We start from the raw sequence: 117,525 nt of genomic DNA on the forward strand, positions 1-117,525 counted from the left end.
TTGCAAGCTTCCCCATTTTCACTCCAAACATAATGATGGTCATTATAGCCAAACAGTTCTATTTTTGTTTCATCAGACCAGAGGACATTTCTCTAAAAAGTACGATCTTTGTACCCATGTGCAGTTGCAAACCATAGTCTGGCTTTTTTATGGCAGTTTTGGAGCAGTGGCTTCTTCCTTTCTGAGCAGCCTTTCAGGTTATGTCGATATAGGACTAATTTTACTGTGGATATAGATACTTTTATACCTGTTTCCTCCAGCATCTTCACAAGGTCATTTGCTGTTGTTCTGAGATTGAGTTGCACTTAGGCACCAAAGTACGTCCATCTCTAGGAGACAAATCGCGTCTTCTTCCTGAGCGGTGTTGTCACGCCCTGACCATAGATTGCTTTGTATGTTTCTATGTTTTGTTTGGTCAGGGTGTGATGTGGGTGGGCATTCTATGTTGTATGTCTAGGTTGTCTATTTCTGTGTTTGGCCTGTTGTGGTTCCCAATCAGAGGCAGCTGTCTATCGTTCTCTGATTGGGAGCTATACTTAGGTAGCCTGTTTTCCATTGTGTGTTGTGGGTGATTGTTTTCTGTTTGTGTGTATTGCTTGCAGAACTGTTTCGTTTTCGTTCTCGCTCTTTATTATTTTTTGTCAATTCAGTGTTCAGTTTATTTTGTTTATTAAAATGAACACGTAGCACGCTGCACCTTGGTCCTCCTCTCCTTCCACCAACGAGAATCGTTACAGGTGTGACGGCTGCGTAGTCCCATGCTGTTTATACTTGCGCACTATTGTTTGTACAGATGAACATGGTACCTTCAGGCGTTTGGAAATTGCTCCCAAGGATGAACCAGACTTGTGGAGGTCTACAATTTTTTTCTGAGGTCTTGGCTAATTTCTTTTGATTTTCCCATGATGTCAAGCAAAGAGGCACTGAGTTTGAAGGTAGGCCTTGAAATCCATCCATAGATACACCTCCAATTGACTCAAATGATGTCAATTACCCTATAAGAAGCTTCTAAAGTCATGACATCATTTTCTGGAATTTTCCAAGGTGTTTAAAGGCACAGTCAACTTAGTGTATGTAAACTTCTGACCCACTGGAATTATGATACAGTGAATTCTAAGTGAAATAATCTGTCTGTAAACAATTGTTGGAAAAATTACTTGTGTCATGCACAAAGTAGATGTCCTATCCAACTTGCCAAAACTATAGTTTGTTAACAAGAAATGTGTGGAGTGGTTGAAAAACAAGTTTTAATGACTCCAACCTAAGTGTATGTAAACTTCCGACTTCAACTGTATATATATTTAAAAAATATATATGGGGAGGATTGTAAATGATGCAGACAATTACATTGATGGAAGGTACAATCTATTCGCAATATTAAAGCTGATCCACCCCCCCCAAAAAACAAAATATAATACACTGATAATCAGTGAGTTAGTCATTACTATGGGGATTGATTTCCTGCTAGTAGCAACCTGTAGTTGACTGAAGGGATAGCGGGCAGTGCTTTGGTGTGCATGCAGCACATAGTGATCCAATCGCTATCAGAGACTGACAACATGGGTCAATCACTCACTGTAGCATGGCACTGATAGCAGAGCCAGACTGCTCCTGTAATGGCTCTCATCCACCACCCAGCCCTTCAATTAAGGTTATCATGTCAGGTTGCTCTGTCCCAATTTAATCAGCTCTGCCTCCCCTCCTACCCTCTCCCCCCCCCCCGCCCCCCCAGTCAGCCCTATCCACACGTAGTGGCAGTGAATATGTGAGGTAGGCGAGCAGAATGATGCCCTGTGTGTTCAGTGATGGTGACAGGTCCAAGTAGAGTACGTGACACTGTCAATAACCCTAACGACACGTTGTCAATAACCCTAACGACACGTTGTCAATAACCCTAACGACAGGCTGTCAATAACCCTAACGACAGGCTGTCAATAACCCTAACGACACGCTGTCAATAACCCTAACGACAGGCTGTCAATAACCCTAACGACACGCTGTCAATAACCCTAACAACACGCTGTCAATAACCCTAACGACACGCTGTCAATAACCCTAACGACAGGCTGTCAATAACCCTAACGACAGGCTGTCAATAACCCTAACGACAGGCTGTCAATAACCCTAACGACAGGCTGTCAATAACCCTAACGACACGCTGTCAATAACCCTAACGACAGGCTGTCAATAACCCTAACGACAGGCTGTCAATAACCCTAACGACACGCTGTCAATAACCCTAACGACAGGCTGTCAATAACCCTAACGACACGCTGTCAATAACCCTAACGACACACTGTCAATAACCCTAACAACAAGCTGTCAATAACCCTAACGACAAGCTGTCAATAACCCTAACGACACGCTGTCAATAACCCTAACGACAGGCTGTCAATAACCCTAACGACACGCTGTCAATAACCCTAACGACAGGCTGTCAATAACCCTAACGACACGCTGTCAATAACCCTAACGACAGGCTGTCAATAACCCTAACGACACGCTGTCAATAACCCTAACGACAGGCTGTCAATAACCCTAACGACACGCTGTCAATAACCCTAACGACAGGCTGTCAATAACCCTAACGACAGGCTGTCAATAACCCTAACGACAGGCTGTCAATAACCCTAATGACAAGCTGTCAATAACCCTAACGACACGCTGTCAATAACCCTAACGACACGCTGTCAATAACCCTAATGACAAGCTGTCAATAACCCTAACGACACGCTGTCAATAACCCTAACGACAAGCTGTCAATAACCCTAACGACACGCTGTCAATAACCCTAACGACAGGCTGTCAATAACCCTAACGACAGGCTGTCAATAACCCTAACGACACGCTGTCAATAACCCTAACGACAGGCTGTCAATAACCCTAACGACACGCTGTCAATAACCCTAACGACAGGCTGTCAATAACCCTAACGACACGCTGTCAATAACCCTAACGACAGGCTGTCAATAACCCTAACGACAAGCTGTCAATAACCCTAACGACAGGCTGTCAATAACCCTAACGACAGGCTGTCAATAACCCTAACGACAGGCTGTCAATAACCCTAACGACACGCTGTCAATAACCCTAACGACACACTGTCAATAACCCTAACAACAAGCTGTCAATAACCCTAACGACAAGCTGTCAATAACCCTAACGACAGGCTGTCAATAACCCTAACGACAAGCTGTCAATAACCCTAACGACAGGCTGTCAATAACCCTAACGACAGGCTGTCAATAACCCTAACGACACGCTGTCAATAACCCTAACGACACACTGTCAATAACCCTAACAACAAGCTGTCAATAACCCTAACGACAAGCTGTCAATAACCCTAACGACAGGCTGTCAATAACCCTAACGACACACTGTCAATAACCCTAACAACAAGCTGTCAATAACCCTAACGACAAGCTGTCAATAACCCTAACGACAGGCTGTCAATAACCCTAACGACAAGCTGTCAATAACCCTAACGACAGGCTGTCAATAACCCTAACGACAGGCTGTCAATAACCCTAACGACACGCTGTCAATAACCCTAACGACACGCTGTCAATAACCCTAACGACACGCTGTCAATAACCCTAACGACACACTGTATCGACAGATAAGTTGCACGCTACCTTTTTCTCTACAGCCCTCTCTCACACACGGCTTTGTGTGAATGTTACTCTGAAACGAGACCAATTTCAGGAATTGGGCTTATTACATTGCAAATGGCTGTTTCCCCCTATGTCCACTGAGTTAGAACAAAAGGTTTGAACACTAAGCATTACTTCCAGTGGGTGGAGCAGGCCTTCCAGAGAATCTGTTTATTGCAACGTGTCAAACTTTACATAAGCCCCAATAGATGGGCCAAAGAAATCTCAGAGCCTTTAAGGAACAGCAAGCCAGGACGCTCCTTAGTGATGCTAGCAACTCCCCTGGGAATCTCTCCAGCGTAACAGTATCCTCGTCATTACCCCTCCATCCTTCCCCCCCATGGTTACTCAGTGAAGGCCTACAGTAGTTACCTCATACTCCTCCGCCACCCATAGTTCCACTCCTATTGCCGCATTGACATACTAGCTCCTATACTCAATCTCCTCTCTCAGTGCTACCACTTCTACTTCTGTTCTTGTGGCCCTATTGTTTTTTTGCAAAGATACCATTTATGGTATAGTTCATTATAACATCCTGTATTGTTTTCCTGAATATCTATTCTAGACAATACTTCCCTTATGGAAAAACCACATTAATTTCACGTGAACACGTGTGAAGTGTTCCAAAAACTAATTTTCATGTGATCATGTGTGAAGTTATTGTGATAACAGGTGACCACATGTAAAACAATATATGATAACATGAAACTACACATGTGAAATCACATAGGTTATTTTACTGCTTCATATGCAATCATACAGTTATGGCTAAAATAATATGATTATGTAGCCAATCAGGGTTAGAAATTCAGTCATTCCCTGTCTCCAGTTCTGCATGATGTCATTAGAAAATTGAAAATACCTTACACACATTAAGATTGTGCTTCCTCATTAATCCACTGAGCATCAGGTTTGTCAGTTTGAAGCCGTGTGAACATTTAGCATGAGCCATTAGCTCAGTACTCACCCTGTTAGTACCACCACAAAGTCCATTACATTCCAGCCATTCCAAAGATAGGAGCCTTTGTGAAACGCAAAACCAAGGGCGATGATCTTAATGCCAGCTTCAAAACAAAATATTGCAATAAAATAGGGCTCTGTGTCATCCTGTTAAGACAAGAGAGGGTGAGACTGTAACCATTGATATCCATCATCATTAGTTTGTGAATAGGATTTTGTGAACATGATTTTACAATTATGGGCTGAATGTGAGTTAAAAAGCAATTTGATGGCTTCATATCATGACAGAGTGAGTCACATCTGACAGAGCCTTGGCCCATCTGGGGGAGTGGATCAATAAGAGGGTGAGGCACTTTGCTTGAAGGGAGTGACATTTCATTCTTAAAACAACCAGCCTGCCCCAAGCAGCTAAGTCTATTTGATTGGACAGAGGAGCTCACAGCATTTACCCTTTCAATGGCATGACTTAACAACAGAGTTCAATAGGAAGCCTAAAGTGGCTGTGAACAGGGAATCAAAGGCAGCTCTGTGTGATACTGGTGACCTGACTGAGCACAACTGGTGAGAAACCCCAGCTGCCTTCATGGGTAACATGCACAACGTGCTCATTCAACTCTGTAATACTAGTGCTGTATGTAGATAGTATTCATGCATGTGAGAATATAATGACTGACACCTATCATTCCCTTAGTGAGAGGAGTACAGTTAACCAATAATCAACCAAATATGATATAATATTGGTATGGTACATGTAACCCATGTGATGGTTTCTTACCAAGCGCTCTGACATGGGGGTCTTGTCGCTGGCTGGTAGGTGCTGCTCCAAGGCAAGGACGATGCAGTTGGCTATAATGGTGGCCAGGATCAGGTATTCAAATGGAGTGAGACGGTTAAGAAAAACACACTGTATAAATGTTAGGCATAACTACCATATGCAATATATTAGAAGAAGTAGAAGAAGCGTCCCTGACAGAAATATTCTGCAATTACCACATTCAAAAGCTGCTTAACAGAAGAGTACCATAAATTATACAAGAACTGAAGCATAATGACAATGGGTGCAGTAATAAGCTACCAAAACTGAATTGAGTTGCACTGGATCTCAGAATGCAACACTAAACATGTGTAACTGAGAGAAACTGAGTGATTTGTCAGTTGCTGCTGTTCCTGTAATTGCATGGTTGTTTATGGAGGCTATATCTCTCCTCTGGAAACATTGGTGCACAGAGGACTAGCACCTCACCTCAGCCAATGGGCTACAGTACATCAACAGCCAATGTGACATCATTCACTGGTCTAGGGCTGCTACAATGGCCCCATGACCCTAGAATCTAACTCAAGGGAGAAGATAGAAATAGTGCATAGTGGTTTGGAAAGACACAGGTAAGCTAAAGGCTGAGAAGTGTTTACTCAGCACCAGAGTTAACCAAGCAGTTATGCAAGTAATGGATGCCATAAAACAAATGTATGCACATTAATTGCAATACCTCAAAAGGTTAATTAATCAAATCTCATGAAATAGTGCTTCAGGAGTGACGGTTTCTCTATGCACAGTTTTGACAAACTGTAGAGGATATTGGTATCCCTCATTTGGAAAAGTATATAAAATATCTCATATCAACAGGTGGTCAACACTGCCAGAGCATTTTATGGGACATAAAGGACAATATTAATCAATTTTGCCATGAAATCAAATTGGTTGTGTAAACTAAACTACATACACAACTAATTTCCAAGCTTTTGTTTATCCCTATTTTTGTTCCAATGCCTACCAATAATAGCCTACACCGGAGTTAGTGTCTAAACATGATCATTCTATGTTTGACTGTGAGAGAAATCGACCAGCACTTAATTCTTATGATCACTGCTTTGATAGGACACGCACGCAAAATAGCCTGTCTGTGTTTAATAGACAGCCTTCCCGCTAGCTTCCCATTTATTGTTGAGCAGCATTTTGCGCGTGGGTAAGTTTAGCACCTTGGAGAGCGCTGGTGCTGAAACGTGTACACAGTAGCTACTGTAGGTTACGTGATATAAAACACCAAAATTGTTTTAGTTGCTAGGAGAGACTTGGTCCCAGAAACAAATGGAGCGATGCCGCAGCTATTTGATATGTAACAATGGCATAGTTCCCTGGGCAGACTATCACATAGGCTTGTTTACTTAGCCCATATACCGGAATCGATTGCATTAGGAAAGTAGAACGTAAAATGGGTAGGCCTAATCACTTATAAATGTATGGTGCTTCACAAAATCCAGTCAAAATATCCGGCTGAACAGTATCACCAATTACCCCATTGTAGTGGGTCCTCTCATCCGAGAGTGGTTACAGGCTATATAGGCCTACTGAGATGGGTTATACTGTATTGCAAAGTCAACAGCTGTTGTTCGTCCATGCCATATTACAGCCTACAACAAATTAACTTAAAACCATGCCCTATAGTCTAGAACTTTTCCCCCTGTGCACAATCACGTTGACATTAAATCCCACTGATAAGCTTATAAACAAATATTGCACTGGTACCAGAAATAGGTTGTTTTAAGCAAAAAAGGATATGGCCATTCGGTAATCTTTTGGGCATATTTCCGTATGATACAGTCCTCACTAAAGATGAATAGAGACCGGTTGACAGTAAGACAGCTTTGCTTGACAGGGATGGGGTTGTAAATGGCCATTGTCCTGGCTCGTTGGGCCATTGATTGTTTGTACACCCTAGGGCCGCTTGGGGGGCCTGCTGGCCTACCTGCCACTCTTGGTGGGCCCGCTTGACAGACCCCTCCACGCCGGTTAGATAGTTCCTCTTCGAAGTGAGCCATTCTAGAATCGCACAAATCTTACTCAAATAATCTAAACTGACACTAGATAAAAGATAGAGAAAACGCATCACAACACACACAGTTGTTCCAGCCACGCGATCCTTTCGGTGTGTGGAATGTTCAAGAGAATATTCAACAAATAAAAGGAAGTATTTTTCTTCAGAGATTCTGTTTGGTTGTCTCCGCCTTGTTACTTCCCATAATGTCAATTGTCCAGATGTCCAAATGATATGAAACATGAAGGATAAAGTTTATATTTCCATGTCACATATTTGTCCATTAGTGTTCTTCTGGCTGAATGGCTATATATATGTCCTCTTTCACTGGGCTATAAGCTTTAAAAAAAACATCCAGTTTAACACGTCGAGCGATAACAATTCGCCTCATTCGCATAACATAAGGCTATGACTGCATAGCTGACTTACAATACGGTCCACATAAAATAGATGCATTTATCTGGTGTTTCCGACTCGATTGGTTTGCCATTGCGCGTTCAAGTTAATCTTTTTTATTACTTCCTACGTTTCTTATCAAAACGAGGTACCTCACATGATCCGTTCCATTAATCTCCCTATTAATTCGGGCACGGTGTAACGAGAAAACACGGAGTTGGCACCTCTGCTTCCGCTAAATCACTCCCTGGCAATGTATAATGTAACCACTTTCTCCAGCCAGTGCTCCTTATGAATCGACACACGTGACTAAAAAGACGCCAGGCAGTGGCTCCACCTGTACGGTCTTTGTATCCATAGCACCAGGGAGAAAGAAGGAATCAGCTCCTCTCTCTCTCCCTGATCAGAATAATCACGGATGTTTCTTGAGAAATCGCGTCAAACAATGCAAAATATTGAAATAATGAACCCACTCTCCCCAAAAATGTATTAATTTTTTCATTATATATTTTTTCATAATATCATCCGCTATCTCCTGAAATGTTGCTGTCCTGGGCATTAGTGATGTGCGGGTTGACTAATAGCGTCATGAAATATTGTGTGGATGAAGGGCTGGTGGGTGGCGGTCGGGTCATAATTTGTTTGGGCCATCTGACATTAGTGCGTAAACCTAAACTTTCGGGCATAACTTTACGCGCCGAATATCCAACACGCCAATCGCTTTTGAGAACCTGCAGAAAAAGTTCATGTAGATCCACTGAGGCAGAAAGGACAATGTCTAAGATTAATTCAATAAGAGAAAATATGCGAAATGGAGAGTTGAAAATAAAGAGAAGGGAGGGCCAAAAAAGTAATGTTCGGGAAAAATTTGGTGAAGTAGTAAAAAAAATATGATAGCAGTGCCGGCTATGTTATGTGTGACGATTGTGAGGCGCTATACAAATTCGACAGTCACAAGACCGGGACTTCAAATAGGTCTAAGGCACGTCAAGGGAACTGTAGCCTACTTTTGAGATGGGTGAAATGAAATGTGGACACTGACTGTAACTCTTCACATAGTCTTAATATGACCTGCAGAATTTCAGTGCCAACAGAATTTGGCATTTTGGCATTTTTATTTGGATATTGAATTAGGATGCAATATTTTTTGAATGTTTAATGCACAAATTGAATTCATAAATGTAACTTTTATTTCATGATTTTAAATTGAACTGAATTAATATTGCATTACATTTCAATTTAATTTAATACTCAAATTAAGTATTTATATATTCAGTTTAAATACAGTAGATATTGCAAGTCTGTAACAAGTTTGCAAACCATCATTTCAAGTTAATCAACGTTTCATATATTAAACTTTTCAGATGCCTTCAGATTCAGTTTAAATTCAGTTCTCTAAATTCAGAATCAAAACCAGAAACAACATCCTGGTACTTTGCCAGCCAGGAAAGGTAGAGGAGAACAGATGTAATCATACACTCTCTGGTAATCATACACTCTCTGATACTCTCTGGTAAACAGAAGCTTCTGGCGGTTTCTGAAGCCAATGTGGCATGTTTAATAATATTTCTTGTAATTATTTTTTATTTAACTAACTAGGCAATTGAAGAACAAATTCTTATTTTACAGTGACGGCCTACCCCAGCCAAACCCTCCCCTAACAACACTGGGCCAATTGTGCACCACCTGATGGGACTCCGGATCACAGCTGGTTGTGAAACAGCCCGGGATCGAACCAGGGTCTGTAGTACTTGAATGGGATAATGCACTGAGATGCAGTCCCTTAGACTGCTGCGCCACTAGGGAGCCCATGAATTCCTATGAATTAGGCTCTAACGTTTGAACTGCTTTGGCTATAAGTTATGACCCCATTCCTGAAAGCTGAGACTCTGGAACATGTATATGCTTTCTGTTCCCCATCAGAGGGCATCCGCCCTCCCATTCAAGTAACATTGCGCTTTGGCTTATCATGGGTGTTGGACCTGGTGGGATATATGGCACGATTTCAGTGGCAACAGAAACTTTATTTTATAATTTTGAATTAGGATATTGAATTAGAATTTCATATTTTTTTATGTTTAATGCACAAATTGAAATCATAAATTGAACTTGTCCGAGAAGTTGAATAAATTAAACTTTGATAAACTTGAAATAGCTTGTAAACTTGATACACAGACAATGAACGCAATATCTATCATATTGAAACTGAATATATAAATATTGAATTTGAATATTCGATAAAATAATATATTTACATTATCCTACTATAGGCCATTATTCATTGGCATTGGCTACTCCCATCTTTCTTGTAAACTGGAACACCCATCAACAAATACGACAACTAAATGTTTTATAATGCACTTTATTACTATATTGCGCACTTAATTAAAAAAAGATACACGGAAAAGGTGAGCATTTGTCAGTCTAGGCTACCCTTAGCATTTGATTTCTGTCTGCAAAGCCATTAAAATTACATTTCATATCAGTCTACATTTAAAAAAGGAGTCATAGTGGTGATAAGGGAGAGAAAGATCCCCACCATGGCTGGGGGAAGACCGAGGTGGCGTGGGGGTGTTATGATTGTGTTATGGCAGTATGGGCACATGACTGTTGGGCTGGGGCTGGCCTGGCCACCCTCTCTAAGCTCTGGGCTCTAGCGGCTGACGAGTGTCTACACCTTGGAGAGAAGCACTGGCAGCTGTAATACTTGCTCTTGACCTTCCAGAAGTGATCACCGTAGTCAAACCTGAATGGGGAACATAGGGTAGCCATCAATGCACATGTACTGGAGCCTATTGCTTGAGTATTTTGATTGATTCTATAGCCTGACATTAATACAACATAGAAAATTCACCATCTATGTATTTATTGTTTTATGCGTCTCACCCAATCTGATCGCCTGACTGAATGGGCTTTCTGGAGAAGAAGGCAATGCGTGGGAACCGCAGGTCCTGATGCATGGTGAACACTCGGACTGCTAGCAGGTTAGGTTCACACAGGTGGTTAATAAACCGGCCAATGTTGCCAAAGAGTCGCGCATCAATACAGTGCACATCACCCACCTGCAAGACAGTAGATGAAGCAATCACTCACTTAATGAATTGAATAGAATCACACATTAGTAAAGGCTGTCATGTTGATCCCTCCTGTAAGGCGGTAGCATAAGACAGTCATTAAATTGTACATGTTTCAATATGCTTTAGTGTAACAAATAGCCAACAAGCAAACTATGAGCGAACGCACTAGAGAAGTGCTATAAGAGGAACATGTATCAAAATAATGTTGTCTCGGACTCTGTGGCATTGTGTGCTCTGCAGCACCTCCCATTGGTATACAAAAGCACTGTACAAACATGCTACAGTAACAATACTACACTCAACTTCGCCATTGGCCAATAAAAATGTGAGTTTCTCATAGACTTAAATTTTAAAAAATCACCTTATTGTCCAGGGTGAAGAGGAATGAGTCATTTTCCCTGCCATCTGCCTCGGCATCAGTAATAATTTCACCCACATACCTGCACAATAAAGATCCTGCTGTATATAATCTGTGTAACCACAACATTAAAATGAAAAACATACTTCCTGTTTTAACATTCTGTTCATGACATCAATATTGGCTCATGTAATTTGTATTCCAAAAAACATACATTGTAAGTGTTCTTCCTGATTCTGAAACTACAATTAAAACAATACATTTTTAGTTATGGTTAGGCACTTTTCCAAACGCTTGAATTCAACCATGTCTTCCATAACACTCACTCGCAAATGAAAGTTCCTTGAGGAATATCCTGCAGTGCCCTCACACCCCAGCCCATCCTCTGGGTTTTATAGAGCTGCAGCCGAGCCCTGTAAACAGACAAGACAAGATCCAGTCCAACTAACTGATAACAAGTACCGTACAGGAAATAGACTAAAATATAATTGTCAGATATGACTGTGCAGTGTCACACTGAAGCTATATTTGAAACTAATGTTATCGTGCTTGGCTGAAATACTGTATGCAACAGAAAAAAGGTAGACATAGGATGCTGGTGGGTTAGGGAGGCTCTGTTACCTAAGTCCATTCTGAACCACACGGTTCCTGCAGCTCCTCCAACAGGAGCAGGCGTGGTTACACTCAAACAGGACCGGAGGCTCCTTCTGACAGAACTCCAGAGGCAGACGCCCCTCCTGAGCAACCACAGGCAACACACTTTACACATTAATATAACACAGCTAACACATCATATATGGGAGCTGCAAGAGTCCATAATGTCCATTTGAAATACATGAAAGCAATAACTTTGCCTTGTAATGTGAACTTTGCCTTGATCTAGTTATGTACTTACTTTGTCATACCAACAGCGCAGGCTGAGCTGGGCACACATGCAGGTATTTGAAGAGCAGTCATCTGTACATACACAATGCTGAAATAGGAGGAGAGTGAGATCTTCATTAAACAACACTTGTCAAGAGTAAGTATGTCACTTGTTCTGGCCCACAGTAACTTATGAAGCAGAACAAGATGGGATTGGACATTGACTGTGTTTCACAGAGCACTGGAGGTTCACCTGTAAATGAGTGATGTCCTTGTCTATATTAATTGGGGAGGTGACACAGCTGTCAGGGACGTATTTGTAGTTATCAGGACAGGAGTCACTGTCCACCCCGTTCACACAGGTGACGGGGACTGCCTCATACCCCCGAGAGATGTCCCTGAAGAGGACAGAGAGGACGACAAATAATCAACACATATACAGTAATTACATTGTATTTGACCCCTTCATGTTCCCTCTTCCCTCCGTAAGCTCCGTAACCATGCTGTTCTACCTGCTAAGGACCTTCTCTCTATGACTGTCCCTGCTTCTCCTGGCATCTGTCAGCTTCTTATTAGTGTTCAGGGACACCCACACCTTAGAGTTGTAGATACAGCAGTCCAGAGGGGTCTCCCCCTCTCTGTTCTTCAGGTTCACGTCTGCTCCTTGGGACAGAAGCAGTCTGGAGGAGCAGACATCATACTGGATGTGGTTAGAATCTCACACCCCTAGCAAGGCTACGGTTCAGCAGCATGCCTGCCACCCACTGGCCAGGCTAGAGCAGTCACAGTCTCTGGATGTGAGTGTGTGTGAATATATATAAAACTGGGCTCATTGCAGGCTAGTGCGCTTATGATAATCTATCTACATATCCAGGTGGGATAGGCTATCGTTCAAGTACAATCTGGTGTCATGCTGCAGCTCTGGGAGAACAGAGACCGGTGTACTACTCACGTCACACATTCCAGTTGATTCTCCCTGGCAGCGATGTGTAGAGTTGAGTCCCCATGGACGTTGACTGCATGGAGGTCACATCTGGCATCAAGCAGAATCTGAGCGATGTCATTGGAGCCAGACAGGGCTGCCCAGTGGAGGCAAATGTTCTCTTCCTGGAGAGGGGTCATAGGTCAATGTGGAAAACATAGCCAGGAGGAATATCTTCCCCAAACACCACAGAGATAAAAAAAAAAAAAAGGTTAAAAATGTTTTGGGGGGGGGTATTTATGTCAAACGTAACAATATACAGGTATGTCACCTACGGTATACAAATGTCTGAGGAATAAATTATCCTTATACAGACCAGTTGATATGTTCTCCTTTCTCAATAGTTATTACTATGACTTAAGTCGTTCCTTCCTCAAGAAAGTAAGTGGACTAGTAAGTGTGCTCCCAAGGTGACATTCCAAAGTATCCCTTTAACTTAGATTACACCATATACTGTAGGTGAAACACATGCACCCCATGGGATCCATCCCACATGTCAGTGAGTACTGGAACCTGGCCTGTGTCTAGCCTCCCCTCCCCAGGCTGTAACAGGTGTGAGAACAGAAGGTAAGGTGTTGCGATGAGATGTACAGTAGGATGAACAGTATGCATCCTGTACAGTACTGACCTTGTCTCGGATGTTAACATCAGCCCCTCTGGAGAGCAGCAGTAGAACAAGCTCTCTGTGCTTGTACTCTATAGCCCAGGTGATGGGGGTCCACCCACCGTCATCCTGAAACCAAGCACAACCAATCGTTGCTTTGAATTCTGTTGCCTATTTGAATATTTGGAGGTATGCTTTTACCAATGGATATAAAAGGTGGCTTTAGATTCCTTTATTGTACATGTATGTGAAAAGGCTTTACTATACTAACAGTTTGTAGGCATTAAAATGAAAGACAAAACATGGTAAATCCCCTGGAATCATGATAACAATCTCAGTCTTTAACTTTCCTGTTAAGGTCAGGAGTATTACAATCCATTTAATACTACCCACAACATATTTAACATCCTAATTGGCTCTGTTGAACTGGGCTGACTTCCAACAGCACTGACCTCCAACTCATCCTGCCAAACCCTTGCTGAGAGTACACATGAATTATGGATGGATGAAAGAGTGGAGGTTTGAATGATGCAGTTAAAATGTCAACAGGACCTGTCAGTAGAAGAGGGAGCAGGGCATGGATCTGTACATACCTGACAGTTGACCTGCTTGGATGCCTTGGACAGGAGATGTTGAACTACATCATAATGTCCAAGTTTAGCAGCCAGATGCAGACAGGTCGAGCCCTTGATATCCTGACAGGAGAAGATGAAAATGTTAGTCAGTCTTTTTCTTAATGACTATTTAAAAAAGCACAGATCTTGAGCTGCTACAGTATCTGGTTAATCGTTTTAGACATGAGCGTGTCATGGACTTAAAACAGTTTGATCACTTTCCACCAGAAACCAGCTCATTTAGCAAAGGTCTTGTCCATTTAGCATAATTTGGACAGCTGCTGCATGATTCATTTCTGTGCTCATATGTGTTAGAAATTGAGAGTTCCGGCAAAAACGAAGTCTCCACCCTCGCAAAAAGAACCCCACGATTGTGGGCACACGCGCAAAGCAGTTTAAGCACCGTCTTCCCTAATCCTAATTTGTCCAAATAACCAGTGACAAAAAAACAAAAAATACAGAACTAATGTTGTTCGGATCTCACGCATCCCATTTATTTCTGCCAGATTCTCTCGGTCTTCACACAGAATCTGCCCACAGGAGATTATATGAACGATAACAATGCTGGTTGGGTTAACAGAAGATCATGGCTATCCATGGGGTGATCAATGAGCTATGCTCCACACACTGACCTTATGGCTGAGTGCTGCCCCGGCCCTCAGCAGGTACTTGACTGTGTCCAGATGGTTGTTCTCGCAGGCGTCCATCAGGGGGGTTCTCTGCTCCTCATCAAACATGTCCAGGTTAGCTCCAGCCTAAGGGGGATAGAGAATCAGAAACCTTTCACCCATGTATACTTACACAGTATAATAGAGTGGAAATTCTGTCCGTTTGGGATGCAAAACATCAACCCTGTGCACAGTAAACACAACATTCTCAAGAAGCACCGTCAATACTGACCCAGAAAAGCAAAGACATGTTCTTGTTGTGGGAGACAGTACTTCAAATCTCTGAAGGAATGCAGTAGCGAAGCTAACTTAGCCATCTGCTACACTTGTACACCAAGTGATTATATTGTGAAAAGATAGCCAATACCTGATACATGTCAGAGTACATCTCCTCACCTGGACAAGCATGTGACAGACCTCCTGGTGTCCTTCAGCTGCTGCAGCATGTAGAGGGGTCCTCTTGTTCTGGCTGTACATCAGGTAGTTGGGGTCTTTTCCATCCACTGGAACAAAGATGTTAATTACCCTTTGAGTCATGTTGACAACTTTCTCCTCGGGGACACTAAAGTATATCATATAATATCATTCATGAAAATAAATCAGTAAGTTATTGTGATCTTTTTCATTGAAGTTAAAATATTAGAAGAGCTGCCTCCATGTAAGAACTAACTAGGCTTATAAAGTGGAGATGTGGTGTGTACATACCCAGCAGGTGGATGACTTTCTGGAGCTCTCCGTGATGGGCAGAGATGTACAGCTGCTTTGTGTGATACTTCACTTTCTTCGGCCTCATACTATACACACAAGAGAGAGGGCAGGGGGTTGTAGCAGCATCTGTAAGAGTGCTATTATATTCATCATTGACATGAAACAATAATGACCTGCTTTGTGTATAATATAGTATTTTCTCATCCAAATTGTTAACAGTTTAATAAGGAATGACATTAAAAATAGCCCCCTTGTAACTTTACTTTTCATCATCCAGGGCCATTAGGATGCTCTCCAGTGACGTTTTAGCTGGTTCCTCTCCATCACCTAACATCTCCCTCTTCAGGCTAGTGCAAAACAGCATACAGCAATCATTAGCATTCCATATTAACCTAAATACCCAAACAAATGATCCATGCTCACACTAATGCAAAGAGAAAAAGATGCAAGAGACACAAAGATAGAGGGGGATAATATTGAGAATGGAAGAGTCAAGCCTAAACTGCCTGTTGGGGGAGGTGTCCAGACTCCTCTCAAGCTCAGTGGTCTTCTTTGCCCTGTGAATGAGGGGCCTGGTGGACACAACGGGAAGAAGGGCCACAGGGTAAACAGCAGGAACAGCTGGCACAGAAGGAAGTACAGGTTCAGCTTTGGGGACAGTGACAGGATTGGAGACGGTTTTGGGAACAGTGACTTCCTGGGCCCCGGTGGCATCCTCCCCACAGTGGGGACAGAAGCTCTGGGCCTTGATGACTGATGCACAGCCACGGTGGAAACGGTGAGAGATGCTGCCATACGGTCTGCACTCCATGAAGCTCCCCTGCATAACATACATTAAATAGTCAGATATTAAAAAGGCAAAGGAGTGTTTTAAGAAAAAACAACCAACATGCATCAAAGCAATGCGACTGGTGACCAGCCAGCCAAGTCTATTTTGGTTGATCCCTGCTGGATCCCTCCACTTACCGCCCTGCAGAAGAGGCCACAGCCAGGGCAGCACTGGTGCTTGACCATGCCGGCTCTGTGGTCCTCACACAGAACCAGCAGATGCACTGTGTTGGAGGGACGCATCATCTCATGCTTCAGCACACTCCTCTGACACCGACTCACCTGTAGTGAAGAGATGTACGGATGGATTGATAGAAATAAAAAAAACGGCGAAATAAGGGTTGTTTAGACATTAGCGCAACACACAAAGGCTGGGAAAGGTTAACTTCATCCCAAGGCTATTTCAAACTTTGGGGAGGAAATCTGGAGCGCAAGACTAGGGAAAGTTTGCTTCAGAGCAGGTCAGCTTTACCAGGCCATCCACACTCTCTGTGGCCATGCAGGTGTGCTCAGTCTGGGACAGGCTCTCCCCACTGCATGGGGTCTCCATGCGACAGCAGCACAGAGGGAGCTCTTCAGACAGGTCTGTCTCTGTCACCTCACCATCAGCTGGAAAGCCTGCAAAATTACACATCCAGATCAACAAAACAGAATGAATGTACAGCATAGTAATGTATTGTACAAGAATCATTTAATAACTCATGACGAAATGTGTAAACCGTCTCTGGGTAAACTTACCTGAGAGAGGAGGAGAGAACAGCTCCTCTTGGGCTTTCAGATCCAGAGATTCTAAAGTCAGTTCAGTGTATTCCTGCTTACTGCAGCTGTCCTCTTCCTCCATTTTGTTTCCTTTGCTTAAGTCAGTTGCCTTTTCTTCACACTGCTTGGCTAACAGTGCTTGGCTTTCTTTTATTTCACAAATCTCTCTGTGCGTCAGGTCTACTCTCTTCTCCCTGCCGCTTTCTTGCCCTGCCTTTACAAATGAGCTCTCTTTCTGCAGGGAGAAGGGGATAATCATTCAGACACTATTAGAGCGAAACAAAGTTCATCATTTCTACACAAATCTTTACAATAGAGTAGATGGGTCTCTTACCTTCAACACCTTGGATTTTTTCTTAGGGACAAAGTTATACATTCCCATCTTCCTCTTCCTCTTCCTAGACCCTGCAGATACATCGGGACGGTGAGGTGGCAGAAGGTGGTCCAAGCAGGCAAGTACATTATGTCATAACTAGTCCAAACTTAGTACAGGTGCCAACTAACTACAAGTGCCATCACTACATAGAGTGGCCATATGAGACAGTTTAGATAGAAGAACAGTCTTACCAGCAAGGCAGACTAACCTGGCTGTGACTTGGTAGAGACAACTCTCTTTCCTTTACAGCTCGGAGGAAGCTTGATGTGGGAAGGTGCCATTGTCTTTTCCATCCCCAAGACTTCCATGCTCGACTCTGCTCCGTCCCTACTTAAACGCTTCACAACAGACTCTTATGAGTTCAGACACCAGTCATTTAAAAGCATGAAACATCATGGACTGGGGTTGGATGAACATTACCTTCAGTGCTGGTGGATTGCAGGCAGGTTTGCCCATAGTCTTCCATGCACACTGTGTACTAGATGTTGGGGCAGGGTCCAGACATGGATAACTAGGAGTTTGTACATCTGAGATCCCTGCTATAACAGCTTCTCTACCACTGTCTGCAGGAGTTGGAGGGGTTTTGCCTAGTCCATGGGGTGAACCACCTTTCCTTTGAGGGGTTGCCCTCGCTTGTTTTTTATGCAGAATAAAACCATTGGACCCAGCGACTGAGCCGTGAACAGATGTCATTTTAGCTTTGGATTTTTTGTTCACGTGCGATTTAGCACTCAGAGCCTTCTTCCCCTTGGCCCCTGTGGGTGTCACAGAGCGGGGGTTAGGATGTCTTTTCCCTGCCTCTGATTCCTGACTGACTCCCCTGCGCTCCATGGCTGTCCTGGAGGAATGCTCTGGCCTCTCCACTCCAAAATCGTCACCTAAAAGATTATAGCTGTTAGTACCATTAAGTGGAAGAGTGTGACGGCAAATAGCCTAATGGTTAAGTGTGTGGGGCCAGTAGCCGGAAGGTTGCTGGTTCGAATCCCCAAGCCAACTAGGTGAAACATCTGTTGATGTGCCATGGAGCAAGGCACTTAATCCCAAATGATCCTGTAAATTGTTCTGGCACATCATGTAAAAGAGTGGTAGGGGTAAATGAGGCCAGTGTGAGAGTGATTAATGAATAGACAGAACTCACTAGTCCCCCTTAGTATTTCTACAAATGATGCTGTACTATAAGAACCCAACCTTCAAATCCGTAAACCACATTCACAAAAAAAGGTAAAAGGTTGAGAAAAACAAAACAAAAACAAATCTCAAACTACTAGGAAAACACACAAAGTACAGCAAATACAAGTAAGATCCAGAACAAGGCCCTTGAAAAAGTTTAGAAAAATAGAGCAGCTTCATACCTGCTTTCTCGATGGCCTTAGTTGTTGAACGAGAGTAAGACGGGGGGCAGGGAAAACGAACCGAGCCAAAGTACACTGCTTCCCTTTCCTTTCCCCACCCGGCGCACACGTTCAGCCACGGTCATGTGACAATAGCTGCTGTTCTATTGGTTCCTTCTGCACAGCCCAGATGGAGCATGCTCAGTCAACATGTGTGTCTACTTTTCAGAAGCAGCAGCGCATCAGCCAGCCAGAGTGTGGCATAGCAGTACCATAGATATCTTACGCAGTTTAGCCAAAGATTTGTATAACTAAACCTGTGGTATAGCTCCAGCAAAGACCTTTCACTTTACAACCACATTGAACAATATCTTCTTCGGTGGGGTTTTAGGGCAGACTACATTCTGGAAAAAGTGTATTTCCGCCCACTACTGGATACGAAAACTAAAAGGAGGGAAATCCATATTGTAATATGATACTATTGAAATGATGGCAAGACCATTGAAAAAAATAAAATTAAAAAAAATATATATAAAAAAAATACTTTATACAAAACCAAAAATTCCAGAAATCTATACCAAAATTACCAATATTTCAGATCAAATTCAATCATCTAGTTAAAACATCATCCCTAGTTAATGACAAAAAGAATGACATCTTGAATCACAATAAGATTTTTTCTGAGTAAATCCAATTGCCCTGCTTATTTCTATGTTTTTATGTGTATGTATTTAAAGTGTTCTTGTTTCACCTGTGTGTTTTGTTTTACAATAAAATAAAAAGATATATTTAAAAAAAAAAGAGGGAATGGGGGGGTGGGGGGGTGGGGGAACACTCTTAAAGGCCCTAAAACCTGCTTTTCTGATAAAGGGCATTCTTGCATCTGCAGGAGCCCTTCTTTTTACTTCTATTGGTCAATTTTTAAGGTATTACTCCAGTACACATGAGGGATGCGGGGGCGCTCCGGTACAGTAGGTGGCGGTAATGCAACTTTATAGTTTACTGGCGGTTGACATCCACAGAAGAAGAAGAAGCAGGCGGCACTGAGTTGTCACTAGTTACCATAGCCACAAAGTCAAAATTGGCCATCAAACATTTAAGAAAACAAAAATTATATTTGTGGTCTTAATTTAAGGTTAGGAATAAGATTAGCAGTGTGGTTAGGGTTAAGGTTTGTGGCAACAAGTGACGACCAATTATGTATTCTCTCCAGCATTGGCGCAGGAAGAGATAGGAGACCATAAAACGGCAGCTAACCAATTGTGCTATTGTGTGTTTTTTCGTGTTATTTGTAACTTATTTGTACATAATGTTTCTGCCACCGTCTCTTTCACACTGTTGCTACTCTCTGTTTATTATCCATGCAGTCACTTTAACTCTACCTACATGTACATATTACCTTGACTAACTGTTGCCCCAATACATTGACTATGTACCAGTGGATAGCCTAGCTGTAGATTGTAGCCCAATAACAATTAATAGCCTGCAGTCGGGAACGAGCGGCAAAGCTGTATTTGAACAAACAGCATGCAGACAAAACAGGCCTTTCGCAATATTTCAAATACAGGCTACCAAAATATTTGGTCAACTTCCAAATATTGTTTTACAATAATATACCCCTCAACCACAAAACACAATAATGATAATATAGAAATTAAACATTTAAAAAATATAGTACATACAGTATACGTAAACACTCAATTTCCCTCATCTCTTTTCCTACATCAGATCTGCAGGTGACATTTCCACCTGGATGACAGCACACAAGACAGAGATGCTCTTCATCCGAGGGAATGCCTGACCATTCTCAGATGTTAGATAATCCCAGATGATCACTTCATTTACATTCCAGCCCTTGTCAGCTCGATTTGACTACTTCAACTCACACCCTGCTGGAATCCCTGCATTCTCAGGTTCCTCTCTGTTATTAATCTTTCTATTGTAATCAATAAAGTGTTTCAAAATGCTGTACTTTTATTAACATATATGTTCAGATCATTCCTGAGAGAGAAGGGGTGTAATATCTAGAGACGGGCATGTGGTACCCTTCCTCACCCATGTCGACAAGATGTTACTTCTTGTGGGGTCTTTGCCTTGAAAGTAAGTATGAAAGTATAAGTAATGTACAATTAACCTACTGAAAGTATACTGACTAAAAGGCCAAACAGAACTGTCAAATTAAATGAAAGTTGTGTCGTTGTATACTTGCGAATTAGAATCTTAAGTGTAACAGTTTTGTTGGGGAAAATGAAATGGCCATCAATTTTTTTACCCAGTTAGCTGAATATATTCTGGAGGAGTCTAATTGTCTTTTCAAATACGGACAAAGATGTTAACATCATGAGAGAAGAAATAGCAGTCACTCTCCTCTTAAACACTGGTATGTTCCATTTCTAATTTAATATAATTGTAGAAAAAAAACATTTATATGGATCTTTCAAGGTTATCTTTGATCCAACTTCTGACTAGATGGCCACTAAAACACATGTATTTAAATAATTATGTTACAAGAAACCTATACTATTCCCTTGTTCCCTGTTTGCTCAGAAAAACACATGTAAAGATGAATATACTACTTGACATTATGTTTTGCTAGATGACCTGAGCCAACTGTGCCACTTCTGTGGGGAGGTGGACAATAATGAGGAAGACACTAACTGGGTGATTGCTTGTTCACTTCTAAAAAAGGCAAATTTTTAGGAGTACGAATTTGTTTTAGCAGTAATATTTCTAGAGGTAGTATCATCCGCTTTGTCTGATAATGAAATAAATAGTAATTCATGAAAATGTATTTCATGTTTTAAATATATTTTAAAAACCATCATCAATTTCAGATTGATTGTGACCGCTGCCCACGATGGTTCCACCAGTCCTGTTTGAAAACCATCACATCATTGGAGGATTGTGTCTGCGCTGCCTGTCAGGACTAGGTTAGGCTTGAGTTGACGGTATCACCTGGGAAACTCTCCATAACAAGTGGACTAAAATGTTCAGTCGAGCTTTGTTGCAGCTTTCCAATATTTGTTTGTTATTTGTCTTTTTATATTTGATTTAGTCATTTTATATCTTATTATGCAAAGATGGAAATTTGTATTTCTAATTTAATGTTTGTTAACAAACTTAACTTTGTGATGTTTTTTTGTTATTGTGTATTATCATTATTTTATTAAACATTACAAAATGTTTCTAAAATAAATGTTTATGTTTCTTCATAGTCTAATTTTGCTTTCTGTGGCACACACTACTGGTCAACATGAGCTACCAAAATTATTCTGAAGTGTGACAGGCCTTGCAGTCCCAAGATAGAAGGGGTGGCAGAATTTCAGCAGGCAAGAAAATAGCCTTGCTGAAATCCTCCCCCCCTTCTAATTTCCTTAATTTTGTGGCTAGAGTCAAATACTATCTGTGGCACACTCCAGAGTCAAATACTTTCTATAGAACAAACTTCACGTCAGGATAGACAACTGAAATTAAAAATTAATGTATGTCTTATATTGAAACAGAGGAAGTAGTAACATGTAGGCAAGCAATAAACATTTCAGAACAACTACTAGTCAAATAAGACATGGGAGAGATGACGAATTTTAGTAAAGAGATTTATTTATAGACTAATACACTTGAAACAAATAGCCAAACCGAAAACTGCAGACAGTACTAGCGCCTCCCCCGCAATCAAACCGACATAAAAAATAAAGTGAAACGCAGCCTAACTTGATCAGAAATCCCAACTAGCAAGCAAGTAACAGCAATGAAGAATTGAGTGCGTGCGTGTTCACGCGAGGGGGGGATTCTGGCAGGAGGGAGCTTTTCAGCACAACACCGGCACCTCCCGATTTACAAATTAAGTACTAAACACAGCAAAAAAAGAAACGTTTTCTCTGTCAACTGCGTTTATTTTCAGCAAACTTAACATGTGTAAATATTTGTATGAACATAACAAGATTCAACAACTGAGACAAACTGAACAAGTTCCACAGACATGTGACTAATGGAAATTGAATAATGTGTCCCTGAACAAAAAGTGTGGGGGGGGGGGTCAAAATCAAAAGAAACAGTCAGTATCTGGTGTAGCCACCAGCTGCTTTAAGTCCTGCAGTACATCTCTTCCTCATGGACTGCACCAGATTTGAGATCCAGGCTCGTCGCTGGCCATGGCAGAACACGGACATTCCTGTCTTGCAGGAAATCACGCACAGAACGAGCAGTATGGCTGGTGGCATTGTCATGCTGGAGGGTCATGTCAGGATGAGCCTGCAGGAAGGGTACCACATGAGGAAGGAGGATGTCTTCCCTGTAACGCACAGCGTTGAGATTGTAAGCAATGACAACAAGCTCAGTCTGATGATGCTGTGACACATCGTCCCAGACCATGACGGACCCTCCACCTCCAAATCGATCCCGCTCCAGAGTACAGGCCTCGGTGTAACGCTCATTCCTTCGATGATAAACGCTAATGCGACTATCCCCCCGGTGAGACAAAACCGCGACTCGTCAGTGACAAACACTTTTTGCCAGTCCTGTCTAGTCCAGTGATGGTGGATTTGTGCCCATAGGCAACGTTGTTGCCGGTGATGTCTGGTGAGGACCTGCCATACAACAGGCCTACAAGCCCTCAGTCCAGCCTCTCTCAGCCTATTGCGGACAATCTGAGCACTGATGGAGGGATTGTGCGTTCCTGGTGTAACTCGGGCAGTTGTTGCCATCCTGTACCTGTCTCGCAGGTGTTGTTACATGTGGTCTGCCACTGCGAGGACGATCAACTGTCCGTCCCGTAGCGCCGTCTTAGGCGTCTCACTATACGGACATTGCAATTTATTGCCCTGACCACATCTGCAGTCCTCATGCCTCCTTGCAGCATGCCTAAGGCACATTCACACACATGAGCCGGGACCCTGGGCATATTTCAGAGTCAGTAGAAAGGCTTCTTTAGTGTCCTAAGTTCTCATAACTGTGACGTTAATTGCCTACCGTCTGTAAGCTGTTAGTGTCTTAACGACCGTTCCACAGGTGCATGTTCATGAATTGTTGGGAAACAGTATTTAAACCCTTTACAATTAATATCTGTGAAGTTATTTGTATTTTTAAGAATTATCTTTGAAAGACAGGGTCCTGAAAAAGAGACGTTTCTTTTTTTGCTGAGTTTAGATGTGTATACACCCTGGATTGCTGATGCTATGTGTTGGCCAATGAGAGACTTTGAAGCCACTGGGCGGCCATATTGGCAGTGCCCAGAAGAAGCAGTCCTCCATAGTAGTGAATGGAATTCTACAGTATTTCATTTAAACGTTAAGGGCAAAATTAATTGTATTTAAGTATTTGTTGTAGTAGTGGGGAGTTATTTTTTTACTTAGTTCTAAATGTACTAAGGAAAATGTTATACATTTTATACAAATAAAAAAGTATGTTTAGCTCACAATATCGTTAAAATGTGCATTAAAAGTGTCAGTAGTAGAATAGACATGGCAAAAACAAAAAAGGTAGACATTTATAAATGCATTTCTATAGCTTCCCAAAAAAATGACGTGGTGAAGTGCCAAGATGGAGGCACAGTGGCTTCAAAACAGAGCCCCTTTAGTCATCTAGTGTATATACACTGTTCAAAAAAATAAAGGGAACACTTAAACAACACAATGTAACCCCAAGTCAATCACACTTCTGTGAAATCAAACTGTCCACTTAGGAAGCAACACTGATTGACAATAAATTTCACATGCTGTTGTGCAAATGGAATAGACAAAAGGTGGAAATTATAGGCAATTGGCAAGACACCCCCAATAAAGGAGTGGTTCTGCAGGTGGTAACCACAGACCACTTCTCAGTTCCTATGCTTCCTGGCTGATGTTTTGGTCACTTTTGAATGCTGGCGGTGCTTTCACTCTAGTGGTAGCATGAGACGGAGTCTACAACCCACACAAGTGGCTCAGGTAGTGCAGCTCATCCAGGATGGCACATCAATGCGAGCTGTGGCAAGAAGGTTTGCTGTGTCTGTCAGCGTAGTGTCCAGAGCATGGAGGCGCTACCAGGAGACAGGCCAGTACATCAGGAGACGTGGAGGAGGCCGTAGGAGGGCAACAACCCAGCAGCAGGACCGCTACCTCCGCCTTTGTGCAAGGAGGAGCACTGCCAGAGCCCTGCAAAATGACCTCCAGCAGGCCACAAATGTGCATGTGTCAGCATATGGTCTCACAAGGGGTCTGAGGATCTCATCTCAGTACCTAATGGCAGTCAGGCTACCTCTGGCGAGCACATGGAGGGCTGTGCGGCCCCACAAAGAAATGCCACCCCACACCATGACTGACCCACCGCCAAACCGGTCATGCTGGAGGATGTTGCAGGCAGCAGAACGTTCTCCACGGCGTCTCCAGACTCTGTCACGTCTGTCACATGTGCTCAGTGTGAGCCTGCTTTCATCTGTAAAGAGCACAGGGTGCCAGTGGCGAATTTGCCAATCTTGGTGTTCTCTGGCAAATGCCAAACGTCCTGCACGGTGTTGGTCTGTAAGCACAACCCCCACCTGTGGACGTCGGGCCCTCATACCACCCTCATGGAGTCTGTTTCTGACCGTTTGAGCAGACACATGCACATTTGTGGCCTGCTGGAGGTCATTTTGCAGGGCTCTGGCAGTGCTCCTCCTTGCACAAAGGCGGAGGTAGCGGTCCTGCTGCTGGGTTGTTGCCCTCCTACGGCCTCCTCCACGTCTCCTGATGTACTGGCCTGTCTCCTGGTAGCGCCTCCATGCTCTGGACACTACGCTGACAGACACAGCAAACCTTGCCACAGCACGCATTGATGTGCCATCCTGGATGAGCTGCACTACCTGAGCCACTTGTGTGGGTTGTAGACTCCGTCTCATGCTACCACTAGAGTGAAAGCACCGCCAGCATTCAAAAGTGACCAAAACATCAGCCAGGAAGCATAGGAACTGAGAAGTGGTCTGTGGTCACCACCTGCAGAACCACTCCTTTATTGGGGGTGTCTTGCTAATTGCCTATAATTTCCACCTGTTGTCTATTCCATTTGCACAACAGCATGTGAAATTTATTGTCAATCAGTGTTGCTTCCTAAGTGGACAGTTTGATTTCACAGAAGTGTGATTGACTTGGGGTTACATTGTGTTGTTTAAGTGTTCCCTTTATTTTTTTGAGCAGTGTATATATATATATATATATATATATATATATATATATATATATATCATTGCAGACCACACGGCACTGCTTTCCCGCAGCTCTATAAATGACATCAGGTTCTGTTAACGACAGCAGGTGTTTGGCAGGCAGGAGCGATGGACACCTTGTGCTAGCTAGCTAAGACTTCAGTACACAGCAGGCGGGAGCATCAAAATATTTTTCCTGAATATTGACTAAAATAATCTAATCTTAAAAGGTTAATCCATCAGTGATGGAGTTGACAAGCCACTAACAGAGTTGACAGATACTCAAAACAGACATACTGTTGCTTCTAAAAATTCAATAAACGTTTGTAAAATGTCAACAATTATTCATTTGAAAATCCCCCCAAAACCAACCAGTCTATCAGATCTTTCAGCACTCTGACAGAGTTAACGCCCTTGGGGAAGCAGGTAGCCGCATGGTTAGAGCTTTGGACTAATAACCGAAAGGTTGCTAGATCGAATCCCCAAGCTGACAATGTAAAAATCTGTTGTTCTGCCCCTGAACAAGGCAGTTAACCCACTGTTCCTAGGCCATTATTGTAAATAAGAATTTGTTCATAACCAGGCAAGTCAGTTAAATAAATATTTATTTTAAAATCAAGACGGAGTTGACAAAAATTGCTTTTTCTTCATTTAAGTGGTATACAAAGTAGCAATTTAGTTTTTCCTCGGTTGCTTTGACTCGAAAACCTAATTTAAAGAACATTTGAATTAAAATTCCTATTTATCAGGAAGAGAGATTTTAGAATTTTAAACACTTTTCTGGACAGTTTGAAATTTGGATGCTCTGCTCCAGACAAGAGCATTTCCAGGCATACAGCTTTACCTTATACAATTCCACTAAATATGATTTAGCTTTAAAAAGTGCAACTATAAAAATAAAGTTTCCCTGTCGGACAAGAATTGTCCCGACTTGCAAGAATCCCTGTCGAGCAGACATCTTCTATATTGGAGTGCAAGACCCTTCGTGTTTACAACTGATAAATGGGCCTAAAACTAGAGAGATGTACAATTACCCTGGCACAGTAAACAAAGCAAAACAAAAATGGCTTAACATACCACACAATTTTATTAGGTTGTGCATTGTAGAGTATCAAGGCACTGTATTTCCTATGCATAAAATATTATTTGGATATAGAACATAGTGAATTGTCTATGAACAGTTAAGTGAAAACAATAAATAAACATAGAGGTTACATAAAACATAGCCTGGGCAGTTGCTAGTGGGCTTCATGGATCTTCACTTCGTTTCAATCATAGGGGTTTTGGCTCCCGAGTGGCACAGCAGTCTAAAGCACTGCATCTCAGTGCTAGAACCTCACTAGACATCGTTGTTCGATTCTAGGCTGCATCACAACTGGCCGTGATTGGGAGTCCCATAGGGCGGCACACAATTGGCCCAGCTTCGTCCGGGTATAGCCGGTGTAGGCCGTCATTGTAAATAACAATTTGTTCTTAACTGACTTGCCTAGTTAAAAAAAGATGCCATTTCAACATATTCTTAACTAATTCTACCCTGACTTATCTTTGAAAACTTGTCTCCAGCTATAAAATTTGTTTATGTAATAACATTACTGTCCTGAAAGCGCAAAAAATGTGTGAAAGCAATCAGTAGTCATAAAAAAGGTGTTGCTTAACCTGGGCTGACGTACTTAAGAGGTCTATCTGGCAGCATGATCGAGTAGAAGGGAGGTTGGTTGTCATGTTCAGTGTTGCAAGCAGTCTCTCCTGTGTCATGACATTGTTTTATGTGTTGCTGCTACAGCTCTCGACATAGCTGGGAGGAGCCTCTGTAACAGAGGACAGCGGATATTAGTTAGCAGACAGAGACATTATTACACAAGACCCACCTAACTACATGAGGTCACAGCAAAACTTACAAAGCAAAGGCATAACTGTCTAAGGTGTGGCAATTAGACTCCTTCATAATGGATATTAGCCAAGAATCTCAAACCAGCCACAACTGATACATTGAGATGACAATACTAGAAAACACCTTACCCAAATACTAATATCAAACTGTGCAATAAGATAACTTTGAGTAAAAAGTAAATAGCATTAGCACCGCCAGTCTCTACAGGAGTTAAGACTGACCATGTGGGAGTGTTGAGGTGCTGTACTCTGGAGGCAGGAGTGGGTAGAGGGTAGGCTTGGGGTTGGTACTGCCCTCAGAGAAGAATGGGATGGTGGCCCCTGTGGACACACAGAACAAAGGTCCCGTTGGGTTTGTGGCATCACTCTGGGGCTGGTTCTGGGAGAAGGTGAGGCCTGGGGCATAGCTGAAGGCACTGGGGGAGACGGTGGCCTGAGAGCTCAAGACACCAAGCTGGGAGTGGCTCTCAGTTGGGAGGGCCTCGGTCGCCTGCCCCCTGGCGCCCATGACCAGATAGTCAATCTCAGCTGGAGGGGCACTGGGGGAGGCAGGGAAGGAAGTGGAGACTCTGATTCTGGGAACAGGTTTTGGGGCTGGGTGGGGGGAAGGGCGAGGGGTAGGTGGAGTTTCTTGGTCTTGGGAGGACGGCTCAGAGCGTCTGCTGTTTTCTAGCTTGGTAGGGTTTGTGGAGGAGCGAGAAGGATCGGTGGTTGGAGGAGGGGGTCTGGAGGGTCGTGCTGACGTGGTATCCACTGAGATGTTTCCAATGTGGATGGGCAACAAAAACGAAGCCTCAGGAGATTTCAGAGAGATCTAAAGTACCAGGGAGTAAAGAGAAGGTATTATCAAAACTTGGGTGCTAAACTGTAGACCAAAAGGTTTCACTGAAGAGGAACGTTATCATGAAGAGAAAAGTTGCTTACTTCAATAAAGTATTCCATGTTTATTAGACCACAGTCAGCCAGAGATGACTGAGGCAGAGGAGGTACAATAATCTGCTCCTTCCACTCAGCCTGTTTGCCAGCCTTCACCCCAGCACCCTCCACCTGCACTAAAGTCCTCAAGTCAATGGTAGGCTTCTTTGTCTGGTAAGTTACTTTCTGTTGGAGATGAGCACACAGAAATAGGGTAGATAATGTTTGAGTGACTAAAATAAAGCAAACCCTTTATATATATATCCCACCTACACATTGAGACAAGAATTACCCCATTGCAGCTTTATAGCGCCATTAACACAACCACACTTTGTTGAAACACTTCCCTTCGCCTTGCTTTATTTCAAGCACTGAAGACTAGGTCAGTACTCTATACCTGAATGAGACAGGCTACCACAGTCCCTGTGGTTTTCCCAGACTGGTTGTGGATCTCTGTGGTCAGTTGGATGACCTGACCAGGTGTGTAGCCCTTCATGTCACTATGGGCCTTCAGCACCACAGTTCCTGTCTTTACCCCCAGCAGGTAGGTGAACTTCTTAGTAATGGAAGATGAACTACGTCCCTGGAAACAGGTGGGAAATATAAAGTTAAGACCAGATTCACCAATGTCCAGTGTCTGAGGTTTGGATATCTCTGATAAAGTGAAAAGGTATCAAATCAGCCAGGGAAGCTCTCACATGGATGTCAGGTACATCATTGAGGTTGAGGAGATTCAGCAGGTAGAAAGGCTTCTCCACCTTATAGTCCTTAGAGAAGCGAGGAGTGTCAATGAAAGCCCTCGCTCTGTACATAACTTTTCCATAGTTTCCTTCAAAGGATGTGGGAACAGAGGCTATATGGGAATGGAAGGAGTAGTTATTTAGCACAGGATGTCTTTTCAGTGGCAAGAATATTGTCAAAAATAGTGGCAACACAAATGGTCTGTATCTATTTGTTTGACAATTGAAAGACGGTGTACATTGAACAGCAGATGCAAGTTTCAAATTACAGATTTTAAATCAGAACGGACAGTTGAGGACCGGTTAGGTTGGTTTGGGTTTCTGTGGTATGGATCACCTACATTGTTATGAAAGATAACTTTGTCAGAAGGAAAGTGAATTCCTTCTCAACTGGACAGGCAGTCTGTCGGTCAGTCTGACAGATCTTAACAATAAGTAATGAGCAGAGGGTTTATGATGTTATCATAGGGCTCCTCTCCCTATGAGCTATTGCATAGATAAGGCAGAATGTGATATAGTTCATATAATGATCTATCGGACTAATTTCCTTAGCATGCAAAGTGTAACGGTCCAATAATCAAGAGTCATACTTTGAAACAAAAAAGAGAAGTAGGCCATAACAGATTGTTAGTATGAATGACCATGAGACAAAACATAAGTGAGGAAGCCACGGTCATACAAGTACAGAGGATAGTATAACAAAGATAACAGGTGGCTTGATACAGCAGGTGAAATTGGGAACTAAGCAGTTCAGCTAACACATCTCGGCGTATCCATGCTCTCAGTCCCTACCATACTAGTCAACAAGTGGAAAAGGAGGCTAATGGACAAGGGCACAATCTCAACAAACGCATTAAAATGGTTCATTACAGATTTTTATTTTATTTTTAATACAGACATACAACCAGTCAAAAGTTTGGACACACCTACTCAATCAAGGGTTTTTCTTCATTTTTATTATATTCTACATTGTAGAATAATAGTGAAGACATCAAAACTATTAAATAAACATATGGAATCATGCAGTAACCCCCCAAAAATTGTTAAACAAATATAAATATATTTGAGATTCTTCAAAGTAGCAACCCTTTGCCTTGATGACAGCTTTGCACACTCTTGGCATTCTCTCAACCAGCTTCATGAGGAATGCATTTCAATTAACAGGTGTGCCTTGTTAAAGTACATTTTATGTGTTTGAGCCAATCAGTTGTGTTGTGACAAGGTAGGGGGGTATACAGAAGTTAGCCCTATTTCGTAAAAGACCAAGTCCATATTATGGCAAGAACAGCTCAAATAAGCAAAGAGAAACAACAGTCCATCATTACTTTAACACATGAAGGTCAGTCAATACAGAAAATTAAGAACTTCAACATTTCTTCAAGTGCAGTAGCAACAAACATCAAGCACTATGATGAAACTGGCTCCCATGAGGACCGCCACAGGAAAGGAAGACCCAGAGTTACCTCTGCTGCAGAGGATAAGTTCATTAGAGTTACCAGCCCACATAAATGCTTCAGAGTTCAAGTAACAGACACATCAACTGTTCAGAGGGGACTGCATGAATCAGGCCTCCATGTTCAAATTGCTGCAAAGAAACCACTACTAAAGGACACCAATAAGAAGAGACTTGCTTGGGCCAAGAAACACGAGCAATGGACATTAGATCGGTGGAAATCTGTCCTTTGGTCTGATGAGTCCAAATGTCTTTGTGAGACAGAGTAGGTGAACGGATGAGCTCCACATGTGTGGTTTCCACTGTGAAGCATGGTGGTGTGATGGTGTGGGGGTGCTTTGCTGGTGACACCGTCAGTGATTTATTTAGAATTCAAGGCACACTTAACCAGCATGGCTACCACAGCATTCTACAACGATATGTCATCCCATCTGGTGTGTGCTTAGTGGGACTATCATTTGTTTTTCAACAGGACAATAAACCAACACACTTCCAGGCTGTGTAAGGGCTATTTGACCAAGGAGAGTGAAGGAGCGCTGCATCAGATGACCTGGCCTCCACAATCACCCAATCACTCAACCCAATTGAGATGTTTGGAATGAGTTGAGTGAAGGAAGAGTGAAGGAAAAGCAGCCAACAAGAGCTCAGCATACGTGGGAACTCCTTCCAGACTGTTGGAAAAGCATTCCAGGTGAAGCTGGTTGATAGAATGCCAAGAGTGTGTAAAGCTGTCAAGGCAAAAAGTGGCTAATTTGAAGAAACGAAAATATATATTTTGATTTGTTTAGCACTTTTTTGGTTACTACATGAATCCATATGCGTTATTTCATAGTTGATGTCTTCACTATTATTCTACAATGTAGAAAATAGTCAAAAGAAAAACCCTTGAATGAGTAGGTGTGTCCAAACTTTTGACTGGTACTGCATGTATGTATGCGCTAATAATGAAACATTTATTAACTACTTATAGCCCTTCTATAAGGGAAAGGGAGATACCTAGTCAGTTGTACAACTGAATGCATTCAACTGAAATGTGTCTTCCGCTACCTTAACATAAATTGTTACCTCAACCTCAAACTCATGGCCACGAGTAAGTTATTTTAGAGGCTCACATCAATTACTCTGCCAATGTGCAGTCATTTGTAGCGCCATTTCCATTCTAGACACATGTCAACGGTCCCCATGGTAATCCACATCCTCAATCATTAATGTAGAAATTCAGGAAATGTACTACATTTCTCATATTACTTCTGCTGATAATGAATGAGCCATGTCAAAACTAAAGTATCTACTCGCATGCCAGGGCATGTCTGATTATAAAATGTGAGGAAAACCCATATATTTTAAAGAATGTGGTGCACAGATCTGCAAAGCTCCATCACTCAGCAGCCTTACCTGGAATGAGAAACTTGAATGGAAAACTGTGATCTCCCTGTTTCAGGGTTCCTGGGAGACAGGAAGAAAGATAAGCACCAGATCAGCTGGCTGGAAAACATTCTGTCCATTAACAATGTCTGCTGTTCTTGTTCTATGAATCACATTCAACTTTCAGGGTAGAAGGGGAAGCTCTCAGAATAGGGATTAAATGTTTGTTTACCTCATCCTTCTTGCATATGTAGGTGATAAAAGAAAATCATTACAAAAACAACGACTGACTGGAAGGTGTGTACGTGTCATTTCAAAGGAAACAGTTACACCATAACTGAAGTGTCAGTAAGAAGTGGGAAAGGGAGGTGAATGTGGCCTATAACTGTAAAGGTGAGCAGGTAATGTTGACAGCACCTTTATCTGCCACAGAGAGCGTGCTGCTGAAGTACTGCTCCTCCACCATCCAGGCTGTGTCATTGCTCTTGCTGGTGACACCACAGCAGCCTTGGCAATTCACTTTGATATCTGCAGGGATAATACACAGAACTATTAACTTCACAAGAAAATAAGAGAACTTAAGGTCCCTAGATTGTTTGTATCTGCCATTTGTTTGGCAGATGCAGACCACAGCAATCAATTATTCACAGGCCTTTTGAGGAGAGTTTACATTGAGGGAAATTTTCCTGCAAACACGTAACATGTCACACAGAAAATATTCTTAAAAACCAAACTCAAATAATGTGGGATACTAACAGACAAGTCAAACAGACAAAACAGTTTCTGGCGTGACGCAAAGCAACACACTTGAACAGTTTGTTTTCTTATGTGAGTCACATACCTTGCAGTGAAACTCAAAACACACCAAAGTCACACAAGCCAATAACGCGGCAGGTAGCCTAGTGGTTAGAGCGTTGGGTCAGTAACCGAAAGGTTGCTAGATCGAATCCCTAAGCTGACAAGGGGAAAGTCTGTCATTCTGCCCCTGAACAAGGCAGTTAACCCACTGTTCCTAGGCCGTCATTGTAAATAATAATTTTTTCTTAACCTACTTGCCTAGTTAAATAAAGGTTAAATAAACAAATAAAATGAGCACATCAATTAAAGGGTGCTAAATGGGAGTCCTAGAGGGGATTCGAAACAGCTCTGGGCCAGTAGTGGGTTATGACCCACATTAATTAATAGTTCAATCAATCTTAATTCTGGATGGAGCCCAATAACACTGACAGTCCTGGAGAAGGACAGCGAAGTAAAAATGAATAAAAAATACCCTGTGGAAGTATAAAGTTCAGTACTCTGACATTCAGCTAAATATTCAGGCTAAATTATACAAGTTCAAATTAAACTTAACTTCCCATAACGACAATCGTATAACATTAAAACAATTAAACTTGTTAAGAGCATGTTGATGATTGTGGGGGCTGTCTTGTTAGACTTCAGTGTAGCTTTTCACATTATTGATCACAGTCTGCTGCTGGAAAAACTTGTGTTATGGCTTTACACCCCCTGCTATAATGTGGATAACGAGTTACTTGTCTAACAGAACACAGAGGGTGTTCTTTAATGGAAGCCTATCAAATATAATCCAGTTAGAATCAGGAATTCCACAGGGTAGCTGTTTAGGCCCCTTGCTTTTTTCAATTTTTACTAACGACATGCCACTGACTGAGTAAAGCCAGAGTTTCTATGTTTGCGGATGACTAAACACTATACACGTCAGCTACTACAGCGACTGAAATGACTGCAACACTCAAAAAAAGAGCTGCAGTTAGTTTCAGAGTGGGTGGCAAGGAATAAGTTAGCCCTAAATATTTCAAAAACTAAAAGCATTGTATTTGGAACAAAACACTCACTAAACCCTAAACCTCAACTAAATAACGTGGAAATTGAGCAAATTGAGATTACTAAACTGTTTGGAATAACACTAGATTGGAAACTGTCATGGTCAAAACATTGATGCAGTAGTAGCTGAGATGGGGAGAAGTCTGTCTATAATAAATCAATGCCCTGCTTTCTTAACAACACTATCAAGAAGGCAGGTCCTACAGACCCTAGTTTTGTCACACATTGACTACTGTTCAGTCGTGTGGTCAGGTGCCACAAAAAAGGACTTAGAAAAATTGCAATTGGCTCAGAACAGGGAGCATGCCTGGCCCTTGGGTGTACACAGAGAGCTAATATTAATAATATGCATGTCAATCTCTCCTGGCTGAACGTGGAGGAGAGATTGACTTCATCACTACTTTTATTTATGAGAGGTATTGACATGTTGAATGCACCGAGCTGTCTGTTTAAACTACTGGCACACAGCTCAGACACCAATGTATACCCCACAAGACATGCTACAAGTGGCCTCTTCACAGTCCAAGTCCAGAACAGACCACGGGAGGCACACAGTACTACATAGAGCCATGACTACATGGAACTCTATTCCACATCAAGTAACTGACGCATGCAGTAAAATTAGATTTAAAAAACAGATAAAAAAAATTAAAAAAAACACCTTATGGAATAGCAGGGACTGTGAAGCAACACAAACATTGGAACAGACATGCATACACACACAATTACATAAGCACTATACATACTAGAGGTCGACCGATTAATCGGAATGGCCAATTAATTAGGGCCGATTTCAAGTTCATAACAATCGGTAATTGGCATTTTTGGACACCGATCATGGCCGATTACATTGCACTTCACGAGGAGACTGCGTGGCAGGCTGACTACCTGTTATGCGAGTGCAGCAAGGAGCCATGGAAGGTGCTAGCTAGCATTAAACGTATCTTATAAAAAACAATCAATCTTAACATAATCACTAGTTAACTACACATGGTTGATGATATTACTAGTTTATCTAGCTTGTCCTGCATTGCATATAATCGATGCGGTGCCTGTTAATTTATCATTGAATCATAGCCTACTTCGCCAAACGGGTGATTTAACAAGCGCATACGCGAAAAAAGCACTGTCGTTGCACCAATGTGTACCTAACCATAATCATCAACACCTTTCTTAAAATCAATACACAGAACTATATATTTTTAAACCTGCATATTTAGTTAAAAGAAATTACTGTTAGCAGGCAATATTAAACTAGGGAAATTGTGTCACTTCTCTTGCGTTCATTGCACGCAGAGTCAGGGTATATGCAACAGTTTGGGCCGCCTGGCTCGTTGCGAACTAATTTGACAGAATTTTACGTAATTATGACATAACATTGAAGGTTGTGCAATGTAACAGGAATATTTAGACTTATGGATGCCAACGGTTAGATAAAATACGGAACGGTTCCGTATTTCACTGTTAGCATTTTTACATGGCACATATTGCACTTTTACTTTCTTCCCCACCACTTAGTTTTTGCATTATTTAAACCAAATTGAACACTTTCATTATTTATTTGATTGATGTATTATATTAAGTTTAATTTAAGTGTTCATTCAGTATTGTTGTAATTGTCATTACAATTTTTTTTTTTATTATAATAAAGATTTTTTTTTTTTTTTTTTTTTTTTTTTTTTTTAAATCGGCCGATTAATTGCTATCGGCTTTTTTTGGTCCTCCAATAATCGGTATTGAAAAATCATAATCGGTCGACCTCTAATACATACACATGGATTTAGTACTGTAGATATGTGGTAGTGGTGGAGTAGGGGCCTGAGGGCACACAGTGTGTTGTGAAATCTGTGAATGTAGTATTGTAATGTTTTAAAATTGTATAAACTGCCTTAAATTTTGCTGGACCCCATGAAGAGTAGCTGCTGCCAATGGGGATCCATAATAAATACAAAGATCCACTTTACAGAGTCTAAAAATGTGATATTGTTGAGTACCACCTGTTGTGAAAATCAAATGTGAAGTCCTCACAACAGGTCAGATAACCAATACTGCGGTAACTTGGGAAGGTTATGAAGTTCTTAAGACATCAGTTAACAACAGAGCAGCCAGTGACACTGTATTCCTTCCGTATCTAAATGCATGACTCAAGCTGCTACAGCCTGATCTGTTTTTCCTGACCTGGAATGTAAACAAACCGGAGCTTTAACACAAGACATTGAGCCGAAACACCCATGACACAAAACATCTTCTGTGTTTTAAGAGGGCAATTTAGTTCTCATGTTCAATAAGGTTCAGAGAAAATGTATCTTCAAATATGTGTTTGACCATGAACATATTTTTGGGGGGTTGTTCTTTAACTCCACCTACTGTCTAAACAGCATTGGAAAAAATAAATATATATGGGACTACCTCAAAACATGTTTGATCACCCCCAGTGCAATTTTGATGAATAAATGAATTATTTTGTTCTACTATAACAGGTGATAAGGATGAGGGTGACCACCAGCTGTCAACAGCTATTTGATACTTGGGACAGGGAAAGCCCTTTGAGATCCTTTCTTAAGTTAGTCAACAGACCCCAAAAATGAGTCCAATTTTCCTCTCTGACAACACAAATGAGACTGATCGCCTTGTTTTTTTCTCCTTCAAACACATCTAAAGAAAGTGTCTGTTCGAGTAAACCCCCCCCCCCCAAGAACATGATACAAGTCAGTCTACCTGAACCCTTTACAAATTAAGTTAGTTGTACACGTTCATCACCTGAAAATAATAAAAATACAACAAAAATGCAATGTAGGCTACTGTAAATAAAAAGTGTCACAAATCACAATTGCATAACCATTGTTTGCTTCAGTGGAACACAAACGCTACTTCCTTGTCCGAGGAGATGACAAATTCACGACAGGTGAAAGAAAGTTAGCAATGATTGTTAAATGGTGACGTTTTCCAGAACCCTACCTTTACATAGCAGAGCTTCGGTGGTTGTGATTTTCAGAGTGCCTGAAAGTGACTCTCCAGGACTATAAACAACTTTATTGTCTTTAAAAGTTATGTCGAATTCTTGGAGTTTTCCCATGTTTTCCACCACGAGAAGGTGACACCGAAGGCTCAGTCACCTGTGCGCACTACGCAGTAGTGGCGTTTTCTTCCCTGTCCAAGTTGATCCGCCGTGACGTCACTAACAGGAAACAGCTCTTTTTTTATATAGCGTCTCGTATTAAATAAAAATTAAACATAAATATATCTCACATAAAATGTATCTCACATATCTCTGTTAAATACGTATTTAAATGTTATGCATGTGTCCTGTGTACTGTAAACAAAATATCATAGATTATTTTTCAATGGTTAAATCCATTTGAATTCAATCACTTTTTGACAGCATCCCTTTTGTTTAAAACAAAACTTCCCAGAAGTGGTCAGAAAGTGGCTTTTTGGATTTGAATTAGATAAAAGGTGCTCAAAGTTGAGCCATTTCGCATACCTCACGCTAGATTTAGACATCCACGTCTTCATCACTGGAAAAGATAAACGTTTCAGTTTGATATCATTAACACGTTTATTAATAAACATTGTAATGTTTCACCTTTTACGTCAATTATTTATAAACGTGTAAACTTGAAATATTCGCAAATGTTGTAGTTTAGACGCTATTTTACATAATCTGAGTTTTTTTTTTAATGTGCCCCCATTGGTTGAGACACATGCTCTTGATTACAAGGTGGGCGTCCATTTAATCATAGAAATATAATTCATAGAATGGACCTATCCCTTCATACCACTGCAACTGATCTAGTACACCAGTGGTTCCCAAAATGTTATAGTCCCTTACCTCTTCAAACGTTCAACCTCCAGCTGCGTACCACCTCTAGCACCAGGGTCAGCGCACTCTCAAATGTTATTTTTGCCATCATTGTAAGCCTGCCACACACACACCATACGATACATTTATTAAACATGAGAATGAGTGTGAGTTTTTGTCACTACCCGGCTTGTGGGAAGTGACAAAGAGCTCTTAAAGGACCAGGGCACAAATAATAATATAATAACAATAATCACACATTTTGCTCTTTAATTAACCATCTTACATATAAAACCTTATTTGTTAATCAAAAATTGTGAATAACTCACCACAGGTTAATGAGAAGGGTGTGCTTGAAAGGATGCACATAACTCTGCAATGTTGGGTTGTATTGGAGAGAGTCTCAGTCTTAAATCATTTGCAGAGAATCCACTCTCACATAGGTACGTGGTACAAAGGGCATCAGTGTCTTAACAGCGCGATTAGCCAAGGCAGGATACTCTGAGCGCAGCCCAATCCAGAAATCTGGCAGTGGCTTCTGATTAAATTCAATTTTCACAGAACAGCTTGTTGCAATTTCGATGAGGCTCTCTTGTTCAAATATCAGTAAGTGGACTGGAGGAAGGGCATGAAAGGGATAATGAATCCAGTTGTTTGTGTCATCCGTTTCAGGAAAGTACCTGTGTAACGGATGTGAAATGGCTAGCTAGTTAGCGGGTACGCGCTACTAGCATTTCAATCAGTTACGTCACTTGCTCTGTTTTGTGGAGCGATGGGTAACGACGCTTCGTGGGTGTCAGTTGTTGATGTGTGCAGAGGGTCCCTGGTTCGCGCCCGAGGTCGGGGCGAGGGGACGTACTAAAGTTATACTGTTACACCTGCATAATTGCGCACCCAACTCACTCAGGCGCTTCGCTATATAACATTTGACATTGTCCATAAGCTTGAGTTCATTTGCACACAAAAAATCATACAATGATGGAAAGACCTGTGTGTTGTCCTTGTTAATGCAGACAGAGAAGAGCTCCAACTTCTTAATCATAGCCTCAATTTTGTTCCGCACATTGAATATAGTTGCGGAGAGTCCCTGTAATCCTAGATTCAGATCATTCAGGCGAGAAAAAACATCGCCCAGATAGGCCAGTCGTGTAAGAAACTCATCATTATGCAAGCGGTCAGACAAGTGAAAATGATGATGAGTAAAGAAAACTTTAAGGTCGTCTCTCAATTCATAAAAATGTGTCAATACTTTGCCCCTTGATAACCAGCGCACTTCTGTATGTTGTAAAAGTGTTACATGGTCACTGCCCATATCATTGCATAATGCAGAAAATACACAAGAGTTCAGGGGCCTTGCTTTAACAAAGTTAACCATTTTCACTGTAATGTCCAAAACGTCTTTCAAGCTGTCAGGCATTCCCTTGGCAGCAAGAGGCTCTCGGTGGATGCTGCAGTGTACCCAAGTGGCGTCGGGAGAAACTGCTTGCACACGTGTTACCACTCCACTATGTCTCCCTGTCATGGCTTTTGCGCCATCAGTACAGATACCAACATGAGCAGCAGCTACTTTTGGCTACATACGGACCGTTAGTGGAATTCCTGCGAGAGAGTAACGGTTAATGTGTTTGGAGGTTAATTATTTGATTAAGCTACCTGTATTTGACATTATGTTGTTATTTCGCTTAACACTAGATGGTTGAATTTTATTTTTGGCAGGGAAACGAGGCTACTCAGGGGAGAGAAAAACCTCCCCTAAATATATGGCCCCGTTGGAAAATATAAATGGACTGTTTGAAAATGTGAATAATGTATTTTTTAATTAAAAACAATGTGAATCACATTTTTATTTGGGGTACACCCGACAGAATTGCGCGTACCCCTGGTGAAAATTTGATTTTTATTAAACATTTAAGAAGAAAGAAATGATAAGATAGTTTGACAACCGTGTTTGTAAGCTTTTAAATGATATCAATCTCAACTGTTTATCTTTTCCAGTGATGAAGACATTGATGTCTCAAGGCACTGTGGAGTTTGCAAAAAGGGTAAACTTTGAGCACTTTTATCTTTCTGTCACTTTCTGAGCACTTCTACAATGGTCAAATACACTACATATACAAAAGTATGAGGACACCCCTTCAAATTAGTGGATTCGGCAATTTCAGCCACACCTGTTGCTGACAAGTGTATAAAATCGAGCACACAGCCATGCAATCTCCATAGACAAACATTGGCAGTAGAATGGCCTTTCTGAAGAGCTCAGTGACTTTCAAAGTGGAACCATCAAAGGATGCCACCTTATGGGCCTCCCGGGTGGCGCAGTGGTCTAAGACTCTGGGTTCGAGTCCAGGCTCTGTCGCAGCCGGCCGCGACCGGGAGGTCCATGGTGCGACGCACAATTGGCCTAGCGTTGTCCGGGTTAGGGAGGGTTTGGCCGGTAGGGATATCCTTGTCTAATCGCGCACTAGCGACTCCTGTGGCGGGCCGGGCGCAGTGCACGCTGACCAGGTCGCTAGGCGTACAGTGTTTCCTCCGACACATTGGTGTGGCTGGCTTCCGGGTTGGATGCGCGCTGTGTTAAGAAGCAGTGCGGCTTGGTTGGGTTGTGTTTCGGAGGACGCATGGCTCTCAACCTTTGTCTCTCCCGAGCCCGGCAGGAGTTGTAGCGATGAGACAAGACAGTAACGACGAACAATTGGATACCACGAAATTGGGCAAAAAAATTAATATATATTTAAAAAAAGGTTGCCACCTTTCCAACAAGTCCGTTTGTCAAACGTCTGCCTTGCTAGAGCTGCCCCAGTCAACTGTAAATGCTGTTATTGTGAAGTGGAAACGTCTAGGAGCAACAACGGCTCAGCTGCGAAGTGGTAGGCCACAGAAGCTCACAGAACGGGACCGCTGAGTGCTGAAGAGTGTAGGGTATAAAAAACCTCTATCCTAGTTTGAAACACTCACTACCGAGTTCCAACCTGCCTCTGGAAGAAACGTCAGCACAATAACTGTTTGTTGGGAGCTTCATGAAATGGGTTTCGATGGCCGAGCAGCCAGACACAAACATAAGATCGCCATGCGCAATGCCAAGCATGGAGCAGTGGAAATGCGTTCTATGGAGTGATGAATCACACTTCACCATCTGGCAGTCCAACAGATGAATGTGGGTTTGGCGGATGTCAGCAGAACGCTACCTGCCCCAATGCATAGTGCCAACTGTAAAGTTAGGTGGAGGAGGAATAATGTTCTGGGCTGTTTTTCATGGAAGGTTTCATTCAAATCAAAAGGGGTGCTGTCAGAAAGTGATTGGGGTAAATCCATTTGAATTCCATGTAATTTTCATACATCAAATTGAAATTGGCTAAGTAAAACATTGTTTTTGGTTACAGGACTGAGACAAATTAGGGTATCTGATATGCCTACTGTATGGATAGTCAACACTCCCACCTTTAGTGAGTTTGTGAAATGACAACTATAGACAAATAGAGGTACATTTTCTTTTAATCCGGATTTTGAACAGGTTTTGACCTCATATATAATTATTTTCTCAAATAAAAGCAAAAGGTCAAAGAAACAATAATTACATTACAAAATATGATAACAATTCATACACAAAGAAAATAAAAAACAATTATTAGATTAACAGTTAAAAAGTTGACCCAATATGACCCCCATCCAGATAATTATCAATGAGACATGAATATGAAACAGAGAAAGCAGCATACTGTACATAGAATGTGATATATTCAATAATATTGCAGTGTAATTGATAACCTCTCTGTCTCCGAGTCACTCAAAGCTCTGTTGTACTTCTTTTAGTGTTCATCCGACCCACACTGAAGGATCCATCCTGAAATGCCTTTCTAAACGTCTGGGACCCAAAACAATACAGCAGAGGATCCAGGCAACTATTGACACCTGCCAGGATGAATGACACATAATATGCCGTATCTAAATGTTGAAGCATCGTACAAGCTTCACTGTATTTGTTTACCACTACCCCTATTGTCCGCACTAAATTGAGTGGTAGAAAGCAGAGCCCAAATATCACTAAGTAGATACCTATCATCCTCTGTGATTTGATCTTAACGGGAAGGCCCCTGGCTGAGTTGATATTGAGTTGAGACACTGAGTTTGCCAGGCGACGATAGCTTTCTGCCACCACTGAGAAAGGCAGAAGGAATCCTAAGATGAATAATAAGAAGTTAATGACAAAGTAGACATCTGTCAGATCATGCTGATGGATGGTCAGACATTGGGTTTTATCTCCCTCCTTACTGGGTGGAAGAAGGAAAGTTAGGACAAGAGCTTCTACTAGAAGCAGCAACCAAACTCCACCACATAACTTCCTTACAAACTCATTTTGTTTCATATGGGAGCTTTTGTTGAATTGGACAACCACCACATAACAATGAATGCTGATAAGCATGAGGAACAGGATGCTGCCTAAGAAGTGTGCACTTAGAAGGTAAATCTTGAATACACACAGTAACGGTCCAAATGTCCAGTTGCTGCCGTTGGTTAAGTATACAGCCATCAGGGGAGTTGCAGGGGTGCCAAGGGCGTCACTCAGGGCCAAGTTGAACTGCAGGGTGGTACCAGAGCTCCAATGTGGTATACGGAAACAGAAGACCCACAGACTGAAGCTGTTGAGCAGGAAGCCAACCACAAAGACCAGGATTAGGATCACAGGGATGGAAACATGTTGGGATTCCACTGTACAGAGCTCAGTGTTACTGCTGTTGGCTGGGATGGTGGTTATGTCAGCATTTGTTTGCTGGGATAGTGGTCAGGGACTGGAGGGACATGGAGGGTGACTCTGTGCTGGTCATCTTGAGAAGAAATTGATGTAGTGGAAGTAGACATTCTTAAAACACCTTTGAAGGACACATTCATGAAAAGTAATATTTAGGATGGGAAAATTATTACCCCCAAAAATATATCAAAATGTTGTTTCTCATTTTCATGCATTTAAACAATTTTATTGTATCTTGCAACACTTCTTAGAGTGATGTCAAAGGATGCTATTGCATTTAACCTTTCCTGTGTTGCCACATTGTGTTGCACTGCCGCTCAACAATTATATCTCACAATGGTAAGATTGTCTAAGAATATCCAGTTCACAAACTCAGGTACAGATCTGGATTTAAACAAAAACATCTGAAATGTGAGTAAAGGTAGCCTAAAACTAAACATTTATGAACCATGATATTAAGATCAAGACTGCAATTCTCAATTTATAACTGTATATTGTTAATAGTAAGTAAATATGTGTATCTCTCTACCATCTGCCTTTGTCAGAGACAACCTGCTATTATGAACCCATGAGAAGAGAGACCTTACCAAGCCTTGTAAAGCATTACATCAGTCACACTTGCTGCTCTCAGAATGGGACAGTGTGAGCGCCTCTTCTCACAACACCTCTAGTGACTTCCTGCATGATGCGGGGTAAGTAATGACAAGATTTTTTCTTCATCAGCAACGCAATCATCAAGCCACAAAAAAAGTACTTTAAACAAAACCATACAGTATAACTGACTAAAATTGACTTATTACAAATGAAGACTGTGGAAAAGATCTTCCTTTTAAAATGCATACAATATACAATTGAATGAGTTTAAAACAGAGCATGTTTTGCTTTACAATTACAGTATGCCACATGACAGTATCTAATTGTATTATAACACATCAATAAAATAATACATTTATGATCACTCTCAGGTAACTTTCAAAATAAAGGAAACACGAACATAAAGTGTCTTAATAGGGTGTTGGGCCACCACGGGCCAACAGAATAGCTTCAATGTGCCTTGTCATATATTCTACAAGTGTCTGGAACTCTATTGAAAGGATGCGACACTATTCTTCAACGAGAAATTCCATAATTTGGTGTTTGTTTGATGGTGGTGGAAAAGTCTGTCTCAGGTTCTGCTCCAGAATCTCCCATAAGTGTTCAATTGGGTTGAGATCTGGTGACTGACTGACTGGCCATTGTAGCCAAAATAATAGGCAAATGGGCATTTCTATACATGACCCTAAGCATGATGAGATGTTAATTGCCTAATTAACTCAGCAACCACATCTGTGTGGAAGCACCTGCTTTCAATATACTTTGTATCCCTCGTTTACTCAAGTGTTTCCTTTATTTTGGCACTTACCTGTACATTCTTTCTTCACAGGTCCCATGTCAATGTTATAGATACTATTTATGTAAAAAAGAAAAAGACACTGAGCAAACACAATAAACCAATGTGATTATACTACTATGAGGTTCCTTATTCAAGACGTGTTCGAATGCTGGGTGTGGATGTCTTCTAAGGCAATGGAGGGAGAATCAATAGCAGTATCATAGATGATCTGGTCATTTGTGGCCGGGTCTTTTTTAAACTTGACATCAAATTTTCTGAGAGACCTATGAATAGCCTTGACAAAGTTGTGTGATCCAAAACAATAAAGCAATGGGTCCAGGCAGCAGTTTGCTCCAGCCAAAATCCAGGATACATAGTATGCAGTCTCCACCTGCAGGAGAAGACTGCATTGTTCTGGAAAGTACTTCTTTAATATGACAGCCACAGTTCGTATCACGTTCAGAGGCGTGAAGCACAGTGCAAATATCACCAGACACATGGCCACCATTTTACGTGACTTGGCCTTTATATCACGGCCCTTGGACATGTTGATATTCATGCGAGACATTGATCTTGCTAGCTGAACATAGCAGGTCACTGCTACTGAGAGAGGCAGCAGGAACCCAGGGATGAGCATAACGAAGTTGATGGCGAAGTAGACGTCAATGTATTTTTCCTGATGAATGCTGAGACATTGTGTGCGGTTTCCCATTGGGCTTGTGTTTAATGAGAAGAAACAGGCAATCCCCTTAGCCAGCAAAACCAGCCAGACTCCAGCACACAGATTCTGAACAAACGCCTTTCGTTTCATACAGGAGCCCCTTTTAAACTGGACAACTGCCACGTATCGATGAATGCTGATGAGTGTTAGGAACATGATACTGCCATAGAAGTGAATGCTCAGCAAGGCAATCTTCAGCTTGCACAGAAAAGCTCCAAACGGCCAGTGGCTACCCATAACAAAGTATGTTGCCATTAATGGTGCAACTGGTGTGATAACAGCGTCACTGACAGCCAAATGAAACTGCAGGACAGTACCAGAGCTCCACTGCGGTATACGGCAGCAGAAGACCCACAGACTGAAACTGTTGAGGAAGAAACCAACCAGGACAACCAGGAGGAGGAAAACAGTGATGGACACATGTTGGGGTTCCACTGTACAGGACTCAGAGAGACTTCTGTTGTCCAGAGGCAACACGGACGGAGACACTGTGCTGTTCATTTTAGGATGGGATGTATGGGGTATGCAGGCTATTAACATTCACCTTAAGAAAAAATAGAGCAAATTGGAATGGATTACTAGTCAGACCACAAAGAAACTGTGAAATGGTACATATTTTGTTAAAGAAATTATGCAGACATTGTGTGTTACATCCTTGTTAATTCTTATAAGGTGGTGTTCAGTGTAGTCAGACCGTAGAACTGAAAACACATTAAAACAGGATGTAAAACTTAGAAATTAAGTGAAAACAGATCTCACCCCAAGTCAACTATCGCAAGGACATCACATCTGTCACAAAATAGCTTTAAATTCTAACAAAACAAATAGTACTCTGATTTAAAATTTAACCATATTTTAAAATGAACATTCAATCAATATATGATTATATGATTTAAAGCAACTTCAAGCTTACATACACTCCCCTCCATATTTTAAAAAAAGAGTTTACATTTGGCTCCATACTCCAGCATTTTGGATTCCACATTTTAGCCTCACTGCCCAAAAAAACACGAGGGAAGTGTAACTGAACACAATTGTGAAAAGTTTATCAGAATCCAATTAGTTGCAGGTTAAAATATCTATACACAATGACACTTTTAAAGGAAAATACTGCATTATGGAGAAGCTTGTGATCATGATGAAAGGTCATAACATCTACCTTTGAGTAGGCTACTTACTTAAGCTCGTGCTTGCAGTCCATCAGTTGGACAAGACCTGAATGACAAACTAGTTATAACTTCCCCTGACTTCTATATGAGGATATGGTCTGCTGTAGTCGCACACAACCATGGTATGTAATATATACAGGCAGAAGCAGAATTGGTCATTCTCATAACCACGTGTTGAAGCACACATATGGGCAAGATCAAATTATTCTTCCTGTGTGGTTACAAGAGTCAAAACCCCCAACTTTATTATAGCCAGGATGTGAAACCACTTCACCGAATGTATACAGTACATGCTTGAAATCTTACTGTAGCATTTCAAACAAGGACATACAAACTTTCATTTTCAATGGCAGTTGTCATTGTGTAAAACTTGGAACAGTTCTTGAGTAATGGATTTAAATAAACAAACAGTTAACATTTATTTATTAAATAAATGTAAAAAAATTATTCTAACTTTATCTTTATTTTATGTCTTTCCTTTAAGTCCAATCATTTAGATTTGTTGTATTCTATTTTGAGTCTAATGTCTTGAAATGCTAAGAATAGAATCAGTATTTCTACATTGTGAATTCCAAATTCTTTACTTTGTCCAATTACCATAGCAATACCAAGGAACTTTAAATGAATAGGTGTCGCTATGGTAATTAGACAAAGAATTCACAAGAATGCAGCAATAATGATCATATTATTAAGATTTGAGACAATAAAAAGACTAAGTTTGTTCATTCTGTATAATCATGTAGCCTACCCACTATAAAGACACATTTGTAATTTTTCTCACATTCAATGTTTGACAGATAAAAATGTCCAGTTTGTGGAAACTCAAACAAACCACTCCACTGGCACCAGAAAAAAGCTCTGGAACGCCCCTGGATTTTGTGCAATGCATTGGTAAAGCACTGCTAGAGCCCAGGTCAGAAGTAGCCAGACACAACAACACAGCGAGACAGGCTCCAAATCAAGTGAGAAGAAAACAGGTAGGGGGGTCATGATGCCAGAGGCACTAATGTGCAAATCATCAGACATTTAACTATTTCAAAACTACAGCCATGTCTCTTCCTCTGATATTATTTTGTTATGCAGATAAGATATACTATCAGAAGCAGGTCAGCATGCTTCAAGTCATCCTCAAAGCATGAGAACACATCAATGCTTTCCATTGATCCACGGTAGGCTAGCAACATTGTACATTCTATTAGAGACTAACATTAATCACACCAGATGAAAAGATAGTAATGCTAGAGATGTACATTTGAGAAGGCCTATGCAAGTCTGGCCAGACACATGACGTAGTGCGAGATAGTAACTGGAACTGATACTATCACCTTTCCAGTTGTAACACAGTTACATGGAGATGTGTGATGTCGGTTCTTTCCGATGAGTTCAGGGTTCTTTACGATGAGTTCTTAGTGTTCCATTGTAACAGGTCGGGGACAGTCAATGTGGACAAGTGGAGTCAAAGTGAGCTGTCTGAATGGGACATCAACAGGATCAGCAGTGGTGGTGGCAGGATTTTTTCCCCTGGGGTAGCTTGTTCACTGCATAGGGGTGGATTACATGCACACACGCGGTCACGTCCATGAGGTGAGGGAGAACGATGTCGACCTCGATCACCAAATATCTTCGACTCTACATATGTACTCAACGTGTCATTGAAAATCATGTCAGGGTTTGCAAGAAACCAACGGTTAACTCCCAAACAGCCCTCCATTACCAATTAGCTTGGGTTCAATATTTTACAGCTAGTAGCCTACTGTTATAGCTATAGGAAACAACATAACTATCTGCAAATCTTTAGCTACTAGCTAATATTTACAACTTTGCAAAAAGTCAAGTGCAACAATTTTGAAACAATAGGAATCGGGTCGTAAAACAGATCAATGGTCAGATACACACACATCCTGATTTAAACTAATTTAGCTAGCGATTTAAAATATCTGACTCTGGATCAGGGGATAGATACAAGCAAATTTTACATAGTTCAAAGACATATCAAATCAGCCGGATTTTTCAACCACTCAAATTCAAGAGATTCTGTCAGAGCCAATGTGTTATGTAGGCTGGACCCTGAGCAGTCAGAGCTCGTTTGTGAGAACAGGATTTTGAGAGACAGAAAAATGTACTCATTATATATATTGAAATTAAAACATTATTAATTTCTTTCTTGGGGGTGCTAGGCCTATTTTTGATGGCACTTCAGCACCGTCTTGCCCTGGCCCAAAGCCGCCACTGAGGATCAGGAATTCCCGAATGTCCAAGCCCTTTAGAATACCAAGCGCAGCATCACAGGTGAGTTGACTCTTGCTAACACAAACTCTTTCATGAGTATTGAGGGGAAAGAGGAAAAATAACATCAATGATGTGTCTCTTCCTTCAGAGTGCCAATGTCTCACGGGTAACCACTGCTAGGACCCAACACTTACATGATTTTAAGACCGACACACTGCAGGACAGCCGGAGTCAGCTCAGAGCTGATACCAGCCTAAAGAGCATTGATCTTATGCAGTACAGGAAATCAGTCCATGTGAGGAATGGTGGTTTGAAGCCTTTGAAACCTGTTGGCCCACAGAGACCAAGTATATTCCAGTGTACTGGCATAACTCCAGGTAAAGTGACATTGTTCCTGTTCTTTCATTTAAAACTGAGCATTCTTCAGACTTTCTACTGTAACCATTGATAAAACATTTAGTTGTTCAAGACTGTTTCACCTTTTGTTATGTGATGATAAATCACATTCCCTCCTTAGACCCTATGAAGAATGTGCAAGAGAAATACCACCAGGGTGACAACACGGCTCCTGTGTTCAGGCGCTTCTATGAGGTGATGCTTGAGGAGCCACAGAGGAGAAGTCGAAACAGGCGAAGGCAAGCACTGACATTTCCTTGACAACTCTGTCACAGTTTGTTTGGCTCACAGGATTAGCTAACTGGTAATATTCACTTTCCCTCAAACATGATATCATCGTTTCCCTCCTATAGATCTGCCCACACATCAGGAATGTTTGGAGGTCACATGGATGACGAACACCTAGAGACTGCTACATCAGGTTACTGCCTGGAGGTCCCTAGCTGGTCCCCAGACACCCTGCAGCTTCAGCTAGAGGGCCTGTGTCTGCAGGGGGAGTGGGGCCAGCTGGGTGGGGGTAAGAGGTATAGCTCACTACCTACAAGTCACCCAGTAAAAGAGACTTTCTTCAAGAGTGTGGTGTCAAATGACTCCCATAAGCACGCAGGGTGTGCGAGTGCCAGGAAAATAGAGGACACAAGTAAAGAGGACAGTTCGAAGGACACAGCAGACCCTTTCTTCATTAACAAGTGGGATCCAGGCCAGCTTAAAGTCACCTTCACACTTAAAGACTCAAATGAGCAGATGATAAAGAGCGTCCTCCAAAAGCCACCCTCTTCCTGAAACTCAGCAAGAATCGAGTCCATATTCTTCATAGTGGTCACTTGACATCAGAGGTGGAAAAAGTACCCAATTGTCATACTTGAGTAAAAGTAAAGATACCGTAATCAAAAGTGACTTAAGTAAAAGTGAACTTCACCCAGTGAAATACTACTTGAGTAAAAGTCTAAAAGTATTGGTTTTAAATATACTTAAGTATCAAAAGTAAAAATGATTTCAAATTCCTTATATTAAGCCATACAGACAGCACCATTTTTTACATTTACGGACAGCCAGGGGCACACTCCAGACATAATTTATAAATTGACCATGTGTGTTTAGTGAGTCCGCCAGATCATAGACAGTAGAGATGACCAGGGGTGTTCTCTTGATAAAGAGCGTGAATTGGACCCTTTTCCTGTCCTGCTAAGCACTCAAAATGTAACGTGTACTGTTGGGTGTCAGGGAAAATGTATGGAGGAAAATGTACATCATTTTCTTTAGGAATGTAGTGAAGTAAAAGTTGTCAAAAATATAAATAGTAAAGTACAGAAAAAAATACTTAAGTAGTACTTAAAAGTAGTGTTAGTAAAAATACTTTAACTTTACACTGCTGCTTTACATTGTGAGGTCTGAGAAGAAATTAAAAGGTCTGGCTGCTATAGTTTCAACATACTGTTTGTCTGATATTTTAACTCCTGTATGAGTCATTGCTGCCCTTGACAACTTCCATTTTTTATACTATTTTTGGACTTCAAGAGACACTATAAGGTCAAAAGTATATGGACACCTGCTCGTCGAACATCTCATTCCAAATTCATGGGCATTAATATGGAATTGGTCCGCCCTTTGCTGCTATAACCATACTCCACTCTTCTGTGAAGGCTTTCCACTAGATGTTGGAACATTGCTGCAGGGACTTGCTTCCATTCAGTCACAAGAGCATTAGTGAGGTCGGGCACTGATTGTCATGCTGGGGACTGAAATGTGACTGTGAAGGAACACAAACATAGGCACAGACACAGGCATACAAACACATGATAACATACGCTCTATAAACACAAGTACACATGGATTTTGTGTTGTATATATGTGGTAGTGGAGTATGGGCCTGAGGGCACACAGTGTGTTGTGAATTCTGTAATGAATGTATTGTAATGTTTTTAAAATTGTATAACTGCCTTCATTTTGCCGGACCCCAGGAAAAAAGTCACTGCTGCCTTTGCAGCAGCTAATGGGAATCCATAATAAATACAAATGCTGAAACAGGAAAGGCCTTCCCCAAACTGTTGCCACAAAGTTGGAAGCACAGAATGGTCTAAAATGTTATTGTATGCTGTAGCGTTAAGATTTCCCTTCACTGGAACTAAGGGGCCTAGCCCGAACCAGCCCCAGACCATTATTCCTCCACCACCAAACTTTACAGTTGGCACTATGCATTCGTGCCGGTAGCGCTCTCCTTGCATCTACCAAACCCAGATTTGTCCGTAGGACTGCAAGATCGTGAAGTGATTCATCACTCCAGAGAACACGATTCCACTGCTCCAGAGTCCAATAGCAGCGAGTTTTACACCACTCCAGCCAACGCTTGGCATTGAGCATGGTGATCTTAGGCTTGTGTGAGTCTGCTTGGCCATGGAAACCCATTTCATGAAGCTCCCGACGAACAGTTCTTGTGCTGACGTTGCTTCCAGAGGCAGTTTGGAACTCGGTAGTGAGTGTTGCAACAGAGGGCAGACGTTTTTTTAAGCGCATCAGCACTCAGCGGTACCGTTCTGTGAGCTTATGTGGCCTACCACTTCGTGGCTGAGCTGTTGTTGCTCCTAGACGTTTCCACTTCACAATAACAGCACTTACAGTTGACCGGGGCAGCTCTAGCGGGGCAGAAATTTGATGAACTGACTTGTTGGAAAGGTGGCATCCAATGACGGTGCCACACTGAAAGTCACTGAGCTCTTTAGTAAGGCCATTCTACTGCCGATGTTTGTCTATGGAGATTGTAGGGGTGTCCACATACTCGTGTGTATATATAGTATAAACTTTTTTTAACCATTTCTAAATAAATGTATTTAAAGCATGCGTCACCACTGACAGTAGATACACACACATTGACATTCAGTCTTTATAGATCCAGTACATAAGAAAATATACTTTCAACAATAATTAAGCAAGACTACGTATTTATAAAATTAAAAGTAATAATTCACACTGAAAAACATTGGCAACTGAGTTACATTTTTAAAGCTGGAAGACTGCTTCAAATACGACATCTTAATAAAAACAAGTATTAGGAAACAAACTAAACCTTCACCATAGTACCTATAGAGGAAATTACATTTAGTAATTTTTCATCTGGTTTCATGAGCCAACCTAAATTCAACATGTAATATCAGCATCCTTTTTTCAGACTAATTGGTTCCCTTCTTTTGCTGCTCCCTACCACCTCCTCTCTCAGATGGATGTTGTTGGAGTGGAAGCTGTAGTGGGCACTTTAACAGGATGGAGCCCCAGGTCCAGGGAGGGGGCTTCGTCTGGCTGGGGAGGACTCTTCTTTTGGGCCTCCAGTTTCTCTGTCAGCTTGGTGAATAGCTCCTTTACCTGGTCATTGCTCTGTGGACACCAGACAAGCACAGAGAATGAAGAATATGGAAATACAGTAGTTATGCCATAGGGCCAGGAGCTTTCCCATGGCCCTGACTATGGGACGTGACTATGTGACCTGAGTAGGAAAAACTCTGTTATAAGCCACATGTAATTGTCAGAACAGTAAAACGTAAGGTTACTTGATGTAACCCCAGCTCTATGATATTATGAGTGAGGAGTCTCACAATGGGTATCGCCTGGGGGTGGAGCCAATCTAGGAAGATCCAAATATAAGTGGCTGTAATACGGTCTCATCTCACTTCTAAGTACAGTTGCAGTCGGAAGTCTATATACACCTTAGCCAAATACATTTAAAAACTGTTTTTCACAATTCCTGACATTTAATCCCAGTAAAAATTCCCTGTTTTAGGTCAGTTAGGATCACCACTTTAGTTTAAGAATGTGAAATGTCAGAATAATAGTAGAGAGAATGATTTATTTCAGCTTTTATTTCTTTCATCACATTCCCAGTGGGTCAGAAGTTTACATACACTCAATTCGTATTTGGTAGCATTGCCTTTAAATGGTTTAACTTGGGTCAAATGTTTTGGGTAGGCTTCCACAAGCTTCCCACAATAAGTTGGGTGAATTTTGGCCCATTCCTCCTGACAGAGCTGGTGTAACCGAGTCAGGTTTGTAGGCCTCCTTGCTCGCACATGTTTTTTCAGTTCTGCCCTCAAATTTTCTATGGGATTGAGGTCAGGGAGTTGTGATGGCCACTCCAATACCTTGACTTTGTTGTCCTTAAGCCATTTTGCCACAAGTTTGGCAATATGCTTGGTGTCATTGTTCATTTGGAAGACCCATTTGCGACCAAGCTTTAACTTCCTGACTGATGTCTTGAGATGTGGCTTCAATACATCCACATAATTTTATTTTCCTCATGATGCCATCCATTTTGTGAAGTGCACCAGTCCCTCCTGCAGCAAAGCACCCCCACAACATGATGCTGCCACCCCCGTGCTTCACGGTTGGGAGGGTGTTCTTCGACTTGCAAGCCTCCCCCTTTTTCCTCCAAACATAACAATTGTCATTATGGCCAAACAGTTCTATTTTTGTTTCATCAGACCAGAGGACATTTCTCCAAAAAGTGAGATCTTTTCCCCCATGTGCAGTTGCAAACTGCAGTCTGGCTTTTTTTAATGGTGGTTTTGGAGCAGTGGCTTCTTTCTTCCTTGCTGAGTGGCCTTTCAGGTAATGTCGATATAGGACTCGTTTTACTGTGGATTTAGATACTTTTGTACCCGTTTCCTCCAGCATCTTCACAAGGTCCTTTGCTGTTGTTCTGGGATTGATTTGCACTTTTCGCACCAAAGTACGTTCATCTCTAGGAGACAGAATGCGTCTCCGTCCTGAGCGGTATGACGGCTGCCTCCGTGGTCCCATGGTGTTTATACTTGCGCACTATTGTTTGTACAGATGAACGTGGTACCTTCAAGCGTTTGGAAATTGCTCCCAAGGATGAACCAGACTTGTGGGGGTCTACATTTTTTTTTGAGGTCTTGGCTGATTTCTTTTGATTTTCCCATGATGTCAAGCAAAGAGGCACTGAGTTTGAAGGTAGGCCTTGAAATACTTCCACAGGTACACCTCTAATTGACTCAAATGATGTCAATTAGCCTATCAGAAGCTTCTAAAACCATGACATCATTTTATGGAATTTTCCAAGCTGTTTAAAAGGCACAGTCAACTTAGTGTATGTAAACTTCTGACCCACTGGAATTGTGATACAGTGAATTAAAAGTGAAATAATCTGTCTAAACAATTGTTGGAAAAATTACTTGTGTCATGCACAAAGTAGATGTCCTACCCGACTAGACAAAACTATAGTTTGTTAACAAGTAATTTGTGGAGTTGTTGAAAACGAGTTTTAATGACTCCAACATGTGTATGTAAACTTCCGACTTCAAATGTACATGTGGTCTTCCTTACGCAGAGCGTGAGGGAAACACTGAGTCACCTCACTCATAATATCATAGTCCCTGGGTTACGTCAAGTAACCTTATGTAGGTAGGCCGTCATTGTAAGTAAGAATTTGTTCTTAACTGACTTGCCTAGTTAAATAAAATTAAAATGTAGAGAACTCCAGTAGAGCTCCTAATATCTCCAAAGCCAAGTCTTGACAGGATCAACCCTCAGAAGTCCCGACAGTAAGCACCGTATGCTCTAATGAGGGCACAGTGATGTCCAGTTGGTATGGGGGGTAGCCCTGCATTACAGATCTCTTGAACAGAGATGCTTTGAACAATGCCCACGACGCAGCCATATCTCTGTTGGAGTGAGCACTCAGGCCCTTCGGAGGTTGTAAACCCTTGCTGTTATATGCCAGTAAAATAGCCTCCATCATCCGATGGGATAAACACTTGCGAGAAATTGGTCCCAAGAAACAAAGAGCAGATCGCTCTTTCATAGGGCTCTCGTCCGGGCATTTAGATATGCAATGGACGTACTGGACACAAGCAGTGGAGACGCTCATCCTCCATGGAGGACAAGGCCGGTGGGTGAAAGGCCAACAGCTGTAAAGTGAGGCGACTAGAAGCACAACTTACTTCAGGCAAAGTAACTAACCTTGGATGACCCCAGGGCAAAGCTCAGGCACTAGTGGTGGACTGACAGAGCGCGCAATTCCCCCACCTGTTTTGCGGATATAATAGCTAAAAGTAAAGCAGTTTTAAACGAGATAAATCAAATTTCCATGCTTTCCAGCGGCACGAACGGCTGCTGTGAAATGGCCTCAAGCACAGCAGAAGGGTCCCAGGATGAGACTAGCCGTTTGGGTACTGGGCACCCTTTTAAAATGATGGACGAGGTGGTACTTCCCCACTGTACCATTGTCGAAGCCTATGTTGCAGGCCAAGTACACCTTTGCAGTGTAAAAGGCTTGTCCTTGTCCAAAAGGTCCTGCAGGAGGCAGAGTAACTCTGGAACTGAGCAAAGAAAGGGAAGGATCTGTTTCTGATCACACCGTCTATCAAACACACCACACTTCTTGTTGTGTAGTATGAGTGTAGACGGGGCTGTAATGCTCTGAAGTCTCCACGACTTTCAGCAGCAGGTCTGTCGCATTAAGATTCATCCTCTCATGGGCCAGGACCAAAGAGCCCCAATGTTCGGATTGCGATGGAAAATCATTCTGTTCACTTGGGTCAGCAGATTGCGTACCGGTAGTTGCCAGGGCTGGTCGAATAGGAGTGACAGATCTGCTAAGCATAGCCTTCCTGGCCAGAAAGGGGCTATCAGGATGAGACCACTGCTGTTCTGACTCTGGAGAGAATCAGACAGAGGGGGGAAATGCGTAAAGCTGTACTCTTGGCCATGGGTGTGCCAGCGCGTCTACCCTTAGTAGCGCATCATTGCTTGTCATTGAAAAGAACAGCAGGTTCTTCACAGTAGGTATGGTGTTCTTTGGTTTTTGGTTTCATCTGACCATATGACATTCTCCCAATCTTCTTCTGGATCATCCAAATGCTCTCTAGCAAACTTCAGACGGGCCTGGACATGTACTGGCTTAAGCAGGGGGACACGTCTGGCACTGCAGGATTTGAGTCCCTGGCGGCGTAGTGTGTTACTGATGGTAGGCTTTGTTACTTTGGTCCCAGCTCTCTGCAGGTCATTCACTAGGTCCCCCCGTGTGGTTCTGGGTTCTGGGATTTTTGCTCACTGTTCTTGTGATCATTTTGACCCCACGGGGTGAGATCTTGCGTGGAGCCCCAGATCGAGGGAGATTATCAGTGGTCTTGTATGTCTTCCATTTCCTAATAATTGCTCCCACAGTTGATTTCTTCAAACCAAGCTGCTTACCTATTGCAGATTCAGTCTTCCCAGCCTGGTGCAGGTCTACAATTTTGTTTCTGGTGTCCTTTGACAGCTCTTTGGTCTTGGCCATAGTAGAGTTTGGAGTGTGACTGTTTGAGGTTGTGGACAAGTGTCTTTTATACTGATAACAAGTTCAAACAGGTGCCATTAATACAGGTAACGAGTGGAGGACAGAGGAGCCTCTTAAAGAAGAAGTTACAGGTCTGTGAGAGCCAGAAATCTTGCTTGTTTGTAGGTGACCAAATACTTATTTTCCACCATAATTTGCAAATAAATTCATAAAAAATCCTACAATGTGATTTTCTGGATTTTTTCCCCTCATTTTGTCTGTCATAGTTGAAGTGTACCTATGACGAAAATTACAGGCCTCTCTCATCTTTTTAAGTGGGAGAACTTGCACAATTGGTGGCTGACTAAATACTTTTTTGCCCCACTGTATATACATTTGTTGTAATGACAACTACAACAATGCTGAATGAACAATGAACACTTATTTTAACTTAATATAATACATAGATTTTTATTTATTTAGTCTCAAATAAATAATGAAACATGTTAAATTTGGTTTAAATAATGCAAAAACAGTGTTGGAGAAAGAAAGTAAAAGTGCAATATGTGCCATGTAAAAAAGCTCACGTTTAAGTTCCTTGCTCAAAACATGAGAACAAATGAAAGCTGGTGGTTCAATATTCCCAGTTCTTCAATATTCCCAGTTAATAAGTTTTAGGTTGTAGTTATTATAGGAATTATGACGCGTCGACTATTTCTCTCCATACCATTCGTATTTCATATACCTTTGACTATTGGATGTTCTTATAGGCATTTTAGTATTGCCAGCCTAATCTTAGGAGTTGATAGGCTTGAAGTCATAAACAGCGCTGTGCTTCAAGCATTGCTAAGAGCTTCTCGCAAACGCGGTAAAGTGCTGTTTGAATGAATGCTGCCTACCACCGCTCAGTCAGACTGTTCTATCAAATATGAAATCATAGACTTAATTATAATAAACACAGAAATAAGAGCCTTAGGTCAATAATATGGTTAAATTCGGAAACTATAATTTTGAAAACAAAATGTTCATTCTTTCAGTGAAATACGTAACCATTCCGGTTCGGGTGGCAACCCTAAGTCTAAATATTGCTGTTACATTGCACAACCTTCAATGTTATAATTATGTAAAATTCTGGCAAATTAGTTCACAGTTCGCAAAGAGCCAGGCGGCCCAAACTGTTGCATATACCCTGACTCTGCTTGTACTGAACGCAAGAGAAGTGACACAATTTCCCTAGTTAATATTGCCTGCTAACATGAATTTCGTTTAAGTAAATATGCAGGTTTAAAAAATATACTTCTGTGTATTTGTTTTAAGAAAGGCATTGATGTTTATGGTTAGATACATTTGTGCAATGATTGTGCTTTTTTCGCGAATGCGCTTTTGTTAAACCATCACCCGTTTGGCGAAGTTGAAATAGGCTGTGATTCGATGATAAATTAACATGCACTGCATTGATTATATGCAAAGCAGGACAAGCTAGTTAACCTAGTAATATCATCAACCATGTGTAGTTAACTTGTGATTATGTGAAGATTGATTGTTTTTTTATAAGATAAGTTTAATGCTAGCTAGCAACTTACCTTCGCTCCTTGCAGCCACAAGGTTCTTTTCCACGCTTGTGGAAATAGGCATCCTGCAAATCAACTATAATGAACCAATAGCCTTGATGAATGAAGAGAGACCACACGTTTCGCCTAACATTATAGAACGTGAACTTTCTCAGATAGCTGATGAGGACCCGTAGGTCCAATATGGGGTGCTGCCCTACCCTTCTTGGGAACCAGGAAGTAACGAGAGTAGAAACTGCTCTGTGCTTCTGCTACTACTCTGATCTTCCTTATGCTCAACAGAGAGGACATCTCCTGCTCTAGTATTTGTCCCCAGTCACTACAGAAACCAACATTCTGTTCTAAGTTTGGCGGTTCTCTGGTGAACTGAAGTCGGTAGCCTCTCGTAACCATGGATAGAACCCAGGGATGGAAGTGTAGCAAGTGGGTCACTGCCGTAGCACCCTGTGGTCCTCTTTTGGTTATATGTTCTGTGCTCCTGGCGAAATGCTTTGGTGCAACAGTGGTATTTTTATTTGAAAAGGCAAATGCACACGAACGGGGACAGTGCTTTGTGGCAACTGAAATCTTGTCTTCTGGCCTCTGACTCAACCAACAAGGGTGTTGAGGGGAACACTACGGTATGGAGGACACTCCGGGGGAGAGTGGTCTGCTCCATCTTTCCTGTGCTTTGATATAAAAACGATGGGCCGCTGCACTGGGGAACGCGCTCTGGTGGAGCAGACGTGCCACTCCTGCAGTCTTCAGACCGGGAGGGGGCAGGGCCGAACATCGTGTGAACCATGCACTGCTCCCCTCTGCTGCTGGGGAGGGACCCCTAGGACCGTCTTCCCCTCTTTCCTCCAGGGGAATCGTTAGGGCGGGACATTGAAACATCTACAGCGAATGACCGCTCAGTCTCCTGTAGCTCTCCTTGACAGGCCATCAGTGAGCGGTAACGTACAGTGCCCTAACAGATCATGCTGCGGACAGATATACCATCTGGAGGATGCTAAGCAGGCGAAGGCTAGCCGTGAGCCTCGACACTGAGAAGTAGATTTTGTTGTGAGCTCAATCCTCTCGACGAGAAGCTACTGTCCTATGCTTGGCCGCGGAGTCCTTCATTGTCCACCTGTGAACAGGTTAGCAGGAAAGCAGAGGTTCAAGTCGCGGCAGAGTCCTTCATTGTCCACCTGTGAACAGGTTAGCAGGAAAACAGAGGTCCAAGTCGATCGTTAGGAGAGTCGTAGAGGATCTACATCAAATCCGTGAGGAAGACAAAAGAAGTGAGATGAGAGCGCATTACGGCCACATATATGGGAAGTGGAGTGTCTACAACAATCATGTTGTGTGATTGGATCTTCCTAGACTGGCTCCACCCCCAAACACCCACCACCTAGTGTGAGCGACAGACAATTTTTTTTTACATAACCCCAATCATTGATCTTATGTGGTTAATATTACGTTTTCATGGGAAGAAAATGCATGATTACACCATTAGTTATTCAGGTGTTTCAATTAAAGATGAATGAAAGGTTTTGTATAATTTACGCCAGTAATTTTGAAAGCAGCGCTCATGAGCCAAAACGGATCTCTGAAAATTGTGCGGAATTGTTTACATCATCATTCATTTAGTATGATATTGTGCAAATAAAACATGTAATAATCCTGCAATCCCGAATTGCAATTTGTGCAATGTGTTACGAATTTGTAAGTGCTCAAGATCCTGTTCAATCTCCTTTGGAACCTTTCATGCAATATGGCAGTTTGCCCACCTGTTTTGAGGGTTCCAGGGTTTTCACTAAGGTCTCCACACAAGATGGCAGCACTTTCTGGTGAAGGTGAAGCAACAGGCGTAGGTTGTGTCTGTGAACATTTTCTTTACTGGAATACACATAAAAATATGTCAGGGAGTAATGGCTTATGTGAGATAAAGGTAAAATATATGACCATTAGTACAGGAAGTATAGTACTCTACCTCAATTTCACACATTTCATAAATGTTTAGTAACATTTCCATTAATTTCAAATGAAATACTTGCAGTAATCTCCTGTATGTCCCAGGAAAAGACAGACCTGGAGAAAGAGGTGAGGAGGAAGCCATCAAACACAGCAGAGCAGAACTCTTCAGTCCCAAACTCATCAGAAAGCAAGGTGAGGTGTGCTGTCAGGAGGTGCAGGAAGATGTCTCCAAAGGCCATGTCATTGTAGGTCTCCACTGCAGTTATATGATAGAGACAAAACAATGGTGAGAGCCAGGTTAACAACAATTTACTAACAGTATTTATTTATTTATTTCTATTAACCTGTGACAAAACAAGTGCAGAACCTACCCAATGCGGGAAGTAACCTTTGTAAGGCATTCTTGTTCCTCTGCTTGGCAATGTGGAGTGCGTAGTACAGACCCATCTCACAAGCCACCCTGTTCTCCTGCAGGTACCTAGGGCAGGGGAAAACTTACTTTAATCAAAGAGGGTCCTCATTCAGACCTGGGTTCAAATACATGTGTATTTAAACATGTTATTTAAATACTTATTTTCTGTGTATTTGAGTATTTTCAAATTATGTATTGAAGTATTTTCAAAAATAATTATATAAATAGCCTACTATTTGAAAGTATTTTAAATACTTATTTCAAATACTATTTTTAAATACCTGAGTTAAATGCATGGGAGTTTATTTGAGTCAGTGTATTTGAGTATTTTCCAAAACCTTCCAAGTACATTTCCTAATACATTCCAACATTGAACTACTTGTCTTTACTTAGTTCCAAATATCTTTGAAAGTAATTTAAATGCCCTACATAGTATTTGAACCCAGGTCTGTCCTCATTAAACATATAGCAGTTTCATGTACACTGTAAATAACACTTATCATTTCAATGTATATTTTAGAATATCAATACTACTTGTTCTACATTTTTTACATGATAATGTTCTTAATGTCAACACACATATACAAAATTGAATTACAGACATGCCAAGTCTACCAGAGTAACAGTATGTCCCTTCCCCAGTGTGACATCCCATCCCAGTAATTACTTGTTGAAGTTATCAGGCAGGGCTGTGGGGTAGGAGAGGGAGGTCTTCTCCTCACTAGGGAGTTTCTGCTCTACAGTGAAGGTGTAGTCGTCCACAAGTACAGACAACATGGCTGGGAGAAAACGGGTCACAACTTCCAGTTCCTGAGAGGGAAAGAATCAAATAAGTCTCTGCCCTGGCTGGTTATGTCACATCTACGCCATCTAGCTGTAGTTCATTGTATTATTTTATATATATTTTGTTTTACCCCTTTTTCTCCCCAATTTTGTGGTATCCAATTGGTAGTTACAGTTGTCTCATCGCGGCAACTCCCGTACAGACTTGGGAGAGGTGAATGTCGAGAGCCGTGCGTCCTCCGAAACACAACCCAACCAAGCCGCACTGCTTCTTGACACAATACCCATTTAACCCGGAAGCCAGCCGCACCAATGTGTCGGAGGAAACACCGTACACCTGGCGACCGTGTCAGCGTGCACTACGCCCGGCCCGCCACAGGAGTCACTAGTTCGCGATGGGACAAGGACATCCCTGCCGTCCAAACCCTCCCCTAACCAGGACGACGCTGGGCCAATTGTGCGCCGCCCCATTGGTCTCCCGGTCGCGGCCCGGCTGCGACAGAGCCTGGACTCGAATCTCTAGTGGCACAGCTAGCACTGCCTTAGACCACTGCACCACTCGGGAGGACCTAGCTGTAGTTCATTGTAAAGAGGTTGTTTTCCTGCTCTGCGCATCAAACTATTGTTGCTGTGCAGCTCATAAGTAATGTAATACAGACAGCTAAACTCACTGAACAAAAATAAGTGATTATAAAATAATACTCATGGAAAGAAGTGACTGCATACCAATCGAGGCTCTTTAAAGACCTGGCTGTCAATCATATCCCAAGCACCTTGTCCAAGAGACAGCATTCTGAGTAACAGCATCAGGTCTGGACTGTCCTGTTCATTTACACAGAAACATCTCTTTAGTAGTGGCAATAGGTCTCCACATAGCATCGACAGAATATGGAAATGGACACAAAAACATATAAGGCCACGAATGACAACATTGAATGTCTTACTCTGGGTAGAGCATCCTGGCTTAGCAATTCTTGCAGGTTTCGGACCGTACTCAAAACCAGGGTGTTACTGGCAAATGGGTCACACAGTATCATGGACAGGTCCCTGGAAAGCAAGAAGACCCTTAACATTTTTGTCACATCTTTTTATTAATCCTAAAATGGTGCAATAAGACATGTTCAATCACATTTCCTCCATTCTTCTTCTCTCACCCAAGTACTTCCTCCTGTCCTTTCTTCACTCCATCCAGAAAACCTTGCAACTCCCGGGCTCGCTTGGCATCCACAAACTTCTCACGGATACAGGCATCCAAGCACCAGGTGAACTGCCAAGATATAGACGTACAGCACTCTGCACAAGCATGCAGAACATTCGGCAACGTATTTGCATATATTTGAAATCAATACTATTCCTGTTTGCCTACAGAAGGCATGCTGTACACATGAGTTAGGGCATACCTTGTGGCAGGAGTCTACTGAGCAGATCTCACTGATGTCCAGGTCATGGAGGGACATGAGCAGCTCTGCACGCAGGGTGCAGTAGTGGACATTACGAGTACGCAGGAAAAGTGTTCGCAGAAACTGGAGCACCATGTCATATAGTTTCACATTCTTTCCAATCATCTGGGTCAGTTTCAAGACTACCTAAACAGAAAAAGGGTTAGTCTCAAGCACACCCAACTCTCTCTTGAATTTACAGACTAACAAATGGTTGACTGGGTAAAAAACTATGGACTCTTGTTATTAGGGCCGGGATGATACTTGTTAGTATGGTGGCAAGGAAACAAAACAATAAGCACATTTAACTTCTTTAGGAAAACAATCTTAAACAAACAGTTATGCTGTCATCCAGAGTCATATTTATTTTCCAAGCTATAGCATGCAATATTTTACGTACAGCAGGTTTTTAAAGAACCAAAGATTTTGGTCTGCCTTGTGTTATCATTTTTGCCATAAAAAGAATAGTGTGATACTGGTATCGTCACAGCCCTACTTGTTATAATGGGTTCATGGCCCTAATCATAACAAATGCTTATTGGAATGTGAACAGAATATTGTTCACATATTGTTCAATATAATATCTATTGGGAGTGAAAAAGTAATGAAAAGGTCCAGATGTACTGGGGTGGCTCACCTCTCCTTGGCGTCTTGCTTTGGGGGAGGGGCTGAAGAAGTTGTGCAGAATAGAGAGATCGCTGCTGAAAAGTGCTGCCTCCTTTGCCACGATATACTGCTTGAGCAGGGGCGAGACCTCATCTCCGAAGAGAGCCTGGTTTTCCTGCCAGATCTGCCTCTTCACCTCAACAGCACAGACCTTATACAGTTCCTTATCAGCCATCACAAGCTTCAGCTTTTTCTCTGGTACCTGTTCATAGGAAAATAAACACTCAATCAGAACATACATTTCAAACACTGAGCTGTGGTAGAGATCAAGGTACTTTGGAGAAAGAATCATGGAAAACAAGTCACGTCTTATGGCTAATGCGATTTGCAAAGAACTATAAATTGAAAAAGAAGTGCATTCACTTAAAGCTAGAATCATTAAAATTGGTGAAACTGCCACATCCGTTTGGGATATTAAAACAAAGAAGTTACTGCAAACAACAAACACTGTTTTTTCCCCCCGCCTCAGACATCATTGCACAGGAGATTGAACAGCAGAGTACGTACCTGTTTTTACCATGCTGCCGGAGGCTCCTCTCCTCTATTCCAACAACAAAACTATAACAAAGGAGCTGGGGCGAACAGTGGAGCTGTTTCCCCTAATGCAGATTGTATTTGAAGGTGGGAAAACCGAGACTTGCCTTTGGAAGATGCTTCAGCACCTGCATGACCACTGGCTGAATGGAAGGCATCTTCACCAGCGGAAAGCTCTTCTCCAGCAGCTCTTTAAGTTTACCATAACTGTAGAGGGAGCAGGAATACCCAGAAACTCAATGTCTAAAATACATGTACAATGGTTGATGATTTCTCTATGAAGACCTGCTGTTTACTAGCAAAGATGTCGCACCGGTCCTCATCCTTGCCCTCCGCGATAGTACGGACTCGCTCCATCAACTTGTCACGAAGCTCGTCAAAGACAGACTGGTGAAACTCCAACCGAGGAGTTCCGTGAAGGTCCAGGAAGGGAAGAGCTGACTGAAGAGTTGGTAACAAAATGCCATTTTCTGTCTGCAAAACAACACAGCCCAGACAGACCGATGAAGGTGAGATAATAATCAATGCACTGACATGGTGGTGTTACTCATTTGATAATCATTGCAGGGATAACTGTGTAATCTAATATTACTCATGGAGCCTGCTTATCAGGGTTGGGTGGGTTACTTTCTAAATGTAATCTGTTACAGTTACTATTCACCTGTCTAGAATTGTAATAACAGAATTTTTTGGATTACCCAAACTCCATACCAATCTAATTACTTTCAGATTACCTTTCCCTTAAGAGGCATTAGAAAAAGACAAAAGGATCCATGAGTCTACATAGTGGTCTCGGACTTGCTCAAATGGAACAAACTTAAAAAACATGTGCCTTTTTTCATGCTGAATTGAAAAACAATTCAGGTATTTTTTTCAAACATCCTTCCTGGATTTAAAAGTAATACAAGAAGTAATGATTACAATAATTTAGCTGGTAACATAAATTATTACAGTTTTTAAAAATGTGTAATCAGATTACATGTACTAGATGGTGAGCTGTAGCAAGCCATTTGCTTTAGTTTCGAGATGATCAATCTATGTCGAGAGAGGAGCTGGTTTTTACATAGTGTATATATTCCTTCTTAATACATTTCCATTTGTTGGCAATGTCAATTCTTGCACATTTTTTCTAAATTCTTACTTTCACGTTCACTAGCTGGACAGCCAAATGCCGCCGACTACTAAACTGTAAACCAATCAAAACTTGTTCACTATCCAGATACCATCTCTGCTGATCAAATCTGCCAATCACATTCTCTGTATCTAAGGTACTAAACACAGCTGGTAACAGCTCGAGAGAGAGTCTTTATTTATTTGTAATCTAACTATTTAGCTGTAAAATGATTCCCAACTTAAAATGCATTAACCTTAGTAATGTAGCTAGCTTGCTAGTTAGCAGGAGCAGATAGCTTTAATCACTAGCTAGCATGTCATTCCAGGACAAGGAGGGTTTTAGCTATCAATTTAATCCAAGTAATCATTTAAGACAAAAAAATGAATCTATACGGCAAGTAGTGTAAAGCGAATACAGTCATCAAGGCAGGGCCCACTAATTTCATTCATAATGACAAATAAGAAATGCCACATTATTCCTGTCGATAGCTAGAGTAAGATGATTGGAGAGCAACCTGCCTCAGACTGCTAGGATGTTCATTTTCTAGCTCACAAACTACATTCCTTTGTCGTGACCATTTATTTTACTCATATGTGGCCTGAGCACACAAATTATCCTTGATAGAAGGGAGAATCCTGAAGCATGCGTTGATGACAGTTCTACAGTCTCCATCAAAGGCCCGGGCTTTTGGCATAGATGGTAAAGCTCTCATTTCTGGACTGTAACATTGTAAGATTGTGCCCGCCACAGCACGTGACATATACAGTGCATTTGGAAATTATTCAGACCCCTTGACTTTACCCACATTTTGTTACGTTACAGCCTTATTCTAAAATTGATTAATTGTATTTTTTCCTCATCAATCTACACACAATACCCCATAATGACAAAGCAAAAATATAAGTATTAAGACCCTTTACTCAGTACTTTGTTGAAGCACCATTGGCATCGATTACAACCTTGAGTCTTCTTGGGTATGACGCTACAAGCTTGGCACACCTGTATTTGGGTAGTTTCTCACATTCTTCTCTGCAGATCCTCTCAAGCTCTGTCAGGTTGGATGGGGAGCGTTGCTGCACAGCTATTGTCAGGTCTCCCAGAAATGTAAGATCGGGTTCATGTCCAGGCTCTCGTTGGGCCACTCAAGGACATTCAGAGACTTGACCCGAAGCCATTACTGCATTGTCTTGGCTGTATGCGTAGGATCGTTGTCCTGTTGGAAGGTGAACCTTCACCTCAGTTTGAGGTCCTGAGCGCTCTGGAGCAGGTTTTCATCAAGGATCTCTATACTTCGCTCCGTTCATCTTTGCTTTGATCCTGACTAGTCTCCCAGTCCCTGCCGCTGAAAGACATCCTCACAGCATGATGCTGCCACCACCATAGGGATGGTGCCAGGTTTCCTCCAGACGTGACGCTTGGCCTTCAGGGCAAAGAGTTCCATCATGGCATCTTGTTTCTCATGGTCAGAGTATTTAGGTGTCTTTTGACAAACTCCAAGCGGGATGTCATGTGCCTTTTACTGTGGAGTGGCCACTCTACCATAAAGGCCTTATTGGTGGAGTCCTGCAGAGATGGTTGTCCTTCTGGAAGGTTCTCCAATCTCCACAGAGGAACTCTGGAGCTCTGTCAGTGACCATTGTTTTCTTGGTCACCCTCAGTTTGACCGGGTGTCCAGGTCTAGCAAGAGTCTTGGTGGTTCCAAACTTCTTCCATTTAATAATGACAGAGGCCACTGTGTTCTTGGGGACCTTCAAAGCTGCAGAAATGTTTTGGTACCCTTCCCCAGATCTGTGCTTTGACACAATCCCTTCTCGGAACTCTACAGACAATTCCTTCGACCTCATGGCTTGGTTTTTGCTCTGACATGCACTGTCAACTGTAGGACCTTATATAGATAGATGTATGCCTTTCCAAATCATGTTCAATCAATTGAATTTACCACAGGTGGACTCCAATCAAATTGTAGAAACATCTCAAGGATGATCAATGGAAACAGGATGCACCTGAGCTCAAATTCAACTCTCATAGCAAATGGTCTAAACATTTCAAAAATACTGTTTTTGCTTTGTCATTATGGGGTAGTGTATAGATTGCTGAGGATTTTATTTTAAATCCATTTCCACAAAGGCTGTAAAGAATATGGAAAAAGTCAAGGGGTCTGAGTAGTTTCCAAAGTATGGTAGGTTACACTATATTTAGATAATTCAAATACTGCCTGAGACACCTTTGCTATTTGTCTCTGTACTCAATAAATGGTAAAACACTATTGGGGATTGTGTTCGAATGCATATGCATGAAATGTACATTATGGAAACATGCCTCACACCCAGTCATAGTTACTAGAATAATACATAACTGTTAACAATAATTGTTAACAACCTTCTAAAAGTTTATGGTGCCAAAGTTACTAACCACTTAAATATACTCACATTCACTGAACATTTAGTATTTGGAACTCAAACAATTAACCAACTGCTTTTTCTATAATCCTACCGGCCCTTTATCATTCTCCATATCTTATATTCTAATGCATCCAACATTATGCATAACCACCATGGGATTGGGCAGCTGCTATTTGACAACTGATCTAGTTAGAAATCAAACTCTGGTTAGATTATTGCAGGGCACATTGTACAGCTGTTTTTAGAGAGGATTGTATTTCAAGGTATGCCATATGTGTAGGCTATGCCATATGTATTGGTTAATATGCATATGCAGCTGTCGTTTTTAAACCTTCATTCAAGCATACATGACACACGCATCTTTCCATCGACATGCTTTTATCTGGGTTTCTATGCAAATTATATGATTGAATGTTTCTTTAAGCCTGCAGCTAAACTCAGCAAAAAAAATGAACTTCCTCAATGTCAACTGCGTTTATTTTCAGCAAACTTAACGTGTAAATATTTGTATTAACATAACAAGATTCAACAACTGAGACATAAACTGAACAAGTTCCACAGACATATGACTAACAGAAATGGAATAATGTGTCCCTGAACAAAAGGGGGGTCAAAATCAAAAGTAACAGTCAGTATCTGGTGTGGCCACCAGCTGCATTAAGTACTGCAGTGCATCTCCTCCTCATGGACTGCACCTGATTTGCCTGTTCTTGCTGTGAGATGTTACCCCACTCTTCCACCAATGCACCTGCAAGTTCCCAGACATTTCTGGGGGGAATGGCCCTAGCCCTCACCCTCCAATCCAACAGTTCCCAGACGTGCTCAATGGGATTTAGATCTGGGCTCTTTGCTGGCCATGGCAGAACACTGACATTCCTGTTTTGCAGGAAATCACGCACAGAAGAGCAGTATGGCTGGTGGCATTGTCATGCTGGAGGGTCATGTCAGGATGGGCCTGCAGGAAGGGTACCACATGAGGGAGGAGGATGTCTTCCCTGTAACGCACAGCGTTGAGATTGCAGGCAATGACAACAAGCTCAGTCTGATGATGCTGTGACACACCGCCCCAGACCATGACGGACCTTCCACCTTCAAATCGATCCCGCTCCAGAGTACAGGCCTTGGTGTAAAGCTCATTCATTCGACGATAAACGTGAATCCGACCATCACCCCTGGTGAGACAAAACTGCGACTCGTCAGTGAAGAGCACTTTTTGCCAGTCCTGTCTGGTCCAGCGACGGTGGGTTTGTGCACATAGACGACATCGTTGCCGGTGATGTCTGGTAAGGACCTGCCTTACAACAGGCCTACAAGCCCTCAGTCCAGCCTCTCTCAGCCTATTGCAGACAGTCTGAGCACTGATGGAGGGATTGTGCGTTCCTGGTGTAACTCGGGCAGTTGTTGTTGCCATCCTGTACCAGTCCCGCAGGTGTGATGTTCGGATGTACCGATCCTGTGCAGGTGTTGTTACACGTGGTCTGCCACTGCGAGGCCGATCAGCTGTCTGTCCTGTAGCGCTGTCTTAGGCATCTCACAGTAGGCGTCTCACTGGCCACATCTGCAGTCCTTATGCCTCCTTGCAGCATGCCTAAGGCACATTCACACAGATGAGCAGGGACCCTGGGCATCTTTCTGTTCGTCAGTAGAAAGGCCTCTTTAGTGTCCTAAGTTTTCATAACTGTGACCTTAATTGCCTACCGTCTAAGCTATTAGTGTCTTAACGTCCGTTCCACAGGTGCATGTTCAATAATTGTTTATGGTTCATTGAACAAGCATGGGAAACAGTATTTAAACCCTTTACAATGAAGATCTGTGAAGTTATTTGGATTTTTACGAATTATCTTTGAAAGACAGGGTCCTGAAAAAGGGACGTTTATTTTTTTGCTGAGTTTAGTTACATGAAATGAGACAATCATGCCAAAACATTGAAATTAAATTGAATTCACTGACAGAGATAGCTAATGAAGCACTAGCTTCCTGAGCAGGTACATTGACAATATTAGCTGGCTAGGCTAGTCAACTGTAACATTGGCTAGCTTTCAATAAATTGGCTAAATGGTCAACGGAGTTACCTCTTCATATGATCAAGACCTATACGTTGTATCAAACAAAACCTTTGGAAATAACAGAAAACATAGCATCATTAATGCGCCTGACATATCTTCTTTAGTAGGACCATTGTTGTTCTAGTGAAGGAGGAGCAATACTTTTTGATGACATTATGAAGAATGAATCAAAACAGGCCTGGCTGCGCTTCAGGCTGTTGCACACACAGAGACAGAAACGGCATGGATACATGACACACAGCATAAAATAATGCACTGTTTACCAACTTATGGTAGCCAACACACTATAACCAATAGTGACAACAACAGTGTCACATCAAAGGTGACAGGCTCATGGTGCTGAAAGGACAGCAACCGTAATACCTTTGCACTCCATGGCTCTGAAGGAGAGACAATTTTGGTCAAACACAGACACTACTGATAGACAGGAGACAGCAGTCACAGACAGCAGGCCCCATGAAATCATACCAATACGAAAGCACAACCATTTCATGTGCAAAGTGAAATTAACAAACCAGCTATTTCTTCCCATTGCAAATATATTTTATAGCTTTCATCACACTAACCAGTGATTTAAAGTTTAAATGTAACAACGTTTCTCAGTCATTCTTTTCAAAGAGATAGCTAACAGCAAGTGAGCTGCAACAAAAAACAGTGCCACGAACCAGATGATGATAATTTGTAAACAAAGTTTGAAAGTTAATCTTGAAAAGGGTGATGCTAACAAATTAGCAAACATCTACCCTTAAAGTTGATAACAGCTGCTGCAGTCGCCATTTTCACACTACTACAACACCTGCTAGCTAACGTTACTAGCGTTAACATGGAAAAACTACTGCTTGCAACACTGATTCTTTTCTCTTGCTCTCCAAACCTCAGGTGCCTTATTTCTATTATAAACTGTTTACCAACGTAATTACAGCAGTACAAATAAAAGTTGTGTCACACCCGTGGTATACGGTCTGATATACCACAGATTTCAGGCAATCACAACATCCGCATTGAGCTAAAGGGTAGAGCGGCCGCTTTCAAGGAGCGGGACTAACGCGGAAGCTTCTAAGAAATCCCGCTATGCCCTCCGACGAATCATCAATCAGGCAAAGCATCAATACAGGACTAAGATCTAATCGTACTACACTGGCTCCGATGCTCGTCGGATGTGGCAGGGCTTGCAAACTATTACAGACTACAAAGGGAAGCACAGCAGTGAGCTGCCCAGTGACACAAGCCTACCAGACGAGCTAAATAACTTCTATGCTCACTTCGGTGCAAGCAACACTGAAGCATGCATGAGAGCATCAACTGTTCCGGACAACTGTGTGATCACACTCTCCGCAGCAGATGTGAGTAAAACCTTAAAACAGGTAAACATTCACAAGGCCGCAGGGCCATATGGATTACCAGAACGTGTACCGCGAGCATGCGCTGACCAACTGGCAAGTGTCTTCACTGAAATGATCAACCTCTCCCTGTCTGAGTCTGTAATACCAACATGTTTCAAGCAGACCATCATAGTCCCTGTGCCCAAGAACACTAAGGTAAGCTGCCTAAATGACTACCGACCCGTAGCACTCAGGTCCTCACCCATGAAGCGCTTTGAAAGGCTGGTCATGGCCGACATCAACACCATTATCCCAGAAACCCTAAACCCACTCCAATGTACATACTGCCCCAACAGATGATGCAAACTCTATTGCACTCCACACTAGAGGTCGACCGATTAATCGGAATGGCCGATTAATTAGGGCCGATTTCAAGTTCATAACAATCGGAAATCTGTATTTTTGGACACCGATTTGGCCGATTATTTATATATATATATATATATATATATTAGAGGTCGACCGATTATGATTATTCAATGCCGATACCGATTATTGCAGGACAAAAAAAGCAGATACCGATTAATCGGCCGGTTTATTTAAAAAAATATTTTTATATATATCATACACACACACACACACATTTTTGTAATAATGACAATTGCAACAATACTGAATGAACACTTATTTTAACTTAATATAATACATAAATACACACACACGCACACAGCTCTGAAGTGACAATGATACTGAAGAGTCTGCTTAGGAGACAAATACTCTCAACTGTTTGAATAAAAATAGAGTTTAAGTTACCTGTGATGAATGTTGAAAACAAAAACCTTAATTTCTATATGCAGGAAATCCTATTTTAATAATGGGCATGGTAAGAATTGACAACCAAAGTGTGAGTCATAATTCCCATGACACCTAGCAAAATCTGAAGAGCGGTTCCTTCATTTATTGCATAGGATATTTTTAGATTCACTTAAAATAAGGTCTGTGTTTCGTGTAGGCTTACATCACCGTGCCAATTTTATAACTGTGTAGATATCCATAGGACAAACTAACTCTGATCAATATTGGCTAAATATAAGCGAAGATAAAAAAATTGTAGAGTGGATTTATGAAAATATGTTGACAAACGTTACCTTATCCTAGTGAGATTTACACGGGTATCAAAACGTCGAGGCGGTTTAAGCCTGCATGAAACACAGACCTTATTTGAAGTAGATCAAGACATTCTCTATGGAAGACATGAACGGTAAAATAACGAAGGAACCCCTTTCAAATTCAGCCGCAAGTTATTACAGGAATTATAACGCGTCGACTATTTCTCTCTAAACCATATACCTTTGGCTAATCCGGAAACTATCACCTCGAAAACAAAACGTTTATTCCGTTCCGTATTTTATCTAACGGGTGGCATCCATGAGTCTAAATATTCCTGTTACATTGCACAACCTTCAATGTTGTCATAATTACGTACAATTCTGGCAAATTAGTTCGCAAAGAGCCAGGCGGCCCAAAATGTTGCATATACCCTGACTCTGCATGCAATGAACGCAAGAGAAATGACACAATTTCACCTGGTTAATATTGCCTGCTAACCTGGATTTCTATTAGCTAAATATGCAGGTTTAAAAATATATACTTGTGTATTGATTTTAAGAACGCCATTGATGTTTATGGTTAAGTACACATTGGAGCAATGACAGTCATTGATTGATTGTTTTTTATAAGATAAGTTTAATGCTAGCTAGCAACTTACCTTAGCTTACTGCATTCGCCAACAGGCAGGCTCCTCGTGGTGTGCAATGTAATCAGGTGGTAGAGCATTGGACTAGTTAACTGTAAGGTTGCAAGATTGGATCCCCCGAGCTGACAAGGTTAAAAATATGTCGTTCTGCCCCTGAACGAGGCAGAATGTCTTACCTGACTTGCCTAGTTAAATAAAGATTAAATAAAAGGTGAAAAAAAAAATATATATATATATATATATATATATTTTTTTATTTTTTTTAAATCGGCAAATCGGCGCCCAAAAATACCGATATCCGATTGTTATGAAAACTTGAAATCGGCCCCGATTAATCGGCCACACCTTTATTTATCTAGGCAAGTCAATTAAGAACACATTCTTATTTTCAATGACGGCCTAGGAACGCTGGGTTAACTGCCTTGTTCAGGGGCAGAACGACAGATTTTTACCTCGTCAGCTCGGGGATTCAATCTTGCAAACTTACGGTTAACTAGTCCAACGAGGAATATTTAGACTTATGGATGCCACCCGTTAGATAAAATACTGAATGGTTCCGTATTTCACTGAAAGAATAAACGTTTTGTTTTCGAAATGATAGTTTCCGGATTCGACCATATTAATGACCAAAGGCTCGTATTTCTGTGTGTTATTATGTTATAATTAAGTCTATGATTTGATATTTGATACAGCAGTCTGAGCGATGGTAGGCAGCAGCAGCATTCATTCAAACAGCACTTTCGTGCGTTTTGCCAGCAGCTCTTCGCAAAGCTTCAAGCATTGAGCTGTTTATGACTTCAAGCCTATCAACTCCCGAGATTAGGCTGGTGTAACCGATGTGAAATGGCTAGCTAGTTAGCGGGGTGCGCGCTAATAGCGTTTCAATCGGTGACGTCACTCGCTCTGAGACTTGGAGTAGTTGTTCCCCTTGCTCTGCAAAGGCTGCGGCTTTTGTGGAGCGATGGGTAACGATGCTTCGAGGGTGGCTGTTGTCGATGTGTTCCTGGTTCGAGCCCAGGTAGGGGCGAGGAGAGGGACGGAAGCTATACTGTTACACTGGCAATACTAAAGTGCCTATAAGAACATCCAATAGTCAAAAGGTATATGAAATACAAATGGTATAGAGAGAAAGAGTCCTATAATTCCTATAATAACTACAACCTAAAACTTCTTACCTGGGAATATTGAAGAGTCATGTTAAAAGGAACCACCAGCTTTCATATGTTCTGAGCAAGGAACTTAAACGTTAGCTTTTTTACATGGCACATATTGCACTTTTACTTTCTTCTCCACCACTCTGTTTTTGCATTATTTAAACCAAATTGAACACGTTTCATTATTTATTTGAGGCTAAATTTATTTTATTGATGTATTATTTTAAGTTAAAATAAGTGTTCATTCAGTATTGTTGTAATTGTCATTATTACAAATTATTATATATATATTTTTTTAAATAAATCGGCCGATTAATCGGTATCGGCTTATTTTGGTCCTCCAATAATCAGTATCGGTGTTGAAAAATCATAATCGGTCGACCTCTACTCCACACTGCCCGTTCCCACCTGGACAAAAGGAACACCTATGTGAGAATGCTATTCATTGACTACAGCTCAGCGTAGTGTCCTCAAAGCTCATCATTAAGCTAAGGACCCTGGGACTAAACACCTCCCTCTGCAACTGGATCCTGGACTTCCTAACGGGCTGCCACCAGGTGGTAAGGGTAGGTAACAACACATCCTGACAGCCTGATCCTCAACATGGGGGCCCCTCAGGGTCGCGTGCTCAGTCCCCTCCTGTACTCCCTGTTCACTAATGACTGCATGGTCAGGCACGACTCCAACACCATCATTAAGTTTGCTGATGACAACAGTGGTAGGCCTGATCACCGACAACGATGAGACAGCCTATAGGGAGGAGGTCAGAGACCTGGCCGTGCGGTGCCAGGACAACAACCTCTCCCTCAACGTGATCAAGACAAAGGAGATGATTGTGGAATACAGGAAAAGGAGGACTGAGCACACCCCCATTCTCATCGACTGGGCTGTGGTGGAGCAGGTTGAGAGCTTCAAGTTCCTTGGTGTCCACATCACCAACTAACTATTATGGTCCAAGCACACCAAGACAGTTGTGTAGAGGGCATGACAAAACCTATTCCCCCTCAGGAGACTGAAAAGATTTGGCATGGGTACTCAGATCCTCAAAACGTTCTACAGCTGCACCATCGAGAGCATCCTGATGGTTGGCATCACTGCCTGGTATGGCAACTGCTCGGCCTCCGACCGCAAGGCACTATAGAGGGTAGTGCGTACAGCCCAGTACATCACCGGGCCAAGCTTCCTGCCATCCAGGACCTCTATACCAGGCGGTGTCAGAGGAAGGCCCTAAAAATTCTCAGAGACTCTAGCCACCCTAGTCATATACTGTTCTCTCTGCTACCGCACGGCAAGCGGTACCGGAGCACCATGTCTAGGTCCAAAAGGCTTCTCAACAGCTTCTACCCCAAGCCATAAGACTCCTGAACAGCTAATCAAATGGCTACCCAGACTATTTGCATCCCCACCCCCCATATTTTACACTGCTGCTATTTTCTGTTTATTATCTACGCATAGTCAGTTTAACTCCACCTACATGTACATATTACATAAATTACATTGACTAACCGGTGCCCCCACACATTGACTCTGTACCGGTAGCCCATGTATATATCTATTTTTTACTTAACCAACAATGCAGTAAAAAAAAAAGTGTTAAGGGCTTTAAGGGCTTGTAAGTCAGCATTTCACAGTAAGGTCTACACCAGTTGTATTCGGCGGATGTGACAAATAGAATTTGATACGATTTTATCAGCATTCAGGCCTCAAACCACCCAGTTTATAATTCCTCTTAAAACCTCCCTGGGATCGGTGTCCCCCCCGCGGGACGGTTGAGCTAAAGTAGGCTAATGCGATTAGCATGAGGTTGTAAGTAGCAAAAAAAATCCAGGGCATAAGACATATCTGATATGGGCAGAAAGATTCAATTCTTGTTAATCTAACTGCACAGTCCAATTCACAGTAGCTTTACAGTGAAAAAATACCATGCTATTGTTTGAGGAGTGCGCACAATTATGAACTTGAAAATGTATTAATAAACCAATTAGGCACATTTGGGCAGTCTTGATACAACATTTTGAACAGATATACAATGATTCATTGGATCAGTCTAAAACCTTGCACATACACTGCTGCCATCTGGTGGCCAAATACGAAATTGTGCCTGGGCTGGAATTAATCTCTTGAATTTAAAAAATTGTAAAAAAAAATAATATTTTTACCTGATCTAATGTGTTATAGTCTCCTACATTAATTTCACATTTCCACAAACTTCAAAGTGTTTCATTTCAAATGGTATCAAGAACATGCATATCCTTGCTTCGGGTCCTGAGCTACAGGCAGTAAGATTTGGGTATGTCATTTCAGGCAAAAATATTTTTTTTAAAGGGTCGGATCTTAAAGACACACAGCAGATCATAGGCGTTGTTTACGTCGTAGATAGAAGCAGGCTATTGGCTGCCATAATCACGAGGGGTATGTACGGTTGTTCTGATTGGTTCCAAGTTTAGCAGTTAGCTAATTTGCCTGAGCAGACAGTGTTGAAATGTACTTTTTCTGTGAAAATTAGATTTTTTTTTTAGCTGGCAACAAATTTTACAGTAATCATCATAAGAATATTTAATTGTTATATACAAAAGAAATTAGCTCCTCCCTCCACGTAGATCGATCAACTTCACTGTTTTTGGCGTCGGCCCACCACATATACTGATTACATGTAATTAGTTACTCCAACTCTGCTGCTAACTACAGGCAAAGTGGTTCAATCTAGGCTTGGGCGGTAAACCGTATATACAGGGGTATTTAGAAAAAGCCACAGGATGGTTTTCCAAAACCATCAAAACTATTTATTTTAAGTTTTTCAATACATTTGAATATTTATATATCTACTTTCTAAGTTTATACCTGCAGTCAACATGTGCAATACTTTAGGACATAAAGCAGATTGCATTGTTCATTTCACCTGTCACATTATGAAGCTGTTCCCCTGGAACAGTTGAGCCATTCACGTAATATCGTATAATGGCTTATAACCAGAAGTCAAAGTGCTCTGGATGAGTCATCTGTAGAGTTGACATTTTTTCCCTGTGCTTCCTATCAGTTACATTTTTTATTCATTTTTCTGCCCTCTGCTCCATATATACATGCTGCTCTTCCTTCAGAAAAGCATGCTTCACAACTTTGTTCATTTGCACAATTTCTGATGTTCACTTTCGCTTATAAAAGTCCACACTTAGTAAAAATGAAATGCCTCTATAACTTTATGTGCTGGATTTCCCTGTCTTTTCAATTAGTTTCCGTTCATTTTAGCTAATTTACATTCTGTACTATGCCGGGTAATACCATAAATCCTGAGATGAGAGAAGGACATTTTGAAAATCTGGATACCGCCCAAGCCTAGTTGAATAAAAAATCTTGATTTTTTTCAATCTCTGTTTAAAAAAAAATATGTTCTCTCTAAATATGTTCTCTCTAAATATGCTTAGTTGTACAAATAAAGTCAAATACACTGCATTTCAAACAGTCAGCAATAATCTAATGAATTAAGGGCTTGTGAAATTATACCTAGGCTAAAAAAAAAAAAAATGTCACCTTTATTTAACCAGGTAGGCTAGTTGAGAACAAGTTCTCATTTACAACTGCAACCTGGCCAAGATACAGCAAAGCAGTGTGACACAAATAACAACAGAGTTACACATGGAATACCATAGAAAAGTCTATATTCAGTGTGTGCAAATGAGGTAGGATAAGGGAGGTAAGGAAATAAATAGGCCATAGTAGCGAAATAATTACAATATAGGAATTAAATATAAGCCTTCCACAATCACAAGACCTATTAATAATTTTGTCAAAATAGTTTAACCTGCTTTTTTTTCAATAATAACTGATCTGGCTTTCAAGTTGGTCTATGAAAATGCCCTTTTTGTTAGATATTTTACCAGAACTACGCATAATGCACATTCACCTCTTGTAGCGGGCATAATAGAAAATTAACACAGGTCTTAAAAACAATCTCTCAAGCACAAGCCCACGTGCTAGTGAGTAACCAGCTAATCTTCATAGGGATCTTCATATTTCGACTTTAGCCAACTTGGATCTATTTGCTAGCTAACAAGGCAGAACAGTTTAATTGTTATGAACACGCCCTTCTTTCCATCCGTCTCCAACTATTTGAACAGCATGCTAACCTGTCCACTTTGTTCAGATGTTGAAATCAAGCGGCCTACCTTATTTCTCAGAATGAGAACGAGTTGCCAATTCCTTAAATAATTTTGTTTTATGCTTATTGCAAATTTATGAAACCGACTAGACAGCTAGTATAACACTTTTTGGCTAAACTGCTGCTATCGGTACATGGTACCGCAATGCTGTGTGCCACAAACAGTAAATGCATTGAAGCGTATAAATTCCTCTTCTCGCCTGCCTAAGCAAGTTCTGTCTGATTCTGGCATCATAACTCAGAAACAATGGGATAAGCAAAGCTTTTAATCATCATTTTATCTCGGCAGGCTTTCTATTGGAGAGAAACGGTGGTTTAATTGACCCTGGTCAGTCTGGCAGAGGGTCAGTCAATCAACCGTTCTTCCCTCTGCCAGCCTCTAGCTGACTCGATGGTTAACACATCAACTTCCAGTGAATCTTTGTTTTCATTTCAACAATTTATTATCTGTGATGTGCTAGATGCCTTGCATCCACTTATATGCTTGATCCATTTTTGCGGCAACTCTGATTGCTGAATCATTAACCCATATTTTTAACCTGATGATTATACTGGTACTATCCCCAAGGTTTGGAAGGCTGCCCTTCACAAAGGGTGACCCTTGTAACCTAAATAATGAATCACCCTTTTTCTAAACTTTCTTGCCTAGCTAAAATATTAGAATGTGATTACTTCTTAGGTAAGATCTTTCTTATCTTTGAAATGTACCCCACGGTTGACCAGGCTCTCTGAACTACAGTCTGTATTCATTGTATTACAGAAACAATTTATCTGAAATTAGTATTGAATGCAGGTAAAACTTAGTATTCACTGAGTGTACAAAACATTAAGGAAACCTTTCCATGACATAGACTGACCAGGTGAATCCTTGTGAAAGCTATGATCCCTTATTGATGTCACCTTATTGATGTTAAATCCACTTCAGTCAGTATAAATGAAGGGGATGAGACAGGTTGAAGGAAAATTTAGGAAGGTGTTCTTAATGTTTGGCGGACTCCGTATATGTTGTTCTCTAGAGCGCATAAAAATAACTGACTGACTAATAAATACACCCCAGGGTCGGATTCCATTGCAAAACGTTGTGATGGACTCTCCTGGGGTGCATTCCTTACGCAAATTCTGTTGCTAAACGTTTTGCAACAGAAACAGTTTACTCCAAATGCTCTTCAACATCATATAAAAGCTGTTGTGTTATTAAACGGAAGTAGTGGTTCTTTTTAAATTGTATGGATTCCACGTGTTGCAATTCCAATCTGAGTAATCTGCGAAGTGCTCCGCACAAATTGCACATCTCAATTATCGATTCTTTCCTGCTCTAAAGTGGAGAAGTCTGCATCGTTCTTTCTTCCAGACGCTGTTGCAAAACGTGTCTTAAACAGAAGCAAGTGGAACGGGGAGGAAACCTAACTAAATTTGTCCAATTGAAACTCCGTTTGGCTTTTAAATTGTAAACGTTTCCGTAATGAATACACCCCGGAACTCAACAGCGTTAGGATTAAACGCTTCTGTTAACAGACGAAACAGAATCGGGTGTAATGAATACACCACTGGTTTTCGTTGCAAAACGTTTTCCATTTGAAATACACGACTTTAGAGCACTTTGACTTCATACCGGGGTTGGTCGTAATTGTAAATAAGAATTTGTCCTTAACCGACTTGCGGCTCTGGTCCACGCGCATGCGCACTCATATTTTGGAGGAATTAGAAGGCGCGAATAGAGAGAAATGTTCTAAATAACTCTAGCAGCGTCTTTACTTTGGTAATTAAGTTACCTACGTTTACTGAAGCCATTTCCAAATGAATTTCCCCAAATGTGGTGATTTATTGAACGATTAATTCAGGGCGACCATGGAAGCGCTGCCGAACGATGCCCTGTGTCATTGTTAGCTAACATTAACTGACTAGCAAACGTTATTTGAATGACCTACGTTGACTAACCACTAACTTAACTGATATTTATAGTAACCAATGAGCACAATACATAGTTTAAACCACTGTACTGTCGATACGCTAGTATCAACATGCTTTTAGTCCTGGTTTATCTAGCTGTTAGCTTGATAACTAGTGTTAGCTAGCTAACGTCAGGTCAGCTTACCTGAAACTGGTCAATGGCTTTCAGAGGCTCTGTGCAGTTGGTCAGTGTTTCTTTTAGATCCTCGCCATTAGATATCCCAAGCTCAGGCAGGCCCGCAAACATTTTCTTGTGTGTACAATAGAATTAGCTATATTAATCAAATAAACACAGGGCTAAATAATACAATACGTTCATGAATGAATGACTACAAGTTCCCAACTTTGGTTCTTCTTGGCAAACCAAAGCTTATGAATAAATAAAGATAGTTCAACTGTGGCAGTTTACCCCCCAAAAAAGTCCGTTCCGGTCTGCATAACTGAGCGTGTATCCCATAGACGCCATAGAAGCTGGGTCTGGTCTACTTAGGGTGCATTCGTAAATTGTCTCCAGTGTGTCAGAGTGCGCCGCTCTGGGTCGTTTGTAAATTCAGATCGCTGTTAAATGATCAGTTTAGAGCGCACACTGGACGCTCTGACGGAGGAGAAGGGTTGATCCGAGAGTTCTGACCTCACAACGGCAATCAAACACCCAAGCTCACTGGCTAAAGTTGGCTAGCTTGCTAGCTAGCTACTTCCAGACAAACAAGAGAACACCTCACTGACCATGTTACTCGCCCAAGCAGAGTTGGCTTGGCTGTTTTCATGTTATATATCAAATTGTATTTCTCACATGCGCCGAATACAACAGTGAAATGCTGACTTATACAAGCCCTTAATCCAACAATGCATTTTAAGAAAATGCACAAAAAAAAGTAAGAGATAAGAATAACTAATTAAAGAGCAGCAGTAAATAACAATAGCGGTGCTATATACAATGGGTACCGGTGTCGAGGTAATTGAGGTAATATGTAAATGTAGGTGGAGTCATTAAAGTGACTATGCATAGATAATGAAAGTAGCAGAAGCATAGAAGGGGGGGGGGCTATACAAATAGTCTTATGGCTTGGGGGTAGAAGCTGTTTAGAAGCCTCTTGGACCTAGACTTGGCGCTCTACCGCTTGCCGTGCGGTAGTAGAGAGAACAGTCTATGACTAGGGTGGCTGGAGTCTATGACAATTTTTAGGGCCTTTCCTCTGACACCGCCTGGTATAGAGGTCCTGGATGGCAGGAAGGTTGGCCCGTTGATGTACTGGGCCGCACGCACTACCCTCTGTAGTGCCTTGCGGTCGGAGGCCGAGCAGTTGCCATACTAGGCAGTGATGCAACCCGTCAGGATGCTCTCGATGGTGCAGCTGTAAAACCTTTTGAGGATCTGAGGACCCATGCCAAATATTTTCAGTCTCCTGAAGGGGAATAGGTTTTGTCGTGCCCTCTTCACGACTGTCTTGGTGTGCTTGGACCATGTTAATTTGTTGGTGATGTGGACGACCAAGGAACTTGAAGCTCTCAACCTGCTCCACTACAGCACCGTCAATGAGAATGGGGGGATGCTCGGTCCTCCTTTTCCTGTAGTCCACAATCATCTCCTTTGTCTTGATCACGTTGAGGGAGAGGTTGTTGGTCTTGCACCACACGGCCAGGTCTCTGACCTCCTACCTATAGGCTGTCTAATTGTTGTCGGTGATCAGGCCTACCACTGTTGTGTCATCGACAAACTTAATGATGGTGTTGGAGTCGTGCCTGGCCGTGCAGGCATGAGTGAACAGGGAGTACAGGAGGGGACTGAGCACACACCCCTGAGGGGACCCGTGTTGAGGATCAATGTGGCGGATGTGTTGTTACCTACCCTTACCACCTTGGGGCGGCCCGTCAGGAAGTCTAGGATCCAGTTGCAGAGGGAGGTGTTTAGTCCCAGGGTCCTCAGCTTAGTGATGAGCTTTGAGGGCACTATGGTGTTGAATGCTGAGCTGTAGTCAATGACTAGACGCATTCTGTCTCCTAGAGATGAATGTACGTTGGTGCGAAAAGTGCAAATCAATCCCAGAACAACAGCAAAGGACCTTGTGAAAATGCTGGAGGAAACAGGTACAAAAGTATCTATATCCACAGTAAAACGAGTCCTATATCGACATTACCTGAAATTCCGCTCAGCAATGTCCTATGTTCCGATGAAACAAAAATAAAACTGTTTGGCCATAATGACCATCGTTATGTTTGGAGGAAAAAGGGGGACGCTTGCAAGCCAAAGAACACCATCCCAACTGTGAAGCACGGGGGTGGCAGCATCATGTTGTGTGGGTGAGACATAGTAGCTGTGTGGCCCCCTAGCAAAAGTCAATATATTCAGTTTGACTTCCTAGTTTTATGAGTCACTCACCTCAATGTTCTCCTGCTCAACAGTATAAACATCTATGTTTTCTTTCCTTGGAATGTCTCTTTCTTGTTTCAGTCTTTGACATTTTCTCTGAGCTCTTTTTGTTTCTGCAAGCTCGCTAAATGTGGGCCTTTTTACCACAGGCTCGGCAATCCATGTCCTTACACCAGCATGCAGAGATGCCTGATGTCCCACTTTGTCACTGCGGAAACGTGTGCCTTGATTTCCCTGTCTCTGATTTTCAGTTGCAATTTTCCTGATGAACTCAACTGCTGAGCCTCTTCAGCAGCTAGTTCCATTGACACACTGACTTATGTAGCCTATACTGTAGGCTATTTATCTTTTAATGCAGTCATCTAGGTTTTTCATTTGAAGCATATTTTTATCCTTCGCTTGTTTGTAAAAATTGTGAAGACATTGTCAAATTGGTATTTGTAGTCAACTTCGTTGGGAAATTATCGCTGATCACAGAGAGACAGATTAACATATTGACTATGTTTAGCGGAGATCGTCTTTGTATAAAGTGATGCAGTAGCGGAAAAACACATCTAACGACGCACTTAGCTGTTCTACGGGTGGTCTGAGGCAGTCGGTAAATAACGACCCACTGGAAACCAGGTAGCCTAGTGGTTAGAGCGTTGGGCCAGTAACCGGAAGGTTGCTGGATCGAATCCCCGAGCTGACAAGGGGAAAATATGTGATTCTGCCCGTTTCCCGGGCGCCGAAGATGTGGGTGTTGATTAAGGCAGCCCCCCGCACCTCTCTGATGCAGAGGGGTTGGGTTAACTGCGGAAGACTCATTTCAGTTGAATACATTCAGTTGGACAACTGACTAGGACAACTGACCCTTTCCCAGGGGAGGATGGCTCATAATAATGGCTTTCACTCTCACAACCTTTCACTCTCTGACATGTATTCATGTATAATTACTTGTTAAATTTGAAATTACTTTTCAACTCCACATTGTACACATCCATAGTAATCATATTATAGTTGGCCTACTGTATTTGTGGTTCATTGTATTGCCTCTGTAATGGGGAGTATACATTACCGGTCTGGGAGCCTTAGAGAGCATTGTTTCCACAGTTTTCCTGAATGAATCGTATTCTATTAAATGGGCCACAAAATAAGTATTACATTGAGACTCTGCTGCAAAAATATGACTAACAATAGCTTGGGTAAGAATTGCAATTGTGATGCACAACTCTGAAATGTACGGCAATGCATATCATCACCACTTTAGGAGTTCCACCTGCTCCTTTGTGTTATGAGGGAAAGCAACATTAACATTCAAATCAAACTGTGGATTTCAAAAACAGGGATTACATTTTGAGGAACCGCAAATTGGTGGATGGACCTCTGAAAGAAACCTAACGTTATTGCGCTCGTTTTATCCAGGCTATGTCGTGAAGTAATTGGCTACAGACGCTCATCGACAGGTGTATGCAAATTTAATCAGTATACTTTCATTTTTCCCTAGTAAATCTGAGAATATATAAAGAACGTTATAACCATGAATTGTGGAGTTTCCCTCATGTCTTCAATCGGGACAACGACCAGTATAATCCCTGTTATTCCCATTAGCAGGATAACCACGGGCGGGGCTATGACTTGGTCGTATCGGATACTCATGGGACTGCTGCTTCTGACAGAGACCGAATCAGTTTCTGATGCCAACAATAATAATATTAACATGCATAAGATTAGCATGCGAACCCTTGCACGAGTGAAGTGCAAGGTTTGTGTGGGAGAAAGTGCAGATGTGGGTTTGGCCAGATATATTGGCCTTTCAACACCTGACCTGATTACAGGAGGAGTTTGTTTTCTTGTCGATGGACACCCAGTGGTGAAAATCGGTCTGTTTTCTATAGCCTATTGACTCTATACCAGGGATGGTACCTTAACTTCCTCGGGAGAATAGATTATTGGATTGAATAACAGTGTTTAATAGAATGAAAGTCCTAATGAGAAATGAATATAATTATGATTTGGATATTCACAGAGGGTGAGGAATATGTATTAAATGAGAATGCTAATTAAAACAGGTTTTATGTCAAGTGTACAATGACACAACTACCATGATAAACTAAACCACATGTTCTAAAGACCTGCAAAATGCTTCCTGTTCCCCATGAATGTTCTTATTCACAAGACCAGTTCCTTCAGTGGTTGACACTCATTATATTTTGTAATTCATGCAGATTGTCAGTCAGCTATGGTGTAATGATGCCCTGCAGTTGATCTGAAGCTACAGATGTTTCCTCTGGGAACAATAGACATAGAGTGAGAGTGAAATCTGGAAGGACACACACACATAGACACACACACACACACACACACACTACACTGTGCTGCCATTCTTTGATATTTTGACAATATTACAGCAGGACCACACACACGCTCAATGTAAAAAATCCCAGCTTGCAGATAACGTTCTGAGAACCATATCCCACTGAGCAAAAACTGGTTGAATCAACAATGTTTCCACATAAATTCAACCCCCAAAATCAATGTGATGTTGAATCAAAACTATTTGGATTTGCAAAAAGTCAATGTAAGGACATTGTCTTTTTTTCACATCAACTTTTAACCTAAATCCAATGACATGGTGAATTTGTTTGTTGATTTTACATTGAATCCACATTAGTTGACAACTCAAGCAAATGTAAATCAAAACTAGACGTTGAACTGATGCCTGTGCCCAGTTGGGTGTTTCTTAGAGCTTGGTGAGAGTGTGGTTGTCCTATGGTTATTTAATATATTTTATATATTATATTATATTTAATATGTGCAGGATAGTTGCATGGCTTTGAAACATTCTCTGCATATCTAAGGAACTTGACAAAAAAACATTTTGTTGGTATTTCTTTACTTTAACAGAACGTTTCCTAAAAGTTCAAACATGGTTACATTTAATTTCACATTTTGATCATTTTCAAGGAACGTTCTCCAACTGGTTTGACATTGGGAACATTCTCAAATAGTTCAGAGAACGTTAAGAACGTTCTTCTGTGGGAATTTGAGTACTTCGGCATAACATTTCCTACGGGTTTCCTCATGGTTCTATTTAAAGTAATGTTCACACATTGTTCTGTGAACGTTAGAAACAGTGTTCATCTGTGAGAATTTCAGTACTTCAGCATAATGTTTCCTATAGGTTTCTTCATGGTTCTATTTATAGTCATGTTCTCACATTGTTCCAAGAACGTTAAGCAACGTTCTTCTGTGGGAATTTCAGTATTTGAGTATAATGTTCCCTACAGGTTTCCTCACAGTTCTTTTGAGTCATGCGCTCAAATTGTTCTGAGAACGTTAAAACTTTCCATAAAAAAGAAAGAAAACTTTAGTAATGTTCAGAGAATGTTAAAACATTCTCAGCAGCAACAAAACTCTATCTTAAGTGTGTTCGGGTGTGTTGGCCGCGCCCGCTAATTGGTCACACCTGATCTTAACGAGTGCTTGCTTCATTTGAAATAGGGTCGTTTTGAATAGACTAAAATTAACAGGTTTGTATAAAAAAAAATTTAAGCTGGCATGCTAGCGCCATCCTGGTGGCTCAGTGGACTAATTCCGAGGATAGAGAACAGAAGATCATAGGTTTGAATCGCACTGATTTTTAAATTGATTTATTTCACATTTAACAAGGTAGGCCAGTTGAACAAGTTCTCATTTACAACTGCGACCTGGCCAAGATAAAGCAAAGCAGTGCGACACAAACACAGAGTTACACATGGGATAAACAAACTTAGTCAATAACACAATAGAAAGTTTGTATACAGTGTGTGCAAATGTAAGATTAGGGAGGTAAAAAAATAAATAGGCCATAGTGGAAAAATAATTACAATGAAACACTGGAGTGATAGATGTACAGTAGCTGGTTGAGTATTGAAATGTATAAGGTGTTTGTTACTCTTTATATCTTATCATATGCTATCTCTTCTCACCTCAGATGCATGCCTTAGATGCCATTAAAGGAACAATGAAGATTAATCAGGTTATCAGAGTCTCATCAGGCCAGATAAAATACAAGGATATTACTTGTCTGTGCAAGAAGGATGGTGGCATGTTGGACTATCCTTGTTTTCAGCTCAGAGGCAACTCTGGGTGACACTGTAGCATCTAACCAGCTCCCTGCGTCTCATGACAAGGCTGACACCACATGGTGACCTGGCACCATTGAACTTAATCACGTAAGGGAGTAGTGTGTTGTCAATTATGACCATGAAGGATCCCCTGGCATCATCATGGATGTAGAGGAACATAACATTAAGGGGAAGTACATGCACGGAATGGCATCAACAAATTCTTCTGGTCAAGTCCAAAGGAAGATTTGTTGGTACTCAGTTACATTGTCAAATATCAAGAATTTGTGTAATGTATTTTAAAGAGTAAGACACAACCAACACCACACAATTATAAACTTGGATAAAATATCAATACATGTCTCAAATTAGAAAGATATAAATTAGATGAAGTTGTCAACCCCTGATCTGTTTCACCTGTTCCTGTTGTCTCCACCCCCTCCTGGTGTCGCTTATTTTCCCCAGTGTATTTTTAAAGTTTATTTTACCTTTATTTAACCAGGTAGGCTAGTTTAGAACAAGCTCTCATTTGCAACTGCGACCTGGCCAAGATTGTCGTAAGAACGGGACCAAGGCGCAGCGGATGTTGAGTTCCACATATTTAATTCAAAGAGAAACTTAAACAAAATATATCAATAAACGAACAACTAACCGTGACTATGTGCTGCACAAACACAAAACAATATCCCACAAACACAGGTGGGAAAAATAGCTACTTAAATATGATTCCCAATTAGAGACAACGATTACCAGCTGTCTCTAATTGGGAATCATACAAAACACCAACATAGAAAATATAAACTAGAACACAACATAGAAATATTATACTAGAATCCCCCCTAGTCACGCCCTGACCTACTACACCAGGGGTGTCAAACTCATTCCACGGAGGGCCTAGTGTCTGCAGGTTTTTGGTTTTTCCTTTCAATAAAGCCCTAGACAACCAGGTGTGGGGAGTTCCTAACTAATTAGTGATGTTAATTCATCAATCAAGTACAAGGGAGGAGCGAAAACCCGCAGACACTCGGCCCCCCGTGGAATGAGTTTGACACCTGTGTACTACACCATAGAGAAACAAGGGCTGTCTATGGTCAGGGCGTGACAAAGATTAAGCAAAGCAGTTCGACACATACAACAACACAGAGTTACACATGGAATAAACAAACATACAATCAATAATACAGTAGAAAAGTATATATACAGCATGTGCAAATGAGGTAGGATAAGGGAGGTAAGGCAATGCATAGGCTATCGTGGCGAAGTAATTACAATATAGCAATTAAACACTGGAATGGTAGAATGTGCAGAAGATGAATGTGCAAGTAGAGATACTGGGGTGCAAAGGAGCAAGATAAAAAAATAAATACAGTATGGTTGATGAGGGAGTTAGATGGGCTATTTACAGATGGGCTATGTACAGGTGCAGTGATCTGTGAGCTGCTCTGACAGCTGGTGCTTAAAGCTAGTGAGGGAGGTAAGAGTCTCCAGCTTTAGTGATTTTTGCAGTTCGTTCCAGTCAATGGCAGCAGAGAACTGGAAGGAGAGGCAGCCAAAGGAAGAATTGGCTTTGGGGGTGACCAGTGAGATATACCTGCTGGAGCGCGTGCTACGGGTAGGTGCTGCTATGGTGACCAGTGAGCTGAGATAAGGCGAGGCTTTACCTAGCAGAGACTTGTACATGACCTGGGTTTGGCGACGAGTATGAAGCGAGGGCCAGCCAACGAGAGCGTACAGGTCACAGTGGTGGGTAGTATATGGGGCTTTGGTGACAAAACGGATGGCACTGTGATAGACTGCATCCAATTTGTTGAGTAGAGTGTTAGAGGCTATTTTGTAAATGACATCGCTGAAGTCGAGGATTGGTGGGATGGTCAGTTTTACGAGGGTATGTTTGGCAACATGAGTGAATGAGGCTTTGTTGCGAAATAGGAAGCCGATTCTAGATTTAATTTTGGATTGAAGATGTTTAATGTGAGTCTGGAAGGCGAGTTTACAATCTAACCAGACACCTAGGTATTTGTAGTTGTCCACATATTCTAAGTCAGAACCGTCCAGAGTAGTGATGCTGGATGGGCGGGCAGGTACGGGCAGCGATCGGTTAAAGAGCATGCATTTAGTTTTACTTGCATTTAAGAGCAGTTGGAGGCCACGGAAGGAGAGTTGTATGGCATTGAAGCTCGTCTGCAGGTTTGTTAACACAGTGTCCAAAGAAGGGCCAGAGGTATACAGAATGGTGTCGTCTGCGTAGAGGTGGATCAAAGAATCACCAGCAGCAAGAGCGACATCGTTGATGTATACAGAGAAGAGAGTCGGCCCGAGAATTGAACCCTGTGGCACCCCCATAGAGACTGCCAGAGGTCCGGACAACAGGCCCTCCGATTTGACACACTGAACTCTATCAGAGAAGTAGTTGGTGAACCAGGCGAGGCAATCATTTGAGAAACCAAGGCTGTTGAGTCTGCCAATAAGAATGTTGTGATTGACAGAGTCGAAAGCCTTAGCCAGGTCGATGAATACGGCTGCACAGTAATGTCTCTTATCGACGGCGGTTATGATATCGTTTAGGACCTTGAGCGTGATGCCATGCCATTATAAAAAAGAAATGTGTTTGCATGAATGACTAAACAAATTAATTTCCATGTGTAGTTAGAGTTCAAAACAGTTAAAGATGCACTATGCAGAAATCACTCCACCAGTTCATGATTGCTAAAATTCTTATAGTTTGCTTATTTTCAGTTTGTGACAAAACAAGCAGTCATTGTGTAGAGAATCATTGTACCATCTAAACCGCTGTGAAATACTGTATATTTTCAGTAACCCAAAATATTATATTTTCAGCTGTTTGAAGCTGGCGCACAAAACAGAAAGTAAAAGATGCAAAAACGTAACTTAAGAACAGGAAGCATAGAAATAGTGCACATAGAACATATCTACTGTTTCTTAGACTTGCTTTCGATCAGAATAACAGCTCTATAACACAAATTCCTTTGTGAATTTGGTCAGGTTGCCCAAAAAGTTACATATTGCAGCTTTAAAGCTGTCATTCTCATTGAAAGCAATTCTAAGAAGTGGTAGATCTGTTCCATGTGCGCTATTTCTATGCTTCCTGTTCTTAAGTTTCATTTTTGCATCTTTTACTTTCTGTTTTATACACCAGCTTATATTTTTGGTTAAGGAATATATATTTCAAAGCGGTTTAGATGGTACAATGATTCTCTACACAATGACGGCTTGTTTTGTCACATAAACTGAAATTAGGCAAACTATTCAAATTTTTGCGAGCAGAAAATGACGGAGCGATTTCTGTATATGGCACCATTAGACCAAACTAAGCTATCAGTGTTATCCAGTCTTATTGAAACATTTTCTCAAAATGTTTTTTAATTACCTTCAAATAACCTATAACTTCCATTCTCAGAACATAGTAAAACCTCCCAGGAAAACTTTCAGGGAACTATAGTAAAACATTCTCAGAACCTCCCTTCAACCTAAAAATGTTTGTTCTCAGAACAGGCAACATTTTCACTTCCGTTCTCAGAATGTAAAAAAAAAAATATATTTTACCGATCAGAAAAGCTATGCGTTCGTTCCTAGAACAAATGGAAAACCAAAGACTTACTTTCCCACGACTTCCAAGGAACCAAATTTGCTAGCTGGGATGTTTTTGTGAAATGATCATTAGGATGAAGTACACTATAAGTCACCCTCTTGAGGTACAATGGTGTCATCACAACTTGTTTGGCGAATCGGGCAAAATTGTGCTGCATAAGAATATCAAGCTCATTGACATATTTTGTTTTTTGAACGATGATGCAAAACGTCTACACTTGTTTGGTACAAATGTTTTACATGTTTGTTGTCTGCTCTGTACTTGATCTCTCTATTGGTCAGTTTTTGCTGCCCTGAAACAGTGGAATAATTCAATATCGAGATCGATATAAATGCTAGACTGTTGAAAAAGTTATGACTTAAATTCTTTGTCATATGTAACATTTTACTGTCACTTTATTTAGCTCCATTTGAAATGTTTCTCTAATTTGAACCAGTGGAGGGTGCTACTCTCTCACAATTCCACGTGAGGCAACCTACAGGCATATCCTGCTCTATGCCTTGAGAAACAATTACCCAACTCTGGTTAATTCAACCACAACTGAACCAGCAGTAACCCACATTCCATGTCTATCTGTCTTCATTGGTGTCCATGCTTCTTTCAACAGCAGAGACTGTGAGACTAATCATCCATCAATATAGCATGGCGACTTGGGTTAAATGCAGCTGTCAGATCGATACAAATTAGGCAAATAATTCTGCTCATCTGCTTGCAGATGTCAAATAATTCATTTTCAAAGGAGTTTGATTTTTTTTAAACCAATAGAATGTCACACCTCCCGGTGAGCCAGTTACCTCAGGTTGTGTTTGTTGAGGTTTCATTTTGATGAAGAGGAGCTGCGCTTTCTAGTCTGTCTTCAAAGGTGGAATTAATGTGTGGTTACAGTAGATTGGCATAGGTAATTTATAAGATTGTATCCGGGTAGACTCAATAAAATTAAGTGAAAACATTGATTCTGATAATGGTCCTTGATGTTGCTGGTAATAGATTGTGCTGCTTGTGGATGATCATATTTTTTTTTTGTCAAATCAGTTACATTGATGCAAATGCATCGATGCGACATTGTAACAGTTGCAAAATCCTCACTAACCAAGATATTTCCTGTATGTTACACTATGTGTGGTCTGGTGTAAAGGGAATTTCACAATATTATTTAGGAGCCAAATTAGTTTAATATATATATACAGTATGTTTGATGTGTCCCAGAATATCCAGCAGTACAACAGAATCTAGCCAAGCCTCCCCCGATGCTTGCGCTCCATTCTGACCAAGACAGTGTGTGGTTTGGCGTTCATGCCGAACTGTAGATGACACTGGAGCTGGTGACATGCACTGGAGTTGGGTGAGGGGTGAGATGCACAGTGCTTGATTGCCTGAACAGAGCAGGGGGACAACACAACACAAATGGCGGAGAGGTGAAGAGGTTAGGAACATAATTCTGAAATGCACAGATAAATCAAGAGTGTCCAGCTAGTCAGGCAGGGCCTCTCCTCTCTCCTGCAGGGCCAGCTCTGGTCCAACCACCAACCACCTGATGTTTCCTTTCCAAACACAATACTGTCAATGTCCCATCCCCCGGGCCTGGTAGCAGGGCCCTAAGGACCTACACAGGCTGCTGCTGCACATTGGAGGGCCAGGGCACCAGCAGGGCATTCACACCTTGTTAAGTTTTACAACTTGTGCATTTGTCGACCCCAGTCCTCTATTGCCCCTTTGACTGAAGCAAGCCTTTGAAGTGACCTTCTCCATGCAGTAGGGTGATAAAGAAAGTCAGGGTGAAAATTCTCCCTTATGGATGTGAATGATGCAACATTGACGACATGCATACATCATATCGGCAACTGACGCAGGCAGACAAAATATAGTATAGGTGACAATTGTTTGCCACTTACAAAAATAAATAAATACAATTTATAAAAAAGTTAATCAACCAAGTGTAAGAGGGTTATGTCAATACTCTACATTTGTCCAAATAGCATACATTTAATTAAAACACAGATAGACAAAGGTAGTTTTATCTACCGTAACAACTACATAAGGCTGACACTTTGATGAATAGTCACTTATAAGTGACGCATACAGTAAGACAGGGAGCAGAACTAACAGAGATATTGCATGCCACACATGTCAAGCTGTGGAATCTTTGTGACTTTTAGAAGGTTCATCAATAAAGTCTACAAATCCGTCTATTGTATGCTGGAATTTACAGTGAAAAAGTGTTTCTGTTTAACTTCACGGGTTCTATGTAGGACATGAGGTCAGTTGACGTCAGTTGTGGCTTGCATGGATTGCTTCACTTATGTTCTGAAATTCTTTCCCTTTTACCTGTACATGAGAGACTGTTGTAAATTGCATGAAGGAATGCCTATTCAAGTGATTAAAGGAGCCGAAAACAGGTGATATTGTAGAGTAGGGGGTACTTGGTATGTGAAGACTGACTTCTTGAGAAGGGGAAAAAGAGTGAAACCCCAGCCATATAGGTGAAAGTATGAACCTAAAAACGCGGTGTATAAGGCACCTTTAATCCCCCAGCACATGGCCATCGTTTTACATGTTCTACTGTTATTTGTGTCAACCTCTCATCACTCACAAAGTAGTTTGAAATGGTATCCTGGTCAAAATGGCCTCAGTAAAAACGTATCCTGGTCAAAATTGCCTCAGTAAAAAGGTATCATGGTCAAATTGGCATCAATTCAAATGTATCCTGGCCAAAATGGCCTCAGTAAAAAGGTATCCTGGTCAAGATGGCCTCAGTTAAAAGATATCCTTGTCAAATTGGCCTCAGTAAAAAGGTATCCTGGTCAAAATGGCCTCAGTAAAAATATATCCTGGTCAAATTAGCTTCAGTAAAAAGGTATCCTGGTCAAAATAGCCACAGTAAAAAGGTATCCTGGTCAAAATGGCCTCAGTAAAAAGGTTTACTGGTCAAAATGGCCTCAGTAAAAAGGTATCCTGGTCAAATTGGCCTCATTAAAAAGGTATACTGGTCAAAATATGCCTCAGTTAAAAACAAGCCTTTGAGACAGCGTGACTGAAGGATTCTGAGGTGCTTCCGACAGGACAAGCCAATAGGATCAGGTTTCCTCTAGCTTTCTCCTGGGACTGGAAGGCAAAAATTCCTGTTTCATAAGCCCCAAAAAATCACTATAATTTAGGTAATTGTTTTTTATTTTCTTGTGACATGGAAAGAGAGATGTTGGGGGTAAGACAGGGGAGCGGAGCATACCTGAAACAGTGTTGTACCATCTTACAATATGAATGACTTTTCCAGTGTGCTCTGAATGAATGATTAAGCCATTTGAGCACACCTACCTTGTAGAACCTGAATGTGAAATAAAGGCAGCTATTGTCTGAGCATCGCTCACCCCCAGGGTCCTCACAGTTACCGGGCTTCCCAGCTATCTCACACACTCTCTCAGTCCAAACCAGCAATTAGCCGCCCAAATCAAACCCGGCGGTCAGGACTAATTGTTTCTAACAGGTCTTTGTAAAAGGCCATGCTGTTTCTCATTCAGGTCAACTCTCTGGCTCCTTGTGTGTCAGATGAGGAGGACATCGTTCCACCCGGGAGATAAGCCAGTTTTTTTATGCCTCAAAGTAGACTTAATTTTCACCTTCCTTTCACGGTTCAGGTGCAATTGTGTATTGAGGCAGTCAGAATCTGTGGTGGGAGGGTTGGGCGAGGGATACAGTACCTCACAGGATGTCATTCATTGGCGGCTTCCTCCTTTGTTGGACTTTGTGCAAAAGGGAGAGGATTTGTAGATTTGAAAAAAAAATCCTGTATACTTCTTTTCATGACTCTGAAAACTGTTGAGACTTGAAATACATGTCTTCCAAAGTGTCATACATTTCTCAGTGTTTGATAAAAAGTACTGTATGCAAATTTTGGTTCGATTTAATTTTGTTATTTTAAGTAGTGTCTGTCCCACTTTAAAGCTAAAGCTTATAGGCTGGGCAAGGAATTGTCATTTCAAGCCACATTTCCCTCACTATCTGCCTATAAGACCTATAAGATAGCATGATATGTTAGACTGGAGTTGACTGGAGACTGTTCTTGGAGACTAGAGTAGGACTGTTCTTGGAGATTGGAGTAGGACCGTTCTTGGAGATTTGAATAGGACCGTTCTTGGAGATTGGAGTAGGATCGTTTTTGGAGATTGGAGTAGGACAGTTCTTGGAGATTGGAGTAGGACCGTTCTTGGAGATTGGAGTAGGACTGTTCTTGGAGATTGGAGTAGGACTGTTCTTGGAGATTGGAGTAGGACTGTTCTTGGAGATTGGAGTAGGACCGTTCTTAGAGATTGGAGTAGGACTGTTCTTGGAGATTGGAGTAGGACCGTTCTTGGAGATGGGAGTAGGACCGTTTTTGGAGATGGGAGTTGGACCGTTCTTGGAGATTGGAGTAGGACCGTTCTTGGAGATTGGAGTAGGACCGTTCTTGGAGATGGGAGTAGGACTGTTCTTGCAGCATGTGGTACGTTGATTTGTCCTAGGATTGACATGTCACAACATAACATGTGTTAACCTTTCATAATTGTCATGTAGGTAGTATGTCGGGTGTCGCCATGCATATTCATTTTTATCTGTATGATTTCTCAGTGTCTCTCTAAGATAATAAATTATGCAGTTGACATATCCAGACAAAAATATATGTTTGACTTTGAATGTGACTTAACTAAACATGTTAAGGAGGGAAAGGCATTTATGTATCAAAGTGATAGCTAGTGTAAAGACAAACATTGCTAGGGCAGGTCCCTATGTACCATTTCAAATAGCTGTCGGCAGCCTGCCTAAGAAGGTGCCCCTCAGAGCGGCTTCTGGTTTAATTGGAGTGTGACAGGGTACACTGGGAACTATGGGGGGCCCAGTGATGGACAGGCTGAGTTTGCCCCTGCTGTGGACCCCTCTGTCTGCAGCTCAATCTGACAGCCCAACCCAGAGGGAGAGAGAAAGACAGAGGGAGAGACACAGAGAGAGAGAGAGAGAGAGAGAGAGAGAGAGAGAGAGAGAGAGAGAGAGAGAGAGAGAGAGAGAGAGGGAGAGGGAGAGGGAGAGGGAGAGAGAGAACAGGGGAGCAGGGGGAGTGGAAGGGTGAAGAACAGAGGGAGTGGTGAGGAAAGGAGACATTTTCTCTGGAATGTTGAAAGGTATCAGAACTGACATGCAAACATAGCCATTCTCAAATCTCTGGCTTTATCTCTGTGCCTGTTGACTAGTCGTCCTGCATCTGTTGATATGTATCATCTGAACCCCAGCAGCACCTTGGAAAGAGGTGCATCTCTCTGCCTCTGCACCTACGCTGTTACTTTAACAAGAGGAAAAAATGGTTAGCTGTCTGTCACGTTAACAGAATGGTCCACTCTGTTGTCGTTATGGTGGCCTACATGAACATTCTTCTTTGGTTGGTTGAAAGTAATGACTTGGTGTTACAGCAAAAGGGGTTTTCATTTTATTATTGATAAAGGGTCATTTCAAATGGGGAAAAACGGAACGTGATTCATAGTTTTCAATAGCTCCTAAATCTGTGCTGTTGTGACAGGAATTTCAATCATATTTGTCATATAAAAATTGCCATTTACTTAGTATTGTCATTAGAGCTGGGTGATATGGACAAAAATAAATTCTGAATTGATGCGATAATGATATAGGACGATATCCGTTTATAACATTAATGTGCACCACTACTAGTTTGATGGTTGTAGTCATTAATTTTCCCAATAACAATCACCCATATTAGAAAACTTATTTCATTTCAAACTTCACATTTCTCTAGTTTAGGCTACTTATCATAATAAACGATATCAGCAAAATGCCAGTGATAAGTGATCGGTATGGTTGTGTTTCTACTTTCTACCGTTCATTATACTTCACACATCGATTGTAAAATAAAAACACAGTAAATGGACAGTGCTTTGACACAGGGATGCAAAACTACTGTCTTAATGAACTACAGTAAGAACTGTGACATTCATTGATGGTATTCTGTGTCAAATTTTTATGTGAAAGCGACAAATGTGTTCCCAGCTTATTGAGGGGTCCGTCCTGTAGTGACTTGCTGGGAGACAGGGCCTCGATGCTGGGCTGTGCAGGTGAGTGGAAACAGGAGCTGCACTTGTGTTTTTGTAAAGTTGAAGTGCTGTCTTTGGAAGTGTCCTGTTACGCTGCTCCCTATGTGACCCTCTGACCCTCCCCCTGCATCAAAGTTAAGCCAATTACTTCCATTACTTTAGTGTGACATTGTCAATGGAATTGTAAGCTATTGATTTGCTTTGCCTACTGAGACCTGTTTTCCAAGCAGCAGACCATCTGAATGATTTAAAAAAAATCTCTGATATAAAACGTTGCTTAAATCTCATTTCCGTTTCTGTCATGACTGCGACTCTCAACTTCACCAGCTTGAGTAAAAACTTCAGAAGAACTGGACATTTGATAAGAAATCTTACAATCATGCATAAATATATATAATTAAGTAATGATTTTACTTTTGGGAGGGATATTGTGCAGGATTTGTATTCCCTCACTTTGAATGCAGAAATCCTGATGATGAGCAATAATGAGCTTGACTATGAAAGTCAATTGAACTTTTACTAATGAGGTTGAAACTATCGCCTGAAAGGACATGAAAGGACACACTCGCACCACCACACACACTCCCCCCAACACACATTCTGGCAGCGGCCTTCAACTCCTCTTTAAGGCCATGTGTCACCAGCCGATGTTTGACTTTGTCATTATGTCTGTGAAATATGTGACTGACTGATGGAGGACTGACTAGGGGGCTATAAGCACTCGTCCACAGAACTACAGACCAGTCAGGGGAAGCAGGCCTGCCCTGGGTTCAGAGATGCAGTGTTAGATTGGATGTGAAGAGGCCTTTGAGAGGGACACAGGGCTAAGAGTAAAGATATGTGAGGAGAGATTGAAGGGGGTCAACGAAAGCCCTTTCAGAGGTCACAGGCAGGTAAGACACAGCATGGCTGACCTAGGATAGTTTGGTTCTCATGGCCAGTGACCAGTGGGATGACATGTGACCTCTAGACAGGGATATTTCAGGGGTCAGTGTCAGATATGGTCTGAATTTCCTCAGCTATTGTGACATTAAACTGCTTCAACTCAGCTGGTTGAAATAATGTCGTTACAACCATTTTACAACCACAATTCTTGACTGTAATGACACCATTTCAATAAGTTTTGCAAGCTGGGAAGAGATCATTGGAGGTGATGAGGTAGGAGATAATGAGGGGTCTTTGCTCATCGGACACACAGACAATTATTTGACGTAGATGGGCTTTTTAAGTCTACTGCCTAGAGTCACACCAACAGAGAGAGAATAGCCTTCTACTCCCATGGCAACTGAGTCATGGAAGTGTGACTGAAATACCAAGCGTGTTGTTGTGTCACAGCCTGGTTTGGGTGTCGCCAGTCAGGGAGTTGTAGGGCACCACTTGTCTTGCTGGTGGGGTGAGAGAAAATAGAAAATTCCTTTGTGAAGTGCAGTCGTTGGTGATCAGGTGTGAACTGCAGAGCGGAGATCAGAGGAGGAGGGGGTGGAGGGAGCAGACAGCTGCTCCAGCCCCAGTCAGCACTCCACCAAGCCACACACCAGCTGGGGTTGGGGCCCACAGTCAGGCAGCTACTGGAAGGCTCACGGCAGCAGACAGAACCAGTTGGGATGCAAGGCAGCAGATGGAAAAAAAGCAAGGCGGGGAACCTCAGTCATTCGCCCATACTTGCACATTCATAATTACAGAATGTGATATTCGGAATTAGTCTGATAAATCAATGAAAAGCATGTTCATGACGTCATTCTACTTGTATGTGAACCATCATAGCATGCTCCACATTAAAACATGCATCAGTCATGATTGTCTATCTGCAAACAGTTTCAATAAAATTGCAAACAGTTTCAATAAAATTGCAAACAGTTTCAATCAAATTGCAATCAAATCTTATTTTTGATAGACTGACACTAGATCGAGTGACTTACTACACGTACAGTATGTCCTGTTCTGTACAGGAAGTTGTTGAGACACACAAAACATTTTATGCAATCACTGGGAGATGACTGACAGCTTGCTAAACTGTATCCAGGGGTGCAATATTCAACACTCCCCCCATGTTATTTTGCCCCGGCTGTTTGGAATGTATCAACAAGTTCACAAATCATGATGTCAAAAAAGCAGATGCATGTTTTGCTTATAATTTGCACAAGGTACAAAAACCAATAGGGTGAATGTTCACCTATAACTCAGAATCTATTTTTTGCACATTTTCATTGCGTTATTAGCACTATTTCAACATTAAAATGTACAATATTAAATGACATGTTGTTGAGGGGCTAGAGCAGGGTTGCACTGGTCAGGTCCTCAGGGGCTATTGCTGCTGTCAGTTGACGTTTATGCTTCCTAGGGTCTTATTTGCAGCTAGGCAACCATGTGTGTACTACAGTCAATTCGTGACAATGTATCCAATAGTGGCTGGGGTGACCCAGCAGGACTACAGTCCTTGAGGATTGGTGTTGTGCATCATCAACTAGAGGGAAATGTATATCATCAGCAGTTGATCCCTCTCCCTCTCAAAGATGAAATATTTTCATCATAATTAAGTATTCTCCTGCTTTTAATTAAACCTCTCTGGGATATGGCCAATAGCCAGGGAAAATGTAGAGCGCCAAATTCAAAAAAATGATATAAAATCAAACTTTCATTAAATCACACATGTAAGATACCAAATTAAAGCTACACTCGTTGTGAATCCAGCCAACATGTCAGATTTCAAAAAGGCTTTTCGGCGAAAGCATAAGATGCTATTATCTGATGATAGCACAACAGTAAACAAAGAGAGTAGCATATTTCAACACTGCAGGCACGACACAAAACGCAGAAATAAAATATAAATCATGCCTTACCTTTGACGTGATTCTTTTGTTGGCACTCCAATATGTCCAATAAACATCACAAATGGTCCTTTTGTTCGATTAATTCCGTTTATATATATCCAAATTGTCCATTTATTTGGCACGTTTGATCCAGAAAAAAACAGCTTCCAATTTGCGCAACGTCACTACAAAATATCTCAAAAATTACCTCTAAACTTTGCCAAAACATTTCAAACTACTTTTGTAATAAAAGGTATTTGTAAACGTTAATAATCGATCAAATTGAAGACGGGTCTATCTGTTTTCAATACAGGAGATCAACAAACTAACGCTACTTTTCGAGTCTTGCGCAACTCTCAAACAGTACACATGACGTTACACTGTTTCCAGATGGCCTTACTTCTTCATTGCACAAAGGAATAACCTCAACCTATTTCCAAAGACTGGTGACATCCAGTGGAAGTGGTAGGAACTGAAAACAGCGTGATTAGAAATCCAGTATCCCAATGAAACCTCATTGAACAGACAGTGACCTAAAAAAAATAAAAAAAATAATGGTTAGTCCTCGGGGTTTTGCCTGCTACATAAGTTCTGTTATACTTACAGACATGATTCAAACAGTTTTAGAAACTTCAGAGTGTTGTCTATCCAAATCTACTAATAATATGCATATCTTATTTTCTGGGGATGAGTAGAAGGAAGTTGAAATTGGGCACGTTATTTATCCAAAAGTGAAAATGCTGCCCCCTATCCTAGAGAAGTTTTAAAACAAAGGACATGGTTTACTTTGAAAACAACATTTATATTATAATGTTATATTGTTAAAGGAATCAACTACCTATGATACATGTATACTAGTGTTCTATCCTTCCTCTGCTACAACAAGGAGAATTTCTAAAAGATCCCCCTACAAAATTTCTCAGGGAATATACTCAGCAATTCAGTGTTGGCCAAGTGACATCAGTGGCATATGCCTGAAGTCTTTGCTGTCAACTGAAGATAAAATAAATCTTAAAAAGGCCTTTCAGTGAGTCCTTGAAACCCCAAACCAGTCAAACATAATGGCCTAATGTGTCCTTGGGGAGCAGGAGGTCACCTGTTCCTGGATGCATAAATAATTTCTAATAAATGGCTATTTTTCCTAATGCCAGTGTTTAGAGGTCACATTGTTTGCATGTTGTTTTTCTGCAGTCTCTCGTCTCCGAAGTCTCTCGTCTCCGTTTTCTTACTGCCACGTGAGACGTGAGGAGTCTGGGATTTGCTCTGCTGAGCCTGAAAAAAACTGTTGAATAATACATTTGATCATTTTTATTTTTAATGACTCATGATTTTCCTGAATTTCTCCAACGATTCATAAATACTGTCTATGACTGTCAAAGACTGAGGGACAGACTCAAAGTATCTCCGTAAAAATGAATGCAATTTTCAAACAAGGACATTTTTATGAAGGTATTGGAACAGCTGCTACCAATACCAATACTGTGTTGGCAACATCAAATGTTCCTTAATGTTGTCCTTTTTCAAAATGTTGGACCTTCAAAGCACTTGATCTATGCCACATTAACAACAGTGACTATCTTCAGAAAGTGATAGGGCTTCAACGTGACCTTGTGCCTAACCCTGTTACACATGTGCCTTGAGCATGTTCATTGCTCTGTGACATTTTGCTCCTTAAAAATAACACAGATGCTCTGACGTCCTCGGCAGGCCTGTCTGATTCCAGCCATTGGAATTGGACAGTGTCCGGCTATTTTCATTGCCTCTCTGTGAATCGCTCTTGTCTGAGTCACTCTATTAGTTTTGAAGCCTGACATGTTACCAGCTTCTTGATCTTGTCAGATGAAGCAGTCAAACCCTGTCTGCAAATGGTGGGTGTTAATCGTGGATCAACAACTCGGGTTTCACCTGTTGAGCATCCCATTTTAGATATATATACAGTACCAGTCAAAAGTTTGGAAACACCTACTCATTCAAGGGTTTTTCTTCATTTTTACTATTTTGTACATTGTAGAATTATAGTGAAGACATCAAAACGATGAAATAAAACATGGAATCATGTAGTAACCAAAAAAGTGTTAAACAAATCAAAATATATTTTAGATTTTAGATGTTTCAAAGTAGCCACCCTTTGCCTTGATTCAGCTTTGCACACTCTTGGCATTCTCTCAACCAGCTTCACCTGGAATGTTTTTCCAACAGTCTTAATCACTTGTTGGCTGCTTTTCCTTCACTCTGTGGTCCAACTCATCCCAAGCCATCTCTATTGGGTTGAGGTCAGGTGATTGTGGAGGCCAGTTCATCTGATGCAGCACTCCATCACTCTCCTTCTTGGTCAAATAGCCTTTACACAGCCTGGAGGTGTGTTGGGTCACTGTCTTGTTAAAAAACAAATGATAGTCCCACTAAGCACAAACCAGATGGGATGGTGTATCGCTGCAGAATTCTGTGGTAGCCATGCTGGTTAAGTGTGCCTTGAATTCAAAATAAATCACTGACAGTGTCACCAGAAAAGCACCGCCACACCATCACACCTCCTCCTCCATGCTTCACGGTGGGAACCACACATGTGGAGATCATCCGTTCCCCTACTCTGCGTCTCACAAAGACACAGCGGTTGGAACCAAAAATGTCAAATTTGGACTCATCAGACCAAACGACTTCCACCATTCTAATGTCCATTGCTCGTGTTTCTTGGCCCAAGCAAGTCTCTTCTTCTTATTTGTCTCCTTTAGTAGTGGTTTCTTTGCAGCAATTCGACCATGAAGGCCTGATTCACACGTCTCCTCTGAACAGTTGATGTGTCTGTTACTTGAACTCTGTGAAGCATTTATTTGGGCTGCAATTTCTGAGGCTGGTAACTCTAATGAACGTATCCTCTGCAGCAGAGGTAACTCTGGGTCTTCCTTTCCTGTCACGGTCCTCATGAGAGCCAGTTTCATCTTAGCACTTGATGGTTTTTGCGACTGCACTTGAATAAACTTTAAAAGTTCTTGAAATGATCCGCATTGACTGACCTTCATGTCTTAAAGTAATGATGGACTTCTCGTTTCTCTTTGCTTATTTGAGCTGTTCTTGCCATAATATGGACTTGGTATTTTACCAAATACGGCTATCTTCTGTATACCACCCCTATCTTGTCACAACACAACTGATTGGCTGAAACGCACTAGGAAGGAAATAAAATACTTTTAAGAATCCCAAATACAAAATATATTTTGATTTGTTTAACACTTTTTTGGTTACTACATGATTTCATATGTTTTATTTCATACTTCTGATATCTTCACAATTATTCTACAATGTAGAAAATAATAAAAATTAAGAAAAACCCTTGAATGAGTAGGTGTGTCCAAACTTTTGACTGGTACTGTATATTTTTATTATATGGTGTTTTGACTAGGCCTGTACTGTGTCTTCCAATACTAGCAAATGCACTTACTCTAATATAGCAGCATACATCATATTTTGATGTGCTGGCAATAACTGTGGACCCATTCAAATTCTGTGTGTGCTCGTGTGTGCGTGTGTGTGCGCGTGTGTGTGTGCGAAGGGTTGTAGGCCAAGGCTCATTACAGATAAAGGGGGTGGGGAAACTAGTTCAAATTTATTGCCTGTGTCAGCTGTGTCAAATTTGGCAAGCTCAAATGGTCAGCTTGCAAATGGTTGGGGTATACGTAGGGGTCAGAGGCCTTTCTAATATCCACAAATCTGTACATTTTGAGCACACACTACATGTATAAATAAAAACATAGGATTAATGGAATTAGATTAAAGTTAATTACGTTAGTAAAATGTTGATACATTTTGACAAATGTCTCAACATTTATCTCTCACGTCTGAGTATGACAGTTCTAGAAAAAGTTCCTCTCTAACAGAACATTCTATAAGAGGCAAGTATGTATGTTCTGTCATACAGGCGTTGGACAACCAGAGCAATGGCGAGAGCCCTCCTATAAGTCTATGGAGTCCTCTTATCAGAGCACTGCGGAGTGACCTTATAGCAGGGGTTTGGGTGGCATGAGTGGAGGTGCTCCACTGCTGTGCAAGCATCCACAGTGGCAATCCACAGATATTCTCCAAGCTCATCTTCTGAAACAATCTGAGTTTTTATCATTCATAAAGAGGACCACCCACTTTCTAAACCTTTGCCTCTATTTTTGCAGGGTCAGAAAAGAGTGTCCAGTTGTTCTTTATGGTGGAGATCTTTACGATGTAGTTGGAGCTGTTGGGAGACCACCAATCGTCCTTTCACTTGTTACTGGAGGTACAGTAGCTCTGAACTATACTGGATCAAGATTGTCATGTGTTGACGAAGTTACTCAAAATAATAAGTAATTACATGTAGTGATACTGTATAGTGAGTGTTTAAAGCTGTCCATAACTTTATGCAGGCAGCCTTTGATCAGCTGGTAGCAAAACATGAATTGATTTGAGGTAGGTAAAAAACATGGTCATTGCATGACGAGGAATAACGTTTTCACATCTGATTTGTCCGATTTTGGGAGACAAGTTATGCTCTACGGTGGTCTCTGTTTAAAAATGGGTGTGTCTATACATTTACAATCACATATGATCAGTTTCACATTGAAGCATGACACTTGAGTCAGATCTATCTGCCCACCTGTCATGGGTTTCTGCCGTTCCACCCAAGTATTTTTAAAAAGTCACCCCCCCTCTCTCTCTCCTGAGGTTCAAAGAATTCTGTACCTTTTCTGTGGGTGGCTGTAGGTGCCTGCTTTTCAGTGAAAGTCTGGTTATTTCCATCACAGCTTTAGCGCCAGTAAAGCCAGTGGAGACATGAATAAATAAGATCAGGTTGCAAGACCTCAGATCTCACCGTCACTTTGTAAACTGAAGTGGGGGTGTGTGTTGGGGGGGGGGGGGGGGGGTAGACGAGCGGCATTTCATGAAGCCACTTCTCTTTTTTTCATTATACATCCCACTCCCAAAAAATATTGCTGACACCAGAGCAAGGCAGCCTGCTGGAGATGAATTCCACAGTGATGAGGCTAGCTACTGCAAAAGCTCTCTCTCCCTTCAGCCACTCCCCAAATTTCTGCTAGTTAGCTCCTAAAATTGAGCTAAACATCCCACGCTGCCGTGTTTCTACGTATAGCAGTATGTAATAACCCTTTTGAACCACAGTCATATTCATCACCCACTATACTAGTATATAAATAGAAAATACTAGAGACATGAAACATTAAGGATGGCAATGTCTTCAAAACTACTTGTGATGAGCATCCGAAAATGTGCATTTTATGCGTGTAAAGTCAATGGGTGGGGTGGACTAGTGGTGGTGATGGTGTGGGGTGGTGGTGGGCTTTAATTGTCCCCGGCACAAGGTGCACCTGTGTAATGATCATACTGTTTAATCAGCTTCTTGATATGCCACACCTGTCAGATTCTTTAAAAAGTGTATATTTGAATTTTACAAGAAGACTAAGCTGAAGACAGGATCAAATATCAACAGATGCCTGACAAACATTCTTTGAAGAAGCAAATAGATTTTCCAGGTGATGTGATGTCTATTACTGCTGCATAAGAAATGGTGGTTTATTTTTGTATTGCTGTATATGCATCTATATGTATACATACAAATGTGTTTGGAGAATGTTTCCTTACTCTCAAATCATGAATGTTACCTTGCTTGTCTGCAACTTAGTTTTTTTTTTTTTTTTTTACACAAAAAAACGTTGTTTGTTGTTGGATTATGTCAGAGACTACAGCTTGGGCAACGCAACTTGATGGATGGACTGAGTGACCACTTTTAAGAAGTGACATTAACAAGTGGAATCAACTGCTACGAAGTCTGTCAGTGGCTACCAATGCCTGTCACACATTCAGCAGAATGAGTTGTCAGAGATGCTTAACTGCTGTTGCTACAACTTGTCAGAGATGCTTAACTTCTGGCTGAACAGAGGGCCAGTGATGTGAGCGGTGGACGATGTAAACACTGGGACTTGCTAAATTCTTGCACAGAGCCCACATTACACAATGTTGTGTTTGAATGTACCCTTTAATGTAGAACATTTTATTTAAACTATAACAGTGCAAGGTTTTCCAATTGTGAAACTCGTCTCTGGCAATCTGTGCTGCTAGGTATACGAATATTTGTAGTTAATGTGCTGTATTGGATATCAGTGTAACTAAAGAAATAAAGAAATTCTAATATAATTTTATATAACATTAATTACAACTCATGCATTGCACTGAAACAATAAATTGTGCAATTATCAAAGTCTCTCAGAGACATCACCATAACCTCGATGACGACTTTGACACTGGTGAAGGCCTAGACAAAAATAGACCTTAATTCAATGAATGCCAGTTTAACCAGCGAAAAATAAGAATCCTGTTAACATCTGTTAGTCATCAATTAGTGACGTTGATTAGGCTACTACACATAGGCTTATCTCACCAGACTACCGTTGCATCATGACGAAACAGCCTATTGTTAAAATGATTTGTTTTACACATTAGCTGAACGTGTGAGCAGTAAACTGCTCAACGAGAAAGAATGGAAAAGCGATGGAGTGTTTGGCACATCATTGCCACACCCCTTCAAGTGACATTAGGCTACTCACTTATGAATACCGTGATTAATTATGATCTCAATGCATTATAACATAGTTGATAAAACGCATTTTATATCCGTCACGAGAGAGATGAAAAACAAGATGTAGGGTTAAATTAAAACTTTTCTTGTAACCCAATCAGTCTTTTTATATCTTGTGTATTTTCATAAAATTAAACAAACATACGAAGTTCATGCTGATATGCATACTGAATGTTGGTTCATTTGTCGTTAATTGCGTAGGCTAATAATATGCGTAATATTGTGCGTAAAACATACCCAAAGTACATCCATTACCATCTGCACCAGGGAACTACAAAACCTTTTGCCCCAATTTTTTCCACTTTACAGTCAACTGTGCCCTGCCCACCCACAATACAAAACCTCCAACTCCCAACTCGTGGGAGGGACCTGCCTTTCAACATTTAACCACTGCCCAGCAAGAGGCCAAGACGCGCTGAGTAAGAGGGCTTTTTAAACGTGTAATTACTTGGGGCTATATCGTGGCTACATTGCGATACAGTACCTATGAGTGACACTTTTCTTCCCTTGAAATAAACATCCAAATGGCAATAACTAATAGTTTTTCCTGTGGACTTTGGAAGTTTGACTCTAAAATGTATGATGGATCTCGGTGACTCTCTTGGTTGCAGACTTTTTGGATACTCTCAGGAAGACTTTCACACTTCAACACACATGCAGTAACTGGAGTATATGATTTCCCCCATATGCGTACCATGATGTGTTTCTCATATTAATTTATGAAGAAGGTGTTTCACATCTGAAAGTTGGTGTGTGAATGGAATAAAACTCACAAACTAACAAGAGACACGGAGTGGACAGGTCAAGCGGATGCGAGGGAACTCTTGGATTATTTTGGATCCGTTGGGAATATTAGGCTACTTGCTCTCTGTGAAGAAAAACATTTGTGATTGGATGAAAGAATGTATGGAATAAATCAGCGCTGTATTTACATGTAAGAAGACTACCGTTTGAAACATTCTTATCAAAACAGATTGCATTGTTGGTGATAATGTTTTATTTATTGTGATTTTATTTTGCAGATCTTTTCATTTCTTCGTGTTGTGGTGCCATGCTCAGGTAAACCCTCTTCCATAGTTCCTCACAGATTGCAGATTGATTTCTCGCAGATTGTATAAACAGTTTGGGGCGGCAGGTAGCCTAGTGGTTAGACCATTGGGCCAATAACCGAAAGGTTGCTAGATCGAATCCCCGAGCTGTCAAGGTACCAATCTGTCTTTCTGCCCCTGAACAAGGCAGTTAGCCCACTGTTCCTAGGCCGTCATTGCAAATAAGAATTTGTTCTTAACAGACTTGCCTAGTTAAATAGATAAAAATATATAGGCATCTCCCACTGGGCACAGACGTCAGTAGTTCAAAGTCTGGTTTTGATTAACATTTGGTTTAGGTGATGTGAAATCAACCAAAATATCACCATGTTACTTTTATTCAGTGAGGCTCTCCTCAGGCGGTGGTTGGTTTATTTTAGGAAAAAAAATAGAAGTTAGAAGAAAATTCTATATGTGATTTTATGTTTCCCTTTTGCATAAAAAGGGGGAGAATCACCCGTCTCCTAATTTTAACCAGTATGTGATGGAGCAGGGCGCAATGACGGACCAGCTTAGCCGGCGACAGGTCAGGGTTTATCAACTATACAGCCGGACCAGCGGGAAGCACGTCCAGATACAGGGCAAGAGGGTCGCCGCTACTGCTGAGGACGGCAACAATTACGGTAAGTTCTTCCCATGACACAATGGTGGCTGCATTTGGGCAAAGTATCTGTTTTCAACCAGTTGGACCCATGCATACAAGTCTAAAGTCTTATTAATGGTTTTTAATGAGGACTGCATTTGTAATGAGCTGTCTGTCTATGAAGAGGTGTGCAGGGCTAGCCTAGGCTACTTGCCCACCTATTGCTGGCCCGACCCTCTGTGGGGCTGTATGTTCATTTAGCCTGCCTACTGTATCTAAACCCTTGTCTGGAGAATCAGGCCAAGTCTTTTGTCCTGGTCCAATACACATTCCAGTTGTTAACCCTAATTAACCAGGGGGTAAATCAATTGACCCATAGGACAACTGCAATTGGGATTTGTTGTATTCCACTTCCATTACTTTTGTCTTCAAACATGATTAATGATAACACTTAATTAATCAGCGCAATGGTTTGTTAATGTGTCTCAAACCTGAAACACATAATATCTCACATAGGCTGTTGTGATGGTCTCTCTCCAGTGAATGTCAGTTAATTTTAGGATCTCCTTTTGCATAATATTTTTTTTGTAGGCCAATAGATGGCAGACAGTTTATTTTTGGCTTTATACAGGTTTGTATTATTCCACTTGCATAAAAGATTTTGAATATGATATAGGGAGTTTCCAAAATACACTTGTTATGTAGTGAATTTACATAGGCCTAGTGGATTTATCACACCATTTTCATGTGGATATTTGTGTGGATGTTGTAGCACGTCTCTTTGTAGAGACTGACACATTTGGCAGTCGGGTTCGGATCAAAGGTGCAGAGAGTGGACGCTACCTCTGTATGAACCGGAAGGGGAAACTGGTTGGAAAGGTATGATATCAAATCCACATCACTTTCAAAGTTGTAAGAATTCCAGCGTGCTTGTTTCCTAGTTGGTCATTATGTATAATGAACAAAAATATAAACGCAACAGGCAACAATTTTAACAAGTTTACTGACTTACAGTTCATATTAGGAAATCAGTCAATTGAAATAAACTCATTAGGCTCAAATCTATGGATATCACAATTGGGCAGGGGTGCAGCCATGGATGGGTTTGGGAGGGCATAGGCCCACCCACTGGGGAGCCAGGCCCAGCCAATCAGAATGAGTTTTTCCCCACAAAAGGGCTTTATTATGGACAGAAATACTCCTCAGTTTCATCAGCTGTCCGGGTGGCTGGTCTCAGACGATCCCGCAGGTGAATAAAGCAGGATGAGGAGGCCCTGGGCTGGCGTGGTTACACGGGGTTTGCGGTTGTGAGGCCGGTTGGACGTACTGCCAAATTCTCTAAAACGATGTTGGAGGCAGCTTATGGTCAAGAAATTAATCTAAAATTCTCTGGCAACAGCTCTGGTGGACATTCCTGCAGTCAGCATGCCACACTCCCTCAAAACTTGAGATATCTGTGGCAACATGTGTGACAAAACTGCACATTGTAGAGTGGCTTTTTATTGTCACCAGCACAAGGTGCACTTGTGTAATGATCATGCTGTTTAATCAGCTTCTTGATATGCCACGCTTGTCAGGTGGATGGATTATCTTGGCAAAGGAGAAATGCTCACTAACAGGGATGTAAACAAATGTGTGCACAAATGCACAAATTTGAGAGAAATAAGCTTTTTGTGCGCATGGAACATTTCTGGGATCTTTTATTTCAGCTCATGAAACATGGGACCAACACTTTACATGTTGCGTTTATATTCACCTGCAGGATCGTCTGAGACCAGTGTTCAGTATATTTGTTATTGTAAATAAACAAATAGAAAATAATTTAAAGAGTTTGGTTCGCTAAACAGAGAAACTGCAATAAAACTGATGTACACTACCATTCAAAAGTTTGGGGTCACTTAGAAATGTCCTTATTTTTGAAAGAAAAACACATTTTTTTGTCCATTAAAATAACATCAAATTGATCAGAAATACAGTGTAGACATTGTTAATGTTGTAAATGACTATTGTAGCTGGAAACGGCTGATTTGTAATGGAATATCTACATAGGTGTACAGAGGCCAATTATCAGTAACCATCACTCCTGTGTGGTAACCATCACTCCAATGGCACGTTGTGTTAGCTAATCCAAGTTTATAATTTTAAAAGGCTAATTGATCATTAGAAAATCATTTTGCAATTATGCTAGCACAGCTGAAAACTGTTGTTCTGATTAAAGAAGCAATAAAACTGGCCTTCTTTTGACTAGTTGAGTATCTGGAGCATCAGCATTTGTGGGTTCGATTACAGGCTCAAAATGACCAGAAACAAAAAACTTTCTTCTGAAACTCATCAGTCTATTCTTGTTCTGAGAAATTAAGGCTATTCCATGCGAGAAATTGCCAAGAAACTGAAGATCTCGTACAACGCTGTGTACTACTCCCTTCACAGAACAGCGCAAACTGGCTCTAACCAGAATAGAAAGAGGAGTGAGAGGCCCTGGTGCACAACTGAGCAAGAGAACAAATACATTAGTGTCTAGTTTGAGAAACAGATGCTTCACAAGTCCTCAACTGGTAGCTTCATTAAATAGTATCCGCAAAACACCAGTCTCAACATCAACAGTGAAGAGGCGACTCCGGGATGCTGGCCTTCTAGGCAGAGTTGCAAAGAAAAAGCCATATCTCAGACTGACCAATAAATAACAAAGATTAAGATGGGCAAAAGAACACAGACACTGGACAGAGGAACTCTGCCTAGAAGGCCAGCATCCCGGAGTGTTCTGCCCCACCTGTTCTGTGAAGGGAGTAGTACACAGCGTTGTACGAGATCTTCCGATTCTTGGCAATTTCTCGCATGGAATAGCATTCGTTTCTCAGAACAAGAATAGACTGACGAGTTTCAGAAGAAAGTTATTTGTTTCTGGCCATTTTGAGCCTGTAATCGAACCCACAAATGCTGATGCTCCAACTAGTCTAAAGAAGGCCAGTTTAATTGCTTCTTTAATCCGGACAACCATTTTCAGCTGTGCTAACATAATTGCAAAAGGGTTTTCTCATGATCAATAGGCCTTTTAAAATGATAAACTTGGATTAGCTAACACAACGTGCCATTGGAACACAGGAGTGATGGTTGCTGATAATGTGCCTCTGTACGCCTATGTAGATATTCCATAAAGAATCTGCTGTTTCCAGCTACAATAGTCATTTACAACATTAACAATATCTACACTGTATTTCTGATCAATTTGATGTTATTTTAATGGACAAAAAATGTGCTTTTCTTTCAAAAACAAGGACATTTCTAAGTGACCCCAAACTTTTGAACGGTAGTGTATACTTACTAAAATTGTATTTGTCACATGCGCCAAATACAACAGGTGTAGTAGACTACCGTGAAATGCTTGATTTTGAGCCCTTTCCCACAATGCAGAGTTAAAAAGTAAGAAAAATATGAGATATACGTGACTTATATTGTGTTATAATGGTACTTATTTGTAATGTCATTCATTAGCCTGGATAGGGTCGGTGACAGAGAGACAACCCAACTTGTATTTCATGTAGCATTACAGTTTCAAGGCATGGGAGAAACTCTCCTCACTCCATTTGGTGGTTGGTCAGGAGTCAACCCTCCACTTCTTGAATGGAAATAGAAAATATGTATTCAGTGTTGTCTGCTTGCCATGAGAAATAAAGGGTTTCATCTCGCATCATCTTTTTCATCTGTCATCATCATTTTAAAAGATTAGGTTCTGGTTTAATCTAGTGAATAAATAAATGTAGATAACGGGTGTAGCTTTCTAGTGGTTCCTCTCTTCTGAAAACCTTAGGTTAGAGAGGAATAGTTTGCTAATACTTCTCACAACTCCGACAATATAGTTATCGTTGTGTGATTTGGATATCCTGCTAATAATTCGTACTTATTTTAAATACATTCTCCACTATTCCTAGTTTACTCTTAGTTTATTGGCTGTACTGATACAGTATGTGGTGTCTTCATTGTAGTTTTAACGAAACTGTCTCAAAATGTAGATACAATGGGTTTGACCTTGTCGTGTAGGCTACTATTTGGCTTGTCTTGTACACATTGTTTGCATTTGTTTGTAATTGTTAATAGTCTTTTCTGTGTTTCATTACAATATTGAAGTATTCAATTTTGTTTGGAGCGTGGAAATTAATAGATAGCAGTGTAGTTCAGAGGGAAATACTGTATAAGTAGCCTAATCAGATGTTGTTTTAATATGCCTTCTAGTAGTGGTGCTAAACTGTGTATGTGCCTATAAACTTGGATTTGACTTAGTCTTTCCTCTCTCTCATCCTTTCAACAGCCTGATGGCAGAAGCAGGGATTGTATCTTCACAGAGATTGTTCTGGAGAACAATTACACTGCCTTCCAGAATGCCAAGTATGAGGGTTGGTATGTGGCTTTCACCAGGAAAGGGAGGCCCATTAAAGCCTCCAAGACGAGGGAGAACCAGAGAGAGGTCCATTTCATCAAGAGGCTACACAAGGGCCCACTACCTTTCCCCAACATGGACAGAATCAAACAATTTGAGTTTATCAGTTTTCCACCCACCCGTCGAGCGAAACGGAACAGGAAATCACAGACTGCTGCCTAGTACAGAACAAATCGGACTATTATTGAGGAAAATTTTATTTTTGTATGTTTTTAATATGTGAAGATACTTAAAATGCGAAAAAGTCTAAAGTAATTTAGTTGTAAAATGATCCCATGTAAGAGAGTAAATGAGATTTATGTATATATTTAATATGACAGTGTGTATGTATGTGTTTTCTTTTGCTTTTAGATTGGTCCCGTGACAGAGTGGGTAGAGGATAGGTACATTAATAAACATGTTCAGCTTGGTTATCACAAAACTTAAGCGTGACAAATGCAACATTTTACCTTTAGATCATCTCTCTCATATGATATGACTGCTTTCTTGGTACTAGTGCTGAAATTGATTTCTAAGTTAAGAAAACCTCTTCAGAAATGTACAGGAAGTAGTAATGTTCTTGTTTCACAGATCAGTGTGCACAACCAGTGCATACATTTTTTAATCCAGTATAAAAATCTGTAGTCAAGTGGTATAACATTCTAACGAACAGCTATGCCAAGACATGATTCTTTAAATCAGGGGTGTCAAACTCATTCCATGGAGTGCCGAATGTCTGCGGGTTTTTGGTTTTTCCTTTTAATTAAGACCTAGAAAACCAGGTGAGGGGAGTTCCTTATTAATTAGTGACCTTAATTCATCAATCAAGTACAAGGGTGAAGCAAAAATCTGCAGACACTCTGCCCTCTGTGGAAGGAGTTTGACACGTGCTTTAAATCATCCACCTACCAATATGTAGCCTAGCTACTGTACTTATAGTCAGAAATATGAAATAATTTGCTTACTATCAAAGTGAGACGTACTTATTATACTTACTCAATTCCATGCTACTAATTCTGTTGCTTAGCCCTACTGTTTTGTACAATTATGTAAATGCTTCATTCAACAACACCAATCAAACTAACTCCCAACGCCATTCATTTTCTGTGTAGGATGAACTTGTCATGATTCCAAATGATTAATCACATGGATTTATGACACTGTTATGACAGATCAAAAATTATATTGCCACTAAGCCCTTTATCAAGGAATAGGCCAATAATATTGTGGAGATTATCACTTGTAATGAACTTGGCAAGGAAGTAAGACATGGATATTACAATTAATTATCATTAATAGCAAGAGATGTGATCTTTTGTGTATTTAATATTCATTTGATCTATTTTCAACCTGATGACAGATTCTTTTTTAGGAAAACCATTTGTCAATGTAGTCCTATGAAAGCAACAATCTGAATGACCCCACTGGAGGTGCTGATCCATTCATCCCTCACATCTGTCTTTTATTCAATCATCATCAAAAGCCAGATAAGAGCATCCATTTCCAATACTGGGGTTTGTGTAATGCTATTATAGGGACATTTTCCCACCATCCTTTCATAATAGTGCTTAAATTAGCCTGCTGACACATCCAAATGTAACTCAATGGAGTAGGTATCCTAATTGCAGTGTTTTTCCCCCCTAACTAGTGGTATACACTGAGTGTACCAGACATTAGGAACACATTCCTAATATTGACTTGGAAGCCCCCTCTCAGAACAGCCTCAATTCGTTGGGGGCATGTACTCTACAAGGTGTCGAAAGCGTTCCACGGGGATGCTGGCCCATAATGACTCCAATGCTTCCCACAGTTGTGTCAAGTTGGCTGGATGTCCTCTGGGTGGTGGACCTGTCTTGATACACACGGGAAACAGTGTAATCTTGACCTGTGTGCCTGGCACCTACTACCATACCCCGTTCAAAAGCACTTTTGTCTTGCCCATTCACCCTTTGAAAGGCACACATACACAATACATGTCTCAATTGTCAAGGCTAAAAATCCTTCTTTAACTTGTCTCCTCCCCTTTATCTATACTGATTGAAGTGGATTTAACAAGTAACATCAATAAGGGATCATAGCTTTCACCTGGTCAGTCTTTTTAAAATGTTTTTCTTCTGCTAATACTGGGATGATTGAAGTGGAGTAACAGTTCACTCTAGTGGTTATCATTGTATACTGCAACGGTAATTGTGCCCCATTGGGCTGATCAAGTCATTTTTGTTTGATTCAGGTACTTTGGTAGGATAACCCAATAACCCCATCAGAATAAACTGACCCTGGACCTGCACTTGCTGTGTTAGAAATGCTACCACCATGAAAAGCTACAACTGTGTGACAAACGGAAACACGACTGTAAAGAGTTTCTCAATAGACCCCTTTCTGTATTTACAAACATTGCCACACAAGGGCGATCTGTGTAAATTGGTGGACGCAATTGGTGGAGGACAAGTCAATGTGCGGGGGTACCTGTTAGTCGAGGTAATTTGTAAATGTAGGTAGGGGTGAATTAACTAATAAACAGCAAGTAGCAGCAGTGTACAAAACAACTGGGGGGGGGGGGGGGGGGGGGTCAATTTAAACTAGTCTGGTGGCCATTTGATTAATTGTTCAGCAGTCTTATGGCTTGAGGGTAGAAGCTGTTAAGGAGCGTTTTGGTCCTAGACTTGGCGCTCCGTTACCTCCTGCCGTGTGGTAGCAGAGAAAACAGTCTATGACTTGGGTGACTGGAGTCTGACAATTTTTTGGGCTTTCCTCTGACACCGCCTATGTCCTGGATGGCAGGAAGCTTGGCCCCAGTGACGTCCCGGGCAGTACGAACTACCCTCTGTAGCACCTTACGGTCAGATGTCGAGCAGTTGCCATACCAGGCAGTGATGCAACCAGTCAGGATGCTCTCGATGGTGTAGCTGTAGACCTTTTTGAGGATCTGGGGACCAATGCCAAATATTTTCAGTCTCCTGAGGGGGAAAAGCTGTTTTCGTGCCCTCTTCACGACTGTCTTGGTGTGTTTGGACCATGTTAGTTTGTTGGTGATGTGGACACCAAGGAACTTGAAACTCTCAACCCGTTCCACTACAGCCCTATCCGATGAGAATGGGGGCCTGTTCGGCCCACCTTTTCCTGTAGTCCACGATCAGCTCCTTTGTCTTGCTCACATGGGGGAGAGGTTGTTGTCCTGGCATCACACTTCCAGGTTTCTGACCTCCTCCCTATAGGCTGTCTCATCGTTGTCGGTGATCAGGCCTACCAATGTTGTGTCGTCAGCAAACTTCATGATGGTGTTGGAGTCGTGTTTGGCCACGCAGTCATGGGTGAACAGGGAGTACAGGATGGGACTAAGTACACAACCCTGAAGGGCCCCCGTGTTGAGGATCAGCAAGGCAGACGTGTTGTTGCCTACTCTTACCACCTGGGGGGGGGCTCGTCAGGAAGTCCAGGATCCAGTTGCAGAAGGAAGTGTTAAGTCCCAGGGTCCTTAGCTTAGTGATGAGCTTTGTGAGAACTATGGTGTTGAATGCTGAGCTGTAGTCATTGAACAGCATTCTCACAAACAGTTGAAGTCATAAGTTTACATACACTTAGGTTGGAGTCAGTAAAACTCGTTTTTCAACCACTCCACAAATTTCTTGTTAACAAACTATAGTTTTGGCAGGTCGGTTACGACATCTACTTTGTGCATGACACAAGTAATTTTTCCAACAATTGTTGACATACAGATTATTTCACTTATAATTCACTGTATCACAATTTCAGTGGGTCAGAAGTTTACATACACTAAGTTGACTGTGCCTTTAAACAGCTTGGAAATTCCAGAAAATGATGTCATGGCTTTAGAAGCTTCTGATAGGCCAATTGACATCATGAGTCAATTGGAGGTGTACCTGTGCATGTATTTCAAGGCCAACCTTCAAACTCAGTGCCTCTTTGCTTGACATCATGGGAAAATCAAAAGAAATCAGCCAAGACCTCAGAAAAAACATTGTAGACCTCCACAAGTCTGGTTCATCCTTGGGAGCAATTTCCAAACGCCTGAAGGTACCACGTTCATCTGTACAAACAATAGTACGCAAGTATAAACACCATGGGACCACGCAGCCGTCATACCGCTCAGGAAGGAGACCCGTTCTGTCTCCTAGAGATGAACGTACTTTGGTGCGAAAAGTGCAAATCAATCCCAGAACAATAGCAAAGGACCTTGTGAAGATGCTGGAGGAAACGGGTACAAAAGTATCTATATCCACAGTAAAACGAGTCCTATGTCAACATAACCTGAAAGGCTGCTCAGCAAGGAAGAAGCCACTGCTCCAAAACCGCCATAAAAAAGCCAGACTACAGTTTGCAACTGCATATGGGGACAAAGAGTGTACTTTTTGGAGAAATGTCCTCTGGTCTGATGAAACAAAAATAGAACTGTTTGGCCATATTGACCATCCTGGTAATCCATCTGGCCCTGTAGCTTTGTGAATGTTGACCTGTATAAAGGTCTTGCTCACATTGGCTACCGAGAGCTTTGTCACACAGTCGTCCAGAACAGCTGGTGCTCTCGTGCATGCTTCAGTGTTGCTTGCCTCGAAGCGAGCATAAAAGGCATTTAGCTCGTCTGGTAGGCTCGCGTCACTGGGCAGCTCGCATATGGGTTTCCCTTTGTAGTCCGTAATAGTTTTCAAGCTCTGACACATCAGATGAGCGTCAGAGCCGGTGTAGTAGGATTCAATCTTAATCCCGTATTGACACTTTGTTTGTTTGATGGTTCGTCTGAGGGCATAGCGAGATTTTTTATAAGCGTCCGGATTAGTGTCCCGCTCCTTGAAAGCGTTAGCTCTAGCCTTTAGCTCGATGCAGATGCTGCCTGTAATTCATGGATTCTGAATGGGATATCGCTCCCACAGTACGGTCACTGTGGGAACGACGTAGTCGATGCATTTATTGATAAAGCCGATGACTAAGGTGGTTTGCTCCTCAATGCCATTCGATGAATCCCAGAACATATTCCTGTCTCTGCTAGCAGAACAGTCCTGTGTGGTACAAGGTGTAGTTCCTATAGAACGCCAGCAAAAAAACACTATTATTTATATGTTGTTTGAGTGCATTTCACACTACTTTTGGATTATAATTGGATTTTACGGCTCGTATGAATGCCCTGCTTAATATAATGTTTGTGCCATCATCGCAAATGCATTATACTCAAAAAACACTCAACAAGTAAAATGACTCTTTGGCTAGCTTTTGCTACAGCCTAAATCAATGAGCAATAGCATTCTAGCTAAAAACGGCTGCATCCAAAATAGTTATTTTGCAAAGATCACAACCAAATATAATCTTAGCGACTGTTCAAGCAAGAATCCATCATAATTGTTACTGTATGAGAACCCCAAAACGTTATTTTGTTTAGAAGTAATAAAAACGTACATCTAGGCTATGTTGAACGTGCGCAGATGGCGATGGCCAAGAGTCAAACGCATCTGTGCGTGACGTCTGTGTCAACTGCTGGAAAAGGGTCTGTAGCAGTTCACAACATGGTTTAGTCTCATTTACCTAATGCATTTACTGATGAGCCAATCGGGAGAAAGGATTGAGGTTGGATGATTGGTTGGAAAGCTGCAGACGAGAAAGTTAGCGGAAGTGGATGCTGTGTTCGAATCAAGCATTACATCGAGGAAAGTCGGTGAAGATGAATGTCTGAAAGGACAACAGTAGTAGCAAAAACCGGAACAAAAAGGAAATTGTCTAAAATTGGAGTGAGGATACGTGTATGAATGATAATTAATCGCTTATTGTTGGGATGCGTTTGTTGAGTAAGGATGCATTTGTGGGAAACCAGTTTGAGGTGTAGAAAATATTGAAGTTCTATTATGTGCTGGGAAAAGAGGGGTCTGTCAGATTGACCAGGACTGGTCTTATTTTGATTAAGTGTATTTCTGAAAAACAGAGGAAGATTGCACTGCACCTCAAAAGAATCCGAACAACAGAAGTTTTGGGTTTTGAACTTCGGAGTAGAGCACTGGTCTAAGGGGTGACGACAGATGTTCAGGTTGAATACCTGAACAAAATTCCTGGTGTTGTTGATGCCCGGCGTCTGACCCGATGGGTGAATGGAGAAAAATAAGAAAGTCTGCCAGTCCTGTTGTTTTTGATAAAGACCAAATACCTACGGATGTGAAGCTTGGTTATGTAAGATACACTATAAGAGCTTTCGACCCAAACCATTGCAGTGTAAGAATTGTAAAGGATGTGTCCATTTTTCAAGTGTGTGCAGACGGACAGAGTATATTGAAGAACTGTGTGTAGGACGACTGTGCTGAAATTCTGGTGGGGATCCTGATCCCGAGTTCCTGGAGATTGACCGTTCTAACAATCGAATCTCCAATGCGGAGGCGATAAAAATAGAGAAAATAAGTGATGCTAGTGAAGATATGGTCGTGGACGTACCACAGCCTGAAGTAAATGTTTGCTGCCAGTCAAGAGAGTGTGTTAAAAAGGTGGATTTTGTGGCATTCATTGCCACATTTATTAACTGTACAGAACAAGTCTAACAAACGGGACATTACTG

The 117,525-nt window shown here is 41.4% G+C and overlaps 5 protein-coding genes and 1 pseudogene across 5 annotated transcripts; 1 reads left to right on the forward strand and 5 right to left on the reverse strand.

Moving 5' to 3' along the window:
* Positions 1 to 10,174: 10,174 nt before the first annotated feature.
* On the reverse strand, positions 10,175 to 19,107 carry LOC120048332 (histone-lysine N-methyltransferase EHMT1-like). Its single transcript, XM_038994262.1, has 23 exons — positions 19,013 to 19,107; positions 18,081 to 18,538; positions 17,869 to 17,998; positions 17,619 to 17,689; positions 17,264 to 17,519; positions 16,998 to 17,143; positions 16,664 to 16,807; positions 16,204 to 16,517; positions 15,961 to 16,044; positions 15,695 to 15,783; positions 15,386 to 15,492; positions 14,954 to 15,076; positions 14,301 to 14,402; positions 13,732 to 13,836; positions 13,074 to 13,228; positions 12,634 to 12,801; positions 12,375 to 12,519; positions 12,153 to 12,230; positions 11,879 to 11,994; positions 11,584 to 11,670; positions 11,261 to 11,339; positions 10,709 to 10,884; positions 10,175 to 10,568 (listed from the first exon to the last, which is right to left on the reverse strand). Exons 2-23 carry the CDS (start codon positions 18,489 to 18,491, stop codon positions 10,397 to 10,399), a joined length of 3,258 nt encoding a protein of 1,085 aa, XP_038850190.1. The 5' UTR covers positions 18,492 to 18,538; positions 19,013 to 19,107; the 3' UTR covers positions 10,175 to 10,396.
* An 8,104-nt stretch (positions 19,108 to 27,211) lies between these two features.
* Positions 27,212 to 37,492, reverse strand: LOC120053820 (arrestin domain-containing protein 1-like). Its single transcript, XM_039001085.1, has 8 exons — positions 37,311 to 37,492; positions 32,928 to 33,038; positions 32,541 to 32,591; positions 29,651 to 29,805; positions 29,350 to 29,535; positions 28,962 to 29,138; positions 28,260 to 28,851; positions 27,212 to 27,955 (listed from the first exon to the last, which is right to left on the reverse strand). Exons 1-8 carry the CDS (start codon positions 37,426 to 37,428, stop codon positions 27,912 to 27,914), a joined length of 1,434 nt encoding a protein of 477 aa, XP_038857013.1. The 5' UTR covers positions 37,429 to 37,492; the 3' UTR covers positions 27,212 to 27,911.
* A 4,347-nt stretch (positions 37,493 to 41,839) lies between these two features.
* On the reverse strand, positions 41,840 to 42,977 carry LOC120053831 (annotated as a pseudogene).
* A 1,447-nt stretch (positions 42,978 to 44,424) lies between these two features.
* On the reverse strand, positions 44,425 to 45,529 carry LOC120050440 (P2Y purinoceptor 2-like). The gene has a single exon (XM_038997031.1). The coding sequence runs from the start codon at positions 45,493 to 45,495 to the stop codon at positions 44,425 to 44,427; it is 1,071 nt and encodes a 356-aa protein (XP_038852959.1). The 5' UTR covers positions 45,496 to 45,529.
* Positions 45,530 to 51,736: 6,207 nt separating this feature from the next.
* LOC120053839 (negative elongation factor B-like) lies at positions 51,737 to 79,765 on the reverse strand. The gene is made up of 13 exons (XM_039001105.1): positions 79,467 to 79,765; positions 63,715 to 63,875; positions 63,509 to 63,608; positions 62,839 to 63,069; positions 62,163 to 62,348; positions 61,917 to 62,029; positions 61,707 to 61,809; positions 61,489 to 61,584; positions 60,647 to 60,789; positions 59,939 to 60,045; positions 59,682 to 59,823; positions 59,381 to 59,489; positions 51,737 to 52,157 (listed from the first exon to the last, which is right to left on the reverse strand). The coding sequence occupies exons 1-13, from the start codon at positions 79,566 to 79,568 to the stop codon at positions 51,999 to 52,001; spliced, it is 1,752 nt and encodes a 583-aa protein (XP_038857033.1). The 5' UTR covers positions 79,569 to 79,765; the 3' UTR covers positions 51,737 to 51,998.
* A 26,027-nt stretch (positions 79,766 to 105,792) lies between these two features.
* LOC120053848 (fibroblast growth factor 17) lies at positions 105,793 to 111,158 on the forward strand. The gene is made up of 5 exons (XM_039001118.1): positions 105,793 to 105,824; positions 105,913 to 105,949; positions 106,424 to 106,601; positions 107,334 to 107,440; positions 110,868 to 111,158. Exons 1-5 carry the CDS (start codon positions 105,793 to 105,795, stop codon positions 111,156 to 111,158), a joined length of 645 nt encoding a protein of 214 aa, XP_038857046.1.
* The last annotated feature ends 6,367 nt before the right edge of the window (positions 111,159 to 117,525 follow it).

Source organism: Salvelinus namaycush, chromosome 1 (genome assembly GCF_016432855.1).
Source record: "Salvelinus namaycush isolate Seneca chromosome 1, SaNama_1.0, whole genome shotgun sequence".
NCBI lineage: Eukaryota > Metazoa > Chordata > Actinopteri > Salmoniformes > Salmonidae > Salvelinus > Salvelinus namaycush.

Coding starts and splice junctions, on each gene's coding strand:
- LOC120048332 (XM_038994262.1), bottom strand. CDS start 18,491: ATGGAGCGCAGGGGAGTCAGTCAGGAATCAGAGGCAGGGAAAAGACAT. Junction 16,518..16,663: donor GTGGCCTCTTCTGCAGGGCG/GTAAGTGGAGGG, acceptor TATGTTATGCAG/GGGAGCTTCATGGAGTGCAG. Junction 16,045..16,203: donor CTGGACACCTCCCCCAACAG/GCAGTTTAGGCT, acceptor GTTTTGCACTAG/CCTGAAGAGGGAGATGTTAG.
- LOC120053820 (XM_039001085.1), bottom strand. CDS start 37,428: ATGGGAAAACTCCAAGAATTCGACATAACTTTTAAAGACAATAAAGTT. Junction 33,039..37,310: donor CGAAGCTCTGCTATGTAAAG/GTAGGGTTCTGG, acceptor TTATCCCTGCAG/ATATCAAAGTGAATTGCCAA. Junction 27,956..28,259: donor CACCTCAACACTCCCACATG/GTCAGTCTTAAC, acceptor CCTCTGTTACAG/AGGCTCCTCCCAGCTATGTC.
- LOC120050440 (XM_038997031.1), bottom strand. CDS start 45,495: ATGAACAGCACAGTGTCTCCGTCCGTGTTGCCTCTGGACAACAGAAGT.
- LOC120053839 (XM_039001105.1), bottom strand. CDS start 79,568: ATGTTTGCGGGCCTGCCTGAGCTTGGGATATCTAATGGCGAGGATCTA. Junction 62,030..62,162: donor CAGTAGACTCCTGCCACAAG/GTATGCCCTAAC, acceptor ATATCTTGGCAG/TTCACCTGGTGCTTGGATGC. Junction 59,490..59,681: donor CTCCTCACCTCTTTCTCCAG/GTCTGTCTTTTC, acceptor TGTGTATTCCAG/TAAAGAAAATGTTCACAGAC.
- LOC120053848 (XM_039001118.1), top strand. CDS start 105,793: ATGTATGGAATAAATCAGCGCTGTATTTACAT. Junction 105,825..105,912: donor AATCAGCGCTGTATTTACAT/GTAAGAAGACTA, acceptor TTTATTTTGCAG/ATCTTTTCATTTCTTCGTGT. Junction 105,950..106,423: donor TGTTGTGGTGCCATGCTCAG/GTAAACCCTCTT, acceptor TTGCATAAAAAG/GGGGAGAATCACCCGTCTCC.